A 144,179-nucleotide genomic window follows, 5' to 3' on the forward strand; every position below is an offset into this window, starting at 1 on the left:
AACATCATACAAAGTTTCAATAAAAATTTCCAAGTTTTTCTTACAATTTCCGTGGTTTCCATGTAATTTTTATTGATATCGATATTATCCCGATATTTCCATCGATATTTCCATGTTTTCGGACTACCGATATTTCCGATATTACCGATATTTTCTTCCTTGATCCTATCTTTCTCTCTCCTTTTCTTTACCTCTCTTTCCTTTCTTTCTCTCTCCTCTATTCCTAACCTCTCTAAATCTCTTTTCTTTCGTCTCCCTCTCCTCCAACCCTCTCTTTGGATCTCTTGATATGTCCAATTGAATTCAGTAGTAATTTCTGAATCCTCATAGAGTTGTTATAGGTTTTTTTTTCTTTTCAATTATTAAAATTTAAAGACAATTTTAAATCTCATACCAAAAAATTTTTGGTCATAAAGAAAATTGTTTTTAAAAGTTGTTATAGGAAATGTTTTGAAAATTCTAATTTTTTTTTAATACGATACCAAATAGGCCCAAAGAGACGTTAATTTTTTTGGACCATTGATGATATCCAAGTTTTTGTATTCTTTAGAAAAAGATTTCTGACCTTAACTAAATTCCAATAACAAAGCCATGTTTTTCTACAATACATAATATTTGTTTCAAAGAACAAAATAACAACAAGAGTTGAAAAATATTGCCAAAGGACAAAAATAAACAAAATTCATAACTTACATTAGCACCGGGAGATATAATACATTGGTTGCTAGCCATACAAAAATGAACATCTTGAGATTGAGAATCCTAAATTACAAATGGTGAAAGTAAATACAATTACAAAGAGGTGGACCATCAATATCTGTAATGATATCGATGCGGCAGTTGCTAATTTTTTGTGGGGGCAAAGGGTGGGAGAGCGGAAAATCCACTGGGTGAGCCATGAGTCATTGGGATTTCCCAAATAGGAGGAGGGGTATGCGATTCCAGAACCTGAAAGAGTTCAATCTATCACTATTGGAAAAACAATGTTGACGCCTTATTTGCAACCCCGAGTCACTGTGGGCCCAAGTTATCAAGGAAAGATATTTTCCTAACTGTTCCTTCTTTGAAGCTCGAAAGGGAAGAAGATCAGCTTGGGCATAGGCTAGCCTTCTTGCAAGCATGGATATTATTGCAAAGGGCGTGCAGTGGCAAATTATGTGCGGTGAGCAGGTTAATGTTTGGGTGGATCATTAGATCCTGACCTTAGACGTTGGGCACCCAGCATCGGCTCCGGAAATTGAGGTGGATCTCTCGCAGCGGGTTTCCTCTCTTATCGATTCCCTCTCTTGGACTTGGTGAATGGATGCAATTGTGAGGGATGTGACGAACAAGGACAGACTAGCGAGTCTTGATACTCTAATTGGCGTGGGTGAACAGAGGGATCGTTTGATTTGGCCGCATGAGCGTAGAAGCCGATACACGGTAAGATCTGGGTATCATTGGATCCATGATACTAACCGACGGATGCAGAATCTGCATCCCTTCTCCTCGACACTTGTTGATTCAAGGGTATGGAAAAGGAGATAGTCTATTATAACCCACTCCAAAATTAAGAACTTTATGTGGAGAGCTATCTGTGGCGCTATCGTTACAAAGTTAAATCTTTTCCGACATAGGTGTGTTTCTTCACCTTTTTGCCCATTTTTGCTCTAAGCAAGAGGAGTCGATTGAACATGTCTTGCTTCTATGCCCTTGGGTGGATTGAGAATGGTTTGAGGGTGCCTTGGGGTTGCGAGTTCATAAAGGCTCGGTGTCTACTCTTCACTCTTGGCTTGAGGAGGTCTGGCACAATCACCCAGGACGGAAGAAGGATGGGAGGAAAACAATGTCTTATATCACATTCACCTGTTGTGCTATATGGAAAGCTAGGTGCGATGCGGTCTTTCACGTGGATGCCAGTTGGAGGAAGAGGGTTAGGTGTTACTATATTGGTGTCGTACTTCGGGACTCTTCTTCTCGCTGCTTGGCAGTGCATAGAAGACAGATCGTGGCCTCTAGTGCATTAGTGGCTGAAGCAAAGGGTGTTTTGGAGGGATGTGTGATGGCCAAGCAGAGGGGTTTCTCGAACGGATCTTTTTGTGTACTTTTAATTAGGTTTGGCAATTTCGTGCATGACTCGTTAACTTAACACGAATATAACAGATTTTAGATCAACCTGTTAACGAGTCATGTCGTTAACAAAGTGTCCCGTTAAGAATCCGTTAATAAGTCAGGTTGTTATTGGGTCATCTGTTAAGAACTCGATAAGATATCGTTTGACAGATCTAGACATTAGGTATGCAAATTTCTTACATGACCCAACACGAAATGACACGACCCTTTAATGAATCAGATCACATGTTAGGAGCCTGTTAAGATAACATGTATGACTTGAAAACAATACGAATACGACAAACACGACCCATTTGTCAGACCTACTTTTAATGACATGCTCAAGTCTTAGATCAATAGTGCCTTGCCTTACGCCAACTGTGAAGTCGCCGCCTCCATAACGTCATTGGTTGTACGTATATTAATATATTATAGTTCTCTTTTCCTTTTCATTCTGTACGTATAAGTTTCTTGGCAATCAAACATAGTCTTCATATTTTTTAGGGTAAATATCAGTTTACTACCCTCAAGTTTTATGGTTTTCAACATTTGGTACATGAAGTTTTTTTCTTCCCAGAGTCATACCTAAAGTGTTAATTTTGGAACAGTCTCGTACATCCGTTAGTCTGGCTGTTAAGTCTCTCGTTAACTGATGACGTGGCACCTATGTGGACAATGATTGGGCACCACGTGTCATTAAATGGTCCACGTGGAAATTAAATATTAAAAAAAAAACCACCTTCGTCTTCCCTAAATCCCACCCACCTCATCTCAGCAAACCCTCTCACCCCAATCGTCATTGGATACCTCCAGTGTTCATGTGCCTCTAGGCTTGTGACCAGCAATGATTTGCATCCTTTGCAACTCCTGGATCTGCCTCTGAATCTCCACCTATGACATCACCAGTTCTCCGGTGTCGTGATCCCCAGGAAATCGAGGTTTGTCTGCGAGGCTGTGACTTGAGTTGTCGAATAGGATCCATCAGGAGACCCAATCTGAACCGAAGCCGTGACCGGAGTAGTTGGAGATGATCTATCGGCGTTGTTAGGGGTGTTGCAGAGGGTTGAGAGCTTGGACATGAAATAGAGAGCTTGATATTGCGATCGACGGTAAGGATTTTGGTGTCACTGCTGACGTAGGCGAGCTGGTGGTGTGGGGGTGAGGCTGGATTTTACCGCCGTACCTGCACATGAACTTGACTTTGTAGGTGGAGGTTGCAGAGTGAGGTTGGTCGGGGCTGTCGCAATCGATTTCGCATGAGCGAGGGGAGGAGTCGCGGGAGTCTGGGTAGGAGTGGTGCAAAAGAAAGAATGTTGGGGGGTGGGATAAGGGGTGGGTGATGAGGGGCACATATGGGATTTGGGGGAGAATTAGTGGGAAGGTGGGCACGGGTGGGATTTGGAGAAGACGAATGTGTTTTTTTTTTTAATTTTTAATTTCCACGTGGACACTTTAATGACCCGTGGCGCCCAGTCATTGTCCACATAAGCGTCACGTCATCAATTAACGGGAGACTTAATAGCCATACTAACGGATGTATGAGACTGTCCCAAAATTAACACTTTAGGTATGACCACAGTATAAAATATCGATATTATCAGCGATATTTCGTCGATAATATCGTTTTTGTGAGATGGCGATATTTTTACACTTATCCAATTAATTATCGTTAATATATCACGATATTATCGATATTATCGTGATATTTATCGATAATATCGCGATATTGAGTATGAAATTGAGTATGCATCCGACGACGAGAGTTGAGAAGACGAAGTCGAGCTCGTTGAGGCCGAAATTGGGGCAGGAAACCATGTCACCGAGGACGCAGAAGCTGACTTCGACCACCTCCTCCATCAGAACCTTGAAGGGGAACTGCGGATTGGCGGCGACTCAGGATCTCCACCCATTGAGAAACATACCCAGAACTCCGAATCCCGAAACTGACGACGACGATGAAGACGAGTCGTCGGAGTTCCCATCTCTGCCCCGGTTCCATCCCCCGCTGTTTCCTCCTGCTCCTGCGCCGCCACCACCATTTCCGCCGGAAAACGAAAGCTCTGGCTTTTGGACCCATATGGGAAATAAGAGAGAGAGAAGAGAGAGAGACTTATGGGATACGAAAAAGAAGAAAATAAAGTAGAGGAAGAAGAAGTGAGAGAGGAGGAACAGGATACGAAAAAGAAAATGTCAAATATAGGATTGGGAGTCTCAATTTGGGTCCTTGGGTTTTGTGAGGGAGGTGAGGTGGAGGGGTCACATGTGGTTTAAAGAAAATGTTAAACATTAATTTCATTCAAAATATCTTATATTTATTATTTTAGTTTTTTTAAATTAAATTGTTTTATTTGGGAAATCCATCTTTGAGACCTTGAAAGTCTCTTTGAAGATCAGATCATGTTGTATACTTGAAACTCTAACGTCACGTATACTATTTTTTTGTAAAAAAAAATAACATATTTTTCATGTCTTTCTTATATTTTACTAATTCATTATATATAAATGATTATGGTGTGTTTAAATTTCTTTCATTAATTACTACATATTTTATATACTCACAATGTTTGCCAGCTCGCTATATAATCAACTTAAATCAGTTAAATCCATCATGCAATGCATTTCCTTCCAATTTTTGTGATAAACTAATAGATAATTGACTACATAAACATCCTGCAAAGTTTCAATAAAAATTTCCAAGTTTTTCTTACAATTTCCGTGGTTTTTATTCAATTTTTATCGATATCGATAATATCCCGATATTTCCGTGTTTTTGGACTACCGATATTTCCGATATCATCGATATTTTATACCTTGGGTATGACTTTGGGATGAAAAAAATTTCATGTACCAAATGTTGAAAACCACGAAACTTGAGGGTAGTAAACTGATATTTACCCTATTTTTTATTTGTTTTTGTTGGTTTCGCATGCAGGCGTTTTGAGCTCCTATGTCTTTGCACTAGGGTTGTCTCTGAGATTTCGGGATCCTGTGCGAAATTTATAAAATGACCTTTTTTTTTATTAAAAAAAATTGAATGATGTATTGATGCTAAAAAAAGATCTTATGTGTTCGATTCTCGCTATAGATGAATTTGAATCACATTATTACTAACTCATTGTATAGCTTAACCTACTCCCATGGGTTACGTGAAAAAAAGATTGGGGGGGGGGGGGGGTGCTTTGAGAAAAAATTGGTGGAGCAGTGAGAACCGCAGGCCTGTGTAGCCTGCAGGCTAATATTTTGATATTTTCTATTGCTCTGACTAATATTTTATATAAATTATTTTTATATGTATATGTACGTATTACTTCTTAGATAAGAAAAATATTTTGGGGCCTGTCCTATGAAACAACTCACACCTGCCTAAAGCCGGCTCTGCTTTGCACGGTACTGCCGTCACCAGGGCAACAATGCGGTATACATATGCCGCCGGACTGATGAGTACGTATGGCACGGCCACCGAGACCAAATCCATGGAAGAGAAGCGTAGCGCCCCAAAAGAAATCTGTGACAAGTAATATTCATGGTTATTTATTCGAATAGGTCAATAATTTGGTGAATCGAACCAGTATTCATGGTCATTTGGTCTTAGGAAGTGTATGCTAATGTCAATTTTGGTCAATTAAGTACGATTAATAGTTCACTGATCATATCAAATCTATGTATTTGTCAATTTTGGTCAATCGAATTGGGTTCGTGGTTAATTGGTCTTAAGAAAATCCATGTATCGGTTTTGTTTTCTGCTGCCGGAATCTGTCATATACGATTATAACTCCAGAAATCAGATTCTTTTTTCTCCGAAATAGCACTTTGACAGCGTAAAGGTCGAAAATACCTAACATTTATTCCCACTATACAGACACCATCCTGAAACAGGACTCAACATAGAATTTGTTCGAAGCACACCTTGTAACGGACTGCATATTCTGCACAACGGTTACAGTCATCATATTCATATATACATACCGATACAGGTATAGAAACTAAGATGTAGCAGTTCGAGTATAGTATAGTTAACAACCTTCCACATGACTTTCGAAATTTAGTTGGTCGTGCCTATGAAATTGCAGCATGTCAATACGTAGCTATTGCGCTGGATTTATAGCCATCCACTCCAGATGCATTGACATCAACCCAAACTTCATTCACACGACCAATAAATCGGAATGGGGAGTTGTACTGTGCAATTGAGTAAGCGTAGCTACTTTCTGCTGATGTAGAGTTTGCCCATGGAGACCTGCTCAAGCTGCTGGCAAGTTTCTCTGCCTCTTTCACAATGTTTGTATCTCTTGCGAACCCAGAGAACTTCCTGACGGCAATGTAATGACTATCCCATGTATAGGATTTCAAGTTGAGTTCGGGGAGGGGTGTGGGAGGGGTACTTTGGAACTTCGTAGGCACGTAGAATCTTACAAAATAGGCCGACGAGTGAAGGGGCCCAGCTCCTGGGACTATGCTTGTCAAAACAGGCGCTGTCATTGCAATCCGAGAGAAGTTCAAATTGGCACCTTGGATGTACTGGAACAGCCTGTGAGTTAATGGGTTGGGAAACTATTAGCAAAGTGCAACGGACAATTAAAATTGAAATAAACTGAGGGAAGTATTGACAGTAACCAACTAGCCAACCACGAAAGAAATCATGGATAACCAAGTTTACACAATAGCAAAAGCATATATAAGCGAATTGTATGCTATGTGCTCCTGCAGCGTTGTTAACAAATAAACTGCATATTTTCCAGTAATTGAGGATTAAGTTGATAAATTAGTACATATTAAAAGCTTTATTTTGGACAGTCACCAACGCATTGGGCGGCTGCTAGCAGGTTGATGTACATGGGACTCACAAGAGGATCCACATTTATCAACTGCTACCCACCGATACTCACGGGCAATGGTCCAACACACCCATGACTCATCCACATGTAAAAAACAATGTATCCGTTGCTAAAACAAGTTGCACATGATTGTGAAGGTGATACAAGGACACCGAGAAATGGGAAATATATCGAGCTTGAACCGTATCTTGCCTTATTTCGAAATTTATCAAATGACTACACCTTAGCTCCGAGAAATTTATCAAAATATCACTTATGAGTACATCATTATACGGTATGAATTCCCTCTCACAGCTCAAAGAACTGAATTTGCATAACATGCAAGGAACATAAACTGAGCAAACATATCTGAATTTAACAATTACTGGGTGCGGAGAGAAAATCATGGTGTGTATTTAACAATTATTGGTCCGAAAAAGAGAACCAAACGATCAATTACAAGGGAATTTCATGGCGGAAATTCACAATTAATTAACGAAAATAAAAACCCAGAAAATAAAATAAAAAACGCCAAGCTGGGTTAATGGGTAAAATACCTGTGGAAGCCATTTTTGGTGGCTTTCTCGAAGGAGATGTCTTTAACAGGAGCAGACATCCAGGGGGTTAGTCTGTAGAGTCTGATCTCGAAGTCGGATTCCGAGTGAACCACGGAGTACTGAGGCGACTCGATCGCGCTGCATACGCAGAAAAAGTTTGGGAGGACGACGATGGACAGTAGCAGCAGCGCCATTGATGACGACCTTGGAATCTCCATCTCTCTGCAGCTTTTTTATAACAGTGAAAGGCTGAAGGCCAGCCTTTTCGTCTAAATTAAACATGACCGGTTTGAAGAAAAGGATGAGGGAAAATTTGGGCCAGGCCTGTCAAGGTATGGGCTTTTATATATTAGACCACAATTGGTCCAAATTTGAACTGAGGACCCAAGAATTGGTTTTTAGGGTTTAAGGGTTTTACATATTCACCGAAATTTTGTTTTAGCATTGTCGGTCATGGGAGATTTTGATTTGGTTATGAGCCCCTAATCTCTTCTTCCAACATGCCTCAATTGCCACTCAATATTACAGTTCGGTATTATTCATTTCATTTGTAAGTGAGAGGATAAAAGTTAAAATCTCGTAGATGGTAAATTCGATACCAAATTAGATTGCTCATTGTATGACTTAGCCGAACCCCCTTCTTCTCTAAGTGCAAAATACATTGTTGACTAAACAAAAGCAGCCTCAATTTGCTCTCTAATATTTTTTATCTAATGACTCCATGTTCAAATGTGTACTAAATCTTTCTTACAAACGATACTCGTTTTCATATAAAAATACAAAATAGTTGAAAGAGTCATACTACTTCAATTTTTAACTATCCGAACTATATATTTATCAAGAGTCGTAGAACTGATTTGTAAACACGCATTGCCCTAGAATTTTTTTTTTTTGAACAAATGATATTATCTATACTAAGGGAAAGGGTGCACACTTAACCTCACACTGGGCTAGTAATAATAATGCAGTCCAACTTCGTTTTTTATAATAATAAAACCTAAGAACTCTCACTTACTAAGTGGCTGACCTAGAATTTAAGGGTGGACACGGGCCAGGCCGGGCCCAATTTTAAAGGGACTGGACCGAACCCGGGTTCAAAGGAGATGGGTCTGGGCGAGTCGAGGATTACATTTTCAAATATAGGAACCGACCCGGTTGAAACGGGCTAGATTGGGCGGGGTCCATGGGTCCCTTTTTTTTGTTTGAAAATAAAAGTAATAAAATTTGCAAAGATTGCAATTGCACGGATTTGCACAGATTGCAAACTGGCACAGATTGCAACTACATAGAGTCACAGACTGCATTTATGCAGATTTTGCACAAATTCACTGCAATGATTCACATCCAATCTAAATACAAAGTTCAACATCCAAGTTCATATATTAACAATACATCCAAAATAACATTACATCGTCCAACATCTAAAAATCAAAACAACATACAAAATATCCGAAAGTCCAAGACATCCAAATTCCAAAGTCTAAAAATCAAATAATCTAAAACAACATAAACATGACATCCACAATAAATTCCAAATTAACATCCACAACCACATTCAACATCCAAGTTCCAACAACAATCCTCATTGAATCTGTAAGCAAAAAAAGAATATAAACAACATTTTTAACGTCCAACATCATATTATCCTCATTGAATCATTGAAATTTAAAGTTTATTCATTTGAGTTTATAATATTACCGCAATTCATTTTCTTTTATTCGTTCAAGTTGTTTAAGAAGCTTCGATTTCAGGAACACTTGGTGAGATGGTTGAACTTGTAAATATAGTATTTGCTATTCTTCTTTTATATTCTACAACAAAAAACAAAAGAAGCACGTTAATTGTAAACCAATTAATATAAAGTTATAAACCAAACTATACAAAACAAAATAATTGCCTTCTTCACACTCTTGATAAAATTCAAACTTCGCTGGACTTGCTTCATACTCAATGTTGCTAATTGGTTCACTTATTAACTAGTTTTGGAGGCATATCAATGACTCCACTATTTGAGGAATGAGAAATGATCTAAAAGGGTCGATTACTCTCTTTCCTCCACTAAATGCACTCTCACTGGCAACTGTTGACACTTGAATTGGTAAGACATATTTCTCTATCAAAGCAAGTGTGGGATATGTGCTCATCCCCTTCAACTTCCACCATTTCAACACGTCAAATTGTAAACTATGTGGTACTTTCTTTACAATGTCAAGTAGATACCTATCCACCTCATGTGCAAACACAATATCCTCGGTGTCTTCAAGTTCCTTCTCCCAATCATCTATGATTTGACTAAATATCATTGGATTTTTTGTTGGCACATTAGAAGATAGTTATTTTACCCTTAAACAAGTAGTGTCAACAATTAAATCTTCTATACCCTTTTGTTGTGTTTGTGAACCAAAAGCTTGGTAAGCATATTCATCACACATCGCCTTCAACAATGTCTTCACTTCATTACTTTTCTATTGAAACTCTTATTCAAGAAGCTGTAATTGCTTTCTACACAAGTGCATGTAGTGCCTCAATTTGAACATTGGGTCTATGACAATGGCAACTACAAATATTTGATTAAGAGACTCAATTGAACCAAAATACTTTTGATATTTAGCTCTCATGCTCACTGCCATATCACGTAGCACTAACTCTACAATTCCTTCAGTTTGCATATATTCAAGCAAAAAAAGCTTTTCAATATCGTTTTCCACAGCAATGACATCATGAACAGCTGTATTAGATGTCGGATACTTATTTGTACTAACTTTCAAAGTTACAAGATAGAAGACCTTAAAAAATTCCACAAACATTTCTGCACCATCCTGATCTTCCTCCTTAGATGGTCCAACCCTCATTTCACTCACCACTTCTTCTCCTTCATCATTAAGCACCTTTTCCCTGAAATAGGTGAAATATATATTAGCTTCATCATCTTCAGACATCATTTCAAATACTTTTTTAAACTTTAAGCAAGATTCTAGCATCATGTATGTGCTATTCCACCTAGTAGGCACATCCATAACAACTAGACCCCTACCATCCAACTTCTCATTCTCCACACATTTCTTGAAATAACTAAACCTTCATGGACTTGATCTCACAAACCGCACGACATTTCTAAGAGCATCCACACTTGTATCTAATTTTTTCAACCCATCTTTCACTACCAAGTTGATAATATAAGCTAAGCACCTCACATGCATAAACTTGCCATACATAATAATTTTACGAACAAAATACTCTATTGCCACTTTATTAGCCGATGCATTGTCAACTGAGATACACATCACCTTTTCAATCTCCCACTCAACCAAACATTGCTCAATCACAGTGTTCTAAAAATCGGCCTAGGCGCTGGGCGGTGGAGTGCTGCAGGGATTTATGCTAAAACGTTCATCAAATCGGGTAGGAGTTAGTCGGCCGCCTAGGCGTTATTTAGGCGGTCTCGGCGGTGGTAGGCGGCGGTCTAGGCGGCCTATCGAAGCCTTGTCGGTTCTCTGTTTCGCTGCAATCTGACGAGAAGAGAAAAAGTAAACTGGAAATCTCAACGACACATACAAACCCCACTTGATTGTTCAAAGAATCCACCTCAGATTTCTTTGGATGCTGTTTGCTCGTTGGGGTTTTTGGAATTCTATCGGACTTTTGGAATGAAAGTTGGAGGTTTGGAGTAGCTTTGTGGAGGCGGTGGGAGATGTCTAATGGGGAGAACAACCTGGTTCTAAGAGAGAGAGGAGAAGAAGTGAAGAACAAGCGGCGATGGAAACCAGGCTGTTATGATACCAAAAGGAAATAGAGGGAGAGCCGGAGAGGTATAAGTATAAAAGTAAAACAACATGTGGTTATAATTAGTTGATGTAAACGAGGCACTCATAATAAAGGAGAGAGAGAGGTAAAACATATAAAGCTGCATGATTTGGCTTTTTTAATTAATATATTGAAACTATGTTGCAGAAGGTTGAGCGGAGAAGCGGAAAAGCTGCATGATTTGGCTATTTTAATTAATATATTGAAACTATGTTGCATAAGGGAAAGAGGAGAAGAGAAAAACCTGCATGATTTGGTTTTTTTAATTAATATATTAAAACGATGTTGCAGATGGCAGAGAGGAGAAGAATGAAAGAATAGGGAAAGAATTGGGTGGGTTAGGGCGAGCTGGGCCGTTATATATACTTACCATCTTATTAATTTTTGAATTTGGGTTAATAAAACAGTCCATCTTATTAAGTATAACTAGTTTTTTTTTATAATAAATTTAATTAAATTCTGAAAAAATTATAAATCCGCCTATATATACATAAAAATTCACATATGTATGTTCTTCTATAAGAAATAACATATTAATCAATAATTATATAAATTTGATATAGTAAATTTAATTAATTCATAAAATATATAAGAAATGTATCTACATCTGCCTAGGCCGCCTAGGCGCCTGCCTAGAACCCACCTAGCCGCCTAGGCGCTAGGCGCTAGCCTGCCGCCCGACTAGCACCTAACATTTGTTAGAACTTTGCTCAATCATCTTCCTTATTTCTTTGCCTTCTTGACTTGAAATCAAACAAAAGTTTAGAGTCCTTTTGTGCATATTCCATTCATTATCCACAAAACGAGCAGTTAGCACCATGTAGTTCAAATTTTGCACACTTATCCATGTATCAGTAGTCAAGCTCACTATATGATTATGTATCTCCTTTTTTAACTGATCTTTCACGATATCATACATATTGAATAACTCCCTCACAATAGTTCTCCGAGATGGAACATGGAATCTAGGCTGGACTTTGCACATCATCCACCTAAACCCCTCACTCCCCACAACATTAAAAGGTACCTCCTCGATCACAATATACTCAATAATACCTTCCACACTTTCTTCTTGGCTCCACCCTTTAGCAACAAGCATGTTTTTAACGTCCCTAGAAAGTCCATAACTGCCTAGAACCTTTTGCAACTCATTAGTTTGTTATATGACTCGCAATGTTTATTGATATGTTTAATGTAAGTACTAGTTCCACCCCCACTAGTATCACATGCAAACAATGGTTACACTTAACCTTCAATACTTGTACCTCCGCCATCTCTTTCTTTCCATCATTTTCTACTTCTCGTATTTCCGAGATGGTACACTTAGTGACATGATCCTAAACCCAAGATCTCTCAGAAGAAGATCTCTCTAGTGAATCTAATATAGTTGGTTGTTTTGTCTTTAGAATAGGTGGTGCTTTTCTTTTTCTGGAGGAGGAGGGTTTTGGGGGAGGCAATGATGATTTTGATTGTGTGGGTTGTGCTTGTTTTGGTTGTGGAGGACATGGTGATGTAGCCGTAGATGATGCTACATTAGTATTAGAGGTACTTTGACTTTGAGATTGAGACATTATATAAAAATCTGTAAAAATTAAATAATGGAAGTATATTCATTAATCAAATAAAGATAATTCGAAATATGCACACCAATTTCATGAAATTACCACAAAATATTAATCATCCAAGAAGGAAACAAAGTAGAAATCTTGGGTGGTCATTTGTTATATCCAATAATTTACAACCACATTGCAAGTAACAATTCTGACCTTTTAATGCCAATAAGGAAACAATGTATAGCATTCACAAATAAAAAGCACATAATCCATGAACTTATTGTTTCAAATTCAGTACCTGGGTTATTGGCACTTGATCTCTTAAGAATTGTAGATCGGCAAGAAGAAATGACCCAAAATATGTAATAAGTTCTTGCATCATGAATACAGCGTGAAGAAAAAATGATCTAGTTAATTCAAAGCTGAAATTTTGATAGATGAGCAATCAACTACAACCTCAAAGTTGATGATAATCGCAATCAACTCCAACTTCAATCCTAAAATAACCCAAAATTTGTAATTCAAAGTTGAAATGACCCAAAATTTGCAAATGGTGGAGAATCACAGAAAATGAATCTCACCAGTACCCTTGTTGGCTTGCAAAATGGCAACAACGCTTAAACACTTCTCAATATCAGGGATCTTTGCCTAATAATCAAAATGATTAAAGTGAGTTGAAAGAAACACGAAACAACCAAAAGTCAAAATGAAAAATAACGGAAATAAAAGATATTACTACTTCAATATAGTTGCCAAAATGCAATAGAAAGATGGAGACATAGTAACAGAAGGGGCAAGGTGGTGGATATAATCAACATAGCCACTATATAACTCAATTGTACGTTGTAAACAATGATCTCAATGACACAAGAAACTTCTCTTTCAAATACAGATTTACAGTTTGCACAACACATCCAAACATTACAGTTTGAACACAGATCACACAGCAGCTGCACATATATATTTAGCAAATAATGTATTTAGCAAATATATGATAGAACCATAGATTCGAATGACCATATCTAATGTTCATATCCATTTGGCCTATGAAAAGTCAAAAGAATGGAGTGAATACCTTGAACTCACAACAGCATCAAGAAACTTTTGTATTTGATCAATATCATTTGATGTTAAGGCTGTGGCAAACTGAAAAATCCCAGAATAAGAAGAATGGTTAGAATCTCGCTGTAATCAACATAGACTTATGGTACCTAAAATGAATTAGTCAATAGGGCACCCTTCTCATAATCTCATTGTAATCAACATAGACTTATGGTACAGAAGACACCTTGTTCTATCTTTCTTGCACTTTTTTTTTCATTAAGGTTGCAAACTTGTCTATGAAATAATATTGTTGATGCCCCAAGGCATCATCAACCAAGACTAATAAACTACTAGAAAAAAGGACGAAAAGAAATAGCACAGTTGGTTGGCACCCTAGAAACAACAAAGCTTACATTTCTATATAGAAAGAATCAGACCCTCCACATTATCATCTATGTGGTAACAGCTTACATTCCTATTAAAACTTGTAATAAGAATTCCACATTTCGCATGAACAAATACATGTTTAATTCAATTGATTTTAAAACAAAATTTGATAAAGCATAGAATAAAATGGGGGTTTGATTTTTACATATGAGACTGTGATCTTTAAAATGCTGGCACTAATCACATAAAATTGACCTAAAAACACAACATGTGATTCAGATTACAACGAAATGCCAAAAAACAACTAAATCAAACTCGACCCACATAATATTTAGGAATTTAACACCCGAAATAAAGCAGAGAACTCAAAATGTAGATCAATTATATACACATATGTTGGTTTTTACATGGGAGACTGAGAAAGAGGTGACACATTGAGAAGATAGGTGGTGGGGTGACTGGGTTATGTAAGTTTGGGATGCCGTCGAAGTTGTTGGGCTGTCGTGGTGGTCACCAGGACATTCGTGATGTTGAGGTGGTGGAAGGGAGGGGAGGGAAGGGGAGGAGATGACGCATAGACGGCGAGAGAGACTCGAGTGACATAGTGATAAAGTCGAATTCGATAGGTCGAGTCGAGGACGAAGAAACCTAAAACCAACGATTAAGATTAGATGGAGAGATGATCTTCAATCTTGTTTGTCAATTCTAATTACAAATGGGCCGGTCTGGTATCCGTTTTTCTATACTTTTGGAACCGACTTGAACCGAAAATGTCAAAGGCCAACCTCGCCTTGCCTAGTTTCTTTTTTACAATATTAGGAACTGGCCCGTACCCACCCCAACCCGCGATTCCTGTACCCGTTTGCCCACTCCTACTAGAACTCAACCAAGCATAATTTCCATGAGTGGCACTATTAAGAAATTTTCTCATCTTAAGGGGCACTTACGTCATTGAACTGAAATAAAATAAAAATAAATACCGTAGGTACAAGGGCGGGAAAACGCTTTCACCCCTCCAAAATCCTCCCTTCTCACGCTCGGCTTTTGTCTCTCAGAAGTCTGAACCCCCAATCTCAAACGGATATCCATTTCACCAGCCTAAAGCAATGAGCGGCTACCAGAGCCGAAAGCGGGACCGCAGCGACTCATGGGTCCCCAGGAAGCAGAAGGTCATGCGCACCGCCGAGGAGGAGCTGGAGTCCAAGCTAGGGTTCGACCTGTTCTCCGAAGGCGATACCAGGCTTGGCTGGTTGCTCAATTTCGCCACCGTAAGTTGATTCGCTACTGGGCGAAATTTTCCCCATTTGATCTTCCATTTCAGAAATCCGTGTTTTTTTGAGGTCTGTTTGGTTGCTGAGATAGCAAAGGGGAAAGTGTCAATTTGGGATCTTCAAGGCTTAAGCTGTGTTTCGAAGCGATTTGTTTATGGAAATGGGATGAATTGAAAGCCCTTTTACAATTACTCAGCTTTTATTTATTTATTTTAATTTCTTCAACCACATGATGGAAATTTGAGTTCAGTTATAATAAAGTATTGTCGTTTGGGAATTTATGGATGCTTCCTTGTAATTTTGCAGTCATCTTGGGAGGATCAAGAGACCCGTAAAGTATATAGTTGTGTCGATTTGTATTTCGTTTCACAGGTAAGATATTCTGTAAAGAAGTTTTGGTATAGTTGGTTAATGTTTTATGGTGGTTAATTGTTTTTGGCGAATCACTTAGCTGTTTTCTACTTTAATTGCAGGATGGTTCTACTTTTAAGTCAAAATACAAGTTTCGCCCTTATTTCTATGCAGCAACTAAGGTTTCTGTTTAAGCTTATATGTTTGCTTTTGCAAAGTTTCTTTGATCATCAGTTGTCTTTACAGTGATTATGACTTTTTCATCTTAGGAGAAAATGGAAATGGACGTTGAAGCATATTTGAGACGGCGTTATCAAAATCAAATTGCTGATGTTCAAATAGTGCAGAAAGAAGATCTTGATCTCGTAAGAAACGTTATAAAACTTGACCAAGTTTATTAGTCCTTGGTACTTATTTTTCCTTCTTAACTATTTTGACATTCAATTATGACAAGTTTGAGTTGCTCGACCTATGCCTGGTAGATCCTAGGCATGTTTTGCTTTGGCAAGTTTGAGTTCGATTTGACATTCTGTCTACTGAGAAAACATTGTCTATTCATTAGCTAGTTGGAAGTATTATGTATGTATTCATGATAAGTATCTGTCTTTTTTTCTGTAAAATTTTTCCATTTTATGGTGCTTGATATACATGATCAATTTGTTTTCATTCAATTCAACAAAGCTTTTACGATTAATTTATATGTAGAAACCATGGGTTTCAAACTTCCAGGCTGACATGTTCCAGTCTTAGTTCTACCTTGCTTGATATGCATAGGTGGCTTAATTTTCCTACAGCTTCACTTTTTGAAGTTATCCTTTCCTAGACTTTTTCCAAACTTGCCTCAAGCCCTTGGGCATGAATTTTGTTTTTTTCCGAACGAGATTTCTATAAACTCATCTAAAGAGATTACATCTGACTGAATTTAGTTGTCTTGGTTTGGTTCTTTTGTTTTGCTATCGGCAAAACCGTGTATGGATGGCAAGCATTTCAAGATAAATGGATAATTGTTTAATTCTGGTCTTTCAATAAGTTATAACTTTTCACCCTTTCAGACAATTTATCTGAAATGTCTCTTTGTATGCATGGTAACATTAGCTTATTTGAGGTTTTCAGCATGTAAATACTTAGAATGGATATCCAATTTTCCTATCTTTGCTGCTATTGTAACCCTCATGGTGCTTCATTATTTCTTTCACATATGTATCTCCCAATGTGTGTGTTCAAATATGTTTCTGCACTTCACAGAAAAATCATTTGTCTGGCCTTCGCAAGTCCTACCTAAAGCTATCATTTGATAACGTTCAACAACTAATGAATGTCAAGAGTGACCTACTGCATGTCGTCGAAAGAAATTGCGCCAAATTTGATGCTGCAGAAGCTTATGAGTCAATATTAATTGGGAAACGGTGAGGTCATGTTGTCTTGATTCTTGTTACTTTTGGATGTTGAGCTGACTTTGTGTAGATATCTTTATTTGGTTAGAATGATACCTTGCCATTTTCTTTCCGTAGCTTTTGGTTTTCTGTTCAATTAAACTGTAACTTGTTTTTGTTTTCTGATCCTCTTGGCGCTTGTTTTGTAGAGAACAAAGGACTCAAGATTTTCTAGATTGTATTGTTGATCTTCGTGAATATGATGTTCCATACCATGTTCGCTTTGCCATTGACAATGGTGATTTACACTACATCCTGCTTCTTTCTGGACATTTTTGTTTTCTTTATTTTCTGAAGTTCATCCCCTTTCAAATTCTGTGCCACTCAGATGTACGATGCGGGCAGTGGTATGATATTAGTGTATCCAGTACTGGTGCTGTGCTTAAGATGAGGACAGATCTTCTCCAGCGTGCTGAAGTTCATGTCTGTGCATTTGATATTGAGACGACGAAGCTACCTTTGAAATTTCCAGATGCTGAATATGATTTAATAATGATGATTTCATACATGGTTGATGGACAAGGTTACTTGATTATTAACAGAGAGGTAAGATTCCCGCCCTTTTATTAATTTCTTCCCTTATCCAAGTTTAGCATTTGGGATTCCTCATGTATGTGGATTGTGGCCATAAATAAGTGTGCATAGTTGTAAGGAATGTTAGCAGCTGCTATATTTTTCTGTTTTGATGCTCCTTTTTAACATCCGCTGTTTTGGACCTGCATAGCTAATTATCTTCAACTTTATTTAACAAACAGTTTGTATTTTCATTTGGCAAGGATATGAAAGAATTTTTAGAAATCTTTCTTCATAAAGGGTTACCATCAAGGTTTTGCATCTATTTTCTTTTTTCAATCTTGTATGTTCCTACTAGGTTAAATGCGTGTAATAAGTTTGAACCTTGAAAGGTTGATAGGTTTTTACTATGAAAGGAAAAGAATTTATATTTATGTATTGATAGATTTAATTTTCTTGTTATCTACAATCTGTTGGGATACTAAGTATGAACTTTGAAGGTTGATATGTTTAGGCTTCCTATAAAATATTTGAATGTATGTAGTGATAGGTTGAATTTCTTTGTTATGTGCAGTGTGTTGGGGATGACATAGAGGATTTGGAGTACACTCCAAAACCAGAATTTGAAGGGTTTTTCAAGGTTACAAATGTGAAGAATGAGGTATTGACATCCATGACAACACCCCCACATGCAGACAAACAATCACCTACCTCCCCTTAAATGCAGATATTATAATTAGTTTGCTTTGTATTAGGGGTTTTAGAATTCTAATTACATGTCATTTTTGCAAATGATATGGTCTTGTTGCAGGTAGAGCTTCTAAGAAAATGGTTTTCCCATATGCGGGAGGTGAAGCCTGGAATTTATGTCACATACAATGGTGATTTTTTCGACTGGCCTTTCCTGGAAACCAGAGCCGCGTATCATGGGTTCAAACTGAATGATGTATGTTGCTAATTTTGTGAGTTACTTTATTTAAACAAAACAACAATATAATCCAAGACTTCTAGGCTGTCAACTTCAAATAACTACCAAGAAGACTAGAACTAAAATTTATCTTCAGTGCTTGCATAAGTTGCTTATTCTTTGTGTAAATAACAGTGGGCTATGGCTTGTAACTTTCAGCAAAACTTCTTTACTGTCCAATCAGAAAACTTATGCATGTGACTAACATACTGATTGATTTATTTCCATCCATCTGTGCTTTTAGTTTAAAAGTCTATACATGAACTACTATCGTTTTGGTACAGTTTGCTAGAAGCTTTCTACTCATGTTTAGATTTAAAGCATTAACTGTATATGAAATGTATATGAAGCTTTTTACTCCTTGTTTTATTCAGGATGAGGTGCAATCTTACTTATAACTTCTTTACACTTGTGTTGTCTATCTTTCTGTATCCACATCATTTATTAGAAATTAACAATTAAACATTCGTTTCTTTTCAAAAAAAAAAAAAAAAAAAAAATTAAACATCACTCAGTTTAAATTATTTCAGGTATCAAGCTGACATGACTATCTTGAATTAACTCTGAAACCTCGTTATCTGTGATACTTGTGCTTTTTATCAATTGACAAAATTTCGCAACACAAAGGGCTTGTGTGACATTGATATTGTCATTTTTCTAATGTTTAATGATCTCTGAGATATTGTCATTTTAAATTTCCACGAATTACTTCTTCGAATTTAACTCCCCCTGCGCTAGAGCTTGCAGGAGGTTGGATTTCAATGTGACAAGAATCAGGGGGAATGCCGAGCTAAATTTGCATGCCATCTTGACTGCTTTGCATGGGTCAAACGTGATAGTTATCTTCCTCAAGGAAGCCAGGGCCTTAAGGTATGATTGTCCAATTTGAGCTCATTGTTTTCTTATTCAAGATAGCATTGAGGACAGTCATCCACTTCAGTATCACTCAAATTTGTCCTAAATCCCAGATCCCAATTCTGTACAACAGTGCTTGAGATAAATCGATTTGTATGTCTAGACAGATTATATATTTTAGGAAATAAGGCCATGAAGAAATTCTCCCATTCCATCGATCCTTTCAGAATTTAATACCCTCACCATTCCCCAACACGGACTCCCAGCTGCTCAAGAAAGAGTTGTAACGACTAGAATATCATTCCAGGGGAACCAGCTAAAGCCCCTCACAAGAGTCTTTGAGTCCCACTCATTGGTGGACCTGTATTTGCTCAAAATTACAGAATGCCATAAAAAATTTCTCTTAAGGAGGAACCTACACAACACTTGGCTAATAGATATCTGTTTCTGACAGAAAGTTTCCAATTTCCAGACCTCCATCTTTGGATTTAGAAATCAACTCCCTCCCAGTACAATTAATAGCTCTGTAACAAAAAAGAATGATCTTTGAACTTCAATTATGCTTGTGTAAACCAGATGAAAAGTAGTATATTCATTTGTTTCCATGTATTTGTTATGCGGATTGAAAGTTTGATTAACTGTAATTTAAATCTTATTTCAGGCTGTTACAAAGGCAAAGTTAGGTTATCATCCGCTTGAGGTAAATCCTGAGGATATGGTTCGCTTTGCAAAGGAGAAGCCTCAGGTGAGGATGAGTGGAAATGATTTTTCTGTTGTTTTCAGAAATGTTTTGGCATGGTGTGTTTGAGATAGAAAAGGTTGAATAATTGGTAACGGTGACATGAAATATGAGCTGGAAATTAAGTGCCACAAATGGTATTGCAGCTCGCATGCTCTTATCCATTAATTACCTTGGCAGGTTTTCCTTTTGTCTCTTTGTGGTTGTAGAATTTGTCCTCAGTCAAGGGTTAAATAGTGATGACTGGACGAATGTAAAAAAGCTCACTGAAAAAAATTGATAAATCAAATTGTTAGTTTGTGTATCTGTAATTCTGTATGGACATACTATTAGTTGGCTGATAAATTATCAATTACCCTGATGCTTGAGCACTTCTATGATGGCATTTGGCTTCCATATTGGATCGATTGATTCTTTTCTATGATAGTTGGGATGGTATTAGGTTTCCAGTTTGTATTCCTATCTTCCTTCCATTACATGCTGGTGGATATGTGTGTGTATGTAGTGTACATACAATTGAAGTATGTTTGCGTTTCACATTCTTGTAACAGGAATGTTTCTGATAATCTTTTTCTATTTGGTTGAACATGTAAAACATGTAATTGCAGATGATGGCCTCCTATTCTGTTTCTGATGCTGTTGCGACTTATTACTTGTATATGACTTACGTTCATCCATTCATTTTCTCTCTTGCAACTATTATTCCAATGTCTCCGGACGAGGTTTTGCGCAAGGGTAGTGGAACTCTTTGTGAAATGCTTCTCATGGTCCAGGTGTGTTGTTTTGCACTCATATATGCTATTCTGTCTTTTTCAAGCAAACTTTCTATAGTTTTCTACCCACAAAACTAATCTTTGATATTTCAGCTATTATCTTTATCTCTCTGCCACAAATATTTTTTGCATTTTATGCAGGCATACAAGGCAAATGTAATCTGCCCTAACAAACACCAATCTGATCCGGAAAAGTTCTATAAAAATCACCTTTTAGAGAGTGAGACTTATATAGGTGGCCATGTTGAATGCCTTGAAAGTGGTGTTTTTAGATCTGATATTCCAACTAGTTTCAAGCTTGACGCCTCTGCCTATGAGGTATATTTTCATCATTCAGTACCGATGTTTCTTTCCATTGTTTACTAGTTGTTCTGGTTTCATTGATTGGCTTGCCATCATTTCTAAATTTTCAGTGTGCATTATCATTTATTTGACATCACTTCTTATTAAAGATTGATGCATTATCTCTCCATACTGCTGATGGATTGCATATGACTAGAAGATCATATTTGTTATGCTATGTAACATCCATAACCACACCACATCTACTGAATTTGATTTATTTTCATTGACTCAATTTTCTGAAACAGAAGCACCTATGTGCTGGAAAACTGCCCATTTTCTATGAAGCTGGATTTGTCTACCGGGCACTAAAATGAAATACATGTCTTTTTTGAAATTGAATTTTCTATTTTTCAATGAAACAGGTGGCTACACATTATTTTGTCCACTAATAAAGAATTTGTTAAACCATCAAGATGTAATCAAAACCCAATTGGGGTGAAGGGCAGAGTATCTTTGACAAATCTAACATACAATGTACTTCTTAGAACCACTATAATCTGAACTACTTCTGGAGGGGAAAACGTGGAAACACATGCTAAGTCCTTACTGCATTATCCGTATTTGCCTCTTGCAAACTTGGAATATTTTTCACAAATCATGTTTCAGTTTCACTTTACCTTTATCAGCGTAAACAATCTCTTTTTTTTTTTTTTTTTTTTTAATTTTTAAAAATTTTTTTTTTAACTGAAAATGTTAAAGAAAGAAATTTATACAAAAAAGGTTAATCGCACTACATTTAGAATCCATGTATCGATAATTTCCATTTGAAAACTTGGAGAATTCTAGGTTGTTGTTTATGCAAGCAATCACATATGTAAGAAGTTTTCTGTTTTGCCCATGGATTGCATATTATTCAAACGGTTTGTTGGTGGTAGTAGTGTGTATAATCTGTGTTCTCTGCCTGTAGTTTTGGCTTATATGAGTGTATAATGATCAGTGTTTGTTTCTGCAGTTATTTGTAGGATAGCTTTTTCTTGATTTCATTGCTATTTGTAATATTTCCTGATAGTCAATCAATTTTCCCCCTGTGGATGATGATGCTACGCATTTAAGATAACTCTGCTACTAACTACAAATGCTACAAAACCCATTATACATTTGTAATTTTGTATTTAATTTATGGTTTGGGAATTCTGATTTCCAGCAATTGATCAACAATCTTGATCGAGATCTTCAATATGCTATAAGAGTAGAGGGTAAGATGGGCTTGGAATCAGTATCCAATTATGAAGATGTGAAGAGTTCTATATTGGAAAAGGTACTGTTCACTTTGTTTTCGAGCAGGTATTTTCTTGTATGATGGTGCCTGGACACATATCTGAGTATGTTTTATGAGTTTCAATTATAAGATCTATCATGTCCAAAAAGTCGTTTTTCGGTGAGTATAAACTTCCTCTATGGGTTTTTTTTTTTGGGGGGGGGGGTTCATTGGTTCTAAAAGTTCTTTTTTTTTTACTGTGAATTGTGTAAACGAATCCAATCCTAGTCGGGGTTTGGATCGTATCCAATCTGATACAGTTGACATGAATTAGATTGAATTGGATCATCCGTCTTTTAATCAAGCAGTATTTTGTTGGAACATAGCACAATGGCATTTTAGAATTTATAAAGCTGACCCCACTTAGCGGGATAAGGCTTGGTTGTTGTTATTAAAAAGGTTATCATGATATCATCAAATCCAATCCAATTATGCATTTTAATAATATAAAGTGCACATAAAAATTGAATACCAAGAAAAATACATTTGCAAATACCCAAATTAATTCCATCACATCTGTCGTCATTTCTTAGTTTCAAAAACCTATAAGACCAAAGAAGCATGTAGCAGACTATATTGGATTAAGTTGGATTTCACAGGGATATCCGTCATCCTATGCAAAATTCATTGAAACAGTTGGATTGGTTATTGAACAACCCTAACTTTCTACTGTGCTGAATTTGAATCCTTTTCTACTTAGTCGCTAGTTTTCAAGACTGAATGTTCATTGAAATATGCTTAGGGTGGTAATATTCTTTTCAACATTTTCTCATTAGTGACTTCCTTTTACTAATTTGTAGCTTATGGGGTTGCGAGATGAACCTATACGTGAAGAGTGCCCCCTTATTTATCATCTGGATGTTGCTGCAATGTATCCCAACATTATTTTGACAAACAGACTTCAGGTGTGCTGGTTAATAAATTACTTTCAGCAATTTCTGATCTCAATTTTATATGATTCACTCATTTCATCTATCTTTTTCAGTTTATAACTGCTGTATGCCCTTTTCGTTTGTAGCAAAGAGTCCACTAAAAGGGGTCATTGATTTATGTTGTTCATATCTGGTTATCTAATTTCTATGGGAATGATGTTAACATATGAACTTTTTATAGAAACTTCCATCACCAATATTGTCATCAAGATTGTACTCTTTCCCATTTGCATTGTCAGATTGTTGCTGTAGGTGTTCTGTTTGCGTGTTTGAAGATTCCATAAATGTTACATCGTAATGACAGTTGTTTATTTCCAGCCATCATCAATAGTTACAGACGAGATTTGCACTGCTTGTGATTTCAACCGTCCAGGCAAAACATGTCTTCGCAAGCTTGAATGGGTTTGGCGTGGAGAAATATTCATGGCAAGGAAAAGGTGTGTTCTTCGAATATGTTCCTTTTTTTTCTCCTCTCCTTGTCTATACTTTTGGGTTATCAACTGAGTTACTAATTATTGTGTATGAATATGATTTGAAAAATTCCAGTGACTATTATCATTTGAAGAAGCAAATTGAGTCTGAGTTTGTTGACGGTGGCAATTCCAAGCTGTCAAAATCTTTTCTTGAGTTGCCTAAAATGGAACAACAGTCAAGGCTCAAAGAGCGTCTTAAAAAATACTGTCAGAAGGTATATTCTTTACTCTTCAAAATATTTTATCAAGTAATACCTAACAGTCCTAATTTTGGATAGGCGTATAGACGAGTAGTGGACAAGCCAGTCACTGAAGTTCGAGAAGCAGGGATATGCATGAGGGAAAATTCATTTTATGTTGATACAGTTCGTAGGTGAGCAGCTTGATTTTGTTATATTATAAATTTTTCCATGTGCATCTTATAAAGAGCAGCCATTTTTCTACTTTAAAAACTAAATAAGAAGAAAACTCCTTCGGAAATATATCGAATCTACTAATCAAATTTTGGAACATAATTGATTTTAAAATTTCTTTTTCTCTCATTTGTGCTGAATTTTGTGTTCTTTTAATCTGCTTCAAGCTTTCGAGATAGAAGGTATGAGTACAAAGGGCTTAATAAGGTTTGGAAGGGGAAGTTGTCTGAAGCCAAGGCTAGTGGAAATTCTATAAAAATCCAGGAAGCACAAGTATGAAATTTTTAAACCTATCTCTCTCTCTCTCTCTCTCCCCTTCTTTCCTTTTCTGTTTTTGAATTTTACTTACAATAAAGCTTATTAAATAGAACCTGGTCTCATGTTTCTATTGGCTTTAAATTGTTTGCAGGATATGGTAGTGCTTTATGATTCATTACAACTTGCACATAAATGTATACTTAATTCCTTTTATGGATATGTCATGCGCAAGTGAGTTGAATATCTTTTCTCTGTTTTGTATTCTTTTAGGACATTTGATAGTCTCCGGTATTATGCAAACAAATAAGATGATGCTTCACTAATATATGAACAATAAAGTAAACACTGCACACACAAACACAAATAATTTAGCAAGGTTAAGCGAATTTTGCTTATTCCTCATGTGATCTCTCTTGAGAAATCACCTGCACAAAGGAGAATAACAACTTGGTTACAAATATTTATTGAAAACCCCTTATGCTAAACCCCAAAACCTTGCTTTAGATCTCTCTTTCACTCTTGATTGTCTGCCCTTGTATTCACTCTGCTGTTCATGTGAATAAACAGCCCCCAACAAGCCTATATATAGTATATAGACCGATGGTTACATGCCTTACAAGTATAGGATTCCTAAATCCTTTTAGAAAGGGAAAACTAACCTATTTCCTAATCCTTAACTGATTGGGATTTCTGGAGAAAACTTATTTGCCAACTCTTATGGGAAAAACCTGTGCACATTCCTTTTTCTCCTTTCCCAACACCAATTGGAAACCTACACCTGTTTGGCCTTTTGTATTTTGACGAGCCAAATCACAACAATATTTGTTTTTACTTGGTTTTCTCTTCTAGTTATCATTTGTTGATGCTTTTGTACGTTAATTCAGGGGTGCAAGATGGTATTCCATGGAAATGGCTGGAGTAGTTACATATACCGGAGCCAAAATTATTCAGAATGCTCGCTTGCTGGTTGAGAAAATTGGAAAACCTCTCGAGTTAGACACAGATGGTATCTGGTGTGCACTCCCTGGATCTTTTCCGGAGAACTTTACATTCAAAACAAAGTATGATTTTTCTCTTCTTAGTTCACTTGGTTATATGGATACCATAAGGTAATCCAGCTTTGGTATCTGTATAACCATTGATTATACTCAAACAAAAATAATCTAGGTGTTCTGTGGTCATTTAATTTGTGATGCTAGTTTCCCTTCTAGTGGGTAAGTGTTTATATTATTCCTCCAAAGGTGCTCACTAACATGGGAAATTCATATTCAGAGACATGAAGAAGCTGACTATCTCATATCCTTGTGTAATGCTTAACGTTGATGTGGCAAGAAACAATACAAATGACCAATACCAGGTCAGCTTGGAACATTTTTTATGTTGATTCTTTTCACTGTGTTGCGAACCAAAATGCTTAGAATAGTGCAATTTGGTTTCTCATGTTTGTTCAACTATAACATTCCTTCCAATTCCATACCACCATTTTTACCAGACTCTTACAGATCCTGTTAAGAATACTTACACAACTCATAGCGAGTGTTCAATTGAATTTGAAGTGGATGGACCATACAAGGTAACACAGGGTAGTATGTTTTATTTTGTTTTGACTTTTTCTTTTCATGTAATTTCAATCTAAACTATTGCTCTCATGCAGGCAATGATTCTTCCTGCTTCTAAAGAAGAAGGCATTCTAATTAAGAAGCGATATGCTGTTTTTAATGATGATGGGACCCTTGCTGAACTTAAAGGTTTCGAGATCAAGCGTAGAGGTGAGCTGAAGCTCATCAAAGTTTTCCAGGTATCTCTTTTACTTGTAATATCAAATGAATATATAGGAGATGATTAAAAACCAGAAAAAAAGTCTTGAACCGAGCCATCCGATAGAGCTGCCTTTTAAAATTTCAATTCCTAAATTGTGGCCAAACTGACTCCTTGATTGTTAATCTCTTCAATAGTAGAAACTTATGTAATAGCTTGTACGTTGCAACCCTATTGCTTAATGCTTATTAGTATTACATATTTGTGCTTTTTAAAATTCATGAGGCTTGTAATTACCAACATGTGAAATACCTTTCTTGTTTTCAGGCTGAACTTTTTGAGAAGTTCCTTCACGGTTCTACTTTAGAGGAATGCTATTTTGCAGTTGCTTCTGTCGCAAACCGTTGGCTTGATCTCCTTGATGTATGTAAACATTTAGTGTTCTGTCTTTAATCATCAGAGTTGCTTTGTTTAAAAGTCGAAACATTCCCCAGCATATGCTTGAGGGACTTTCTTTTTCATAACTTAATACTCAAGGATGCTAATAGTTGTTTGATTAAATCAAGATTGAAAAAAGATGTGTAGTTTAAAGTTCAATGTTTTTTTATCCTCCATTCTCTCAGAATCAAGGAAAGGATATTGCAGACAGTGAGTTGCTGGATTATATATCAGAGTCAAGCACCATGAGCAAGTCTTTAGTAGACTATGGAGAGCAAAAGTCATGCGCAGTGACCACTGCAAGACGTCTTGCTGATTTTCTTGGTGATACGATGGTCAAAGAGAAGGGACTGCGTTGCCAATATATAGTTGCATGTGAACCAAAGGTACATAACTTGGAAACTTGTTTCATTGGATGATATTTATGAAATTGAGAGAACAGCTAGTAATGCATTGGGAGGTGGGTAAGGGTACACCCTAAGTCCACGTATGGTTATAAACTTATAAGACTAAAAATAAAAAAGGAGAAGCAAAAAGAAAGAAAGAAAGAAAGAAAAAAAAAACATTTGGGTCATAATGTGTCTCCATAACTTCCTTATCTTCACCTGAATTCTTGGAGCTTAACCTTCACATGGAATATGAATGATAGGGAATTCAATATTGTCACAGATTAATTATATCTTGTTGAATAACCCAATTTGCTGACCTCCAAATTGGGTAACGAGTGGCACATTAGCGACCTGAAACAGTAATTTTAGCAAATTCAACTACCCAAATATATAAACAAGAGAAGCCGGAGCTTGAGGGATTGAGATGGAGAGAGCATTTTAGGAGTTGATTGTAATTTTATTCTTTTTTTCAATCAAGGGTTCTGTGGACTTATTAATTTGGACTTGCTTTCTTGCAACATTAAATTTTTTTACTCTTTTTGCAATTTGGTTTTCCCCGTGCTTGTATGGTTCTCTTTCCCATTGTAGATATCTCTCTCTAATGACTTGGAGAAAGAAAATGGTATTACTATTATACTGGTTTTTGAATCTCTTTTCAACTCTTGGTCATGCGAATCTAAAAGTTTGTTGTGATGTTAACTTGAGTAGGGCACACCTGTTAGTGAGCGTGCTGTTCCAGTTGCAATATTTGAAACAGATGCTGGTAAACTTCTGCTGTTATTTCTGTTATTGCATTTTCTTGCTAATATTCTAAAGAGATATTGTATTTCAACTTATCAGAAATTATGAAGTTTTATGTAAGGAAGTGGTGCAAGGTTTCATCAGATGTTGGCATTCGTTCCATTATTGACTGGTCCTATTACAAGCAACGCCTTGGTTCAGCAATTCAGAAAATTGTCACCATTCCGGCTGCAATGCAAAAGGTATTGCTTGTGAACTTCTCTCTCTCCCTCTCTCTCTCCCTCTGGTAGCTGTACTTGAATCAATTGAATTTTCTTCAGGTTGCAAATCCTGTTCCTAGGGTAGCTCATCCTGATTGGCTGCATAAGAAGGTTCGTGAGAAGGACGACAAATTTCGCCAGCGCAAGTTGGTTGATATCTTCAAGTCATTGAACAGGGATCATTTGCTAGAAAAGAGCAGTGATGCTATTGACTCTAATCATGTGATTGACCAAGAGATTGTGGATGATTTGGAAGACTTCAACAAAACAAGCAGTTCCATAAGTGGACCCAGACCAATTGTTCGATGTTATGAAGTCAATAGCAAGAAATATTCAGTCGAGACAACTTGCCAAATAAATTCACAGCAACAACAAACTAATAATAAAGAAAATGAGTGTCAAGAGCAAAATGGTGTCCCTTTAGAATGCATTGATAGAAATGTTGATTATAATGGTTGGCTTGAAATGAAGAAGAGAAAATGGAAAGATACTCTTGACAGGAGGAAGAAGCAAAGGTACTTTCTTGTCTTTACTGTCCTATATATTACATATGTATAAAGCCTAGGGAGATTGTAAGTGCAAATTGCCATCTGCTAAGGGTTCACGAACTTCTAGAAATTTTCTTAATACCTCCCTGGAATGAGATCCATATCTTATTAACAGTAGAAAGGTAAAGTCAAGTATCTTATTTCAGGTGCAAGCCGTGATGCTATGTACATATATGAATGCATCCTATGATTTCATTGAGGCTCGAAATTATGCCTAGGATGTTGATCGCTACTTTACTTAGGATCTCACATTTATCATTATCTGTTGGATCTCATAATGTTCAATCCTGTTTGTCAGTCTCTATGGGCTGTTATAGGGAATACTTGTCATACAAAGGACCCTTAGAATTCCATTGGCTCTGAGGAGGCTCACCAATGAAAACCAAGTCGGACCTGTTTCGTTGTACATGCTATGCAATAACTTGTGAATTCAGTAGTAGCCATAACCACAATAATCTCAATAACTCTTAAATCCGATAATATTCAATCGTTTATGGAGATACTTGGACTTGGTGTTGTGATTGGCTAATTAAAACCAGTCAGTATTATGATTTATTAGAAGAAATCCAAAAGGAAAAATAAAATTGGTGCTTAAGGTTTCTATTGGTTTTACGAGACCTATGTTCTTTTGTTTTTCTAGTTGGTTTGGGAGTAGAGTTAGGAAAGAAAGAGTACGACCCTAGTTCTACTAGTTTTAATTATCCTAGTCATACATGGGTTTGAGATCTAAACTTTTGAGAGAAAAATCTGCAGCAGGATTTTGGAGTTTTATGATTTATCTAGGGTTTCAACAAGTTCATGTAATCTATGCGATTCTACATAGTGCTTTGGATCTCCCAGGGATCAAACGGAGACATAGGCAATGTTAGCCGACCCTCCATAACAATTCTTTGTGTTTTGTGTGTGGTTTTATTAGTCATAATAATGCACAGTCAATAAATTACCAAGATCTAAGAGGTTCAGAAAAACTGCAGTTGGTTGCCTCATTTAAGACGATGGATGTGTGATTTAGGTATGAATGCAACCGTTGAAAATTCATGGGAACCAGATACTATCATTTCAATCAGATACGATGATTTCTGTCTTGATTTCAGTTTGAGGTAGCGCTAACCTCACCATCTCTGTTATCACCCTTGATGTGATAGTACTTGTCATCCCTAACTCTTGCCAACTTGATCCAGATCTTCCAATGAAAGTATCATGTGTTATTTTGTGTTCATAGAACTGTACTTATATTGAGCTTTAGATCAGATTTTCTTAATGGTGTTGACGAAGTAACATTTAGGAAAATTGCCATCCAACTTGACAGATCAAATAACGCAAGGTCTGCTCACCATGCTAATAATGAGCTGCATGGTGGTGGTAGAAAGCAGAAAGGAACTCAGGGAAAAATAGGTGTGAATTCATATTTTAGGAGGCATGAAGATGCCCTAACACGCTGTCATTGGCAGGTATTTCTCATTTAATTCATCAATTTGGCTGGAAAGCCCTGAATAATTATCTAATCACTGCTTAATTTCTGTGGTTCAGATATTACAACTAGTGCCTAGTTCTCAGGGTGACCAATTTTACGCTTGGGTGGTTACTGAAGGAATCATGATTAAGATTCCTGTTACTGTTCCAAGAGTTTTTTACATTAATTCTAAAGCACCTATTGAAAAGATATTTGAAAAGATATGTGAAGAAATACCTCCAGGAAAGGATGTCAAAAAGGCTCTTCCTCATGGAAGGCAGATCTACCACCTATACGAGGTACTTATGGTTGCTAAAATGCGGTTCTTTACTTGTTTTGTTCTGAGGTCTAATATCTTTTCTTTTCCTCTACAAATATTAATAGGCTGCAATTGATGAGGGTCGGTTTAGGACAATTAGTAAAAAGCTTGCAGCTCTTCTCGGCGATCCAGAAGTTGAGGTCAGTTCATGATTTTCATATCAACTATCCCCCTCACTTTTTATTAAGCTTACAATTTTGGTATTGGTCATGAATTACTTCATCCTTGACTTCACCTTCACAATTTTCGTTCAGTCGATCAACCCAAACCTGGTCAAGATTTCTCTTTTATAGTTCTGAACACTGATGATTTATCCTTCTAAGTTTGTTAAGATTTATCCTCCGTAGTCCTGAATTAGAATTCTCTTTTCTTGGCGATCAATGATACTCAAGGCTATATATTTTAAAATTCTCTCTTCTAAGTTTGTTAAGATTTATCTTCTGTAATTCTGAATGGTGATATCTCTTGATAGATTCAGTTTGATTAAAATTCAAATATTTGTCCAGGGAATATATGAAACAAAGGTACCTTTGGAGTTCAATGCAATCGTTCAGATTGGTTGTGTCTGCAAAGTGGATAAAACTGCTAAGAAGAGAAACGTCCAAGATGGTTGGACTGTGAGTGAACTGCACATGAAGACAACTACAGAGTGCTCATATCTTGACCAGTCCATCTCATTCTTTTACTTGTATCAGAGGTGAGTTTTTGTAGGTTACCAGTAAATCAGTTTCTTGATTATATGACATTGTGAAGCAATGTTTCCATGTTGAAAATTTTCACAGTAAGCAACTTTTTTTGTCTTCTGATTTCACATGGTACCGTTACATACTTTCCATACATTAACGAGGCAGCTTCACCCACCCATTCCCTCCTTTTCTATTGTTTGTTGGAGGGGGCCGGGATATTGATTATACAATTCAAAACAATAAAATAAGGTCACCGTTTGCTATTTCTGATGTGAGAGGTTGAATTAAAAGTCTTTCAAGACTTGAATTATAAAAATATAACAGTTCTAGTTTTTTTCTTTTTTTTTTCTTTTTAACAAACAATCAGTATAATTTTACGTTAAACTATGGGGAGTGAGATTCGAACACGGGACTTCGGGTGCGAGGGAAAATGCTCTTAACCAACTGAGTTACAAGCCACTTGCAAATTTGCAATATAGCAGTTCTAGTTAAAATTGTGTTGTAATTCTCAATTCCAAAAAAGAGAAATTCCACTTGTCATTTGTTGGGTTTTTTCCAGCCCATGATAAGTTGTCCTACATCTATAAGGAATTATAGTCTCAGAGGTTTAAATTGTTTTCTCAATTGGAGTTGTTTTCCCAATTGGAGTTAGTTTCTTAATTGGAGAAGGATTCATAACTAGATTCCAATTAGGATTAGTAATCCTTGTTGAAGAAGACCTTTATTATGTCTATATAAAGGGGCTATTGTACTAGTTTTGAGGAGGGAGCAAAACAATAATTTGTGTACCACTCAAGGGATTGGAGTGAGAGAATGTTGTAAGGGGCAAAGTGTGTGCAAGAGAAAAGAAAAGAGATAGTGTATTTCTTGTTCTTGTTCTTTCAGGTTTTTCGTCAAGTCCTAGTTCTAGAGATTTGGCAAGATTATTGGTTGTACTCATTATTGATATAGTGAAAGATTGTTGTTGCTGTCCCGTGGACGTAGGCACATATTGCTGAACCACATAATTTCTTGGTGTTATTTATCTTGGTTATTTGTTTTTCGATTTCCGGAGTTTATTCTTGTTTTTCCCATTCTTAAACGTGATATTCTCAACATCATTATATAGAGCCATTGCTTTGTGCGTTTTATCCAATTGAAGGCAACTGAAAAATCATCTCATGGAGGTTTTCCCCATACAAATGTATCTAATATTTGAATCAGTGGCACATTAATAACCATAATTTGCTCTATCATATTAGAGGCAGAACTTGTGGAAGTTTTGGAAAATTCCAGTGGGTCTCAAGACAGTAGCCAATTCTTCTGTGGATTAGGATTTTTTTTACAGAAATACATTGAAGAAAATGTTAGTAATAGGATTTTTGTTTAGTTCTTTTACTGCTTTCAAAGGGGGATAAATAGTTGACATCCCATGTATTATAGAGGGTTAATTTCTAGTATTAGAAGTCAATGTCTCTTAGTCACAGACTACAGAAGTCCTTTATTTAATGTCGCACTCCGGCTTCCTTTGATTTTGTTTTCTCATATCATGAGCAACTTGCTTTGTTATCTTCTTTGTTGACCATTTTCATTCTTTTCTAATCAGACTTGATGCATTTTGATCATAATTTGTCTGCTCTTCCAAATCCATATCTGTTCTGTGCTTTCATCTTCTTCAGAGAAATATATAGCAATTAATGTTAAATTTTATTAATGTCAGCACATCTGAAGGGCGAGCTATATATATTGCCTATTTTCCTGCATCGGCAACAATAACGGTTGTGGTGGTAAATCCTTATCAAAATAAAGATTTGTCACCATCTTTTCTGGAAAAACTATTCCGTGATGCATGCCAAGCATTATCAATTCAGCCACCTCCTAGGAATGGTATCGTTATAAAGGTAAACATATCGATTTCTTCAGGTGAAGATTTCCTGGTTTTTTATTATTATTTATTTTTAACTTTCAGTGGTTCTTATATTCGTTCTCTATATCTTGTGAGCTAATTTTAGGTGGACTATGTTGGATTCGTCAAGGATGCTGAAACAATTTTGCACCGTGCAATTAATGAGTACAGGTTTGACTCCATATGAGTTTTCATTGTTGCAAGGAGGTTATCTCAAGGGAGAAATCTTGTTTGCTTTCCATGATAATAGCATTCTATCAGAGTTTCTGCCTGACCATAAGGATAGGTTTCCAGGCATCTATATGTTTGAGAGAAGCTCTGATTGGGCTCAAAGTGAATGGATAATAATATTTCTCAATTACAATTACAATCTTGCTAATTTACTAATATATGTGGGTGTATGTAAACATGTTTTATAAGACACTTGTGAACTACAATTTAAGTTGCAGGTAAGCTAGTGCTCCTTGGTCAGAGGATGAATATTAGTTTCTCACTGTTGGAAGCAAATGTTAATTATCTTTCACTGACTATTTAAACGTTACATTTTATGATTTCTACTTGGAGCTTTATTGATATGCCATTCGATTGGGTAGGTTACCAGTTTTCTTGCAGTTTATACTGGAATGTTGTATAGAAGCTTGGTTAAATCCTTGTGTGGTTTTGATATCTGGCAGACATGAACATTCTGGACCTACAATTGCTGTTATCGAATGCCCAAATTTTCAATTGATGAAGTCAGGTATAGGAGCTCTTGATGATTTTCCTTGTGTGAGCATTCCCTCTAATGCTCGTGATAGTCTTTACCAGGTAATTTATTTCGATCTAACAGAGATTCACTCTTCAAGTGCATTTTTTATATGCATCAGACTGAAAGGATTTTATTGCTTCATATAGGTTCTTGGGTGGCAGCAAGTGGCTGCAAAAATTGGAATGCAGCGCTGTGCTGCATCACCTCAGTGGTTGAATGAGAGAATTTCACTCTCAAGATATGCTCATGTAATAACTATACTCCGTACAAAAATTCTCTTAACTTCTTTGTTTATAGTGGATAAATAAATTTCTCAAATTTGCTGGGGCAGGTTCCATTGGGAAATTTCGAACTGGACTGGCTTATACATACAGCAGATATCTTCTTTTCAAGAGCACTACGTGATCAACAACAGGTATTTCTTTGACCCAATATCTTATACATTATCTTTAAGCTTTCAGATGTACTACTTGCTTTTGTAGCAATAAGACTGAAGCCCTTCAACGTTAGCTTGATAATTTGATATAAATTATTGATTTATTCTCAAGCAATTAATCTTGTGCCATCGTAACTTACTATCAAACCTTTGGTTTGCCGGAGGTTCTGGATTCAAATGTCCAATTCCACTTTCCACTTTTATTTTTTTCTTTTTTACTAAGGTGCAGGATGTGGGTCTCCATGTGCAAGTTTGAGTGTGTTATAGTTTAATATATATTCCCTCTTGAAAGAGTGCTAGTTAGTTTTTGTAGTCTACTGATTATCTAATGCATGCTATTCTGGTTATATAATGCGTGTCTTTGAACTGCTTGCTTTGTTCTTTGAAACTTTTCCCCATCCTTAGAATATTGAATATTGAGTTTACAGGTGCTTTGGATATCTGATGATGGTATTCCAGATCTAGGAGGCATTAATGAAGAAGATTCATGTTTTGCTGATGAGGTTAGTCTCAAAATAGATATACAAGTTACTTAAGGTGTTAAGAAAAGAAAATGGGACCCATCCCTTCTAATAATGTATTTAACTAATATACAAGTATTAATTGTCTCTCAGGAAGAAAATATTTTGATTCTGTGTTACTTGGCTTATTTGTGGCTTTCATGAAACAGGTCTGTGAACTTAATTTTTCTTACCCTGGAGCATATAGGAAGGTCACCGTGGAGTTAAAGGTTGTGAAATATTGTCAACCTGTTCTTTCCCAAGTGTGTAATATGAGTCAGTTGTACTAAAAAGCATATGATGTTTCTGTGTAGATACATCATCTGGCTGTAAATGCTCTCTTAAAAAGCAACCAGGTGAATGAAATTGAAGGAGGTGCTTTGCTAGGATTTGAATCAGACGTGAACTTGGGAGTACATACTTTTGATGCACATGTTGGCTTTGATGAAGCTAAATCATGTGCTCCTACATTCCGAGTCCTGAAACAGTTGATTCAGAGGTGTCTTTCAAATGCAGTTACGTCTGGAAATGTTTACGCCGATGCATTATTGCAACATTTATATCGATGGCTTTGCAGGTTTCCATCTCTTGTTTAATACCTCATTTTCTATCTCACATATTTACTACTTTCCCTCCTATCAAAATAATATAATTATTGCTTTCGATTTTCTTTTTTCAATCTGTAGGATTGTTCCAATTTTTGTTACCTGTTCCTCTAGTTCTGACTCATATGCGTGCTGGTTCCTTCGTAATGCAGCCCCCAGTCTAAGCTTCATGATCCAGCTCTTCACCGCATACTTCATAAGGTAAATCTTTAGTAAATAACATCCACTTTTTACAACATTCTATGTTTCCTTTAAACATGCAAAAAATGAGGACCACCTTGTTTTAACCACTTGAGCTACAAACCTTTTGACATTGTATAGATATTATAGTATGAATTAGGGTTGTAATGCTTTAGATAATGTTTACAAAATATTGTAGGCCTTTTCACAACAGTTAAGAAGCTTTGTCAAAGTTATTATTCTTCTTAAAACTGGTTGATTTAATTAATATAAGTCCGTTTGTGATTGAAAAAAGGACATAATCAGTGGGTTTATGGTTTGTTCTGCTGTTAAATTTTAATAGGTCATGAAAAAGGTGCTTGCAATTTTAATGACTGAGTTCCGCAAATTGGGTGCCAAGATAATATTCGTGAATTTCTACAAGGTCATTATAGACACAGGAAAATTTGATCTGTCAGCTGCCAAAGCTTATTGTGATAGCTTGCTTAAAACTCTGCAAACGAGGTTGGTATTAGTTAGGAGTTGTTTTTCTTGGTTTTTGTGTCAGGTAATGTTTTCTTGCCAAATGTGAATCTAGAGCACAGATTTAATTAAGAATCAACCAATTTGATGGTCCATACTTTAGATTCACAATCTAGCAGCATAAGCAATTTATGTTGTCAGATTGTCTGGCAAGTGAACATTTCTTTGTATACTTCATCTTTCTTGTTGTAATTCCTTGTGATTGATATGTAGAGAACTATTTGAGTGGATTGAGCTTGAACCACTACACTTCTGGCATTCTTTTCTTTTCATGGACCAGGTTCTCTCTCTCTCTCTCTCTCTCTCTCTCTCTCTCTCTCATTACAAGAAAACTGTCAATTTTTATTTGTACAAGGAAGATTCGAGTGACAATGTTTGCACTTTAGAAAAATAAACATCATATCTATCTCTATCATGCAATCAAATGAGGAAACGTATCCAATTTTTAGATTATCCTAGGATGATCCATGTGAAAAAATATTATGAATACGAAATTGTTTAACCATTTGGTTAGGATCATTACAGATTACTGATGTGGCTGATATTTTGCATGGATGGCTATAAAGGCGATTACAATTTTGAACTGCATTGTGGGGTACTGCTACAGGGGATGCTCCCTTCAGTTTAAAATAAGAACATCCTTACTTGAAAGTCTTCAAAAGTTCTTCCTTAATGTACATAAGTTTATAATGATACACTAACAGATGATTTCCATTTCTGCCATGAATGTCAATTATTAGTGGGTTTGCTCTATTTTGCAGGGCCCGCTGGCACCTCATAAATTGTGTCCATTTTGGAAGATAAATATTGATTAAATTACTAGGAAAGCATAAAGATACCAGTGGATATTAAAGTGTTTGACATTTATGCATTTAATGGTTGAACTAATAAGTTAGAACCTTTTTTGTGTTCCCCGTGCCTTTCTTTATCTTTTTGCTTTGGTCTGAGTCATCATGGCTTTCTATGATAGTATAACTATGGTGGAATTCCGGTTAGAGATGAAGGAAGCATGGATGGTGAAGCTCAAATGGATATTGTATCAAGCTGGAATATTGCTGAATGCTTACCCAAGAAAATTCAGGTTAGTTACTGAAAAATAATTAGTTTGCCCTAGTATACATGCTGAACGACCAAGAAAATATTATAATCTACAGGTTTCAATTCAAGCAGTAGATCTTGAGATCATGGTTGGTTAATATACAGGTTTCATTTTGCAGGACCACTTTGTTTATATTGTATCTCAATTTCTGTATATTCCCTGGGACTATGCACAAAAGCAGGCAGCAGTTAGAACATCTTTACAGAATGACAGCATTTGCACGCCATCAATCACTGTAGCAGATGCTGAAACTTTTGAGTCTCATATGATAGATTTCCTTAAAGGACAGGTATGTATGATGACATATTCTTGAAAAAGTTGTGCAGCTTATTGGTTTACTGTCTAACATCTGATTAGTTCTGGTTTATGTTCCACAGATCAGCTCATATTTTACTGATAAACTTCTGGGAATTGTTCATGATACGATACTTCATGTGAAGGAACTGAAAAAATCAGAGAATGACCATGATACATCTCTTGGGCTGCCACAAATTGCTGGTAATATCCACCAAGGGGATGCAGCATTGGAGTTCATTAAGCACGTCTGCGGTGTTTTCTCCATTGACCAAAATGTTATCCATGATGTTCTGGTATTATTTGCTCTACTGAATCATATGCCATGTAGTCCTAATCACATTTGCACAAAATTGGATGCTTTAATTATAGGGAAACTCTATTCGCATCCCTTTCACTGATTAGTTTGCCATCCATTTAGCTACTAAGTCACACATGTGGTAGTTTCCCTTAGACCCGAATGTGTATCTGAACATGCGAGGGAACCAATTTTTTTAATCTGTTGGTGTAATTTCCTTTTTATCTTTTAAATTGTCTAGATGCAACTGAAAATTATCAAACATCCAACTGCCTTAAATTTTACCCACATTAGTGAAGTTTTGGAATTGTTTTGTATTTGTTCTTGCGTGAAGTAAAGTTCACTTTGTGTCCTTACCCTTCAGGTAATGAGAAAGAATCTGTTGAAGATTGTACGTGTGAGGGAGTTTGCCCCTGAAGCAGAGTTTCGTGATCCCGGCGCAACCTTCACTTTACCAAATGTTATTTGCAGGTATATAAGTGAAAAAGCAATGGCCTATTGTAATTTACAGATTGCACTCGATAAGGTTTCTCAGGGCTCGTGCATTTTCAAGCCACAGAATGGTATTGGTAGTTGGCCTTTTGTTTTTTGGTCGAATGGTTGCTGCTATTATTTTGAGGAAACACATCCGGTTGGATGGTGGTTCTTGACTTTGTCCCCCATTTATAAATTAGATGGCCCTGCAAAATCTACTTGATTCCATTGTGCACACACAAGTCATCCCAGTGTTTCATTTACAGTGGTCGCTTTTCAAGCTTATCCATAATCTTAATTTCTTCTTCGTTTCTTTCATAAATTGGAGAATTTTAAAATCTTTCCGAGTTTGCTTTAATTTCTTGGATCTAGTTAACATGAAATTTTCAAGTTGATTGATGTCTACCCTTCTTTTTGCCATATTGACAGCTACTGCAACGACTGTAGAGACCTGGACTTATGCCGCGACTCAGCTCTTCTAGCCAGGGAGTGGCGTTGTTGTGTACCACAATGTGGGCAGCTTTATGACAAAGAGGTGATGGAGAATGCCCTTCTTCAGATTGTGCGGCAGAGAGAGCGTCTCTACCAACTACAGGATCTCCAATGCCTCAGGTGTCACCAAGTGAAAGCTGCACGTTTAGCAGAGCAATGTGTATGCGCTGGCTCATATAAGTGCAGGCAAAACGCAACTGAATTTCGTACCCAAATGGAGTTAATTTGGAAGATTGCCATTCATCAGAAATTTCAACTTCTCCAAGAGTGCATTGAATGGATTTTAGAAACGAACAACTCTTAAGGGAGCAGCCAAGATTTCTTATGTTTTGAAGATGAACAGAAACGTGTGACGCAGAAATGGTGGGCATTCAGCGAGGTACTATAGCTATCGATTTGTAGCGCAATCTGTGCAAGTAATTTGTGTTGAGCTCAAATGCCGCAACCAATACAAGGAATTTCCTCCGTAGGGAGCACTACCCTTTCACTCGTACATAAAATGTGTAACTGATGATATTGTAAATGGTCAAAATAATGTTAAATTTCAAAGATAGTTCACATTCGCTATACATCTTTCTAACCCATGCCGAGCCTTCATTCGAGCTAATTTTTCTAAGTTATCGCGTGCTCAAATTCGAGGATGGAGGAGGGGTCTATTCAATTAGGAATCTAATTGAGTTTAATGTAATTATTAACTTTCATGGATTTCATGAATTTTAATTGATTCACATAGAATCCAGTGAATTGTAAAATGATTTTATATGAATTTTGTTACGAAGTTTAGTGGATTTTTATGGAGTCCATTGTAGTTATTGGGCAATTCGTTTTTAAAATCTTTATTGAACTCATTGGAATGCAAGCCACAAATTCAATTCTTGCTTTAATTCTTCATCCTCCATTTCACTTTCTCGTTCATCTTCCTCAATTTCTTCATCCCCTATTTCCCCTCAATGTCTTCCTCCTCCAACAAGTCTTCCTAAATTGTTTTATTACCCATTCATATTTCGAGCCATTTTATGTACAGAATCACTTAAGAAAAATACATGAATACAATATTAAAATGAATACAATATTAAAAGGTCAACAATCTGCATATCTTCAAATTAAAGCCATCCATTTTTTTTTTCAGAATTACAACATTGATAAAACCACTGACCACATGTCTTGTCTTGCAAACTATAAAATCGCAAAAATAAAAAGAGCAAGATTTATGTAATCAAATTTGTCGTACTTAAAATGCAAATTATTGACACAAACACAGCATATTGTCTGTATAATACCTGGAGAAGGGTTTATGAGGAAGCTGTTCATATTTTATTGGCTTGAAATATGGAGGGGTCAGGGGTGCATCAAAATCAACAAAATTTATTAAATCCTACAAATTCCTTGACTTTTTGAATACTCTCAGATTTGAAAAATTACTCTAAAAATCTGGATTAAATACCACCAGACTTTGACGGACTCTTTTTATATCCAAATTGAATACAACCTGCATTTCACTAATTCAATTAAAATCTTAATTGAATACCCATAAATTTTCAAACTCTTTTAAAATCTCACATAATCCTAATTGAATACAACCCCGTATATCAGCTACTTGACTTCAAACTAGACACATTGAACCTCACCGTCAAGCATCCATCCCTAAAAAAGATGTGTTTTTTCGAATCACAATTTTTTTTGCTGGCTCTTGCCATAGAACTAACAATTCCCTCCGTCGGTTCTTTCCCTCCGCCGATCCTGCGCCCCCCCCCCCGGCGCGTGTGTTTTGATAACCTTCCGTGCACTTTTGCCCCTTTGCTGAAGTTGTCTGCACCTAAGTTTCTTATTTTCCTACCCCTCTCGACTAATTAACCTTTTCACCAATGGATTTCTAGTGTGGGAATTCACCCCCTCCCCTCCTTTCTTTAGCATGGTACCAACTTCTTATCCTTGGTTGGTAAATCTGGCAATCAAATTTTGTATACAGAATTTTTCGTTATTCGTTTATCTACGTGGCGCCAACTAAGATCACACGTAAGCAAAACTCATGCCACGTCAACAAACAGATCAGATGTTGGCAATGTGAGACTCGGAAGTCAAGTAATAATGTTAACTTTAGGTGTAGGGTTGGCACTGAGAATTTAGAGGTCCTAGGCAAGCCTTTGAAGTGAGGCTCTAGAGTTATCTCACCTCCTACCTTTTGTAAATTGATATGTATAAAAAAGAATTCGATAAATACATGAAAAAAGTCTATTTCTACGTCAAATGTCATAAAAATTAATATAAAAAGAATAAAGATATACAAACATTACTTAAATATTATACATCTCGCGTTTATAGAAGTAAATGTATTAATTAAGTTTACATAATCCAATTTTTCAACTAATTCTTTTCATTTGATAAAATGGCTAACCCATTCAATCTTTCTTGTGACATAGTTGATCAAAGATAAGATTTGTACAATTTAAAATACTTCTTTCTACAAAAGCTACTGTACTGTTATTGTTTGACAAAATTATATAAAACAATCAAATCTTACAAATGTTCGGTTCAGCCGCTCAGCTCAATGAGTTATTGTATTTAGACAAAAACTCAAAGTCTGTAAATTTTTATTTGAACAAACACAAGATTTGAAATATTATTATTTTATTACACACATAGAGATAGATATATATATATATATATATATATATATATATATATATATATATATATATCTCCACGTTAAGCCTAACTTTATTATATGGCTAAGAGATTTCAAGGGGTACTCCACGTCATAGAACAAGTGGAGGAAATAATATATTTTTAAGTTTCTTCCCTTATTTTATGACACGGAGTACCAGCTTAAATACCGGACATTGAAAAACTTCTCCATATGACCAATGTATTTCATGGGTCACGGGCTAACAACTAATTTCCAGTTAAATTCAAGACGTTCGCTAATCTACGCTCGGCCGCTGGCCATTCACTTCTTCATTGTGGTTTTTTCTAAGTACATTAAAATATTAGACACACCCACATTAGGCATACCGACAGGTCGATTTCCACAAACGCAACATGAAACTTGACCGGGAGAACCATATTACTGTAGTAATATGCCCCGCTACTCGCTGGCTTAGTCCTTTTTCCTGCTCTCCATTCCCTGCTTCAAGGACTCCAACCTTTTCCTGCACAGTTATTGCAATGCTATTGAGGATAGAGGTCCATACAATACTTAGACTGTATGATGAACAGGTGATGGCTCATCAAATATGAATCAATTGGCATGGTTGCACGGATAATACAAAGATTTAACTATAAGGAAGAAAAAAAGTTTACAAACTGAATTAGTTAAGCATTATAGTTCATAAAATACTGAATCTATCAACCGATTATTCACAAATTCCGAAGAAAGAGAAAGGAAATCTAGAAACCGTCATCTTTTACCAATAGACGTACATGTGCAGTAGAGAGCAATCAAGTATTGGTTGTCAATAAAAAAAACCTTTCAAGTTTACTCACGAAAATTCAATTATTTGCAAGATAACATACTTGGTATCTGTAAGGCGACCATGCAAACTCCATCTCTGGCGAAATCCGTCTATGCCTTCAAGTCCACTAGCAAGAATCAAACGCCTATAGAAACATAATGATTTCCAAAGTCAATTAATGCTTAAGATTCATATAAATAAAGGCGATAAAGCAAAGACATACTAAAACAATTATGGTTCTATAAAGATAAAAGGACAACAGTACCAGTGTTATCCATAGCACAGGGTAATCAGAAGACTTTAAGATTTCAAATACAACACGAAAAGGTACTTATGCAAGTTTTAGATCATTTAGCTCTCTACAAAGCTTATCCACAGAGCTTTTAAAAGGGTATAGCTTAGGCAGACAACCAAGAAAATCATACTTGGAAGTTGGAACTAAAGCTTGTAAACAACTCTGGAAATTTGCAATTTTTGTGAACTCCTGAAACATACAACAACAACAACAAAGTCTTTTCTCACTAAGTGGGGTCGGCTATATGAATCCTAGAACGCCATTGCGCGCGGTTTTGTGTCATATCCTCCGTTAGATCCAACTACTCTAAGTCTTTTCTTAGGGTCTCTTCCAAAGTTTTCCTAGGTCTACCTCTACCCCTTCGGCCCTGAACCTCTATCCCGTAGTCCCATCTTCGAACCGGAGCGTCAGTAGGCCTTCTTTGTACATTTCCAAACCCATTTTGTGTACGTGTTGATGTTTCACCGCCCAACATTCTGTGCCATACAGCATCGCCGGCCTTATTGCCGTCCTATAAAATTTTCCCTTAAGCTTTAGTGGCCTACGACGGTTACACAACACGCCGGAAGCACTCTTCCACTTCATCCATCCAGCTTGTATTCTATGGTTGAGATCTCCATCTAATTCTCCGTTCTTTTGCAAGATAGATCCTAGGTAGCGAAAACGGTCGCTCTTTGGTATTTCCTGATCTCCGATCCTCACCCCTAACTCATTTTGGCCTCCATTTGCAATGAACTTGCACTCCATATATTCTGTCTTTGATCGGCTTAGGCGAAGACCTTTAGATTCCAACACTTCTCTCCAAAAGTTAAGCTTCGCATTTACCCCTCCTGAGTTTCATCTATCAACACTATATTGTCTGCGAAAAGCATACACCAAGGAATATCATCTTGAATATGTCCTGTTAACTCATCCATTACCAACGCAAAAAGGTAAGGACTTAAAGATTGTTGATGCACAAAATCAGTGAGGACTTTGGTACAACAGAGAGTATTAAGTTTGTGATCTTCGCTAGATTGCTCTGGTCATTAGTGTGGATAAGTATGTAAATGGATAGAGACAGGAAAGCAAACAAAAGATGTACGTGGTTCACCCAGATTGGCTACGTCCACGGAGTAGAGGAGTTCTCATTAATTGTGAAGGGTTTATGCAAGTACATAGGTTCAAGCTCTCCTTTAGTGAGTACAAGTGAATGATTTAGTACAAATGACATAGGTTCAGGCTCTCGTCTTCACTTGCCTTAACTGTCTCATAGGTAGATGTGGCATCTTCTCTGGAAGTACGCTTCCTCCATCCAGGGGTGGTATCTTTAATTGGTGGAGATGCACAAGGTAATGTATCAATTTCACTTGAAGCTTACTTGTAGTTTCAGGCTTGGTCAAGCGCGATACAAACCATGTAGTAGGAGTCCCTCAAGTCGCCGAGCTAGGGGATCTGCTGAAAGAGGTGACAGACAAGGTAAGCAATCAGAGCTCCAAGCAATCAGTCCCAGATCAGAAGTTTGATTTCGAGTTCCGGCTGATTGTTCTCATTCTCCCTATCTTGCAGGCAGCATGAAGGATAAAGAGAAGAAAAGGAGAATATATGATATGAGATACTTTTGCTTTTGAAGAAGTAACTTTCCGCAGGCTTATTCTTGAACTGGGCTGGAGGATTTTTTGGTTTCCTCCAGAGTATAAGGCCGACTGAAGAATTTGAGGGTCAAAACACGTCCATCAAATCTAGAGTACGTTCGACCTTGCTGATATGGGATACTTTTGCTGTTGACAAAGTAGTGGATGTATCGGCACGTGTTCTCTTATGCTTGTCTCCACATGCTTCCTTGTATCCTTTTCACTTTCCTTATCTGTTCCTCAGGCAGATGTGGTATCTTCTCTGGAAGCATAAGATGTTGAAGATGGGTACTCGAGAGCAATGCCAAGTAAGTAATCAGGTAAGGGGTTCCAGGCAGTTAGTTCCTGACTGGAAGCTTGATTCCAAGTGCTAACTGATTGCTCTCTTTCTCCTTGTCTTGCAGGTAAGAACAAGGCCAAAGGAAAAGACAGGGAAAAAGCATGATATGGGATACTCTTGCTTTTAACCCTAATGATATGAGATATTCTTGCTCTGGTGTAGCTTGTTTGCAGAGGTATTATCGGGGGGAAAGAAAGCTGAGTATTTCGAGAGGCTTCGTTGGGAGTGCCCTCTCAGATATGAGGAAGGGTTGAGCATTTTTGCAGGTCTGCCTGTCCGTTGAGGATGGAGGTCGACATATATAGGAGTTTCCCTAACAACAAGTAGTAATGCTATTCCTTTACCCTGCTTGATCATAGCACGGTAGTGGGAGCTGCCAACTTCACGTGTGTCAGAGCACTTTGAAAAAGTGATCTGTGGTATCTGGAAAGCTGATGTTGCGTGTGAAGATTACAGACAAGCTTTATCCAAGGAAATCTGGCTCTCGAAGTTGAGAAAGCGGTGCCTCTTCGGTTTTCGTACAAGCAATCCTGTTGGAGATCTGGCTCTCGAGATTCGGAAAACGGTGCCTCTTCGATTTTTGAGAGAGCAATCCTGCGGGGAGTCTAGCTCTCGAGATTCGAAGAGCGGTGTCTCTTCGATTTTTGAGAAAGTAATCATGTTGGGAGTCTGGCTCTCGAGATTTGGAGGACGGTGTCTCTTCGATTTTGGAGCAAGCAATCTTGTTGGGAGTGTTTTCTCGAATGTAAGTAAAGGTTGGGCATGTTTGCTAGTCTACCTTGCCACAGAGCACAGAGGTCGACACACAAGGACTTTCCAATTATCCAGCAGCAGTGCTGTTCCTTTACCCTTGTAGGTAATAATATGGTAGCTAGACCTTCAAAATTTATGTATCTAAACTTTGTTAGTGCTGTTTCTTTGCTATTCTTTTACCCTTCTTGGTCATAGCGATGTAGTGGGAGCTGCAAGCTTCACGTGTCTAAACTTTGTCAGAGATCTTTGGCAAAGTTATCTATGGTACCCATGAGCTGATGGTGCGTGTGGAAAGTGGATGATTGAACAGTAAGATTCACGTGCTTTCTACTTCACCAGAAATCTTCAACAGAATGCCCGTAATTTCAGCAAAGCTGAGTGTGCATGTGACAGGTGCTGACAAGGCTGAAAAAAGCAGGTGCCTCTTCGATTTCTGAGATCGGCCCTCGTGGTCTCTGAGCAGCCCAGCTTTTGAGAAAGCAAGCGCCTCTTCGATTTCTGAGATCGGCCTTCGTGGTCTTTGAGCAGCCCAGCTTTTGAGAAAGCAAGCGCCTCTTCGATTTCTGAGATCGGCCTTCGTGGTCTTTGAGCAGCCCAGCTTTTGAGAAAGCAAACGCCTCTTCAATTTCTGAGATCGGCCCTCGTGGTCTCTGAGCAGCCCAGCTTTTGAGAAAGCAAACGCCTCTTCGATTTCTGGGCAGGCGCCTCTTCGATTTCTGAAGCTCCGTCGAGTGCAGATTTTTATAGAGGCTGGCATTAAGTTCCAAAGCACACTTGAATCTTCACCAGTAGAAGCTCCCTTCTTGCACTTCTAAGATCTTGATTTGTCCGACCTCTTCTCTCTTCAACACCTTTGAAAATGTCTAGCCCCTCCGACCGTCGTTTTGACTTGAACCTCGTTGAAGAGGCAGCCACGCCTTCTCCAGACAACATATAGCGCCCATCCTTCTTATCTCCTACTGGTCCGCTTACCGTTGGGGATTCCGTGATGAAGAAAGATATGACTGCTGCGGTGGTGGCCAGGAACCTTCTCACTCCCAAAGATAACAGACTACTTTCCAAACGGTCTGATGAGTTGGCTGTTAAGGATTCTATGGCTCTAAGTGTTCAGTGTGCAGGTTCTGTGTCTAATATGGCCCAGCGCCTATTTGCTCGAACCCGCCAAGTTGAATCATTGGCAGCTGAAGTGATGAGTCTTAAACAAGAGATTAGAGGGCTCAAGCATGAGAATAAACAGTTGCACCGGCTCGCACATGAGTATGCTACAAACATGAAGAGGAAGCTTGACCAGATGAAGGAATCTGATGGTCAGGTTTTACTTGATCATCAGCGGTTTGTGGGTTTGTTCCAAAGGCATTTATTGCCTTCGTCTTCTGGGGCTGTACCGCGTACTGAAGCTCCAAATGATCAACCTTCGATGCCTCCTCCTTCTAGGGTTCTGTCCAGTACTGAGGCTCCGAATGATCCCCCTCCGGTGCCTTCTCTTTTTGGGGCTCTACCGACTGCTGAGACTTCTCCTAAGCAACCTTTGTGAAGGCTCCCTCTTGTTTGTTTATTTTGACTCATGTATATGTACATATTTGTAACTTATCGGAGATATCAATAAATAAGTTTTGCTTCATTTCAACGTATTGTGTTAAATACACCAAAGCCTTCTTCACTGAGTGGGGTCGGCTATATGAATCTTAGAACGCCATTGTGCTCGGTCATGTGTCATGTCCTCCGTTAGATCCAAATACTCTAAGTCTTTTCTTAGAGTCTCTTCCAAAGTTTTCCTAGGTCTTCCTCTACCCCTCCGGCCCTAAACCTCTGTCCCGTAGTCGCATCTTCTAACCGGAGCGTCAGTAGGCCTTCTTTGCACATGTCCAAACCACCGTAACCGATTTTCTCTCAATTTTCCTACAATTTCGGCTACTCCTACTTTACCTCGGATATCCTCATTCCTAATCTTATCCTTTCTCGTGTGCCCATACATCCAACGAAGCATCCTCATCTCCGCTACACCCATTTTGTGTACGTGTTGATGCTTCACCGCCCAACATTCTGTGCCATACAGCATCGCCGGCCTTATTGCTGTCCTATAAAATTTTCCCTTGAGCTTCAGTGGCATACGGCGGTCACACAACACGCCGGATGCACTCTTCCACTTCATTCATCCAGCTTGTATTCTATGGTTGAGATCTCCATCTAATTCTCCGTTCTTTTGCAAGATAGATCCTAAGTAGCGAAAACGATCGCTCTTTGGTATTTCCTGATCTCCGATCCTCACCCCTAACTCATTTTGGCCTCCATTTGCACTGAACTTGCACTCCATATATTCTGTCTTTGATAGGCTTAGGCGAAGACCTTTAGATTCCAACACTTCTCTCCAAAGGTTAAGCTTCGCATTTACCCCTTCCTGGGTTTCATCTATCAACACTATATCGTCTGCGAAAAGCATACACCAAGGAATATCATCTTGAATATGTCCTGTTAACTCATCCATTACCAACGCAAAAAGGTAAGGACTTAAGGATGAGCCTTGATGTAATCCTACAGTTATGGGGAAGCTTTCGGTTTGTCCTTCATGAGTTCTTACGGCAGTCTTTGCTCCTTCATACATATCCTTTATAGCTTGGATATATGCTACTCGTATTCCTTTCTTCTCTAAAATCCTCCAAAGAATGTCTCTTGGGACCCTATCATACGCTTTTTCCAAATCTATAAAGACCATGTGTAAATCCTTTTTCCCATCTCTATATCTTTCCATCAATCTTCGTAAGAGATAGATTGCCTCCATGGTTGAGCGCCCTGGCATGAACCCGAATTGGTTGTCCGAAACCCGTGTCTCTTGCCTCAATCTATGCTCAATGACTCTCTCCCAGAGCTTCATTATATGGCTCATTAGCTTAATACCCCTATAGTTCATGCAATTTTGTACGTCGCCCTTATTCTTGTAGATAGGCACCAAAGTGCTCTTTCGCCACTCAGTTGGCATCTTCTTCGTTTTCAAAATCCTATTGAAAAGGTCAGTGAGCCATGCTATACCTGTCTCTCCCAAGACTTTCCACACTTCGATCGGTATATCGTCTGGGCCCACTGCTTTTCTATGCTTCATCTTCTTCAAAGCTACAACCACTTCTTCCTTCCGGATTCGACGATAAAAGGAGTAGTTTCTACACTCTTCTGAGTTACTCAACTCCCCTAAAGAAGTACTCCTTTCATGTCCTTCATTGAAAAGATTATGAAAATAACCTCTCCATCTGTCTTTGACCGCATTCTCTGTAGCAAGAACCTTTCCATCCTCATCCTTGATGCACCTCACTTGGTTTAGGTCCCTTGTCTTCTTTTCCCTTGCTCTAGCTAGTTTATAGATATCCAACTCTCCTTCTTTGGTATCTAGTCGCTTATACATGTCGTCATAAGCCGCTAACTTAGCTTCTCTCACAGCTTTCTTCGCCTTTTGCTTCGCTCTTCTATACCTTTCACCATTTTCATCGGTCCTGTCCTTGTATAAGGCTTTACAACATTCCTTCTTAGCCTTCACCTTTGTTTGTACCTCCTCGTTCCACCACCAAGATTCCTTTTGGTGTGGGGCAAAGCCCTTGGACTCTCCTAATACCTCTTTTGCTACTTTTCGGATACAACTAGCCATGGAATTCCACATTTGGCTAGCTTCCCCCTCTCTATCCCACCCACACTGGGTGATTACTTTCTCTTTGAAAATGGCTTGTTTTTCTCCTTTTAGATTCCACCATCTAGTCCTTGGGCACTTCCAAGTCTTGTTCTTTTTTCTCACTCTTTTGATATGTACATCCATCACCAACAAGCGATGTTGATTAGCCAAGCTCTCTCCCGGTATAACTTTGCAATCCTTACAAGTTATACGATCCCCTTTCCTCATTAGAAGAAAATCTATTTGTGTTTTTGACGACCCACTCTTGTAGGTGATCACATGTTCTTCTCTCTTCTTAAAGAAGGTGTTGGCTAAGAAGAGATCATATGCCATTGCAAAATCCAAGATAGCTTCCCCATCCTCGTTTCTCTCCCCAAAACCATGACCACCATGAAAATCTCTATAGTTGCCTGTCTCCCTACCCACGTGTCCATTTAAATCTCCTCCTATAAATAACTTCTCCGTCTGGGCAATTCCTTGCACCAAGTCTCCAAGGTCTTCCCAAAATTTCTCCTTCGAACTTGTATCCAACCCTACTTGAGGTGCGTACGCACTAATGACATTGATGAGTTCTTGTCCTATTACAATCTTGATTGCCATGATTCTATCTCCTACCCTCTTGACATCTACAACATCTTGTGTCAAGGTCTTGTCCACGATGATGCCAACACCGTTTCTCGTTCTACTTGTGCCCGAATACCAAAGTTTAAACCCTGAGTTTTCTAGATCCTTTGCCTTAAGACCAACCCACTTAGTTTCTTGTAAGCACATAATATTTATCCCTCTCCTCACCATAACTTCCACTACTTCCATAGATTTTCCTGTTAAGGTTCCTATATTCCACGTTCCTAAACGCATTCTACTCTCTTGAACTCTACCCTTCTGTCCTAGCTTCTTCACCCTCCCCCGTCCAATAGGATCAAAGTACTTCTTTTGTGTGTCCTGTGTAAAGTTGATAGGAGCATATACTCCCAAACAACTTTGAGTGGAGTCGTTCGAAAAGAAGTTTCTATGGCCCCCTTGCTCATTTCACACTGCATCCGGGTGCCGATGGAGATACAGCGACCCTTGCTCACTTATCACTGTGCTCGGGCCACACAGCGCGCCACTTACGGGTGACACCCTAGCTTTAGCGCGATTTCGTTCTGGATTCATTTTCATAAGGATTCGACGTAAGCAAAAACTAACCATAGGGAATTATATAACTATAAACCTATTGGCAGATGCATAGCGCACACGAACGTGTGAATGAATGAATCAAGGAACCATTGTCAGGAAGACTACTACAAAAAGGAAATAAGGAGGAAGCTAGGCTGACTGGTGAGACCTACAACTCGTTGCTAGAACTAAAACACTACATGATAGTACAACTATCAAGCAAGGACCCCTACACTAACCATTTGAGAACATACCTATCTAATGATGTGACCTCTTTTTCGAGTTGAGAAGCTCTTTCCTTTGCTTCATTTAAAGGCATTGATAACCCTAGTTTGCGCTCACTGTCCTGAAGTCGTTTTCTTAGTTCCCTATCCTGCAATTCAGTGCGAAAAAAAAACGAAACAGCAGAAAATCAAATAATCAATCCTACCTCAATACACGAAATGAACATTGTAGAGATGCAGAATACAGAATTCATAGTAAACATCTCACCCTTTTTTCAGTGCACTGTTTATACATAACAAGCTCATCTTGACAGAAGGGCTCAATATCATTGATTTGCAGGCCTGCAGTGTAAAGCATAATCACTACAATATACTACCTACCAACAAAACTTTATGGTAATCAGGAAAGTAACATATGATCATAGGTGTCTCTGTGACAATTTTTCCAACAGTCAAGAAACTGGGTCAGCCTATGTATATTTTTAACAATGTTTTAAGAGGTGAAGGCGTAGGTGAGTCGTTTCATGAATAACCCTGCCTAGGTGAAAGCCTTGAGGCGTGAGGCAAAGCCTTACAGGACCTAAAATTTAATCAACAATCAAACAAGCAATCAAACTGACCAGTGACCATATTAAAATTAGAATACTAAAAACCTTACATGAATTTTGAAACAAATAGTGGTGGTGTGGATAATTTTGGAACAAATTGAGGTATGAGATTGGGGTAAAATTGGGGAATTGGGTGAATTGTAAATGGGAGAACCCGGTATTGGGATGGGGAAGAAGGGGGGACCTGCTAGGGGTCATAAAAAAAAAATTTAGACTCGGCCAAAACAACATCGTTTTGGGGTACTCTTAAAAAAAAAAAAAAAAACCCCAATCTTTCTTCTTCTTCGTGGTCATTTTCTTCGTGAAGACGCCACTGCAGCACAACACAGAGCCAGCCCAGCCTTTGACTTCGAGGGTCCCAGGAAATTTCAAGCAAGGATTCGGATCGATGAAGGGTCCTGGGAACTCCCAGCCAAATGCCTCAGGCGCGCCTCAGCCACCTAAGCACGCCTCAACCACATCTAGGCAAGTTTAAGCCTTCTTCCACGGGCGTAGGTGTTTCCACCTCCGCCCCGCCTCCAAAGCCGCCTAGGCGTGCCCCGAGGCGCATTTTTTAAAACATTTTATTAGGATGTAAAAAGGGGATATAAACAAAAAGTTCAATCAACTTTTAACGGGGTCACTTGTAGATCCAGCTTTGGTATAGACTGGAAGAAGATGTTGACTTGTACATACTGAATTTCAGGGTTATTGACAAGGACTACGGATAACCCCAATTCCAATTACTTTAAAGGCTTAACACAGTGATGACCTACAGACTAGGAATTTGAAACACTCTCATTTTGAATTTTGGAAAAAGCAGACTCCTCAAAATATCACAACAGAAATAAAAGCACAGAACTTACACAAAAATAGATTCCTCAAAACCCCGTCGCACAAGTCAACACCTTCAAGCACATGAGAAGCAATTTCTGGTGGAATAACTGGTGATGGTGGGCCTGTCATCAGGTCATCGCCGACCATAATAGTTTCCTCCATAGATGGCTGTGAATCAACTGAAGCCCAAAAAGGGAACAACAAAATGATGATTATAACTCAGTCACAATTTAGACAATAATCATTGCCTTGAAAATTTTCCGTCATTCTCATCAATACAAAAAAGGAAAAAGGAAAACATAACAAGATATTTTTGGACATGAAGTATTTCGATTGAGGTGAAAACCTCAAAGAAAGAGCTTGTTATTAATTGTGCAGACTGCAGGCAATAATTGAACAATCCGATACTGGAAAAACGCCATCAAGTAGCTGTTTCTAGGCAATGGTTTTTCCAAAACTCTTAATCAATTCAATAATGTGGAACAACCCCTAACCATCCATCAATAGATTAATGCTGAGAAAAAAATAATAAAGATGTGGAATGAGCCCTTGTCAAAGAAGAGTTCCCTTTTTTCAAATTTCATTTCCAAGCCACCGGAACCCAAAATCTCTAAGCATCAAATAGCCTATGCCAATTTATGTCTCAGCATATTTCTACATACAGGCAAGTATAATAAAGAAAGAAATCGTCCCGAGTGTAAAAAGTATAGACAATATGGGAAAATCAGACCGTTACTGCAGCACTAAGGGGTAATTTTCATCAATTAACGCATATGAAAAGTAAAAATCGTAAGAACGAACACACATAAATTACACACCAATGTAACAGTCTAGGCACATACCATCCATGGCTGCCTTCTTGTTTGTGACTTTCCACGAACACAACCCAAGCCCAAACAGACTTAAGTACCAAAAATCAGGCCAACCTGGAAATCAACGAAATGAAAGAAAATTGAGTAATTCTGTGAAGAGTGGTTGGGGCATTTCATCAAACACATTGAGGGCATTGGGACTCTCGTCCAAACCCAATTAAATCAGGTTGTCTGGATAATGTGAAGTGTGATGATAGAGGGAGAAAAGAACCAACCGGTAGGTAGTAGCAGAAATTGCAGTAAGGATTGATCAAAGCTACTTGTCGATACTGATGGAGGAGGAGCACTTCAATGACCAGAGACTGGTATTGTCATGAAGGGAGGCGTTCTCAAGTAGCAGCCGTTGGATCAGTTTCCAAGATTGCGATTAGAATTTTATTTATTATTTATTTATTTTTTTAACAAACAATATTATTACTAAGAGCACTTTCACTATAGGAAGCTTTTGGCCGCAGCTTAATCTTCTTGAATAAACAGTAACTGACATAGTAATTGTTAAGTGCATATCCACCTCTAAATTGTCAGGCAATTAGTATTAAAATATTGATATTTTTCATTTTTTAAAATAATAAAAGATAACATTATTTTTGGGGTGTGCTATCCACACACCCCTTTTTATTTCTCACATACTCCTTGTTAATTTCTGTCTGTTGATTGTTTTCAATTCATCCGATCCGACGCCCGAAAATCAAAAAGGTGTGGGAGAAGTAAAAAGGGATATGTGGATATCACACCCCTTATTTTTAATTTTGGATAATAATAAAAAAGTGGTTGAAAGTATTTGAAAATATTTGAATATAGTGTAAAGTGGAAGAACATGGCTAGGTAAATATAGAGTGGCGATTATTGCTTGACTTCTCCATGGGGCTCGCCTTGGGTTGAATTGCCTAAGTGGGCTGGAGTGTTTTGGGGAGTGAATTGGGTTGCCTATCCCTAAGCCTAAGTAATGGTGGAGTTGCTCTTCAATGATTCAGTGTAATTGATTGTCACACTTTCTCTAGACCCAACCGCAACCATGGCAGACTGACACACCCTAACCCAAAAGGTCCACCTAGACTTCGAATCGAGCTGTGCTGGCCGACACCGGGAGGTGACGAAGGCATAAGTGTAGTGATGTGGAAAATGTGAGTAAATTTAAACCTAAAAGTGCCTAAATGCAAGAGTGGGCATGTGAACGGGAATGAACCAATTTCACACGTAATGTTAGCACATAAGTATAGTAAAAACAGGGTTCTAAAAATCGGCCTAAGCGCTGGGCGTGGTGGTACCGATGTGATTAGGTCCAAATCGTTAAGAAAAATCGGGGAGCTGTTAGGCGCCCGCCTAGGCGCTCTTAGGCGGGCTGGGCGGTCTAGGCGGAGGTCTGGGCGGAGTGAAATGATTTTCTGGGAAGAAATTCCAAACAGACCAAGAATCACTAAAGCTTTCTCCCGCTTCGACTCCCTCTCTCTGTGCACCACGATTTTCTTAGCTGTCTCGACTCAGTCTCTTTGAAATCCATCGAAGAAGGAGTACTTACAACTCAAAATAGAAGAAGAGAAAAAAAATGGAGAATTTATAGAGGAAAAATGGAAAGAAAAACAAGAAGAAGAGGAAATGGAAAGAAGACGAAGATGATGAGGAAAAGGAAATAATAAAAAAGAATATAAAGTTCCGGTTTTCTAGGCGTCAAAATGGTCTCGGAAGTCTCTAACTCTCTTTGCTGATGTAAGGGATATGGACTAGGGAATATGGATGGAAGGGAGGGGTCACACCACAGTGACCACACACGTGGTGCTTTATGAAATGGGGAAGGATGCATGTACCTTCTCTTCATTATGAACCAGCCAACCACTTTTATATTTTAAAAATTAGATATAATCATTCAAAATGTCTTAAGTTATATGGCATATATGTTTATTGTGTTTTTAAATTTTAGATTTGTTAAATAATTTTTTTTTTTTTTGTATTTTATCATTCTTTTATTATTTTATTCATGAATTTCATATAAGTATAATTTTTTTTATAAGTGTCAATATGCACTTATTTACAAGATATACAAAAAATTTACCTAAATCCGCCTAGGCCACCTAGGCGCCCGCCTAGACCTCGCCTAGCCGTCTAGGCGCTGGGCGCCAGCCCGCCGCCCGACTAGCACCTAGCGTTTTTTAGAACCTTGAGTAAAAGTAGAATGAGAATTATACCATCAAAGGTAATATTCTATTCCAACATTTGCCAAAAATCCTCGTTGACATGAAAGCTCTGCCACTAAAACCTGGAGGGGCAAAAATTAAGGGTGAGTGGGCCTAAAAATAAAGCTTTGTAAAAACCTTTTTGAAAACATAATAATCCCTTACTGTAAAACAAGTATAGTTTCCAAATATAACATACTACGTATAGATAAAAATAATTACCGTAGCTTGCAATATCTTAAGAATTCAATACGTCACAATATTTCGTAAATAAACACCTAATGTCCGGTAATCACATAATCTCGCATAACAAACATATCATATCGAGTGCTCATCGACATATGCTGACACACAAGTTCATGCAGAGATATTTTGACATGAACATGACTGGGTGCAACAATGATTTACCCTCTAGTACTACAATCACGTGAAGATTGGCACTATGCATATCACATACGAGTCCTAATTGCCTATAGCAATCTAGGACAGAACCGACACCTACAATGGATCTAAAGTGAGAGTGCGGTGCGATGTGAACATACACATGAAGCTTGGCCCTGGCCCGGGCAAGTACAAACACCAGTGTAGCACACGATGAGCAAAAAACGTAAATATGGTCATGCCACAGTAATTCGATAATTCTAGTCAACATAATACTATACATAGCCATAAATCTTATTAAGGCATCCTGTAAGATTATTTTATAATTTCGTAATTTCCGTCATTTCACTAATTCTTATAAACATTAATTTAATCTAGGCGTAACGTTTCTTTATTAATCATATATGGAAATTAAATAAATATATAATAATTAAAAGCAAATACCCACTCACAGATACTTGCGAGGCCACAACCGTTTGAACTAGGAAAGCCGGAGTCTCTGATAGTAATCACACCTAAGCATAATATTAGGACCCATTAGTAAAAATCAACTAAAATGGTTAAATTTGAGAAAATGGAGTGCAGGTTTGGAATTAGGATGTTGAAATATGCTAAAAAGGGTCCCCGGACATTTTTCGTAAAAAGTCAACAGTCAACCCAAAAAGTCAACCTAGCCGCCGAGGCGGCCAACTACGTTAAAGCTTTGAAATTTCACTAAATGGATGTCACAAATGGACTCGGGGCATTGAAATTAGCCTACGAGAGGTTTCGACGAAAACCCAAATGCACGTTTATGCATATTTTGACATGATGCCATTGTTGCAGTCCTATTATATTAGGAATGTGATTGTGCAAATCCTAGTATATCTTGGAATATCTCTCATATTCCTATTAGGAGTAGATTACCTAGTATATGTTGTAATCCTAAAGGGTAAGTAATTAACCTTCCTTACTATTATAAATAAAGGCATAATGGGGTGGAATAACACACACCCACAATTACACATCTCTATCTTCTTCTCTCTATGCCACACCTTCTCTCTCTATATGGCCTCCATAATTGTTCAGTAAATTATTCCTACAACACGTTATTAGCACACTCTTGACGCTGAACTAAAGAGAGTTTGATCTTCAATCTAGAGAGTATTACGCTTTAATCATTCTTTTTATGATTAATTTATTATTTTATTGAATTAATCTACATGCTATTGATTCAATTAATTTTTCTTTGTTGAACGTGATACAACGCATTGGATATGTAATTCTGGCTTTCTGCGAAGGATCTTCTACAAATTCAAAGACTTTTGTTGTTTTCTGCAAATCAGGTACCCTTAAAATAATGTAAGATATTTGAAATGACCTTGAAGCATGAAAACATTCCCCATGATGCATGAAACCCCCTATGTTTATATTTTCCTTCCAATATATATATTGTATATGTTTATATATTTGTCAATATATATATATATATTTGTTACATGCATTACGCAATTAAATTGCTATGTGGAATTGTGAGTCAATGTATATAAAATAAATTAGAAGCAATTCTAGGATTTCTTGAACCTTAACAAAATGGAAAAAAAAAAGGAAACAAAAAGGGGAAGTTGGGCTCTATTTCACACCCAGCCCGCGGCAAGCTTTGATTGCTGGGCCCTGTTGTCGCCCAGGCCTGTAGCTTGCCCACTCCGACACTAGCCCAGATGCTTGGGCTTGATTCCCCACGACCCGATATGACGCCAGCCATTAGGCTGCGCCACAACCAGGCTAGCTTGGTGCTGGGCCTGAGTCGCCCACACCTCTTGAAACCTAAACCAGCAGCTTGGACTGCTGTCTTTATTTCCCACCCAGGCCCGTGGCCTGCATCCCACTCCAGAGGCCATTTAGGGCCCTGCCTTTTACTCAAGGCATCCAACCCGAGCCCAAATATTTTTGGGGCAATATTTTTCGACCCAAATGCTATTATTTTAGCATTCTAAATAATTTTAACCTGTATGTTAATATTATTTTTGTTTCTACGATCGACCCCGAATGGTCCCGATATATTGAATTAATTAAAAGTGACCTGCAATCCATTAATTTGATAATGAATCCAAAATTATTGACCTGAAGATCACTTTTGGACATTAACGATTCAATAATTAATTTTTATATTTTAAACCATTGACATACTTTCGTAGTCCCGAAGCACTCACACTTGAGTTCTTGAAGAAACTCAAATCCACTACACTTAGTTGTATATTGCATTCTGTGTTCTTGCAGGAACTTTTCTTTTATGAACTAAACGTTTATAAACTAAATTAAACCTGTAGTTTCAAATTTAGTGCCTTTGAAACTCGAAGTTTTTATAAAACAATACACCCATGAAACCAAACGTTTTTCATGAAAGCCATGTCTTCGAACTCGAATGTTCTACCTTTGATGCTTATGGATGATTCATTCCCATAACACCAATCACAATCTTGTTCCCTTCAATTTGATGGATTGTCGAACCGTCACAAGTTTGATTTCCCTTAATTGGACGTTTCTAAAAGAAACCACTTTATGTGGGGTACAAGACGTGAATCTCCACTTGACTATCAAGAAGCTAAGAAACCATTGACGCCAACAATGGCAAGGAAGAGCTAAATAAGCCTCCACCATAAACTTCATTCGAAGACTTATGCCTGAAGCATTACAAAAGAAAGTACCTCCTGAACGAGGATTCCATGGCTCTTTAGCTTGCTCCTACAGACTGTCTAATCATGAAAGACATTGCCTGAAGCACACAATGATTACGTCCATGAATGAGTACAATTCTGAAGTTTATAAATCCGATCGAATTTTGACTAGAGAATACTTTTCTTGTCATTCCTTATGTTCTAACTCGTCCCTGAAGCAGTAATGTAGAAAAAAGATTATCAAATTCTTAGATCTGATTCTTACCATAAACATATGGTAGAATCAGGGCCTGCCAAGGTGTGGCATCATGCCCGAAGCGTGATCCTTGGCACCTAAGGCCTAAAACTTCAAGAATAAGGGATAATATTCCTGAACCTTAACCCTGCAGAATCTACTTCCGTATCAATGGAATAGATAATTGGTTATGCACCTGTTTGTGCCCCTACCAATGTTTTTGAGGAGTACCATTCTAGTAGTCAATATGTGAGACTAATTTTGCTTCACCAAACATCGTTGGAAGAGTAGAATTTTGACATGGATGGCCTTGCTGGCTGAATCCCGTTAGTAAACCATTTACTTTGTGATTTTTTGCCATGTTCTTGGATTCAAGTTTGGTGTATGTTTTACTTATGGATAATCTTATTGATATTGTCCTCGAATATGAGTTAATTGAATCATGTTTCTTAATATATGTGACCGATTCAATTAAACACGTGATTAAGTAGGAATGTTGGAAAGTTAGTTGTCTGGATGAATGCATACTACACACACTAACTTTACACCTAAATCACATCTTTAACAACGACTTCAGGACTATCTAACATGATTAAGTAGGAATGTGGCATGCTTCTCGTTGTATGAATGGTACTGAATTACCATTTAAGGGACCTTAAATTCTCCCTGTCGTTGAGTTTTTAAGGATATTTGAGATGACAATGATCATAAATGAAACCACCGAAGAACATAGAGTGGAATATCTTTACACTACCTCCAAGAATAAGCCTGAAGCTTTGATTTGGGACCAATGAGTTGTCTCCTAACTGGAAACATGCCACATGTGGCCGGCCTAGAGCCGGGTGATTGAGCAGTTTACTTGCTTTAGCATGACCATTTGGGACACTTAGGTCGAACAATGATTTTAGGGTTTTTTTACAGTTTATCTTTTAGGTAATGAATTTGATGCGCTCTACTGCAGCTTTGAGGATGTATATATGCGTTTGTATTTAGTATTTCTAAGTCAATTTTAGTTTTTTTTTTTACTTCTTCCTTTGAAATCTTCATTGTGCATTTTTTAAATTTTGGTCAGATTAGGAGTTTCAATTTTGATTATCTTAATGTGCTATACATGTGCTATGGTAATTTAAAAAAAAATTATTTGTTTTCATTCTCAGGATATTTTCAAGAATACCCACAAAAAAAGAAGAAGGAACTACCTATTGATAAGATCCCAAACAAAACGTGTCTCTATTTTACATTTGGTTGGGAGATATCTATCGGAGTAAAAACTACTGATCTAAGCCAACTGATTCTCAAAGAGTGGAAAAAGAAGAAGCATGAGTAGTATCTATTCTAAATTCGTTATTAAATTTGTTACAAAAAATTCTAACATTATATATACCTTCAATATATAGGTGGCGCATGAAAAAGGTTGTAGAAGAATTAAAACCTTCAACAACTCCTCCCATGATCACATCATACGTATTTGGAATAAAGTCGAACAAATTAGGTACAATACCATTTCTTACCTATTTATTTTTAATGGCATTCTCTGTATCATTCTATGTCACATCCCGGCCCGGGGCGGACCACTTCCCGGGCCCGCTCCACCACCGTAGCACGATATTGTCCGCTTTGGGCCCCGACTACGCCCTCACGGTTTTGTTTCTGGGAACTCACGAGCAACTTCCCAGTAGGTCACCCATCCTGGGAGTGCTCTGGCCTCCTACTCGCTTAACTTCGGAGTTCCTACGGAACCCGAAGCCAGTGAGCTCCCAAAAAGCCTCGTGCTAGGTAGGGATGAGAATATACATTTAAGGATCACTCTCCTGGGCGATGTGGGATGTTACATTCTACAAATTAATTATCTCAAATTATAAAAAAAAAAAATCTACAAATTAATTTTCTCAAATTATAAAAAAACAATATATGGGTGCAGGAAAAAGATTAATAGTGACCAAACAACTTTTCTAAATACAGTAAGTCTTCTCTTATTTTCATACGGAAGTATATTATAATTTCAAATTGCATTCAATTTTCAAATAGAAATAAAATTGCATTTTTTGTCAGTTTTACAAGCATCACACCTATCTCAAAGTACAAAGGTTGAAGTACAAGATTAGGTAACATTTCATACCATTTAATTTTGTAAACACGATTACAGTTTATTACCTCAAACTTGACAAATTATTTATCTTTCAATATCCTAAAAGTAACTGAAGTAAAAGTATTGCCATGAGAAAATTGTCAAAGTTAAAGGTATTTCGGTTAAATTGCTTACAACCTTTATATTTGGGATTGTGCATTATAGTTAGACTTCTTATTTAATCATCATTGCTTGCAGATTAACCATGAAAATCTAAAGCATCAAGTGCAAGCAAATGGGCTGCAAGCATGACTTTGATTTCACATGTAGACGCTATGTTTACATATGTACATGTTTTACATATTTTGCTTTGCTTCATATATTAGGAGTTCATCCCTAGCTAGCCTATAACTTTGATTGAAAACTTATGAATCTGAAAATTTTGATTTAAGGACATTAAATGTTATCAGCATGTATTTAGAAATGAAATTACATATCATCTTTTAGATTTTTTTTAATAGTTTATGTTTTCCCATTTTATCTTCGTTGTTGTTTTAAAGGAAAAATAGTAAAAATTGTATGAGAGATTACTCACATATGTGCAAATTGGATGGAATACATGTTGCTAAATTCTTCAACGGCCGTGGCAATATGACAATATGGCATGCATAATGATAACATCATTATCATAGTAAACAAAAATGAAATCCACCATTTTTAATCCCTCATTGACTAAGGAACCCAATTGTTGATTTTAAGGAACCTAACTCTCGATTTTCTTCTTGTACAATATATAAGGGTAAAATGATATTGATGGATATAAGAGAATTCTAACTACACTGATTAACTTAATTTTTTTTGTTAATCAGTAATTACCAAAGTGATAATAATGACCAAGCATAGTTCAGTACATGAAACCAAATTCTATCAGCCAAACAAAAAAAATGACACCATAATAATCAGCAAGCAAAAAAAAAAAGTGGAATGGTTTGCAATTCATAAATTTCATTTTTTTCTGTACAATGGGCGGGTGCAAAAAGACTAAGTTAGATGATTGAAAATAATAAAAAATTGTTGTGATGGGCACACACCCACAATTTATAAAATAATCACTTAAGAAATATAAGAATATCTAAAACAACACATCTTTGGGGCGCGTAGCACCCGTGATGCAAAAATGCCTCTTGCACACACGTTAGAGAGGCTACAAATGTGTTTTCTTCAATTTAATAAAATTACAGTGAACAACACATTAGTCTGTTTTATTTTTTTTGCTTTTTTTGTGCGTGCAACAACACAGTGCAAGGGTTAGAATATATATGTTGCATAATATAACGTGTAGAAGTTACAGGTATGTTTGTGTTTCTTCTATTTTGAGTTCAAAATCAACGTCATAATTTCAAGCTTTCTTCAATTTTGAGTTCAAAATCAACGTCATAATTTCAAGCACTTCATCTCATAGCTAATAATGACAATTGACATGCCAAAGAGATGAAAGAATTCAAGAGATTTAAGGCACTTGAATTCACCAATGGGGCTGGAGTCGTCTTTGAAATTAGAAAGCAGCAGAATTTGTCCTCTCTGAGAGAAATTTAGTTCTTCTCTTTAAGTAGGACCACCCTCCCTCAAGGTCCTATCGATAAATATGAATGTTTTCAAAGTTACCTGCCAATGACTAACACGAAAATAATACAAAGTTTAACAGGAATCAAAACATAAGTATGCATATTATCCATAAGACAACGGTGATTCACATACAGCTGATAAGAAAACTATCATATAAGCGTTGCATCGTCCCATGTAAATTGGGACAACATTGAATCGGACCGAGGATCACTGATTTCACTTCAGAATAGTTAAAAATACATAAACTTATTTTTATGAGTAATTATGCAGTCAAACTCTTCTATTTCCTTTCTTGCTCTTCTGTAGTATCACAAAGTGGAGCACCACTGGAAAACGATTAAACACTGCCTCAAACAACAAACACCAAAGCATGCCTAACCAATGAGGTTGCACGCACAGATCCTCACACATGTGGGGAACGACTATGTTGTGTAAATCATCAACACATTGTATGTAGTGAGGCAGTGAAAGGACTACCTTGGTTCTTAGATGTTTAAGCTAATAAGCAATTTCTAAGTTAATAAGCAAGCAAGACATCGATATTTCAAAATCCCATGACTTTCGGCAAGTACTTACTAAATCTTAAGTCCATATAACAACTCAAAACATTTTGAATTCAACTAAGAGAGAAAGCTAGCAATCATACGTTAGCTAACCCAACAACAAGGACTTCGATCGACACAAAGGTCTGAATATGATCAACATTAACAAAAAATCCCACTTGCTAAAATCAATCCAATACTAGTTTCACAATTACAAAATGTGTTAAAAACCAAAAATGGACGAAAAAGCAAAGAAGAAGCATTCAAGAGATTATGGTATTTAAATAATTAGATGAAGTGGACAGAGATCAGTAAAAAGTTGGGGAGGGAAGTGATAATCTCTGCAGTGGTTGCTCAGTAATAAACAATGACACCAAAAAAGGACTGTAAAATTATAAAACCATCCGAAAATTTGAATTAAGCCAAGAAGTGGTTTTTTGTTATTTATCTTAGATGGTTTGTAAAATGAAAATGAACCAAATCAATATGTCCCTTTCGTATAACTAAATGACCCCCAAGGTCACTCAAACCATCTTCATCACTTCTTCATTTGCCAAGACAGTACCAAGAGCAGGGCACCAATTAACTAGCACTTCAGCATGAATGTAACAAAGTAGAGTATTAGATATGTGCAATGGTGAAAATGATAGAAACCATCACCGCCGATATCTCATTTATACCTGATACGCCAATCCTATCTTTAATAGCTGAAGAAAGATCCATTGGGTCTGTTGTGGGTTTTTTTTTTGGGTTGAAAGAAATGGTTCATAATTACAAGCAGAGGGATGCCCAGCACACCCAAACAACAGAAGCAAAGGAAAATAGGACATCGAAGACGCCACCACACAGGTCACCAGCTCGTACATTTGTGAGTCATTATGAGTCATGTGTTGACAACAATTGAAGACCATGTGAATGCTACAAGGAAATGGCAGCAACCGTGACTTTGTGTTTGCTTGCATGCAATTGTGCATGATTTCTCTTCTATGCATTAAATGGCAAATGGAGAAAAAGTTGTACTCTAAGGGCTAGGTTGGTGCATGCTAGGTAGGCTAGGTGATGATTATGTCATGTGAACTTAAGATTTTTTGTCTTGGTTGTTGGCGTAGTTACTAGTGTATGCCTATAACTAGATGCAATATTTGTGCATTTAGTCTTGGAAAGTGGGAAGGCAAGCATCATGGAAGCATCCAAGGGGGAGAGCATCCGGCTCTCCCATGGGAAAGGTTGAACATGGGTTGAATGAAAATCAAGAGAGCTAGAGTTAAAAGTCTTCTAGTGAAAGAACTCTTGTGGAGAGTGAAGCTCTTGGGAAAATTCTGTGAGTGGGTGTACAAGGGATTTGGGATTGGGTTATGTCGATTTAACTCATGTGTAACTTATATTGTTATTCTCATAGTGAAGAGTAATATCTCTCTGGGGACGTACGTAGGCAGGATTTTGCCGAACATCGTAATTCTCTTGGTGTCTTTATGTCTTGTATTTTAAACTGTTCAATTATAGGTCTGTATATTGGTGGTGAGATAATCTGAATGTTGCTTCTGCACTGATGAACATGCCAAGGCATAACAGGGTCCATGTATAATATTCTGGTTCTGTTGTAGAAATTTCACTATCCCAGTCATATGAAAATCCTATTGACTTAAGCTGCAAGAAAATACAAAATGTCATATATAGGGAACAAATAATACAGTATAAAAATCGAAAAATGGACCAAAAAGCGAAGAAGAGCATTCAAAAGATTAAGGCATTAAATAACTAGACGAAGTGGACAGCGATCACTAAAAAGTTGGGGAGGGAAGTCATACTCTCTGCAGTGAGGCAGTAAAAAATGAGTCCAACAAATCCAATCTATGCCCTTTTGAGTATTGGCTACTGTGTCACACAGTCCCAGTATTGAAAAATTTTCCAATTTCATATTTCCGGTAAATGTGTGAATCCCATTTAAATAATTACAATTGAAAGAAAATTCAATGAGAAAAACGTAGGAAAAGTAAGCATTGAAACTCTTCAATGGAAAAGGAGAAGGCAAGGATTTCTGTTTCGTTCCGTTTAGGGTTTTAGAGAGTGAGGGAGGTCTCCATCGCAACAACTTTATTTCCAGCCATATAAATCGAAGCATAAACCCTACAAACTTCAATTACAGATATGAAGGATTATAAATGAACCTGTGCCCTGAAAATTTTGATATTTAATTTTTTTTTTTCCATGAAAATTGAAAGGGAAGCGGATGATTGAAATGGAAGAGAGACAAAAGCCCAATCACATACTCGAAGGAAACACGACATATAGCTATAAACATACCTTGTCGACCTTCTCTTAAGCTTTAGGTATCGAAATTGCATTTACTGTAAAACTGAACTGCAATGAAACCCAATGAGGGGAATCAGTGATCAAAACAACATCCTTCCCTGAACGTGGTGATTCAGTTTCAGCTGCAACAATCCTTCCCTGAAAGAACAATCCTTCCTTGAAGGTACAATCCTTCCCTGAAAGTATAGACCGTATGCTAGCAGCCTAAAATCCCAAAAACGCAAAACTTATCACTAAAAAATTCAAACTTTGATGCGATTTCACAAATTGGGATCAATAATCTTAAAACCCAGTTCGATTTTTCATTGCTTGGACGGAGAAAATTGAGGAATGAAAGAACAAATTCAGGTTATGACTGAACTTGGCACCTGACCAGAGACAGTTGGCCGAGGCCGGTGTTGTAGAGAACTTGAGAAACCTTATCGGGCATGCCAAAGGACGTATACAAAATGCTTTCTTTGGTGAAAAACGTATCTCTTCTGTCCTTCTGGTACAAGCGGCGGTGGTGGCGGTTCCGAACTGGCGGGCGTGGCTGAGTCAGAGCAACCTGATTCTAAACGAAGACGAAGAATTAGAGGGGAGAAGAGTGCTCGAATTGGGAGCCGGCCTTGGGTGATGTACAAAGATCAAGATTTTGTAACTGAACAAATGAAGCGGAGAATTTACGACAAAAGGGCGTGGGGGGTTTGAAAACTGAATGGAACTGCTATGTAGAAAACTGTTGGAACCTAAATTGCTTTTCCAAGGATCGAAGGCAGCAAGTGAAGCTCCAAGTAATGAGTTGCTGCATAATCGAAGAAGAAAGAGGAAGAACAAGGGTTTTGACTCTAACGACTAGTTTTTCTTGAAGCTTTTGTTTGTGTAAATGAGGGGCAAATGTATACTCCAGCTTAGATCACTTAAAAATTTCAATGAAGGGCTATGATTAAATTTGGAGAAGGTTTGGTGTAATTCATGAACCCAGATCCTCCCTGGATCTAAAAAAATAAGCCTAAGGATCAAATGATCCGGGTCATTGAAATTTGATCCAACAGCTATAATTATTATAACTTTTAGAGGGCCCCCTATTTGTAGCCATTGGATTAAATTTCAACATCCCGGATCATTTGATCCTTAGGCTCAGTTTTTTTAGATCCGGAGAGGATCTAAGTTCGTAATTCATAATACATGTTTGTCTCCTAGCACATTTAGAGATAAGTTTGTGAGTTGACAATGTACCAAAACCCTGCAAACATTCTCTATATAAATCAAAATATGGCTCATGCATTTGCATAGCCTTGTAGCCATCACAAACTTGCAACATTCCTTATCTCCCTTGTTCATTTCAAATCCTTAGAAAACTAATCATATAGTGAATCAAAACATACAAAAGACACAAACTTTATCATGGCTGGTGTAAACTTGCAAGTGCACAAGAATATTGGAATATAATGGCTTACAAGTCCAAGTGTGGTTCCCACAAAGATTCTTACTTAATCTATATTTGATAACCTAAAGAAAATCTAATTAAACAAACACCAATTAGACTCAATCTAAACTAAATATTTCAATGAAATTGTAGAGAATAATGAATATTTGATTTTAAGCAAACGAAAACAATATTAAAAAGAAAAGTAAACAGAAAGTAGTATGAGATGATAACATTGAAAATTGAGATTTGACAAACAATGGAGAAAGTCTAGGGATTCAGAATCAACCAAAAGCAATCAGGTTTAGGTTTCAATGCATTCAACGGATCGTTCGATTCTTTAGATGATAATTCCCATATCTAAGTCCTTGTCAAGCACATTAGACCATAGTTTTCCTTAAGTGAATGATTCTCTCCAAATTCAGGCAGAGATTGTATATCCTAACATACAGTCTATCCTGATTATGGCATAAATTTAACAAGTAGGACTCTTTACGCTTTAGAAAACAAGGGAACCAAGCGAACCATTATTCTTTGTCAAGCAATATTGTAATTTAACACACTAAACAACAAGAAGCTAATTGAATTATATTGCTAGTTCAGCCTCAAATTCATCTTCCAATCTTACTAGATGCAAAGTTCTAAGGTAATCAATCAGAGAACTCAAACAAAGAGTAGCAATTCAAGTAGTGATTAAGCATTCATCTGAAAGAAACTAGAAATCCAATGAATAACATTAAAAACCATCAACATCCATGCTAGAGCATCATCCTAACCCTAGAAAAAGAATTTAGTTACTCATAGAATACGAAAACATAAATAAAAATCTTAAAAACACGAAAAACTTTCGAACGATGAAGATGGATATGAAAGATGGTTGGCGGCTGTGATCTCTCATTTGCTCCTTGGACTCCCAAAATCACGTTCCCCAAACCTTCTCCAAAATATCCCTGTCTCCTTTTTATATAAAAGTCTGAAATCCTTACTTAAATAGGACTCTTTAATTCTCTTCTTACTTGGATTGGAATATTGATGATGTGGCACAGCAAACTAGTAAATATATTAACTATGAACCTTTTAGGATAGTCTTGAGCTCTTCTAATAGCTCTCCTTTTACTCCGCACGTTTCCTTTTATTAAAATTTGTAACTCTGAAATCTCTTTGCAAATCCCGCGTAAGCATTGCTGGCAGGCGTCCGGTACAAGAATCACTATAACATCTTCTAGGAAACTTGGAATCATGAACTGTAAAATTCCTCTGAAAGCTAACTTCCATATCTTTCCAATGGTACAAGGCTGAACAGATGGTTCATTCTGAGGAAGTACAGTTTAATTCGTAAAGTTGGCTGATCTGCACAAACAGCTTCTGGTTCCAGCATGCCAAACTCATTTCAATCGCAAAAGTGTTCCGTTTTCTTCTTTCTTCATCTTCACCCTTCAAATCTAAGAAAAACATAAAACTAAGTGAAACAAACTAAATTCACTCAAAAACATAACAAGAATCTAAAATAAGGGGAATGAAAATGTATGCAATTATGATTATATCAAATACCCCCAAACTTAGACTTTGCTTGTCCTCAAGCAAACACAATAATGACTCCAAATATATATATTTTTTTACAAACACAAAATATATAAGATTTCCAAAGAGATTCCTCTGTAAAATATAGCTCAAAGAATAGAGAAACATTGTAAGGATTCTACTCATGATTCAAAAGTTACAACACCTTACACAACCATTCTTCCATTATGTATATGACTAGCCAATAATTAGCATAACGCTTGCAACTCGGATAAGTATATGGAAACAAGTGTGATATGAGTGATCTTTGGATAATGAATGTATCGAACCTCATAGGCTTGCTCTTCATATCATCTCTCCACTAATGTAAATCAATGCAATACCAAAGATCAAATAGACTTTACAAAGGTTGTAACGTTAGGCTAGGTTATTGGCTAGAACTTGAGATATACCAAGACTTCTTCATATGTAATTTGGTCGAGCCTCTTTTGAAATATGAGTCTTGGCGTCCAGGACTCATTTTGTAGGAATGGAACAATTTCAAACTTTTCATTTTGTTTTGTTTTTTTTTGTTTTTGTTTTTTTGTTTTGTTTTGTTTTGTTTTTTTTTAAGTTGAGTAGTAATATGACACATGGTACCTTGGTACACGCCTCTTCTTAAATGTAGAACTCGGGCTTGATCTCTTTTATCATCTTGGTATTATCTCAAGCTATAAGGTATGGCTAATACATGTTCAATTGGTAGGGTTTAATGTGGTGATGGAAGAAAAAGCTATGTGTTTGGCTTCAAATGGCTAACTAGGGATAACACAAAAGGATGGGTATAGAAAGGATCAAACGGTCCAAAAATGGCCAAAATCGTCTCCCCAATGTTACATGACTTAGGATTTCACCTCGAGAGATATTGAAGCAAGTTCTAGTGTTCGTTGAGATCTTTATGATTACTTAATCCGCATATAATTCTCTAAGCAAGCAACAATTGCATTAACATTGGCTATGTACATGAAAAGGGTGTAAAGAGTGATCATATAAAGCATAGCTAACCCAAGAATCAAACAAAGAACACAAACAATGCTTATCGATTTCTTAGAACCATATTTAAGTAGCAACCAAGTTATTATCATTGAATTTGGAAAGGACTAGCCAACACGACTGAGAGAAGAGAAAAAATATTTTTTATTTTTTTATTTTTCTGTTTTTATGAATTTTTTTTAGACACTAATGACACAATAGAACAACTAACAAAAACTAAAATTTAAGACTTGAAAACGAAGACTTCATGTTAGTAATAACCAATTTCTGACCTCTGTTCTGTTTTTTACATATATCTTGCAAACTAGTTGGCAGAATTCAACGTTCTTTAAATGGTTGGATTCAGAATGAAAAATTAAAGAACGGAACGCAGACCAAAACTCAGAAACGGCAACAGATTGTTCCAGAATTTAATAAAATAGAGAGCCTACGTTTACTGACAAAAAAAAAAAAAAAAAACCTAACTAACTAACTAGAAAACTATCAAAATGAGATCCCTCTCCCAAACTTGAATATCACGTTGTCCTCAATGTGAAGTGAAATACAAGGCATGCAATGAGTTAAACAAGTAAGGAAAAGTAGAATTGAATAAAAATAATATGAAACATAAAGAGTAGTTTTAGAACTCCCCTGGCTAAGTGATCGCTGAAACGAGACTTGCCGCACACACCAGCTCCATCTTCATGCATCAAATGCTTGGGTTGCCTCCTAAGAAGTGCTAAATTTAAAGTCTTCAGCCAGACTCAGCGACCTTTAAATGAATGGAGGATCATTAAGGTATGCTACCTCAATAGTTTTGGTCTTTGACAAAGTTTCTAGATTCTCTAAATATGGTTTAAGATGATGCCCATTCACTTTGAATATGGAACCAGTTTTTATGTCTTGAATTTCTACTGCTCTATGTGGAAATACTTGAACAACTAGAAAAGGGCCAGACCATCTAGAACGCAGCTTCCCGGGAAACAATCAAAGCCTTGAGTTGAACAATAACACCTTTTGATGTGGCTCAAAATGTTTGGGAATTAAAGCCTTGTCATGAGCAATCTTTGCCTTTTCTTTATAAATGTTAGCATTCTCATAAGCTTCATTTGTGAAACCCCGTCCCAGATTTGGTGTATTTTCATAGTAACGGACTTATGAAATTACCATTTTGCCCTTGAGTTGACTTTGTTTGACTGTCTCGTCGAAACGTGTAGTTTTAATTTTATTAAATTATTCTTAATGTACTTATCATCACGAATGTAGATGCGAACGGATTCAAATTCGGATGTATAACGAAGATTCTACATTTGAACCGTTGATCGTTTTCAAATATTTTGCAGTTTGTATTTTACATTCTTAAATTACGAAACAAGGGGACCCACTTGGGATTCTTGTCCCCTTACCCTTTCACCCTATTCGGATTCCCCCCCCCTCTCACTTCATGGATTTTCTTTTCTTTATTAACTCTCTCTCTCTCTCTCCCCATCACATTCTCTATTTTTCTCAAACTCTCTCCCCTCTCCCCCGAATGCTCTTTGCAAGAACTCCCTCCCCTCTCTGAAAATCAAACACACAACAATCACCACCACCACCTAGAGTTGAGACCTTGAAAATCCTAGGCCAAGTTGGTACTCCACCGTGATAGTCACGGTGCATACTCCCCTGACGATCTTCGACGTACTTTGTAAATTTCCTGACGTAGGTAAGTTTCTAGAAACTCTTGGGATGTGTTTTAAGGTTAGATCAAAGCTTGTTTTAAGTTGTACATACATGTTAATCAAAGAAAATAGCTCAGAGTAGCTTTGTTTAGTTTTTCGGCAAGCACTGCAACTTTTGAGGCGTTTTCCAGCCAAACCATGGCAAGTTAATTGTCGTGCAAGGTACCATTCTCTTCATCTCGTTGAGTACTACAACTTTCATTTTTGAATCACTTGATTTGGTTGAGTACCGGAGAAGTTATGAGCGTTTGAAACGTTACCCTGAAACCGGACAACCCTTGGCCTGAAACCGGGTCGACCCGACCCAAACCCTCAAACTCGGATCCAAACCCATCCCAGAAATCGATCCAAACCTTTGCGTCGGGCTACCAAGTGCAAACTCATTTCTGCAACCCAAGCCTTCTGCTCAATAGGCCCAGCCCATAAACCTTTGCAACCCAACCCAGATTCCCTTGGGCCAGGCCACCAAACCCAAACCAAAACCAAGCCCAAAAAACCCAGAACTGAACTAGCCCAACCTTGAACCTAGTCGGCACGTAAGCCTGCTTATAGGTGCCTGCTTTGGCCGGTGTGTGGAGCATACGCGCCTCCATCCAAGATAATGTGCTTAGCTGCCTTCTACGGTGGTGCCGATGACTTTTTCGGCCAACTTTCCGGTGACCCAAATTGACGCGTGGCCGTCCAGGCTGCCGCCCTGTGGCATCACGTGAGGGCGGCAGTGCGTGGGGGTACCCGAGGTCTCCCTTTATGTTTTTCAATGTCTTGAATTTGTTTATGACGTTTGTTTTATGAAATTCAATCGTTATAGTAGAGTTTTATTAAATGGACCCTTATGTGTTTAGGTGCGTTTGTTAGTGGTGTTTCCGTTCTTCCTATTTCGCACGGTTCTTCGACTACGGAGTATCTGTGAGTGGATCTTTTCCAAAATGCATGATTTTACTATTAGAAATGCATACATGAAAAAAATGATTTAATGGTTGCGTTTTATGAAACGTTTATAAGTAAATTGGTTTCACGCTTTATGAATTATCACGCTTTATCAACTTGACTTTCTTTGTGGTATATATGATGATTATATACTATGAACATGATTTAAAATCTGATGTTTGAGCTGAGCTCCGTTGAGATATATATACTTATATTCTGGAAATATTATGTTCAATAATTTTTGTGCTTATTTAGTGGTTACTCATACAATCTACCTACGGGCAAATGATACTGCCTACGGGCGAATGATCCTACCTACAGGCGAATGAAGATATAGTCCTACCTACGTGCAAATGAAATCATTAATTGGCTTCGGTCAGGTTATGTAGGGCCTACGGGTGAATGATACTGCCTTCGGGAGATTATGATACCACTGCTTAGCACACTATATATGATATATGTTTTTTGAAGTTTTAAGGCATGCTAGGGTTTTTGGAAAACCTATTACATATTATGTTACCGGGTTTTCATAAACTTTGGGGGTTAGTACGTTGAAGTTAACTGTTTTAGTATTACTTAGATATCAACTTGGTCTACTCATGTTTTGTTTTGCGCCCCCTCAGGATCTAGGAACGAGGCATTCCCTTACCAGTGATTCTGTGTCATCCTCTATGTTGTTGACATTTCTTGTAATAACACTTTCTGTTATACCTTCCGCTTATATTATGAATTAGATGTATGCTCTGAACATGTCATGCATTATCACTATCATTTTATTAACGGCTGAATATTATTACTTAATTTTGGTAAGGTTTGTATCTGAATATTACATTGCGTAGTTCGCGTGAAATTTATATGCATGTTTCTCATGTTCTTGGCATATGCATTCATTAAATGGCTAATGTCACCCTTGAGTGTCGACCAGCATGTGGCCATCCCGCTGTTATTCAGACATCGGGATTGGGACGTGTTATCATTCCTCAATTCATCCAATTCTTTTAATTGAACCTTTCGCAAAGTCCTTGCTTGGTTGATGTCGGAATTCAACTTCTTTAATGCCCAGAATACTCGATGTTCCAGTTCCACTGGAAGATGACATGCTTTCCCGAAGACAAGCCAAGAAGGAGGCATGTCTAAGGGAGTTTTAAAAGTTGTCCTATATGCCCAACATACATCACTTAATTTACTGGCCCAATCTTTGCGGTTTTGACTCACTGTCTTCTCGAGAATATGCTTTATTTCTTTATTTGAAACTTCAACTTGTCCGCTTGTTTGAGGATGGTATGGAGTAGCAACTTTATGAGTAATGTTATACTTCTTCATGAAAGCTTCAAACGGCTTGTTGATGAAGTGAGAAGCACCATCACTAATGATCGTTCTAGGTGTGCCAAATCAAGTAAAGATGTTCTCTTTCAAAAAGTTTAACACAACCCTATGATCGTTAGTTTTTGTAGGCATTGCTTCCACCTATTTAGAGACATAATCTATTGCCACAATGATGTACAAATATCCATTCGACATAGGGAACGGGCCCATGAAATCGATTCCCCACACATCAAACAATTCAAATTCCAAAATGTTGGTTAATGGCATCTGTGTCCTCGAAGAAATATTCCCCATTCTTTGGCACCTATCACAAGCAATGAAAAAAGCATATGCATCCTTAAATAACATAGGCCAATAGAATCCACTTTGTAATACCTTTAACAATGTCTTCTTTGCACCAAAGTGACCTCCACAAGCATGAGAATGACAAAAAGTGAGAATGCTATGAACTTCAGAGTGAGACACACACCTTCTTATGATCTGATCCGAACAATGCTTGAATAAATAGGGATCATCCCAATAGTATTGCTTCACAGTTAATAGAAACCGCTTCCTTTGTTGTTTTGACCATTCCAGCGACAGAAACTGCTTTGCCAAGTATGGGATTTCTACAACGGAAAATAGTTGCTCATCTGGGAATGATTCATTGATAAGAACAGCATCCCTGCCATGTACCAATCTGGAAAAATGATCCACCATAACATTTTCAACCCTTTTTTTTATCTATAATATCAAGATCGAACTCTTGCATTAGTAGAATCCATCTTAGAAGTCTGGGCTTTGCATCCTTCTTGGTTAAGAAATATCGAAGGGCTGCATGATCAGAAAATATAATCACTTTTGTTCAACATCTTTTAGTACACCACTGCAGTTATATTCTCTAAACTTTTTAACTTTTTATATTTACTTTTTGAATTCAAGTTTATGGGTTAATTAACATGGTTTTACATTTGCATCATAACAACTGCTATATGCAAAATTTGGACCACAGAAATCAACAAAATAAAAGTGGGTCTTAAGTAATGTACCAAGATAAGCTAGTTTTTGTTTGTGTTGGGAAGAAGATAAGGTAGCTGTCTATAATATCACATTGTTCGTTTATATATTAATAAATGAAACATGTAAAGTCCAATGCCTACATGTTCATTGGAAAATGTCATGCATGATAAATGATATGAGTAGATTACTAAGGGAGCTGTTGTAGCACACAAACGTAACGCTTAACTGTAATTTCTGTAAGCTAATCAAAGAAGAATCAACGGGCATAAACAACGGAATAAGTGCAGAAGCGGAAATCATTACCCATTTGAATATCGTCTCCTTAAAAATTCTGTATGAGTATACATCTCATGTAAGCCAAAAATAATTACAGTTTACATGCATCTGTTGTAATTGGCTAAAAACATGAGAGAGACTGAACAGTCTAGCGCAAGTCCGATACCAGTCGTATAGACGAAATACAGGAAAGCAGAAATTAGCAATCAAACGCTAAGCTTGGCGCGGAAATCTGTGCTTACAAATGGTTCAATAATTTCGTCTAAGCAGGCCATCCGTATCCGTTCAGGTGTCGCGGGATTATCAAGTGGAAACCACTCATTAGACCCTACTTCTGCTCTTGCAGCTCTTATGGCGTCTTTGATGCCGAAGAAGACGGCTGATGCCAAGAAAAATGGTGGCTCACCAACAGCCTTAGATGAGTGGATGGCCTTCACATTTGGATGGCCCTGTCAATTAGTAAAGGAAACAACAAACAAGTCAGCAGAAAGAATCATTAACCTACGCTGGGTGGCCAAGTAAATTCGATCTCGATAAATACAATTGCTAAGCAAAGAATTAAAGCTTTTCCAAACAGAAGCTAACTATCCTATCCAATTAACTGACTCAAAAGGAAACCTTTCCTCCACCGAACTAACTATTTTCATAGTTTTTCTATCACTGCGTCCCAAAAACACGAAGCACACGTGTTACCACTCAATGGAAGCCTTAAGTAGTTCAAGGGACATTCACCAACCACAAAACCCAAGCTACTTGCTAATGATAGACAAATTAACCCAAGGACATTCATTGACATCTAGAACCGCACCCGTAATACTCGTAGACAAATTACCTTCCAGAGTAACCTTTAATTGGATAACATGCTCTTCTAAAGTAATCAGCATACCTTCAGAAGTGAAACGCTGAATTTGAAGGGGACATCATTAATGGAAGGAATCTTGTAATTTCCCGGCCCAGATGTGTAGAGGCAACCGGGTGAGATCCATTTATGAGCAGGATCGCCCCACTTTAGTTCTTCTAGAGCTACCCATCCCAAACCTTGTACAAATGCTCCTTCAATCTGCATAAGAAACATAATATTTATTGCGGTCGAATTGAAATAAATCACCAAGTTCAACCACCCCCTCCCCCATTTCATAAACAACACTAAAAAAACAGCAAGATTGGAAGTCTGAAACTAGATCGGGATCCAGGAGTTTGTTAGCATCTGCATTAATTTAGATGACTAAAGTAACAGATCACAAATACACTGAATAGTTTACCACATAAAATGGAAATGTTCTCTTTCTAGGCAAGTGCCTATATTGTATGAAACGTAGGCCAGAGATCAGATTGATTATTTCCTCGTCTCTCGCCAGACAAATGGTTATGTTGCCATACTGTGAATCTGGACTACACATTCTGACAAGAATCAATCTCTCTTTCACTCTTACGTATTCGTATTTATGTGTCTATGTATATCTATAGTTATGCAACATTTAGCATCAGTTCTAGCCCGATTTATTCCTATTGAAATAAACCATACCCAACATGGGATTACTAAACATAACTTAAGAATACCAGACGCAGTTCTGTTTATGAAATATAGCCCATTGCAAGTTTGCAACATAGAGATCCCTAAAAAATGGGCTTCAGTAAGCATTGTTTGAGATAGTGCTAAACTTTCCATATCTTGAGGATCTTTACTGATAAATTAAATAATGATACTAAAAAGAAAAATGGAGAAAGAAAAAACACCTGCCCAACATCAATTGCGGGGTTGAGAGAGTAACCAAGATCCAAGAATACGTTAGCCACTCTAGTGTGAAAATCTCCCGTCAATGTATCAATTTCAACCTCAGCAAAAGCAGCCCCATATGTGAAGTAGTTGAATGGGTTCCCTTTACCAGTTGTCCAATCAAAGTCAATTTCCGGTGTAATGTAAAACCCATGAGCAGAAAGATCTATCCGTTCCACATAGCATGCACTTGCCAGCTGACAATAATTATGAAACATGAAGCTAACATAAGTTTTGTACCATTAGAAATTTTCAGTGCAAAATGCTCACATAAGAGTCCAAGTATGGTTTAGGGTTCAGGATTCAGGGGAGGAAAATGTTCACAGAAGTTTGTGACTGATAAAATATTATAGATCACCCTAAGGTATAAGCAATTAATAACCCATGCAACAAAAACTTTATCTTGGAACAAGACTTCTAATCAAGCACAATGTTTTTCTCCTCTTTTTTGCGTTGGGATTATAATTAACTTCTTTGTTTTGGAACGCTCCTGGTGAGTAAATGCCAAAGCGTCCTAAATGCTACAGTCATTTGCTCCTCAAGAGAACGAAGGAAATAAACTTGTATGAAAGACACGATTACCAAATTATGGAACAGTCTTTAGAAACTATGACAGAAAGAGTACCTCAGCAAAAGAGCTGAAATTTTGCTGTGAAGCAATAGGCTTCATACGTGCCTTAATTTTCTCACATGCATCTAGAACTGCAGCTCCATACATGTCAGAACTTGCAGAAGCTGATGTTGGCGATGCATTAGGAACCTAGTTTATTAATCCAACAAAATACGAGCATGGGGATCATCAGCTTTGTAGGGCATATAGAAAAAATAAAACAGCAGAAATGGAAGGGAATCTAAACCAGTTATTCACACCTATTAATTTTTTTAAATATTTATTTCAAAAGCTATCCAATCATAAGTGCTACAGAGAATTACAGGCTCTAATTCGTACACATTCTCGTAAATTTTACAATTATCAAACACATTTCAACATTAACTGCAGAAACAGCACTCCAGCAACTTCCTTGATATAATAATGCAATAAACTTGTGGAGAACGTGGAATCCTACATAGGGAGTTATGAGCCCTACTACATATTAATCTATAAAGTCCTGACGCTCTCCATCCGTTGCAATTGGTTGAATTGGATGGTCTAATTCTAACAAAGCTTAAGAATCCCTTTAGGACAATCACAGGTATCCTAAAGACCCATAAAACAGCAGAAACGGGAACAGTGCCTTGCCCTTTAGGCAGTAATAAGAGATCCAAAGTGTGCACAAGGTTTCCATCCCATATGACATATAATAAATAGATACATCTATTACATTATCTTTAGCTTTGATGAATAAACGAGGTGCAAAATCTAACCACCAAACCAAAGTTCCCAACAAGGAAATGAAACACTGTCAATTACCTTGTCAGTACTTGTCTCCGAAATAAAGACAGAACTGAGAGGGATATTGAAGGCGGAAGCAGCGACCTGAGCAACTTTTGTATGTAAACCTTGCCCCATCTCTACACCTCCGTGTGTGACTAAAACAGTTCCGTCTGTGTAGACATGAACAAGAGCACCTGCCTAAGAGTCATTCAAGAACGCCTAATCAGGATTTTAATAGCATGATTGCATAGCATATAGAAATGAAAATCAATTATAGACAAAAGATTGGATAGGGTGTTGGGTTTCTGCTCATGCGTCCCGGGTTCGAAACTCCTCCCTTCCCTTAATTATTGTAATATTTTCAAACCCTCCCCACTCCCCTTATAAAATTGTTCTAAAAAAAAGATAGTAAAAAATCCTGTTGTCCAACCTCTATTTTTCTAACAGTTTTATAGCGAAAAAAACATGGTTTATGAAAACTTACCTGGTTCATATGCTTTAACGTAAAGCCTATGCCAAATTTTGTTGGAACCATGGCAATACCACGCTTCCGCCATCGATTTTGAATATTAAATTGGTCAACTTGGTAGCGAGCCCTTGAAAATTCACAAGATGACTTCAGTTGATTCCAGAGCGGACCCAAAGTACAGTGTTTAAGTTGTTGACCATAATGCAATATTGATCCTTCATCTTGAAAATTAATTTCCTGAAACAAATTTATATAACAAGCTCAAATTAAGAGGACTGTGGTGCTTATGAACTGAAGGTGCAAGTGCAACATAAGGAATACAACATGATAAAATTTCTTAAAGTACTTTCATCTCTTCTGGGCTTTTTTTGAGTTCTGCAGCAATCCTCTGAATCCAATTTTCCGCAATAATCATACCTTGAGGACTACCAAATCCTCGAAAAGCAGTGTTACTTGGAATGTTAGTGAAGCAAACCCTTCCTACAATCTTCACATTTGGAATCTCATAGACGTTATCTGAGTGAAACATAGCACGTTCAAGTATGGAAAGAGACAAATCTAGCGAATTTCCACCATTATTGTAGATTTCAAGATCCAGTGCCAACACCTTGCCCTCATTTGTAAATCCAACCTGTGTAAAAGCATATATGAAATCAATACTTTTCTTTCATTCTATCACATGTGATGTAACTTCAACAAAGAAAAAAATGAAATCCAACTAAACAATAATTGACCTAAACGCTAAACCCTAAACCTTCTCCCTCTTCTTCTCCATTTTTTCCTTGAATTAAAGGAGTCTTTCATATTTTTCTTCGCCTAATCAAAGTTAAATCAGGTAATAGAATTTTGTACATGGTAAATGAACCATAGAAGGGGCCAAATTGTTACTGCTTGATACTAAGGTCCCACTGTGTATTTTGTGGCATGAGTAGTCTTTTCTTAATTTCTTTTATATAGCAGCGCTTGTCCGTTGTCACTTATTTGACAAAAGAAAAAGGAACCAACAATTTGAACAAATGAAAAAGAGGTACTGCTAACATCAGATTGTAAAACCTATGAGCAGGACATAAATGTGGTGATCCAACAGAAAATACAATTACAGTAACAGAAGTAAACCTTGTACTTTCCGAGAAAGCTATGGCGTTGTCCAGTTATCATCATATCTGTATCACGGTCTAATGTAATTTTAACTGGACGATTTAACAGATATGCTGGAACAGCGGCTGCAGCAGCAATGAAAGCTGACCTAGTCTCCTTGCCGCCAAAACCACCACCAATGCGCTTAGTTTTACAAACGACTTTTGACACTGGAAGACCAAGAACATGAGAAACATATTTCTGGTGCTTCTGAGGGGCCTGCAGATTGATGATTTCATTTTACATTGCATTAAAAAATTAAGTACTAATATAAAGTCATAGACATTCAATTGACACTGGTCCCTAACAAACTTTTTCCAACACATAAGTACTTGTAATACATACAACCAGTACTTAGGAACAATAGTAATTGAAGAAAGGGGGGAGGGAGAGAGAAAGTGACTGGAAAGTTAAGTATGGAGCGTTAAAACGCTACCAATGTAACTGGGAAAATAGAAAGGTCCAGCAAATCTTTCTAGAGTTTGGGAGGTGGTTAAGGTGGCTAAGTGTAAGGTTATTCCACCAGGGTATTCAACATAAAAGCTGAATCACACTAGCATCGGTCTTAGACCCAATGAACATGATGCAATTTGGCTAATTAATCTCGGCAATGTGGCAACTCAAATCATCTCCATGGTATTATCCAATAGGTTGAATGGGATCGGCGGTACTATAACTTCAATGCACATGTCTGCTAGTTTAGAAATTCATATGGTCGTATCAAGAAGAGGTCAATTTCCACTAGTCAACTATGTTCTTAAGCACCTCCTCATGAAGAAAGGGACACTCTAGCTGCTTGGCTAAAGATGGGAAGGGTGGATCGATTTGGGAAATAATTGGGCTTGCAGGTTAACTTTGGAACCCAAAAGTGCCTGCTTCAACAATATCAAGGATAGAGTGGAAGATTTGGGTAGGGTGAAGATATAGGCAAGGTGATGGCACCATAAGCCAACTAGCACGCGTGAGGGTAAGGTGACAGCAGATAGGGCACTGGGTTTTAGGGAGCTGTTCTGCTGTAATTCTGAATTAATTGCCCAGCCGGGAGCATCACATACTTACCCAAGTGGGGGAAGGATGTCAAAACATGTGGCTAATTTAATTGACCCATTGACGCTTTGCAGTATTCAATGGAAGACAAGAAATGTTGAGCTATGCTTTGTCAATTTGAGCATCAAGCACTTTTAAAAGCACCCTTGAGTAAAACAGGATGTCCTCTTTTTCATAAGAAATAAAACTTTATTAAAGGAGGAAAAAGGTACAACTTAAGACTCCCACTTCCGTCATATCTAAATTGGTTGAAGAAGCAATTCTTTCAGGGGGTTTCTAACATACCTGAGCGGATGAGATCATATGAACTTCATTGCCACCATCCATTGTCCATACCACACTGCTATTTGGCTCCAAATAAAAGTGTTCCTGTCCGCCGACTCGAACTTCCCCCTCTATGACATGGTCACATTGACTTGATTGAAAGCAAATATCCACATCCCCTTTCCTAAAACACCTCTCCGTATTAGGATGGAAATTTTTGGCATCAATGGCATCCTGTATTGATAAGATGGCTGGTAGCTCTTCATACTCAACATGAACCTTCCTCGCTGCTAGTTTTGCATTCTCATTTGTATCAGCAACTACCACTCCTATAACCTGCATAAAATGTTGAATAATCCAAAGGATAAATTCCTAAAAGAGGATAGCAGGGTAGCATGGCACCAAATGTACCACGCAAGAAAAAATCCTGCATAGCCTTGGATTCATGCAGGAGAGAGAGAGAGAGAGAGAGAGAGAGAGAGAGAGAGAGAGAGAGAAAGAGAGATTTTAACCATCATACCTGACCTACACAAGTGACAAATTCTGAAGCAAATAGTTCCTCGTCTTCAACAACTGGTCCAATGTTATTATCAGCTGGAACGTCCTTTGCTAAATATATGCCTGCAAACCCAGGTGATAACTTTGCTCCAGAATCATCGATTGAACGTATACGAGCGTGAGGCTTTCTGCTGAGTATTAAAGCAGCGTGTAAACCATTAGGAGGCAATGGTGTGTCATCGGCATATTCCGCCTCTCCTGTAACCTGGTAGAAATTATCGTATCAATACCAACACCATACTGCTACTCTCTACAAGAAAAAATTCATGTACCGTGCACAAATTTAAACCGATTTCCAAATAAAAAAGGACCTTCACACCATTTAATTTCACATAAGCAATACATAAAATAATTGCACCGTCCAACTCTCAAATGTTAATTACAAACTTTGGTAGTATAGGCCCAAAACAATACAAATTTGAATAATTGGTATATCAGAAAAAATAAAAAAACAGTTTGCCAGTATATCCAAGAATATACCTGAAGTCTTGCTGATAAATGAACCTCGGGAGACCCAACAGCTGTCCCACGTTTTATAACTTCATAATCTTGAGCTCCTATAACAGATGACCGGTGAAATGATCGTACAGCAGAAAGATGAGATAATGGTACACTCTCTTTAATGCATTTCTTCCTTTCCATTTGATAAGAAACCCAAAGAAAAAATTTGAAGAAAAAGCTAACACTCAATGACTTACGAAACTCCACCATTCCACCAGGAGCATCATCCTTGAGCAATACATCTTCTTGCAGGACTTTCAAGGCACCCTGCAACACCTCCTGGTTCCAACTCTTTCCAATGAGAAAAATTTTCGTTCTCATTGCAGAAAGAGAGAGTGGAGCAACTCCACCATAAGCAATGGATGCATCAGACACAACCCAGCCACCTCTGTCCTCAAGATGGACACGAATCCCAGCATTCACAATTGCAATATCATCATCCCTTCTGTGAGCTTGCTTATACTCTTTCACATACTCGAAGGGCCTAGTCCAAGGTAAAAATACAGAGAGTAAAATTTCACCACTGGTCAAATCCACCTTTCGGTAACCCAAGAAAAAGTTTTCTGCCAGCGTTGTTCTAATATTCCCTTTGCAATCAATAATCTGAAATTTCGCTCTAGAGGCCATCCAAAGAGGGTTCAAGTCTGATATTGGACTGGCTGTACAGATATTTCCACCCACAGACGCAACATTTCTTATTTGCACCCCAGCAAACCATTTTAATTGTTCAACAAAGGCCTTACAAGCAGAAGTTTCATGAGCTGTGCGTTCTGTTATGACCGTTCTTAAAACTTTAAGTAGTTCAGAAAGTCTTACTGCTGAACCTATCTCTATGCCATCATCCTTCACAGTCAATTTACTGAGTTCAGGTACATGCGTAACAAAAATCAAAACCTTATATTGAATTTTCTTCAACCTCGTTTCAATTCCCACCTCAGTATTGCCTACCAATAATTTTGCATCAGGGTATTTTTCCTTCAATTCTAGCACTTGTTTAAGCCTCAATGGTCGGAACCACTTTAATCCACCAAAACCAGTCAAACTTAAATATGTCGATTTTCTCAATAATAGCTCAGGAGGAAAAATAAACTCCTTGTCTGTGTATGTGCTTCCATCAATTTCACTGTACGAGACAGGTGCATACCTCTTACTATGAGTACCACTTTCATGAGTGGTGCATGAACTTTCACTTTTCAATCCACATGAACAGGGCTTTCCAGTTGAAGGGCACACAAACTCACCTCCTTCAGAGCTTAGTGTAGATGTATTAATGTATGGCGTATCATCCGTTTTGGCAAATACACGAAAAGCATCAACAATAGGTCTGTAACCTGTGCATCTACACAAATTTCCTGCAAGACATTCTTCAATCTGCTCCTCACTAGGTGGTTTCTGACTTGACCTTAACAAGGCATAGATGGACATAATAAAACCGGGGGTGCAAAATCCACATTGTGAACCATGAGATCGTGCCAATGATTCCTAGATAACATGAAAGAAAATAGGCATAGGTTAGAATCTCAATTAGGCAGGTTACGTACTTTAATGGAGGTGCCATACTCCAGACTCCCCTGCCCAAGACCCTCCCTAATCTCAAAAAAGCAATTCAGTATAACACAGTTGTCAGATAAAACATATGGTGTTTTGACGATTGAGAAATCATCTATTTCGCCCGAGAAAGAGTGACTAAATCAGAAAAAGTCTGGAGCATGAAATGGCAATCTACTTATCAATCTTGTGGTATATATCAGCATACAGGATGAATTCCTATCTTACGCAACACAATTACAGCTAGGAATTCTTAAAGCACATATTGATACTGCTTAAGCTGAGGTGGTCTCCAGTGTTTGTAATTTTTCTGTTCTATCAAAATTTCAAAACTGTATGGAACTCAACTTTACAACTTTTGTGAAACTGTACATGATCATGAGTGCGACCTAAGTGATTTTAAGGCTTCAAACACCTTCCCTGAGTTGTTGATTACAGAATATGCTAAGTGATGTAAGCCTACAACTGCCCTCACCCAAATGGGGATTACAAAATATGCACCTTAAGTTTCCTTTTTCTCCCTCCAATTTCTTTTGCATGCTTCCAATCAAAATCCTTCCTATGCATGGCTGATTACTGAAATAATCCCCAGCAAGAGTACTTCAGAGTTGTTCACCAAAGCAAAGTCCACCATGCAGGGGAATGGATGAAGAAATAAATGGCAGAACTTAAAAAATGCAGGCCAACAGGGGAATGTATAAGGACAGCAACTCGGTTGTGGGATGCACCTTCAAGCTACTGAGTATCCCATCTATGAGGGTTGTGTGTTAGGGGCCGGGCGTTTATTAGGTTTTAGAGTGACCTGGAGGGATCTAGACTTAGCAGCAGCTAGGAATTTGATTTTCTACAAAATAATAAAGAATCGAAATCAAAACCCCAGCTTAAATGTCGTTGTTTGACCTTAGTGAAACAAATCACATGCCCACAAGGCTTAATCCTCTTCGCCATTTAACTAAACAGAGGATACCTCAGGTGCTCCTCCAGGGTCCCCTTGATTTCACATTGCAGATCGATGGTACACAGTAAGAGATAGCCTTTCTCTACTTAAACAACTCATGCCTCATGTATGAAACAAGAGATCCTACAGGCTAAACTAGGTAATGTATGCAGTATCATTCTGATTAACTTAAAAGTAATAACAGAGACAGGGAGCAAAAAGAAAGGAAGCATATATTACTTGAATTGGGTGCAAGCCCTGCTTGTGGCTCCCTAGTCCTTCCACAGTAATTACGTGCATCCCCTCTACAGAATACAAAGGAGCCAAGCATGCGTTCACAGCATAGTGGCTGCAAAAAGATTTTACAAAAGAAAATAAACAAAATATTTTCAGTTTGATCCAAATGTATGTGAGCGAATGTATATTTAAGAGAAAGGGAGACTCACAAACTTTTCTTCAGTTCTTTGTCATAATGCGAAACCATAACAGTGCAAGCACCACAACCACCTTCACCACAGCCAAGCTTTGTCCCCGTCAAACCTATATCTGTATTGCCAAAAAGGCAATCGAACCTAATTAGGTGTTTTTTGACATAAAGAACCAAAATGGACAACAAAACCTGGAAGAAATCAGCAATTAAGAATGTAAGAGATGCTATGCAGCGCAAAAAAATATTGACCATTCTGACATTTATTAACAGCAATCAGCTCCGTAGTTCAAGAATACTCTTCTTTCTTGTATAAAAGAAACTACAACACAAGGGACAAGGCAATCCCTAAACCATGCCCGAGTTCCCAACTAAAGAACGACAAAGCAGAAGACACCAAATGAAAACAAAACAAAAGAACAAACTAATACACAACATTAAACATGATTAAATGAAGTCCATAATAATGTCCAGAAACAAAGTATGTACTACAAACGGTCTGCATGCATCATCCCGCCTAGTGGCCTAAAAATTTCCTATTACTCTCCATCCAAACAACCCAAAATATCTCCAAGATAGTCCATCTTCAATGCATCATTCCCCATTCCTCCCTTGGATAAAACTTAGGCTTCTCACAAAGTAATGCATTAAAAGATTCCGGGGTTGCCCAAACTCGACTCCCTAATCATCCACAAACAGTAGGCATCAGGATCAACGGAGCATTAAGCAATCTAAATATTCGGCATCCATTGACCTTCCAAACTGCGCAAGAGGGGTGAAAACAGAACTGGACTAGTCTGCCAGAAGAACCATCCATTGATTTCCACGAATACTCATCCATCAGTGATCTCCAATTCCAAAGTGATTGAAGTTTCTTAAGAAAAACCAAATCTCAAGCCAAAGGAAAGGATCAAAGACAACCAAAGACACAAACACAACTAGGAATACAAGAACTATGGCATCTTGTAACAACAACAAAACAAACTAACAGATTACAAGACCAAACTAATCTGAACTTTTTCTCTTCCCACTTTTCCTGGCAATCAAACAAACAAAACTGGGAAAACCAAGTTGCAATTACAATTAAAAAGATAAAAAGAAATGATCAAAAATCATACCTCTGAGATACTCGAGAAGGGTCAAATGGGCCAACCCATCAAGCAAAACTCTACGAACTCCATTGACATACAGTATGGCCTCTTTTGAGTACTCCCCCAATTGTTCCAGCTCCTCCTCTTCCTTCTTCAACGATCCCATAATTTTGTTTTCTGCGTTTTTTCAATTCCTCAGAACCCAATTAACTTCAATCCATGTAGTTTCTTTGTATGTGAGAGACAGAGAGAGAGAACTGGGGGAGAAAAAGATGAAATGAAACAGTAGACAGAGGAATCAAAGATCCGTGTTCAGATTCTTATAAGAAAGTAAATAAGATAAGCGTTACACCGCACGCAAGCAGTATGCCGGTGTGTGCTTCAATTTCTGCAAATTTATTTTTTTCAATCCATAATTTTATTAGATTAGATGTTAAATTAGTCACTGACGAAGTTAGAATCCACACGAACTTAACACTTTTCCACTATTACTTATTTCTGCAATTTTCTTCTCACTCCCTCTTTTCTTTTTCTTTTTTATTGGGATAAAAATAAAATAACATTTAGTCAAAAAGCATGATTTTGACAAAAAAAAGATTAATGCACAAGTACACACTACAATAAGTAACTCAATCTTGAAAGAGAAGTACAAAAAACAGAAGAACTCAAACCAGAAGGTGTAAGTAGGATCTATCAAGTTTCTAAAAAAAAATGTTCTTTTAACGTATAGTAATCAGTACTTATTTAATTCATTTAATAAAATTTTCAAATGATAAGTATATTCCCACATATTTTATAAAATTACAATCATTGCTCCCACATTATTCTATTTGACAATTATTATATCTCATTAAATACTATATTATTTTTAATCATTTAATATATTCACAGCAATTTATATAGAAGTTTACCAAACACTTAGACACTATTACCAAACACTCAACAGCAAAAAAAAAAAAAAAAAATTTAAAAAGCACAGCAGTACCCAACTAGCGTGTAGTCAATTTGGATTTTAGATGATTTTAATAGTTTTTTTAAGTGACAAATTTCAAAATCTTTTAATAGATTTTACAATTTTATATTAATTTTGGCAGATTTATATAGATTTATATGAGTTAGTATAGACTTCTCTCATAAATTTCTTAGGATTTAGTTGACTTCTAAACTATAAAATAAATTTCTTTCCAAATACACAATTTGAAAGGAACATATCAGCATATATATATATATGTATATATAAGAAAATACAAATTCAAATATGCCTTTCCTTTTCTCATTTGAATCCCAATATGTTCCGTGATGATGAGAAATCGAGGAGCTAATAACCTGAATTGAAAAGTAAAATAATGCAAAAAAAAATCCAACCAAACGCAGTCGAACTGTAGGAAAAACCTTATGAGCAGCCATAAAAAGATATCTTTTTGTCAAGAATTATAACCTTAATTCATTTGATCTATCCAAGCAATCAATGAAATTCTTATTTCTTTCGGGCAAATGGCAAGTGATCACTATTGGTCGAGCATGGGAGAAATGGACTGGAGGGAAGATGGGAGACAAAAGTGACGCTTGAGAAGTCGGGAATGAGGAGAGAGGGTTAGAAGAACATAAGCTTGATTTGAAACCTTAGGGGGTGAGGTGAGATTCATTTTCTCTTGGTTATATATATTTGTGCTCACAAATCCAACAAAATCCACAACTTAATGAAATACTGTCAAATTTTTTTTTGATTTAATACACCTAGATTTATAATCACTCTTGTTATATCCATTAAAATCTCAATTAACTACTCATAGATTTGGATGTATTTTTAAAATACTCTTAACCTATTTTGACTACACCATAATTTCAAAATCTATTAAAATCTTATAAAATCCTAATTTAATTACACCCCACCCTATTTTTTCCTATTCATAACATATAACGTATTTTTTTCTCATCTTTTGATAAGTTATCCCACAAGAGTTCTAAAAAATACAGAAGTAGAGGAAGTAAGGAAAACTTCCTTAATTGATTTCTTCTTTTATCTTTATATAGAGGTTTTCATCTAACATCTTATGAAAAACTAGCACACAAAAATAATAAAAAGCAAACTTGTAGTAGGCCTAATTTACTGAACTGTATTAAGGATAGGGAGAGAGGAGCCGGCGGCACAAAGAGAAGAGAGGGATATGTATTTGTGAGGTGTGCATTATCTCATCCCATTGTGCCTTTATTTATAGTAGTAAGTAAGGTTAAATCCTTATCGTAATAGGATTACTTTAGGACTGCAACACTCCCCCTTGAGTGTGTAAATACTCAAACAAAACATCACATCAGGTCTTCAGCAAATGAAGTAGAACAATTGAAGTCTTCGGCACAACAGGCAAACACGAGTCTCAAATTAAAGAAAGTATGCATTTGTAGTAAAAATCACAAAACCTCGCTATGGTACAACCTACGATAGGTACAAAACTCATAGACTAAGGAGAAAAGTGAGAAGTATGCATAATGTCTAAAACAAACGTCATACAGGACGAAAAAAGTGAACTCAATGGAGTATGATCATCCCAGAATGGGTGCCTCATCAAAACCTCGTTAGATAGCAAAAACTCAGTAGGGAAAATGCTCCTAATCGTAGGAAAAAGAATACATTAAGATCAAGTAAGTATGCTTCGGGATACTCCCCCTGAGTTAGACAACTTCCAAATAAGAGAACTTCAAGCAATTCAACTTAGATAATTTACGCATACCGATTCCTTGGACGAACTTCTAAAAAGTAGACTTGGGCAATGACTTGGTGAAGAGATCAGCCATGTTGTCCTAGGAACGGATTTGCTTGGCTTCAATGTTCTGATGTTGTTGTTGCTGGGGTAAAAGAACTTCAGCGCAATATTCTTGGTGTTGTATCCCTTATTTAGTTGCTCGTACTAGTGCTTCAAATATGTTCCATGACTGCTCTTAATCAAAAGCACTCACGCGAGGCTTCATGCAAAAGCGAGAATCTCAGCATGGTTAGAAGAAGTCACAACTAGCGTTTGCTTCGTAAACCTCCAAGATATTGCAATGTCTCTAACGGTAAAGACATAACCCGTTTGAGAACATGCCCTATGTGGGTTAGATAGATAACCAGCATCTTCATAACCAACGAGGCGAGAATCAACCCGAGGACCGAAGGGGGCGGCTCCTCTCGAGGATTAATTCGTGGGTGTAGAACAAGCCCAAATCTATCATACCCTTGAGGTAACAGAAAATGTCTTTAATACCATTCCAATGTATGCGCGTAGGCTCGTTGTTGTATCTAGCCAAAAAATTAACAACGAAGGAGATGTCGGGTCCAGTGCATTGAACCAAGTACAACAAAGCACCAATTGCACTTAGGTATGGAACTTCAGGCTCCAAAATCTCTTCCTTCATCCTCCTCGGTAGGGGTGGGTTCAAAAAACCGAAAACCGAAAAAAACTGAAAACCGAACCGAACCGAAATCGAAAAAACCGAACCGAACGAAAAAACCAAACCGAATTGAAAAAACCAAACCGAACCGAACTCTTTTGGTTTGGTTCGGTTTTGGTGGTCTAGAAACCGAACCAAACCGAACCGAACGGAAATAATTAAATTAATATTTTTAATTTTATTTATTTAATTATTTGATTTTATTATATTAGAATATGATACTTCGCTGCTACTTTGGTAGGACTTGTTTGCTTTCCAATTCAAATTGTCTTCTCAGCTTCTCCATCTACAACAAAAATTAGAACTTATACCATTACATGCAATATTTCTAATTTATATCATTAAGTGCAACACATATATAAGAACACATATCTCAACTGCACTGCAGTTGATTAGGGAAAGCAAACAGCGTATAAAAGTCTCATGAGTTTATTAAACACTACGAGATCAAAAACAAAATTCAAACTTTCTCACCTATGGCCAAGTATAGTAGCTTCCGTGGCCCAACAATTTTGAAAAGTATATCAATATATTCAAAAATATTGATGAACACATATTCAAAATTTGCTGGTGGTAGAAGCTGAACACAGAATGTAGAAATTATATTATGTAACCACATATATGAATAAAAAAAATTCGGACCATAAAGATAAAAGAAAATATCAAAAATTGTTGCCTAGACAATAATCAAAATAAATAGTATATTATAGAATGTTTATCTTATTGCTAGTGAAGAATACATGTATATATATATATGTATATAGAGAGAGAGGGAGAGAGAGAGAGAGAGAGAGAGAGAGAGAGAGAGAGAGAGAGAGAGAGAGAGAGAGAGAGAGAGAGAGATTGAGAGAAAGAGAGGAATAAATAAGGTCGTACTCCATTATCATCGTCTAAAAAGAAATCTATTTACAGTTAAACTTCAAACCCAAAATATTTAAAAAAAAAAACCTTTATGTTATAATTCTAGTTGAACTTTAAATGTTTATTTTCATTATCTTTAAGTCTAGTCGGAATATTTATGTTATGATTGTGTTGGATATGTTAAAATTTAAGATTTCAATTTTTTTCATTTTTTGAAAAAAAAAACTGAAACCGAACCGAACTGAAATTTCGGTTCGGTTTCGGTTTTGGCAAAAAACCAAACCGATTTGAACCGAACCCACCCCTACTCCTCGGGACGGAAGGGATCTCATTTAGCATCTAGAGTCTGAATGACCATAGGAGTACTTGAAGGCTTCACTTTATCCTCATTAAAACGTCGCAGCACCTTCTGGGTGTAGTTCAATGATGTACTAGGATTACATCCGAACAGTTCTCAATCTCCAGGCCGAGACAATATCGAGTTTTCCCAATATCCTTCATCTCAAATTTTGATTTTAAGTGAATGGCAATTTCCTCAAGCTCTGCAAGAGTTCCAATGAGGTTTATGTTGCCGACATAAACTGCAACAATCGCAAATCCGAAATGTGACTTCTTGATTAACACGCATGGGTATAATTCATTGTTCACATAACCCTGACTTGTCAAATATTCACTCAGACGATTATACCATATCCGTCCGGATTGTTTCAATCAGTAGAGTGATCTCCTTAATCTAATCGAGAGGGTGTTCTGTGGTCTAAAACTATTTGAACCAGTCAACGGAAGTCCTTCTGGAACTTTCATGTAAATTTCCGTATCTAGATTCCCATAGAGATACGCGGTTACCACGTCCATAAGCTACATATTCAGTTTTTCGGAAACTACCAAACTAATAAGGTAGCAGAAAAGAAGCCTTGCGCCTCTAGGGCGTTAAGAGAAGCCTTGTGCTATACGAGGCGTGCTTTGTACCGCACTATTTCATTCTTTTCATTACGCTTCCTCACGAAAACCCACTTGTAGCCCACAAGCTTCATATGTGGTGGAGTAGGAGCTACAGGCCCAAACACCTTTCGTTTCGCGAGCGAATCGAGTTCAACCTGGATTGCTTTTGACCAATCGGTTCTACGTTGACATTCATCAACGGAACGTGGTTCAATGTCATTGCTAAGCATGATGTCAGTAGCTACTGTATATGCAAATGCATCAACGACGATCATCTCATTCTGATTCCAAACCTCATATAATATTGTGTAATGGACCAAAATCTCGCGATTCTCGGGAGATCGGTTTGTCTCATCTAAGACTTCACCGTAATCTAGAATAACCTCATGCATTGGAACAGATGAGTAAGCGATGGTCGGATTTAGACTAGGTTCACTAGTTTGTGCTGTTTTCCTCTTCCGAGGTTGTGAATCCTTTGAACATGATATTGATTATCTCAAATATCTCCAAAACTCAGTAACATTCTTCTGAAACAGGGAGAATAAAGTGCATGTTTAATGGTTAATTCGGTACCATTGGACATTATACGAAGTTAGTAAAATAGTGTCGCTCACGCAAGATGGTGTGCGTAGTAGCACTATCAGCCAGACAACTAACTTCCCCACTAGTCATGCCTAGAAATAAATTAATTGAATCGATCACATGCATAAATATAATTTCATTCATTCAATTAATTAATCAAGAAAATAATATCCATAATTCAAAATAAACCAAAACCAAACAAATTATTCCAAAGACTTAAAAAAATTATCCAAAAAATTAAACCATAAACCTAGAAAAATAGGGGGTTCGGCCACACCTGGTGGGTTCAACCACTAAGGGTGAAAACACCCTAACATGTCTAGAAAAATAAAACTTTATTCTTCCATGGGAATGGATGCCTCCTGAAAATCTAAAACCTCCATAGTTGTGGTAGTATCATTGGGATTTTCCACATGTGCAAAGTTAGACTCTCGACAAGAATGATACTTGGCAATAGCCTCGGGGTAGCTCGGTATACTTGTGACCAATGATCATTTGATCCACAGTGGTAGCACATGTCCAATTCAGTAAAAGCCGATTGAATGGTAGTTTTTCCCTTGTTCTTGAAATTTGAAGCCTTTGGGGCAAGGGTTTGGCTTTTATGGGTCAAATTTCCTCCCTTGGCAAGACCTCTACTCTGTTGACCTTGGGCCCGTGGCTTGGGCTACCACCCATTTCCACGACCATGACGAGGTTTCTGTCGGTTGTGGCTGCTAGAATTAATAGCATGCGCTTCAGGCGGAACGTTCGAGCTAGTGGGTCGAGCTTGGTGGTTCTTCATCAAAAGCTGGTTCTGCTTTTCAGCCAGAAGTAAAACTGAGATCAAATTCGAAAATTTGGTGAACTTCTGTGCACTTTATTGTTTCTGCAGGATAATATTGGTGGCATTGAATGTCAAATAGGTCTTCTCCAGAAGATCTTGTTTGGTTAAGTCCCCTTTACAGAACTTAAGCAATGATCAGATTCTACAAACTTCAAAGTTGTATTCATTCACAGCTTAAAGTCTTAGAACTTTAAAAGTGAAGATGTTGCTAGTCATGTCTTACTTCAGGCAAATAAATGTCTTTCTGGTGATTGAAACGATCGGCCAGATAGAGCCAAAGGGTACGTGGGTCCTCCTGAGCGAGGTACTTGGTCTGTAGTACATCATGGATGTGTCTTTGGATGAAGATCATAGCAGTAGCTTTCGGAGCTTCACCGACCAGGTCGTTCGTAGGTTCCTTAATAGTAGCTCGAAGACTCTTTGCGGTAAGATGAAGCTTCACGTCTTGAACCCACTTTAGGTAGTTTCTTCCAAATATTTCCAAAGCGGTGAAATCGAGCTTGTTCAAGTTTGACATGTCCTTAAAACAAAGGGTACAACAAAAACGTGGTTAGTCATATGGAAGGCCAAACATACATTGTAGAACATTCGGGTTCTAATGACATGTTTATGTTTAATTTAAACATGAAACCTACGGGTGTCATGAGGTAAGTTTTGAATGAAAACTTCGGGTTTCAAACGCACTAAATTCAAAACTACATTTCAATTTAGTTATGAACTTTCGGTTCATATATAAGGGTACCTACAAGAACATAGAATACAATATACAACTAAGGGTAGTGAATTTGGGAATTACTTCAGGAACCTAAGTGTGAGTGCATCGGGACTACGAAAGATAGTCAACAGTTCAAAGAAAAGAAATAATTTATTGAACCGTTAATTGCCAAATAGTAGGCTTCAGGCCAATAATTTTGGATGTCTTGTCAGATTAATGGATTGCTTGTCACTTTAATTAATTCAATAGATCATAACCATCCGGGTTTGATCGTAGTAGCATTAGCTTGAATTTTTTGCTTCGGGCCATGCGACAATAAAACTAGAGCTTGATAAGTGTTAACGAATAACGTCCCAAAAATTATAGGTTTATGGTTATTAAGCGAGGATGCCAAAAACATGGCATCAGGATCAAAAAAAATGCATGGCTGTCGTGTACGGGACAAGGCTTTGTAGGTGCTGCAAGCCTATTTGGGCCACGGGGAAGGACTACAAGCAACCTAATCATAGCTGCAGGCCACGGGCCGAGATCTCGGACAAGCCCAGCAGCAAGAGTTGCTGGTTTTTGGGATAAAAGGGCGCGGGGAGCACAAGCCCAGCATGGAGGCTGGCTTGGATGGGTGCGCACGAAGCCCAACTGAGAATTGGCTTCAATTTTTTGGCCGATTCTAGGCAAGCTCCACCACAAGGGCTGGATTTTTTGGTTGCGGGCCGAGGCGCTAGCAAGCCCAGCAATTGCTGGCTTGGGTTGGTGTGGTACAAAGCTCAGCCGAAGGCTGGCTTTGTATGTGGGATGTGGCGTGGCGAGCCTAGCACCCAAGGGAGCTGCTGCAGGCAGGTAAAGATGAAGGGAATAAGCCCAGCCAAGCTTCAGGCTTTGCTGGAGTGGGCTAGGGCTGTAGGCCCTTTTCAAAACCCTAACCAGGCCGAATGCCTGGCTGTCCGATGTGCGCAGCAAGCCCAAAGGACTGCATGGTGGTCCAAACGTCGTCCAAGCACAGCGTGGCTGCAGGCTAGCCAGCGTTCAGCGTTCGTCGGTGCCAATGGCGGCACGATAGGAAGTCACGGCTCAGCCGCAAAATTTCCAGATTTTTATTATTTTTTCGAATTCTAAGGTTAAAAAATCCTAATTGCTTCTAAATTAATTTCGACGCTTTGAGTCACAAATTCCACATAGCATAATTGTGTATTGCATGAACAAGTATATATATTGACAAAATATATGCAAAACATATGCAATATATATAATTGGAAGGAAAATATAAATATAGGGGGTTCATGCATCATGGGGAATGTTTTCATGCTTCAAGGTCATTTCAAATATCTTAATTTATTTTAAAAGAACCTGATTGGTAGAAAACAATTGAGCCTTTGATTGTGTGGAAGAGCCTCCTCCATGAACCTTCAGTTCCTTAGCTTTTGGCAAGACCGTGCTGATAACGTGTTGTATACCTAATTTATTGAACTGTATTAAGGACAGGGAGGGAAGGGGCCAGCAACATAGAGAGAGGATGATGCAGTGTCATTATTTTACTCCCATCATTTCTTGGTCATATGACTTTTTCTTATACAGTTCCTTCAATAGCCTCTGAGCATCAGCCTTCTTTCCTGGTCGAGCAAAGGTAGAACTGATGCATAGAAGGGTAATTTCACATGGAACATAATCTTTGTCTTTCATATCAGTTAATAATCTTTTTGCCTCAGCCCGATATGACTTTTTCAAACTTCTCTCCAGCTCTGGCTGCTTTGATAGCCAACACCAGCCGCAAATTAGTATGTTGTAAGTTGAAGAGTTAGGAGAGGTCCCTCTTGTCTGCATCTCATTCATAAGCTCCCTAGCTTGGCCCATCTTTCCCGCCTTAGCAAAATCACTAATAAGGATATTGTAAGTGCTAGTTTTGGGAACAAAACCCTTGCTTACCATTTCACAATAAAGTCTTATAGCTTCCTTTTTATTTCCCTTCTTACCATGACCAGAAACCAAAGTATCATATGTAGAAGCATTAGGAACAAAACCTCTGTTCTTCATTTGACCAAATAACTCCTCCGCATCTGTCATCAGACCAGCACTTGAAAGTCCACCTAAAAGAAGATTGTACGTTTCAATATTTGGAGAAACTCCCTCAGCCAACATTTGCGAGTAAGTAGCAAAAGCCCTTTTCATATGGCTGCTTCTACAATATCCACATATAAAGGCATTGTAAGTATCAATATCTGCTAAAAATCCTCCTCCAATCATCTCTTTCAACACTAAAGTGGCTTTCATGGTCATACCTAGCCTACACAAGACAATGATGAGATTATTATAAACATCCCGATTGAGGTTAAGCCCCATACATACAAGCTTATGATGCATCTGCAAAATTGAATCAGCTCTTCTACTCTTTGAAGATGCATCAAGCAGAATTCTATGAATAAATGAGGTAGGGAGAGAACCAACAGACAACATTCCATTCAAGACATCTATGGCTTTTTCAATCTCATTTGCATCGCAAAGTCCTCGGATCAGAATGTTACAAGTGTTTGAGTTTGGAATTAACCCTTGACACTTCATCTCATGCCAGAGTTTAAAAGCATTTTCAGCGTCACCCTCTCTACAGAATGCATTAATCATGGTATTGTATGTGGCATAGTCAAGAGCCAAACCCAACTTTTTCATTCCAGTACAAACAGATATTGCTTCATACTTCCCAAGCCTCAATAGACCATTCATTAAGACATTGTATGCAACAACATCAAACCCTATATTTTTCTCCATCATCTCTTGGGCCAAGTTCAGAGCAACTGACTCCTTTCGCTCTTTAAAGTAACCATCCATTAGAGATGTGTAGTTAACGCGATCAAGAAACAAACCCCGAGAAGTCATATCCATAATTAATCCTTCAGTTTCCTCCATCCTTCTGCGCCTTTTCATGTTGTTCAAAAAAGTATCAAGTACAAAATTGTTATCCTCCACTCCTCCCATTTTCATTTCATTGTAAAGATCAAGAGCGAGCTCTTGTTTACCTGCCTTAAAGCACCCGTCAATTAGTGTTGCATACACAAAAGCATTTGGCAGGATATTCTTTTGCACCATCTCCCTTAATAAACTCATGGCCTCCCCAAGCTTTCCTTCCTTCACGAAGCCATTTATCATTGAAGAATAAGTAATAATATTTGGGAGAATGTGGCGCTTCTCCATTTCTTTAAGTACAGATTCTGCATCATTCATGTCTCCTAAATTGCAAAGTCCATGTATGAACGCAGAGTAGGTGATGGAGTTTGGAACAAGGCCAAGCTTTGAAATTGTTCGAAACAGGTCTTTAGCATCAACAGCTTTCCCAACCTTAAAGAGCCCAACAATTAAAGCAGTACAGATTACCAATCAAAAAGCAGGCCACGAACAACCATTTGGCTTTGAAGGGCAAGAGCTTCCACGGAAGAGCCTGCCTTAAACAAGAAATCCACAAGGGTAGTATAGGAGATATGATTAGGATCCACACCCATTTCCTCCATCTCCCTTAAAAGCACTTTGGCTTCTGATAGCCTCCCATACTTGCAAATGCCATTTATAATGGAGCTATAAGCAACTACATCTGGATAAATGGCATTCATAACCATTTCCTCAAACAAAGACAGAGCTTCTTCAAGTCCTTGCCGCTTACTATAAGAACTAATAAGTGTGGTGTGTGTTATAAGGTTTGGTTTCAAATTCTTATCTTCAGTCTGATTTTGGCCATCATCTCTTTCATCATGAGGGCATTCTTCATTTGTCTGAGATCTCAACATCATATCTATAAGACTCTTGGCCCTTGCAAAATCACCCGTGCTGCAAAACCCATGAATCAGAGTATTATAAGTAATAATATCAGGAGACAGACTCTCCCCACCCATTCTGTCCATCAATTCAAGTGCCTGACTAACTTGTCCAGCTTTGCAATGTCCAGCAATCAAGGTGTTAAAACCTACAACATCCTGTGGAATTCCACCATCCACCAAATTATCCATAACCCGTGCTGCGTACTCTACCAACCCAATTTGACAAAACCCTTTAACTAGTGTATTGCAAGTATATGAATCGATTGGTATATCCCTCTTCACCATTTGAGTCAAAAACCCAAAAGCCTGATAAGCCAATCCTTTTTTACAGAAACCCCATATGACAGTATTATAGGAAACAGTATCAATTTCACCAGTTCTCAGGAAATCTAGTGCAAAACTCAAGTTTCCCACTTTGCAGAAAGAATGAATCAATATGTTGCAGGTGAAAACATTGGGCATAACCCCACAAGAAAGCATCTCAGAGTAAAGAAGAGATACCTGAGAAACCCAACCTGAGGAATTGAATTGGTAAAGAAGTTGATTCCAAAGCGGCAAATCAGGAACAAGGCCGTGATTTCGCATAGAACGGAAGGCACCAGAAGCATTGGAAAATCTGCCACATGTCAAGTAAAGGTGTACAAGGGTGCAGAAGAATGATGCATAGAGGTGGGTCTTGGATGGAGGGATGGCAGAACTGTAGCCTTGAACATGGGAAGGAGAAGACATTGGTGGGTTTTGAATGGTCATGGGAATTGAACAATGCAGTTTGGCTGATGAGAAACTCAAAGATGGAGCAATATGAAAGGGTTTGAGCTTACTGAAGAACATCACCACCCAAATAAAACAGAAGTAACCCCAATTTTTTCTAGCTTAGTGGGACTTCACATGATCCTGAACAACACGCAAGCCTCCTATCGTTTTCCCAAAATCCTACAAAAAAAATAGAGAATAAAACTAATTCACAATTATATAGTGTATAATAAATTAATAATCAATTGTATTAGTCTTCAAACAACATGATAGCAAGTTAATGAGGATTTGATATAACCAGTTTGCACAAGGAAAGACAAGAAACCCATTAATTAAATGCCGCAAAAGTGTGTACATATATATTACACACACACACAATGGTGTTGTGTTGAAATATACAATGGACATGATCACAAATCCCTTTGGCACCAATTCCACCAGTAAATGCATTGCAAAAAATATAAAATGGACATGATCACAAATCTTTTGAAACTCAAGCTGCAAAAGCATTATATATGCTGAGAATTTCTGAACAAATAAAAAAGAAACCAGCAATAAGAAGAGCCTAGCTCAGAAATAGTACAATATCTTACAAGCCTCTTCTCAGAGGGGATCCCATTAAACGGAGTCCCTTCTAACAAGAGGCTTATAAGGCACACTACAATCCTTGTTTATGTATCATAAAATCACTTCAACCCTCAGTATTGAAAATATGTAAAATTAACAACCAGTCTAATTGTAAATTGTAATCTGTACATATATAAGGAATATATGTATCACACAATCGCTTCAACCCTACACGGGTATATTTCTTTGAACGATTCATATCACTTCCATCGAAATTAACTTATCATAATTTCACAAACAAAAAAATTGATTCCATAATACCAATTCTAATTATATTAGTAATTTGGGATTTGAAACATTTCACTGCAGATTAGTGGTGAGGGAGAGATATAATACCTTTTTCATCCACCATTTCACCTCTACGCCTACGATGTATTTTATCCTTTCCTCTAAATTGAAAGCCGCAATCCTAATCCAAATAAAAAACCAATGTCTCATGAGTTCCCTTTCCTACATTTTCAAAGCAATCAATCAGAAAAAAAAAACACAAACAGGGCTCGTTTGGTACACATGATTGGAAAGGACTGGAGATGGTTATCAAAGAGGATTGGAATGGATTTGAGAGAAATGGAGAGCTAGATCCTGTCCTTCTCCAATCCTTCATGAGTTTGGTGTTGCATTGGATAAGCAAGTTGGACAACAGTTTTAAAAATGCTATTGAGTTTGGTTTCATGAAAATCCAAAAGCTAAAGCCAAGCTCATTAGTTCCCCAATCAATCAGTACCTAACAAATATATATACTTAAAGAGGATAAAAAAGATAGATAATTTACCTTCTGGTTGGGCTGCAGTAGTCGAGGCTGGTGGTGGCGGAGAGGAGAGAGAGAGGGTGCGAGAGGAAGCAGAGATAGGGAAGGACCGGGGGAGGGATAAGATTCAGGAGGTTGACCGACACTACTGTTGAAGCGTCGCCGTTGTCGAACGGGAATCAGGTCGCCGCCGGTTCAATTTGGGTCGCGATGGAGGAAAACTCTCCCTTCCCGGTTTCAATGTACGAGTAAATTGCAGCTATGTTACTTACGGGAATGTTCTAAAATATCAATTATATCCGATAGTTCCATCGAATTTTTCGTGTTCTTAGATTACGGATAATTTTTTGGATTACCAATATTTTTGATATCATCAATATTTTAGACCTTATTACGTCACTCATGTATCTTACCATATAATGTATAAAGTGTAAAATATTATACTAATTCATTATATATAAATAATTATGGTATGTATAAACTTTTTTCATTAATTACTACATATTTTCTATACTCACAATGTTTGTCAGCTCGCTATATAATCAACTTAAATCAGTTATATTTATCATGCAATACATTTCCTTCCAATTTTTTGTGATAAACTAATGGATAATTGACTAAATAAACATCTTGCAAAGTTTCAATAAAAATTTCTAAGTTTTTCTTACAATTTCCGTGGTTTTTATTCAATTTTTATCGATATCGATAATATCCCGATATTTCCATCGAAATTTCCGTGTTTTTGAACTACCGATATTTCCGATATCATCATTATTTTATACCTTGCTTACGAGCAATGTTACTCAACTAAAAATTTATTCTCATTCATCCTCAATTTTAATTCAACTTAGGGGTGGGTTCAAAAAACCGAAAACCGAAAAAAACCGAAAACCAAACCGAACCGAGGCCGAAAAAAACAGAACCGAAAAAACACCGAACCGAAACTGTCAAATCGAACCGAACCGAAACTGACCGGTTCAGTTTCGGTTTTTGAGGTTCGGAAACCGAACCGAACCGATATATATATATTTAATTATTTTTTTAAATATTATAAATAGTTTAGTCATACAATCATAACAAAACATACCTTGTTGCTAAGTTGGTTTCGGTGAACCTTTTCAACCCCCAACGCACGGGTACGAACCTCCAGGATGTCTGAGATGTTTTTTAATTTTTTTGGAGAACTTAACAAAACCCTTTAACCCTAGTCACTAGCAGCCATACCTTTTATTTTTTTTCATTCCCTTCCCCTCTCTCTCGTTCCCTGCCTCCTCTCCTCCAGTGTAACCCTAACCCAGCGCAGCCGAGCCTCCTCTCTCTCTTGTTGGGTCTTCAACTTCAATCGCTCTGTCTCTCTCAATCTCTCAGGTGACCCACGACGGCGCGACCCTTTTCCCTTATCCCTCTCCTCTGTACTCTAGACCCTCTCTCCTTCCTTCCCAACTCCGCCGCTCTTCCGCTTCGTCTTCTTCCTTCACAGCGACCTGCAAGTGTCGCCGTCTCACTCGTCGTCACTGATTTGCTCTCAGTTTCTCACCGCCATGACCTGTGACCCACGACCTCTTGCTGTTTCGAGTCTCGACCCACTACTTCGTTCCTTTGCAAGGTTAGTCTTATAATAATTTCTCTCATGTTTGTTCTACATATTTTGTTTTCAATTTGATGCGTTTTGCAGAATTTATTTTCAATTTCATGGGTTCTGTAGCTTTTCAATTTCATGGGTTTTGGTTTTGCAATTTGTTTTGGGTAACTTCAGTTATGAACACTATTAGTTGAGGTTTCATTAATTTTATATTTTCTTATCCTTGCATGCGGTACTAATTTGTATCGACGAGATCCTCGGCGAGGCGGAGAAGAAATCGACTATGATGGATTTCACAGCTGAGATGAGGATCCAAGCTTTTCTTCGACTCTTTCATGGTTTTGGTTCGATTTCAAAACTACCCAAATGATAAAAAATTAAAAGACTATGATGGATTTCTGGGTTTTTTTCTTTCTTTCTGGATTTGGGTTTTTTGTTGAATATAAAGGCTTTAACTTCATGACTACAAAACGATTTGAGCTTTTTAGAGAGAGAGAGAGAGAGAGAGCGGCTTTTGATGATTTCAGCGAGTAAATGCTGTAAGGAAGAAATACAGAATGATAAAGTGTTGATGCTAGCACAGGAGAAAAAAATGGCACTCTGTGATATCTGTGGTTCATTTCTTGTGGCCAATGATGCTGTAGAGAGAACTCAGTCTCATGTTACAGGGAAACAGCATATTGGTTATGGCATGGTTCGAGATTTTATCGCTGAGTTCAAGGTGAGTCTCTCTGTTGATTAATGAAGTATTGAAGTTAAGGAAAAATATAATTTCTTGCTCAGGGACTGAAAAACGTGGACCTTATTTTTCAGGAATCTAAGGAGAAGGTAAGGGAAGAAGAAAGGTTAGCGAGGGAGAAAGAAGCAGAAGAACGGAGGAAACAGAGGGAGAAGGAACAGGAGGATAGAAGGAGAAGTAATTCAAGTGACAGGGGTCTATCTTATGTTGTTGTGGTTGTTTTGCATTTTTTGGAGGAAAAAAAAAAATGAAAAAAAACCGAAACCGAACCGAAAAAAATTTGGGCCGAACCGAAATTTCGGTTTGGTTTCGGTTTTGGCAAAAAACCGAACCGATCAGAACCGAACCCAGCCCTAATTCAACTAAATAAATGATCTTTTAACTTTAACCTAATTGTAACAATGGTCCCTCCAACATAACTCGTTTTAACAAAAATTTTGACGTAGTTGACAAAAATGATCATAATTACACACTTTGATGAGTTGAGGGACTCTAATTGTATAAATGGTCATTCCAACGTAACTTATTTTGACAAAATTTTGATAAAATGACTATAGCTACACATTTTTATAAGTTAAAAAACTAATGGTAATGAATTTTTAGTTGAGGGATTCAATTTGATTAAAGTTAAAGAACTATTGCTACAATATACATTTTGTTCGTCTCTTTCCCACCTCACTGTCATGACCTGGCAAACTCAATCCAAAGTGCAAATGTGTGAACAGAAAAAATAATAAAAAATTAATTAATTTCCACTTACTTCTGCAAATGTGTGAAAAAGAAAAAATTAATTTACCCTTAAATTTTTAGTCTAAGATTATGAATTTAGAATAATTTTTTCTTAAAGTAACTTTCCAAAAACAATTACGTAGACTATTCTAATTTAATTTTCAGAACATTTTAACCTAAATATATTTAGATTTCAATAAATATTGAAAAATTACTAAACCAACATCATAAAACTCGTGTATGAAAGAATTTTTTTTAATTAAGTAGTTGGATTTAAATTTGGACCGTTAGATTTTTATTTTTACTATTGGATTTATTAGATTTTTAGCCGATAGATTCAATGAATTTATAAATATAAAACTAAAAAAAAATACACATATATGATGGGCCAACCCACTAACCAAGGTGAAATCCTAGGCTAAATTTGCCCCAAAAATGAGTTTTGAGTTAAAACTCATATTTAGCCCAAGGATTAGAGCAAATTAGGATAGATTTAGAACCTAAAATTTGAATTTTATATTAGAGTAGGTCTTACTACATGAATCATTTTAATATAAAGAAATGACTTTTTATTGTAAATGTTCAATGAAATTGACTTCTCATTTTAATTTATGAGTCAATCATTGCCACACAATTAATGTGATCATTCTATTAGGATTTTTGTAAATTATTATGGTAGTCTGCTCATGTAACACACATATAGTATAGGGCCCACAAATTCATATAGAGAACAATTTTATTTGAACTGTTTATACTATAATTACTTTGTTCTCTTGTAAGTACTTTTAAGTGTTTTTATACCTATTTTTGTAGGTGACAAAAATCCAATCAAGAAATTTCAAAAGTGGGATAAAAATACATGTAAGAGAACAAAGTAATTATAGTATAAATGACTCAAACAAGATCGTTCGCCACATGAATTGATATGAATAATTTGTATTAAACTAATCCTTAATTAACTATTTAAAAATAGATTTGAGAAAAAAAATTAAGATTTAAATTTAAAAGAAAAATAAGAAACAAAACAGTTTTAAATTAAAGAAAACATATCAGGCAAATAAAACTTAAGAAAACAAAGGGAATTGTTATTGTCACTCCAAAAATCTCATTTTACACTCCAAATTTTCTATAATTAGAAAGAAAAACACAATTTTAAGGAGTGTGGAATGAGATTGTTAGAGTGCTAATAACAATTCCCAAAACAAATTTTATTGACAATTAATTATGGGACATACTAGGATTCAGTCGTTGCCATTAACAATACCATATAATTTTGTCAATTACTAATGAATTTCCGCATACATGATTTGAAGGTTAAGTGATGTTCAAGCGGGAGTGTTTCGCTAATGCATATTTTTCTCCTAATGTTCAAGCAAAAATGTATATTTAACATGCAATTTGTGTGTGATGTTCAGATCAAATATAAACATGCAAAAACTCATTAAGCTTTGTGAAAAACTCTTTGAAAAATCATGCAACCTTTAAGAGTGTGATGCTCGCCTTTAGTGAAATTACATTTATTAATCACAAGAAGCCCTCCTAATTTTAGGGTGACGTTCCAACAAAAATTGTATCATATTACTTGTATAATTACCCTAATGGTGGACAGTCACATTAGATAGTTTAAACATAGTTATTAATAATTCAAAGCAAGAAAACATCAATTCATATGAAAATTAATAAGAACCACATATTCATGTTAAGACTCATAGCTTGGTCCTAACAAAAGAAATAAGTTACACACAATTACAATAAAAAGAAAAATATTAATAAAGAAGTAAAGATAGAGAACACTCTTGAAACAAATTGTCAAAGCTCTCTAAACCGAGGTCTAGTCCCCCAACAACGTTCTGGCCCTCTAGGGCTCCTAAATCACATATAAATAGACTTAGAAATCTGAATCCTACTAATTTAGGTCTCCCAACAAATACAAAAAACCAAATAAAATAATAAAACTCGTAAACTCAATCATATTCAAATCGAGTAATCTGGGCAACGAATAAATCTCCACGTTTTATGACCATATCATCATCAAATCTTGCCCAAAAGGTAGCGTTAGAAAGATCTGGATGTCCCCAACAACTTTGTACAAGGAATTTTCCTCTAAAAACACTAATTCGACAGTCAAAATTTCCAAAATAATGAACAAAACATACTAAGAATATGGTAAAATATATAATATGAAATTGTCTCATCAGTGAGCGAGGGTTCATTGGCGGTTTCTCACACCCACTTATGTTAATGTAGGAAATTTATTTCTTGTTAGTAGTAAAGTATCCATCCTCTCAAGATGAGAATATTCTTACCATTACTGCACTTTTATCTATGAGCTAATACTGCATGCATTTATAATAAGGGTTCATCCCACACTTTGCACTCTTTTTCTTGGTTTAAATTAGTTCTAGAATTTGATTTTAATTTAGTCGCACTTTTTACACATCATTTGCATATTTTGACTTCATTACCTTTTAAGTGTTGGTCAACATGTTTCGATTTTAGTATCCACTTGGTTATCCAAATCGAAGTGTATCACTTGACAAAAAAAAAAATTGTGTATACATTCATAGCTAGCAACCGAAACTCATTAAGAATTTTGGTTACTTTCTGCTAAAAGTTGGTTTAGCAACTAGCACCACCATTACTACAATGTCACCTTGATCTACAATGTTGTATTTTACAGATTTGGAGAAGAGTTAACTAGCTAAGTCAATCAAGGCGTTGCGTGGTGAAATCAATATTATAATAATGAGTGTATAATTACAAGGGATATATTTGCTAGCCACGAGTTCGATGTCTCTATTGTGTCTCTTTGCTAAACTTTTGACATCTATAGTACGACTTAATTGAGAGACAACTTTGTTAACTTTTTTATTTGTCATTTAAAAATTTTAAAGAAAAAATTGAAATACTTGAGCGTATTCCTACTCTGGCGTCAATCTCCTTTTAAATGCAAAATAAAAAAGTTAAAAGAGTTATCTTTCAGTTAGGTTATAAGACAGATGTTGAAAAATTAACAAACACAAGGGAGACAATAAATGGGGGACAATAGACTTGTGGCCATTTTTTATAGGTTTGTCAGGTATTTTAAGTTAATTCATGAAGTTCTCTCCCATTTTGGTAAGAGTTTTCTTCAGTTTTCAAGCTTGGTTCTTCAATTCTTTCTCACTTTTGCTGCCGCCGATCCTAGCTGTGGCTTAGGTTGGTGGCAGCCCCAGTCCCTCCTCCTCCTTTTTCCTTCCGCCTGGCTCCTATGTCCTTTCTGGATAGATTGTATTTTCGACTTGGATCCCTGCTTAGATCTATCCGATCTTCCGGTTTCAACTCCCGTTCTTAGTCATGTTATTGATACCCAGTTCAAATGTGAAATTTCCTCTGGTGAAGCTTCAATTCTGCAAGGGAAGGTGTGCAGAACTTCGGTTCGGGTCTTTGTACCGCCACTTTCCGTCACAACTATTCCGATGGACTGTTTTCCTCGGTGACTAAGCTTCGATCTAGAAGCTCCTTGGGTGACGATGCTACGACTGGAAGTGTGGAGTTTATCTGGATGACTCGGATTGTGCGCAAATTGGGGCAATTTTGGCAACCTTGGGGATGGATGACTGATTTCCATAGGGTTCCGACGACCGTTGTGTATGGATTCCAGTTGGGGATTTTTTTTTTCTGGCTTGTTGTGTTAGGGTTTGTTTGGGTCGGGGCTTATGCCTTTTGTTTGGGTCTTTGGAGGAGGGATTTGTGTATATTGTGGGCTTTGTGTATATTTTAGTTCTTTGATGAAAGTTATATTAACAAAAAAAAAAAAAACCAGTATACAAAGACTGGCTTGAATAAATGATGCTTGAAACAAATGACATCTTTGTAATGACTAACACACAACAATTCTTTCTGCTTATTAGTAAGAGTCGACTCTCAAGCACTCATACTAATTCTAGTTTACAACATGTTATAAGCACGCAAATCTCTTTGGTTAAATTTTCGACCATATCAAAATGATAAAAGCATATGCGGTGTATCGTCTCATGTTCCACTTACACAAAAATAGTGCCTCCTAGTTTGGGTCATTTCTTGCTTGGTTTGTAAAGTTGGGGGGCATTTGTTTACTCTCACTAGCCCTCACTGGACTATACTGGACTAACTATTAGCCTAATCATATGTTTGTTGTTTCACAAGACTAATATTAATGAGACTAGTTGGGATTAGCCTAGACTAAGGACATCACTAGAGTTTCTTAGCAAGAGTCCCCGGAAAACCATGGGACTAGCTAAGACCTTTCTCTGCTCTCTGTCTCACGAGACGACAGCCACATTGTTCCCGCTCTCCCTCTTACACCACCAGACGCCCACCACTCTCTCCCTCCTCGTCCTGAACCCACAATCACGAGACCTCAGATTCGCCCATCCCCAAGATGCTTTATCGCCGAGCTCGTTGTCGAGAGGCAACACTTCTCTGCTTAGTTCCTCGGCTTCATCGACTCCCAATCTCGCTCTCCCAAAACCATTTTCAAACATAAATCTAACGGACCTGCAACGCTTCGCCAGACAGCATTTGAATTCGATCTCTCCTCATTCGATTCATTGTGGGTATTTTGGTCCTTCACTCATAACTCCACCAATATGCTCCTGGAGAAGAATAAGCTGCAGACATGTTTCTGCTGGATTGCTTCTACGGGTTGTGGTAGAAGGAGGCTAAGATTCTATTTCTGGGTTTGGATGGCGATTGGGATGATCTGGGGATTGAGTTGCTTTGGACGGAGAAAAAAATGGGGAGGGGGAGAATAGAAAAATGGAGAATTGTTATGAAAAAAAGAATGGAGTATATTAATAATATAATATTAATATATATAGATTAAATAATATAATATTAGGATTTGTTAATTATTCTGCTTTGTAGTCAAATACTACACCAAACGCTTCACTAAGTCAGTCCAACTTAATCTAATTTAAACCAATTCAGCTTGATTGTTGAAACTAATCTACATCGAAATAGTCCGAATCAATTCGTCTAATTTGGGCTTTCGACCCTCTCAGCTGAAAATTCCACTAAGAAAGAAGGGACCTTGAACCTTCCCTTGAATTGAATCCTTGAGATCGAATAACATTCAAATTTCCAAACGCGTCCTCGTGATAAAAGCAAATTTACACGGAAGGACAACCCTCCCCTCTCCTCTCCTCTCCTCCCTCGTCCTCTCCATCGAGATCAAAGCTCTTCGATTTTTTTTTTCTCGATAACCAAACAGCTCTTAACAATAAAGAAAATAAAATCTAGGGCTTCCCCACCTAAAAATTACCCTACGATCCCCGATTTTTTTCACCCCATCGATATGAAATTATTCAAACTCTTCAAACTCTTCAAACTCTAGGGCTTTTTCCCTTTTTCGATTCCGGAGCTCCGAATTCTGTATGCGTGATCGGTCAGGCGAGATCAAAAGAGATGTATAGCAATTTCAAGGAGCAAGCGATTGAGTACGTGAAGCAAGCCGTGCAGGAAGATAATGCGGGAAATTACGCAAAGGCCTTCCCCTTGTACATGAACGCCTTGGAGTACTTCAAGACCCACTTGAAGTACGAGAAGAACCCTAAGATCAAGGAGGCAATAACCCAGAAGTTCACCGAGTACTTGCGCCGTGCCGAGGAGATTCGGGCGGTGTTGGATGACGGCGGCCCAGGGCCGGCGTCTAACGGGGATGCGGCGGTGGCCACCAAGCCCAAGACCAAGCCCAAAGACGGGGAGGGCGGTGACGGTGAGGATCCGGAGCAGGCGAAGCTCCGGGCGGGGCTGAATTCGGCGATTATAAGGGAAAAGCCCAATGTGCAATGGAATGATGTTGCTGGTTTGGAGAGTGCCAAGCAGGCCTTGCAAGAAGCGGTTATATTGCCGGTCAAATTCCCGCAGTTCTTTACTGGTAATAGTTTGCTTCAATATTTGATATATTGACTTTAGCTAGAAAGTTGAGATTTTTTATTTAGTAATTGTAATGGGTAGTTGTTAAACTTGGGTAAATATTGGATTTTCCGGTTCCTAAACGGAGTGTGAATTATATACTGTTGATGACTAAAGCAATATGGGTTGAATTGGTCTTTACTTTAAAGTGTTGCTGGTGCTGCATTGTTGCCTTGAGTAATGTTGGGGCATTAGGCATTATTTTTTTATATGGGGGAATTCGTCTTATGTAGTTTATATGTCTCTAATTTCATGTTTGTGCAAGCTAAGTGATAGGAATTTTCGAATCATAAAGGTGCACATAGGTTTTTGGTCCGTGTTCATCTGGGCGGATTGCTTTGGCATCTCAAAAGATTTCGTTTTTGTGGTTGAAGTTGTTAATAGACTACAGATAGGTTTGCAATTTTATCATCCAGCATGGAGTAATTGATACTTCTGAAGCAAAAGTTCATCTGTTATCAGTGTTGATCGCACTACCTTATTATTACTATATATTTTTCATAGTATCATTTTCATGGTTTATTGGGAAGCACCCTTTTTGTTCTTTATCATCCATCATTTTATATCTGTTACAAAGTGAAGTTTTGCTTTTGATTCATCTATAAAAGCTAATGTGTACCCACTTACATACTTTTAGGCAAGAGACGACCGTGGAGGGCATTTCTATTGTATGGGCCTCCTGGAACTGGAAAGTCTTACTTGGCCAAGGCTGTTGCAACCGAGGCAGACTCGACATTTTTCAGGTAATATATCCATCATTTGTGTGATGACTTATTTTAACTAATTGAATGTTGGTTGATGCTCTCTAATAGAAAGTATGTGATCGTACAAAGTTGAGTTGGCTCACGGGGGGAGATGGTACAATGAGTACCCTCACATCTTCTCGCTGTTTATAAGCAAGAAATTTAACCCGAGCTACTAGGAAAAGGGATTATATTTTGATTAAAATGATGACCTTGTAAAATGTGACGGCAAACCCACCAAGGTCTCATTGTCTACCTAAGCGGCTTTGAGGTCTTGTCCCAATGCATTTATTTTGAGACCTGTGTTTAACTTAATTACCCCTGGTGTTTATAGTTGCGTAAAGAATTTTTTTTACCATTTTATGCAACAAATCCTCTTAGTATACTTTACTAGATATATTGTGCATGTGCTTATGCTTTCCTTAGTTTCATTTTATTTCCTTAGTTTCATTTTAATTTTATTATTTTTTATGATCTTAGGCCAGAAAATTTCAAAATGTCTAGTTTTTAATCTTTAATGTCCCGCTTCTTTTGCTAGTATTTCGTCTTCAGACCTTGTTTCAAAATGGATGGGTGAGAGTGAAAAGCTAGTTTCAAACCTTTTCCAAATGGCTCGTGATAGTGCACCATCCATTATATTCATCGATGAGATAGATTCCTTATGTGGGACTCGTGGAGAAGGCAATGAGAGTGAAGCATCTAGACGAATTAAGACGGAACTTCTTGTGCAGATGCAGGTATGTGTTTGTTTTGTGGGAATTAGTGGAGTAAATTCTTAAGGCGCCTTCATTATTCCTTTTAGGCCCTTAAACTTCTAGTTTTGTATAATTATTCCTACTAGTATTTGCTATTCGGAGTCTCTTTTTCACTTTTATTTATTTTTGGTTTGAAGTCATTCATGTTGTCAGTTGATCTTATTTGTGATGTATATTAGGGTGTGGGACACAATGATCAGAAAGTTCTTGTTCTTGCAGCAACAAATACTCCATATGCACTAGATCAGGTATGGAGATATATGTGAATTTTTCTTTTATGGTTTCTTCCCTAATTAATGGAGGCATTGTATGAAGGTGGCTAACTGGTAGAAATTACAGGCTATTCGGCGACGTTTTGACAAGCGTATATACATCCCCCTCCCAGATTTAAAGGCTCGACAGCATATGTTCAAAGTACTGGACATTTTCCTTTAGTTTTGTATCCATTTTCTTTTGCCGTAACAGGGGCAGTAAAAAAAAAAAAATTATTGGTTGCAATAATTGAAATGGTTCTTATACATTTACTAATCTTTTGTGCTCTCCTTTTTTTGTGTGTGTGGATGTTCTGAACAGGTGCATCTAGGAGATACTCCCCACAACTTAACAGAAAGTGATTTCGAAAGCTTAGCTCGCAAAACTGATGGTTTTTCTGGTTCCGATATTGCTGTTTGTGTAAGCACAAGTCATTCATATTTCTGTGTGCATCTCTGTCTTTGCACCACCTGCCTTTTTATTAGGGTTCCTTGCATTAAAGGGTTAAATGAGAATAGCTCACAACATCGCCGGTTTTTTTTGGTTTGTTCTTTTTAAAACTGGCAGGTTAAAGACGTTCTCTTTGAACCTGTTCGTAAAACGCAAGATGCCATGTTCTTTTTCAAGGATCCTAAGGATATGTGGATACCATGTGGACCAAAGCAACCAGGTGCTGTCCAAATCACCATGCAGGATCTGGCGGCAAAAGGACTTGCGTCACAGGTATTTGTACATGTTTGAATGCTGGAGTTGATAAACTTGCATACCTGTTTTGGCACAATATTTTTGTATTTGCTGACTTGTCGGCTTCTGGACATTACATATGTGGGGGCTTTTGTACATACCAGATTAGGAAGTAACGAGTAATTTTTTATTGGGTTTTTCATGTACAAGCCTTTAATAAGCTGCTAAGCTTACTCATTAGACAAGAACACTTTAAACACAATACTTTTAGAAAAACGCCCTTCTTACTTTGCATAAGAATTTTGCAACTAAGAATAACAAATGAATGATTAATTTAGTTCTTGAAGTGTTTGTCTATTTATATTTAATATTTTTTACTATTATCGATTCGAGAGGTACATTTCACTTGGAATGGAAGCATCTGTAAAATGACTGCTAAATTTTTGTTGTTTTAAGAAATTGCTATTTTATGTATCATGCATGCAAATGAGAAAGGAATTCCATTAATGATCAGATGAACAATTTTGAAGTTTTTCCTTTTAAAAATTATGTCCAGCGTTGAAAGCTCTCCAACGTAATTCTTGTTGCTTATTAAATGCCCTTGCAGATCCTTCCGCCTCCTATCACAAAAACAGATTTCGATAAGGTTCTTGCTAGACAGAGGCCTACAGTGAGCAAGAATGACCTTGAAGTCCATGAGAGATTCACAAGAGAGTTCGGAGAGGAAGGGTGACGAATTCTCTGCACTTATATATCACATTAATCCACACTTGTCGTCAGTCACCATGATTTGTATTTTATTTTACAAAGTGCTGGATTTAATGAATTACATACTCTGAATGAGTTTCTTCAATGAGGAAGGTGACTTGACTTCCCTTTTCTGTATTGAGATGGAAACCTCTGGTGTTTGATACATCTTGAATCGCTCGTTTTCAAATTGTGTAAAGGAGAGTTGAAAAAGTATTGCTTCAGAATGTTGATACATCAATAATTCTCGTTGCCCCGTTGGTCATTTCTATTAATTTTTTCAATTTTGAAAACTAATTTTCTCGTATGTTTCCAGGTGTTTCGCGTCTTTCAGGTATCTTCGGACAATTACTGATTCCTGTCATATTATATCTTGTGATCAGTTGTCATTGTAATGAGTTCGTTCCTGTCAACTAGACATGTTTTTACTTATCTTGTGAATGCTTTAACTTGAAGTCGAGTTAGTTGCTTCACCGGCGTTCCTCTGATCCTCCAGTTTCTCGGTTAATATTGTGTGCTTGTAATGGTATGTCTGTTTCAGGAGCCGGTGTGCCTTCGGAGGAATTGGATCCAGAGTCCGGCCGATTTCCAAGAGTCCGGCCGAGTTCCATGACCTGGGATTCAATTCAACCCTTCACCACCCTCAATTTTTATAGTTTTCATTTCCCCAAACATCCTTTTCCCCTTTTCCAAATCCTTACAATGTGAAGTCGGTGCCACTCTCTCTTACTGTTCGATTTATTTCATTAGGATATCTTTTTTTTCCAGTATTTCTTTATGTTTGAAAATGTAGGAAATTGGTTATTGTAAGACGCGTTTGGTGCTTAGGATTGAATTGGATACCAGATACAAGTCGAATTTTGTCAAGATGAATGTGGGAGGTAGATTATCATGATGGAGATTTATCCCTCGCACAAATTCATTAAAAGGAAGGAAAATAATCCACATTCTAAGAGCATCTCCAAAGGAATTAGCAAAAATATTCTTTAAAAGTGTCACTTGCTAACTCATTTGGCATTTTTATTAGTTAATGTTACTTTAAAAATTTGTCACTCCAACTCACTGTTCAATCAACTCTTCAAATTTACGAATAAAATATACTGCAGGACCTAATTTGCTAACTTGAAGAAGTAGCAACTGAGATTGTAAATTACGATGTCAGTTGATAGTTCTTCAATTTGCTAATTGAGTTGCTACCTATGTTGGAGATGCGTTTTTCCTACGTGGCATAACAAATCTAACTTTGCTATCTAAGAGCTACCTTTGTTCGGGATGCATTTTTTTGTACATGGCATAACAAATTTAACTTTAATATCTAATTGCTACCTCCCTTAGAGATGATCTAACACCGTATAACTATTCCATGTTCTACTTCTAACTTAGACAAATTTTGAAAATTGACGTTGATTTTTTACTTCAGCAAATTTGAATTTGGTGAATTATTTAATCCTAATTAGAAATAACTATACTTGTGTCTTTATATTTGGTTGAAATAGTCTTGGAGTCTAATGTGTGTATTGTGAGGAAGCTACATTTGGAAATGTTTGATCCTTTGTATGTTTTTTCATGAAACTATAGTGTACGTCCACTACCAGGATCAAAATTCTGGCATGTTTGAGATTGTGCTTGTAAGGACTAAACGCACTTTCTGACAATTTAAAAGCGTATTTGATTGTATTTGGGTAAAAAATGTTGAAGGACTTATGGATTATACAGGTATTTTTTGGATAAGTTACTTTTTGACAATTAAAATTTTATGTGATTGGCTTTTCGAAAAAATGCTTATGGGTTGTAGAAGTGTGTTTTGAAAGCTACTTTTTTTAACAATTAGAAGTGTCTAACTGCGTTTGGTAAAAACGACTTCAAGTTTATCCAAAAAACAAAAACGCTACAAGTGTTTGTGGGTTATAAAAGTGTGTTTTTGTAAAAGCACCTCCCATATGCTTATTCAAAAAGCATTTGAAGAAGCACCTGAATTTATAATAAAACTTTCAATGCGATCAAAAGTACTTCATTATACCTCTCACTATTGTCCAACCATGGTTCTTCTGGTCATGTTTGAACATTTCTCCTGTACACCAACAAAAGCCGGCTCTAATTATATATATATATATATATATATATAATTTGGAACGTTTATGTGCAAACTTTATTGAAATTCCATGAAAAGTCGGCATGGCCAATTCACACTTTCTTCCGGACTATATAATGAACTTGCAACCTTCAACAAATCATCAGAATTTCGTGGCTTCCAACATTTTACCATCATGCTATCTTCTTACATCTTGAAACTCACTACTCTTCTCACTCTTGTCTTGTTCATTTCTTTGGCCCATGGAGCCACTGCTAACAAAAAGGTAGCGAACTTCTAACTCAAGGCGTCGGGTTTATTTTATAGCGTACACACCCAAGTGTTCACGAAAACTTTACGTTCCCAAAAGCCCTTGGCGTTAGCTCAAGTGGCATCGGAGATTTGGAGTAATGAGTTAGGACTAGAATAGGTTTAGAGTTCAGTTCCTTCCAATGTAACCGAAAAAACAAAAGTAGTAACGAGGCAATCATTTTGTAAACGTATGATCTGCATTTTGAATGTCTTTTTCCTTCATGTTGCAGCATTATATAGTTTACATGGGGCATCATTCGCACTCGAACTCCCAATCCGTCGTCAGAGCCAACCATGAGATTCTTGCTTCAGTCACTGGAAGGTACGATGTTAACTGAATTCAATTTCTCAGTTTCATAAAATGCCAAAGCAGATTGTTGTACAGTAAGATTGATTTGTATATTTTTCGGATAATTCTCAGCGTTGATGGAGCACAAGAAGCAACACTTCACCATTACAGTAAAAGTTTCCAGGGCTTCTCAGCCAGGCTTACACCACAGCAAGCTCAACAGCTTTCAGGTAGCATTCCGTCTTCTCGAAACTCAATATATCAAGAACAATAGAAAGAATATTAATCTGAGAAATTAGTAAATGAAATAACGATACTTGATTATATGCAAGAACTTCATTAGATTGATTTCTGTTCATGTACTACAGAAAACGATGCGGTTATCTCTGTGTTTGAGAGCAGAATAAACCGACTGCGCACAACACATTCCTGGGATTTTCTAGGCATAGACTCCATTCCCCAGTACAATCAAATGCCAATGGATTCAAAATCCAATGTTATTGTTGGTGTGATTGACTCTGGTATGGCTTCAATTTCTCTTTTCGTATCTGGCTCTTCTGCTTATACTGTTTTGTGATCAGTTCATTACCTTCGTTTCTCAGGAGTTTGGCCGGAGTCAGAGAGCTTCAGTGATGCAGGATTAGGGCCTGTGCCAGAGAAATTCAAAGGAGAGTGTGTTACCGGTCAGAACTTTACATCTGCCAACTGCAACAGGTAACCTACATGCCTTCGCCGCTAAAGAATTCCAGTTCCACAAGTCCAACTTTCTAAATTGGTATTCTGTTTGCAGGAAAATCATAGGCTCCCGCTTCTATTTTGAAGGATTCGAAGCAGAGACTGGGCCTCTTGAGTCCAATGCACCTCTTCCCTTCTTCCGATCAGCTCGAGATAGTGATGGACATGGCACTCACACTGCCTCAACAATAGCTGGATCTAAGGTACCTAATGCCAGCTTCTTTGGGATGGCCAGAGGCACTGCCAGAGGCGGTGCGCCTAGCACCAGACTTGCTATCTACAAGGCTTGTTGGTTTGGCTTCTGTAGTGATGCAGATGTTCTTGCCGCTATGGATGATGCAATTTATGATGGTGTCGATATTCTCTCCCTTTCCCTTGGCCCTGATCCTCCGCAGCCAACTTATTTTGAAAACGCACTCTCCATTGGGGCTTTCCATGCATTCCAGAAAGGAGTACTTGTTTCTGCATCAGCTGGAAACTCTGGTTTTCCAAGTACTGCATGCAATGTTGCTCCCTGGATTCTCACAGTTGCTGCAAGCACATTGGATAGAGAATTTCATTCAAACGTATATCTGGGAAATTCAAGAATTTTAAAGGTAAACTTAGCATCCGGATTCTACTAACCTTTTAATGAAACAATCCGAAAATCACTTAACGTTGATGGTCATATAAACTCTGTGATTTCAGGGTTCCTCACTAAACCCACTGAAAATGGAAAGATCATATGGTTTGATAGCTGCAAGTGCTGCAGCTGCCTCGGGAGTTGCAACAAAGAATGCAAGGTAGTTTTTCTTTTCAAATTTGATGCTAATATTACAAGTATTAGTGCATCATCTAGTTTTCTAACAAGCTATACCTCCTTTATCTAATATGACTTAACACGAGAAGTTAAGGTCTTAGAACCACTAATGTTTTTCAAACTTCGAACTTTTCAAATTGTACAGTTATGCTAAATAACGATATTGGCACCCGAGATTTCTTTGCTATTGATGTTCAGGCAGATGAAAAACCTGTGAACTGTCATTATTTGCTCACCGTTCGATACATTCTGTTTGTTTCCTATCAGCTTTTGCAAGGAAAATACTCTAAATGCTACCTTAATTAAGGGGAAGATCGTGGTATGCACCTTTGAGACCTTCACTGATAACCGAAAGAGCAAAAGCGTAGTTGTGAAAGAAGGTGGTGGTGTGGGAATGATTCTTGTCGATCCATTTCTCAAAGACGTTGGCTTTCAGTTTGTCATCCCAGGCACTCTAATTGGTCAAGAAGAAGCACAGGAGCTTCAAGCATACATGACGACAGAAAAGTGAGTTCTTCAAGCTTTGTGCTCAAATGTCTGTTGATCGAAGAAACAAGAAGTTATATATAAAAGAAAATAACTGAACTTATAGATAACTCGATTAGAAATTTTACAGTATTGTTATTATAGGAATCCAGTAGCTAGAATCTCCCCGACGGCAACAGTTCTAAACACTAAACCTGCACCGGAAATGGCAGTGTTCTCATCCATGGGGCCAAATATCATAACCCCAGACATCATCAAGGTAAGTTCTATGATACATTATAATTTAAAAATGGTAAAAAAGTTCAAGACTGATGCTGGAGTGTGCGTAAAAGGGCATCACCGGTGCTATATCATGGGTTAAAGTAAATGAGCAAGTGACTTCAAACAAATAAACCACCGTGCAAATTCCTATTGCAGCCAGATATTACAGGACCAGGAGTGAATGTATTAGCAGCATGGTCTCCGGTGGCAACTGCTGCCACTGCTGATAGGTCTGTCCATTATAACATAATTTCCGGCACCTCGATGTCTTGCCCACATGTATCTGCACTTGCAGCAATATTAAAATCATACCACCCTTCCTGGAGTCCAGCAGCTATAAAGTCTGCAATAATGACAACAGGTTGCAGTTAAAATATGTTTTCATTGTCAAAGTAGCCAAACAAATTTTAATTTCTGGGCACTGAAGTATTGATTTTCTTTGTTGTCACAGCAACTGTCATAGATAACAACAGAAGCGTCATTGGAAGAGATCCAAATGGAACCCCTACCACTCCTTTCGACTATGGATCTGGACACATTAACCCAGCTGCAGCAATCAATCCTGGACTAGTATATGATTTTGATTCCCATGACCTTATCAATTTTCTCTGCAGCACAGGAGCTACCCCATTGCAACTGAAAAACCTCACAGGAAGTTTAGTTTACTGCCCGAAGACTCCTACCCCCTCCTACAATTTTAACTACCCTTCGATCGGTGTGTCAAAATTGAGTGGAAGACTTTCTGTTCAGCGGACTGTTACTTATTATGGCAGCAGCTCAACGGTCTTTGCTGCAAATGTGGATTACCCAGCAGGGGTAAATGTTACAGTTACACCACGTGAACTCAAGTTTACAAGGACTGGGGAAAAGATGTCGTTCACGGTAGATTTCACTCCCTTCAAGAATAGTAATGGAAGCTTTGTGTTTGGAGCTTTGATGTGGAGTAACGGATTTCAAAACGTCAGGAGTCCTATTGGTCTCAATGTGATTCAATTGTAGGAGCAAGAGTTCCACAGCATTTCAGATGTTAAATCATAGCTGAAACTTGTGAGTGTGTCCCATCCAACGCTAAGAGGAGAAATGTACTTGTGTAATATATCAAATTCCAATTGCTACTCCCTCTAACGTGCATTTCTGCGGTTATGGATACGGAGTACATACCTTGATATATCCACAGTGGGCATGCACAACTTACAGTAATCTCGCCTTCTTTTCTTAACTGGTACTCTGAATTTGCAAAGCCAACACTGCAAGACTACGAATGTTAAGCATCTCATTAGCTTCATATTTAATAATGCGAGAAAGCTCACTGATTATTGGTATTTTCGTCTTCAGTTTTGAAAATTAAAGGTTTCGTCTATGATACATTCACAAGAAATTCATACCTGATGATTGATTCAACAATAATAAGAATGCAAGATCCAAGACCTAACAATGTATGCTCGGCTATCATAACATTCCGGGCCATGAAATTTTTGTCCAAATAATTATGCAAGTGCAGCTTAGCCATGAATTTATCAACTCCAACGTGAGAATGCCACCTAGTTGGGGAAACAAAGTTCGAACTTCGAATAAAAAGTTGGGCTATATACAAGTGTCCAAAATTGATCAGTACCGTGACATACCCCTTGAATGAGAAAGTCTTGTATAGAGTGGGCATATGCGACAGCCCTACCCAAGAATCAGTCCTCTCAAACAGGAGGAGGAGTGTGGCAATGAAAGTTTCCTGGGTTGATGGACTAACCAACCAATACCACAGGCAAAGATAAACTATTGCCAACGAATGCACGTTATCTATAAGTTTTTCTCTTCTGAAAAGAAACATGACCTTTCTTTTGAACAAGAAAATAACTTTATTAAATCAGAAGCTTCTGTTAACAAAAGTGGACAAGGAGCTCACATCAGTAACAGGTAAGGTAACAAAGTTGAACCCCCACATTAACCAGAAAAAGAAAAAAGAAAGGAAAAACGAGCTTTAACAAAAACTAGAACACACTACAAGTATCATAATTGTAATCATCAACAAGATCTCCCCAGTCCAAATAATTGCTAGAAAAGGGACAACTTTTTGAACTCTCCAGCAACCAAAGCCCCGAAGTAACAACCAAAATTTGATTTTCTCCCAAAGTTCCTCCACTCCACACCTTCACTTTGCTCAAATATCCGCCTTCCATCTGAATTACTACTAACACCATGCACTGCAGGAGACCATTTCTTTCTTACCCCTAACTATGTTTCTCAGGGAGCAAAGAAACAGAACTCCGACCCAATTTACATTGTCAACCCCATACAATCTCCACCACATAGTTGTAAACATATGATCCACACTCCTTTCCCCCTCTTTGTTGCACAAAATGCATCAGTGAGGTGAAACACACACAAAAGGCAATCTCCTGGATCATATCACATGTATCCTCCAGTGAGCCAGTCCAAGCCAAAACTTTTACTTTTGGTGGAACTCTTGCTTTCAAATCTGCCCAAAAGGTTGGATGGAGTCCTGGATTAGCAGCTTTGCTTTGATTTGAGAATCTAATATACGACTTACATCAGAACTCCCTTCAAGTATCAATCTTCCATTTCTTGCATCAACGGTTATATTATAATGCAATATACACACACACATTCTGATACCAGTAACATTGCAGAGATCTCCTCCATCTGAATTCCATTCAGATTTCTTAACCCGAAATCCGAACTATATGGAATGATATAGCACTCAACCGTCACCTTGGTAAATTAACCTTTGGTGTTAGCAGCTGCATGGATCCATCCTTTTACTAGTTGTGTTCCTTAAACTCTCATTTCCTAATTTAAACGAAACTCTCATGCACCATATATGTTCTTCCCCTGATGAAAATTTATGTAGCATAAGGATGGATCCATGCAGCTGCTTTGCTTAAATGTATTTTCCATGACTTGGGAAACTATTCAAAACTTAAACCCATTTCCCCAGTGGGATGTTCACCAATAGTCTCCACAAGAGCATAAACCACCCTTAAAGTGGTGGAACCGATTTGAATCCCTGACAATAATTTCTCTCTCTTCAATCACTGAAATCAACTTAATAACATTGTGACAGTCACCACAAACTCTAAGATTTTTCAGAATTTGGATGGTGAACCCTGGAGGTGTGGCAATCAATCCAAAAGCAATGGCCAACCTCTCACTGTGTTGAGAAAGAAAGGCTGCTTTGTGTTCCTCTTCAACATCATGAAGCACATAATCCGTGTCCGGCTGATGACCCATGTCAGTTAATCGGTTATTTAAGTCATCAAGCTTTGAATATATAAGGTCTGACATGGGATGTGAATTGTCACCAGCCAAGAATGAGTAGGTCTTGTTATTCACCTCAATCCAGCTATACCCGGGTTGCTTTTTCACTTTTCTCTCATCCATGAGTTTCCTAACTTTAGCTCTCTCTTGCCAGTTTCCAGCTGCGGCATAGATATTGGACAGCAGAACATATGCAGCAGAATCATGTGGCTGAAGTGAAATGAGCTTTTCTGCAGCGAGTTTTCCCATCTCTATATTGCGGTGAACACGGCAACCACCTAAGAGAGCTCGCCACACATTTGCACCTGCATCAAATGGCATTCCATTTATGATATCCATGGCCTTTTCAAGATTTCCCGCTCGGCTGTATAGATCAACCATACAAGAATAGTGCTCCATTGTTGGATCAATATGGTAATCTTGGACCATAATATTTAAGTATTTTTCACCTTCATCTACTAAGCCTGCATGAGTACAGGCAGATATCACAATAATGAATGTTATACCATCCATTTCCAAATTTTGTCTTCGCATATCCTCAAATACTTCAAGAACCTTCTTCCCGTTACCATGTTGAGCATATCCAGAGATAATTGAGTTCCATGAAACTAAGTCTCGCTCTCCTTGCCTCTTGAAAACTTCATTTGCACTCTCAATATTCCCCATCTTTGCATACATGGTGACAAGAGCACTGCTTAGGCATAAAGTATTCTCCAACCTTAATTTGATTGAGCATGCATGAAACTGTTTGCCCTGCTCTACCGCTGATGTAGGTGCAGCACAAGCATTGATGACACTCGACAAGGTAAACATATTAGGTCTGACCCCCTCCCTTGTCAACTGGAGGTAAGTTTTAACAGCTCCCTCAGTATCTCCTATCTGAGCATATCCCGAAAGCATTGCTGACCATGCCACAATGTCCTTCCCTACAATTATTTGAAACACCTTTTCAGCTTCATGAACATTTCCCATCTTAACATAAGCATCTATGAGTGAAGTTCCTACTGAAGGTGACTTCTCATAATTGGTTTTAATGACTTGTGCATGTATTTGGAATATAGACAAAGAAGGGTAGACCATAAGGATGGCAGAATAAGTGAAATCATTTGGTCTAACACCTTCTCGACTCATTTGACAGAATAACTTCAATGCTTTCTCTTTTCCACCATTCTGCAAGTACCCAGTGATCAATGCCGTCCAAGTTACCACACTTTGAACACCTTGCATCATAGAGAAAATTTTATAAGCATCATCCATTTCACCACACTTACTGTATGCTACCATAAGTGCTGTTTGAATATTGCGGTCAAATGCCAACCCAGTCTTTACAACCCGGCACTGAAGCTGTCTAGCAAATACCAATTCTTTATAGATAGCACATAACTTAATAACAGTAACAAATATCGCTTCTGTGAACTTAAAGCCCGTAAGCCCCATCTGATTAAACATTTCAAACGCTTCCAAATCAAACCCATTCATCACATAACCTGCAATCAAACTATTCCAAGTAACTGCATCCCTACTTTCCATACCATCAAAAACAGCTCTAGAATCCCTAACAATCCCTGATTTTAGATACATATTAATCAAAGAATTGCACACAGACATAATTGATTCAAAACCTTTCTTTATCACCATGGTATGAACCTGTCTTCCCTTCTCAACCATACCTTCATCTGCCAAAACTCCAAGAACAGTCGCAAATGTATACGGGTTAGGCTTAATTCCTTCCAATTGCATCTCCGAAAACAATTCCAATGCCCGGTCATTCAATCCATTTCTTGCATAACCGGCAACTAACGATGTCCATGACACTACATTTCTATCCCCCATCTCATCAAAGACTCTCCTCCCATCCCCAACACCATCAGTTTTCATATACATATCAACAAGTGAGGTCCCAACACTAACGTCCTCCACAATCCCAGATTTCACACATTGACAATGCAGTAGCTTACCCACAACTTGATCAGATAAACATCCACAAACCTTAAGAACAGAAGACAGAATCGACCCATTAGCCCGTAAACCAGACCGCCAAAGACCCACAAACAGGTTAAGCGCTTCATGGTTACAGTCATTCCGAAAGTACTCGAAAAGCACGTGACTGGATTCTAAAACGTCTCTTTGCGGAGTTTTGTCGAACAGTTGGTGTGCGTTGCTGGATTCCGAGACCAAGCTCTCCGTTTTCGGAGTGAAGGGTATCGCGTGAGGGCGGCCGAGATGATTGGTATGATAGGCAAAGTGGTATTGCTTGGGAGCTGGCTTCGTGTAGGACTGTGTGAGGGGCCTCAAAGCAGGCTTTAGGGTCATGCTCTCCCTCAGTCTCTTGCATTTGCTTCCACGCATGGAGGTGATGAGAGGGAATTACAGAGAAACAAAAACCGCGCGCCGAGTGATGATTTTTAAGAGTTTAACCATGGGCCTTGGGCTTTACTTCTATGGGTCTACAGAACAGATATAAAGTTGGTCACACGTTTGGACGAGGGACTCAAATTCTAAGGAATTCAGGCATAGTGATGAAGCGATGCATCGCAAAGAATTAAAAAGGCACCACATGATCATTACAAAAGACTTGATAGAGAAATTTGTGAATGACTACTCATAATGAGTTATTTATAAATCTCTATCACATACGTTTGTAATACTCATGAAGAACATCACGATCAGAAATATTACAAACGCGACATAAAGACGAAACAAGACCAACCCTACATAACCAAAAGTAACGAAAGGATAACGCTCACGAGGACAAAATCTTGCACTACCATCTTATGAACTTGCAAAAGATGACGCTTTTTCAGCAAAGAAGCTTTTTTATGAGCATCACGAAAATGCCCTCATAGTCCTTTGCCAGGTGAACAAATAACAACACCACAGCGAAAAAAAAAAAACTCAATTAAAAACAAACTCTTTAGAACGATTCCTCAAGGACGGGAGACCCAGTGGCACATATACGTGAGGAAGGGCCTCACATAAATGTTAAAAAAATAAAACAAATCGATAATATTTATAAGAGCGTGGAATACATGCCTAAATTGTTAGCTAGTTAAATTTTTTGAGGCGCTAAATGCTTTTTTCATGTGGAAATTATATAGAGAGTAATTAATAAAAAATTTGGGAGGATTAAGAGAAATAAACTTTCCAATATCAAGTCATGAAAAATAGGATGGATTGAAAACTTTTCGAACAAAAAAAATGAGAAAAATGGATTGAGAATTTAGAGAACAAAATAAATAAATGAAAATTTAAACTTTAGTAAAAGCTTAGAGAGATTAGAGAGATTTATAAACCTTAATATTGTTGTGGGTTGTAATTTGGAGGATAAAATATATGAAATTTGAAGAAGGAAAGGACGAAAACTCAAAGTTCATTATTCATCGCTTGGACAATGTGAAGAATATTTTTTGATAATACTAAATCAAACTTTACATTTTAATTTTAAGAGTTGATTTGTTTATAGAATAAGATGTTACGTTTTGTTTTAAGACGAGTGTTGTTGGAATTGAAAAGAAAAAGAGACCGCTTATTTTAATTGTTAGTGAATAGAATTTAAGAATTTTGTGAACTAAAAGAAATATAATGTTAAATTTACCAAAAAAATAAGGATATGATAATATAAATTGTTTAGAAATGATGAAAAAGTGAGGGTAGGCCTATGCCTATACTAGGCTTATAGTGCCTCCGCCATTGGGGAGCCTAACGCCTAACTACTAATAGAAACACAAAACCCTCAAGAAACACAAAGTAAACACCATACCATCACCTGAAGAACTTGCTATGAAAAAGTTCATGTGTAAACGTACACAAGCTTAGGTTCATTATAAGACCATATTTCATAAAGAGATGTGATTCAAATGAAATATTGCCCCTTGAGTAAGAGATTTGAACCAAAAGGTGCATGCCTATTGAATAACTGCTTGATCAATATAGAAAGTCACTTAGTTCCTTCCTCCATCATTGATACAAAGTTTACAAACTTTACACATGATACAAAAATCTCTTCAACAAAAATCGAGTTACAGAATTAACTATTTTTTGACACGAATACAAAATAACATGACACGAGTACTGACTCCTTATCACAAATGGCCAACCCTAATGCCGTCCAAGTCTCCGAAGTTGTAAAAGGATAATTTTTCACACGAAGTCACCATAACACAATTATTCCTCTAAGTAACCCATCTCTCGCAATTCTTAATCTCCTTCTCATTGACCCAGTTGCCTTAATACTTTCTGTCCATTTCGCAGGGCCTAATTTGCATGTGGAGAGTTGAAGCGCGTAATGGAAGCCCAAGTGAAATATCGCTATGTTTAATTATTTGCTATTAAATACGTGTTTTTTTTTTTTTTTTTTTGGGTTAGGTAGGTTTGGAGGACCCCATAAATAAAAGTAATGAACCATTATCTCAAATTCTTTGCTGTTCTCCTCAAGCAGATTAGGCACGACAACTGCCACACTTGTTTGAGTAATAAATAGGTTGGCTGCTTTATTTTGGTAAACTATTAAATACTTAGTTGTGCTATACCTTTAGTAATAAGTGCCATGTAGGATGAAGCACATTCATAGGACTGAACACCCCAATGTAAACACACTTGCATTATCACAGGCTACAAGCAACGAACCGTTATTTCGTGTTCGAGTTGTTCAACTAAATTAAGCACACTGTGCCCCAGCTGCCACACGTTCTTTTTTTTTAGATTTTTGGTTTTCAAATGTTAGAAGATACACGGAAGATATCACTACAAGAAAGTCTTCAGGCATGTTTACTTTTGTTACGTGATTTGGAGATGAAGATACACGGCAGATATCACTACAAGAAACTCTTGCACTATTTAGAATTACGGATATATGGCAAGTTTTGGTCATTGAAAAGGAGCCTATCACTACTACAAAATTATCTATAACTGATGGTTCAAAAACCGACAAAAAATGTATGTTACTGTCGGATTTTAAGCAAAATCCGACATAAAATGTATGCAGTGGCGGATATAATAAGCGACAGAATTGCCTACGTCAGGAAATGAATTTTCCGACAGAAAATACTCTAAAACCGACAGAACTTGTGTCGGATATAACCGACAGAGAATAAATTAATAATGAATAAATAATAGCATTTTTTGTCGGCTAAAACCGACAGAACTTGTGTCGGTTATAACCGAAAGGGAATATATTGATAATAAATAAGATCATTTTCTGTCGGCTAAAACCGACAGAAAATATAAAAACTGACAGATCTTGTGTCGGTTATAAAACCGACAGGGAATATATTAATAATAAATCAGACCATCTCTGTCGGATAAAACCGACAACAAATAGATTAATAATAAAAAAATATAAAAAGGACATGACAGCATTCACTGCACTTTTTGCAATTTTCATATTCCGTACCATCCTCCTCCCTCTCCCTCTCCCTCTCCCTCTTCCTCTCCCTGTTTTCTCCATCCACATCCGACGAGCTTCAACCTCTCTTAAACTTCAAGCAATCCCTTGAAACCTCAAACCCAAGTCTTTTCACTACTTGGGCTCCACCCGATTGGGTCTGCAACTTCACAGGGATCGTCTGCGACTTCGATGGCTTCGTCTCCGAAATCATCCTCTCCCAGCACAACCTTTCCGGGTTTCTTCCATTGCATGCAATCCGCTCACTTCCATCATTAAAAAGGCTTTCTTTGGGCTCCAATGGATTGTACGGAAGCCTCACGGATGACCTGAATAACTGCTCGAGCTTGGAGCAGTTGGATTTGGGTAAAAATTCGTTTTCTGGAACTTCCAGACTTGTCTTCTTTGACAAAATTAAACCTCCTGAATCTCAATGGCAGTGGATTTTCCAGGAAATTTCCATGGAAATCGCTGTAATTTTGCTGTGATTTTGTGACCAGTTGATGAAAAAATATATAAAAAAATGAAACAAATCAAAAAATATATAAAAAAATGAAACAAATCAGAGTAGCCAAGAAATGGCCAAATGAACTGAGGAAACAACATTGAAGAAAAGGTTTCATAAAATGGAGGTTAATCACATACACATTTCTCTATATTTTAAATGAAGAAAAAAAAAACTTGCACCTCATATTTTTCAGTTTGTTCCTTCCATGTATATGCATCCCAGAGATCAACGCCCATATCTCCCCAGTACATATCCACTTTAAGTCGGCATCCATGGTGATTGAAGCGAGAAGGAGAAGGGGAGAAGAGAAGGAGAAGGAAATGAGGAGAGGAGAAAAGGGGGAAGGGAGAAGGCACTGGCGCAAGGAAGAGATGTAGGTGTTTTATTTTGGAAAATTTTCATTGCTGTCGGTTTTAACCGACAAAATTTTTTTTAATTAAAAACCAATAGAAACATTTTTTAAAACAAAAACAGACAAAAGATTTTTATTATGGCGGCAAAATTCCCCCCAAAATTTTGTTACGATGTTAAAAATTAAAATAATAATTGTTTGGTTTAATAAATAAATAAATAATATGTATTTAAATAGAATACGTTTTTAAAAATTAAATAAATAATTGTTTGGTTTAATAGATAATAACCAATGTAAAATATGCAATAAAGAAACAAAATGATAATTGTACAATGAAAATGTCATCACACAAACTAAATCTTGTGTAATCAATACTTGAAAAACATAAATAAAAATTTAGCACAAATTACTTTTCCCACTTAAAAATTTAGGCAAATTTAACGGAGATATGCATTCTACGAAACTTTTTTCAATGATCCAACCATTAAACTTATTTGTACACACTCCGAGATTGCATATGTAAAAAATTGTAAAAAATAAACATTTAGAGATTGCGTAACGAAACAAAAGTTTTCAACGGTTATAAACGAAAAATTAAAATTTAACGGTTATTTAGCTCCGATTTGGATGATTTTTTACAGCTACACTCCTTGACCCTATAAGAATGCATTTAATGAATTCGATCTTCAATTTAAAATATTTACACTACTGGATACCACAAAATCTTATTTTATACTTGATGGGGAAGTATAACATTAACTCTAAGTGTTTGTTTGATCTACCATTTTGACTCGATATGCATTCTACGAAACGTTTTTCAACGATCCAACCGTCAAATTTATTTGCACACACTCCAAGATTGTATATGTAAAAAATCGTAAAAAACAAACATTCAGAGATTGCGTAACGGAACAAAAGTTTTCGACGGTTATAAAAGAAAATTCACAATTTAACGGTTATTTTAGCTCCGATTTTAATGTTTTTTACAGCTACACTCCTCGACCCTATAAGAATGTAATGAATAAATTTGATCTTCAATTTAAAATATTTACACTAGTGGATATCACAAAATCTTATTTTATACTTAATGGAAGTATAACATTAACTAGAATGTTTGTTTAATCTACTGTTTTAATGTGATACGCATTCTACGAAGCGTTTTTCAACGATCAAACCGTCAAACTTATTTGTACACACTCCGAGATCACATACGTAAAAAATCACAAAAAACAAACATTAAGAGATTAGGTAACGTAACAAAAGTTTTCGACGGTTATAAACGAAAAATCACAATTAACGGTTACTTTAGCTCCGATTTTAATGATTTTTTACAACTACACTCCTCGACCCTATAAGAATGCAATGAATAAATTTGATCTTCATTTTAAAATTTACACTAGTGGATACCACAAAATCTTATTTTATACTTAATGGAAGTATAACATTAAGTCTTAATTATTTATTTAATCTACCGTTTTGACGCGATACACATTCTACGAAACTTTTTTCAATGATCTAACCGTCAAATTTGTTTGTACATACTCCAAGATCACATATGTAAAAAATCACAAAAAACAAACATTCAGAGATTAGGTAACAAAACAAAAGTTTTCGACGGTTAAAAACGAAAAATCAAAATTTAACGGTTATTTTAGCTCCGATTTTGATGATTTTTTACAGCTACACTCCTTGACCCTATAAGAATGCGTTGAATGAATTCGATCTTCAATTTAAAATATTTACACTAGTGGATATCACAAAATCTTATTTTATACTTGATGGGGAAGTATAACATTAACTCTAAGTGTTTGTTTAATCTACAGTTTTGATGCAATATGCATTCTATGAAATTTTTTTCAACGATCCAACCGTCAAACTTATTTTTACACACTCTGAGATTGTATACGTAAAAAATCGTAAAAACAAACATTCAGAGATTAAGTAACGAAACAAAAAATTTCGATGGTTATAAACAAAAAATCACAATTTAACTGTTATTTTAGCTCCGATTTTGATGATTTTTTACAGCTACACTCCTCAACCCTATAAGAATGCATTGAACAAATTCGATCTTCAATTTAAAATATTTACACTAGTGGATAATTTTTTATACTTAATGGAAGTATAACATTGGTTGTCAGTAGTAAACACCTAAGTACGAATGATACTCATTCTTTGTAAGTATATATGTTCTAAACTTTTGCTAAAAACAAGGTATTATGGTCTAGTGATATTTCTCTCCACTTATAAATGAGAGGTCTTAGGTTCAATTCTCGTCAAAAGCAAATTTGAACCACATTATTGTTAGCCCATTTTGGGAGCAGCCTCTCCATAAATGGGGGTAAGGCTAGCCGACATTCACCTCTCCCAGACCCTGCGTAAAGCGGGAGCCTTGTGCACTGGGTACGACCTTTTTATTATTGTTAGCCCATTGTGAGGTCTAGCGTAATCCCCTACCCCGTTATAATATCGTTTATTAAAAAAAGAACAAACCTTTTAGGCACAGTAGAGTATGCATAGTTCTCTAAAAGGTTTTCTTTTATTTTTGATGTAGTGGTATGTTAACACTCTAAATTTGCAAGTTAACAAATTAGAATAATAAACCCTTTTTGAGCTTAGGATATGGACCAAAATAAAATGGACTTAAATTTAAGTGGTTCACCCCTCAAAATTGGTTTATGTCCACTTTGTTGATCCAATTATATTTATTTCAAGACTACAAATAGCGCTTAGCCAATTACATGAACTTTCTCTTTTCTCAGTCTTCCAACCCCTTTACTAGACGATCCCCCTCTTTATATAGGCTCTCGATGAACCTAGAATCCTTTGGTTCCTCTCATTTGGCATTTAATGCGCCACCTATGTAGACTGGCGTATTGACACCTTTTTACCTACTAGTTGGGCATTCGGCGGTGAAGTGACTTTTATCAAGCTATGATTGCACGCCTTTTCTGGGCGAGGTGTGCTGAGAGACCTGCTCGGACTTGGTTATCAAACCCCGTCTCCTCGAGAATTGTCTCGACTACCTTTACGTTCCACCCTAGGCCTCTGCTCCTGATTGCGAGCCGCCATGTGGCTTGATTGAGGTCTAAGTAGACCTGCTCCTGGACACTTGTACCATAAAGTTGTCAGTCTGCCCATGTGCCTCTAACAGTAAAAAAGCACCTTGTACAACCTAGTCATGACTCAAGCTGAGCTAGTTGAAGATCGGCTTTAATGCTCGGGAACCTCTTGGACCTTGAGATTCTTTATCTTTCTTGGGCTATGACTTTACCTTGGGCTTTTCATGATTTCTTTCTCGGCCCCCATCATTATGTGGGCTTAAAAGTGCCCAACATTAACATGATCTTTGTCATTCGTGACAGATTTGCAAGGTGTATATATATCCTTCAAGAAAAGAAAAGAAAGGAAAAAAGACAATGAACTTGCATGCTGCTGTTATGAAAAGAATAGGTGATGAATTGCTCTGGTGATTAGTATTTTTTTTCCTCGAATTATTGTGTTTTAGGTTCAAATTCTATTTTTCTCCTTAGTATAGCTTTGAGTGATTGAAGGAAAGATGAGAGAAAATTGGTTACGGTGGTTTGGACATGTGAAACGAAGGTCTACTGACGCTCCGGTTAGAAGATGCGATTATGGGACAGAGGTTCATGCCCGAAGGGGTAGAACCAAGGAAGACTTTGGAAGAGACTCTAAGAAAAGACTTAAGAGTACTTGGATCTAACGGAAGACGTGATACATAATTGAGTACAATGATGTTCTAGGATTCATATAACCGACCCCACTTAGTGGAAAATTATTTTGTTGTTGATGTTATATTGAGTGGTAATATTGTTTGCAATGAGAATTAATAAAAAAATGACTTAATTTGGTCGTATTTATCATTCATCTTCCATATAAATACGAATTGTAGATCAGTTTGTCGTGTTATAATATGGCATTTATATATAGTCAAGTCTAAATTCTTATCACGTTGTTACTATAATGTTGATATTCAGTTACAATAGTGTTCGAGTCGCTATATGCAATAAATTCGGGTCATATGCAGCTCATGCACACAACCGATATGCGCGCATGACAGAAAAGCCCATGGGTGCAATCCAGAATGGACTGAAAGATACCTCAATACTTAATAAATCCAATAAAGTCATGAATTTATACAGATTCTTTTGTTAACTATCAAGAAAAGAACAGCACCGAAAGTATACCTAAAAGTTTATTTTATTTATCTGGGGAAGTTTCTTTTGTTCATCTTATCACACCGACGTTTTATAGTATCTTTTGATTGTTAATTATGGCGGTTTTCATCATTTTCTTAAGGATTACAAGTTTCCGTCTTTAGCATTCGCGCATTTATTAATTCTTCATATAATAGGAAAACTAATGAAAAAGACTTGAAAACTTTGAGTTTTAAAGATAAGGACAAAATAACGAGTAAAGTGAATAGTACCATGATTAATTTTTTAGTGTAAAAATGTGGTTTTTCGTTAAAGTGAACAGTACCAGAACTTTTTCGTTAAAGTTTCCTATAATAATAGTTCAACGATTTAAGACATGGCACATCACCTTTAATTAACGCGTCCTTTTTTTTCTTTCCCCGTTCACATCTTGCTGCTCTCTTGTGAATGTGGTTGCCTCCCTCTGCCTTCAATCACATCTTTCTCGTAATATATGGCTCAATAAAAAATATTACAAAACCAAATTAGATTGGAGACAAGGGGAGGCAGCCACCTAAGCAAGAGAGTATAAAGATGTAAATGGGAAAATAAAGAAGGATGCATTAACTGACGGATGACAAAAAGAAGGAAAATTATATTCCATATCTTAAAACTAAAACTTAATTGTAATTATGACTAAAATTAATTAAAGATGATGTGTCATGTCCTAAATCGTGAGATTATTATAGTGGTGGAGATTCAGCGAAATGTGAGAAGGCTAAATGCGAAGACTCGTGATCCTAAAAACATAAAATTATAAAGAAAATAGCCTATAACAACCAAAAAACCTGCAAAATGTCGGTGTGATAAGATGAATCAAAGAAATTTTAAGGAAATATACGACTTTCGGTGCCATACAAAAATAAAAGTTACTCTGAACACTCGTCAAATGTTGTTATACACATTATATTAAAGTATGATCGTATAAATTTTAGATTAGATTTGATACTAGTTATTCTTCCTTATAATGACTTGTATTCCTTGGAGGAGAATGATTCTTCCCTCCCTTATTACTATAAATAAAGACACTGTATAGGGGGAATAACATATCTTCTACATAACCCTACAAACACATCTTTATCTCCCTACTCTTCTCTCTGTCGTGCCCCCTTTCTCCCTTGTTAGATTAAAATAAGCCACAACAAATGCAATTTTTTTTTTTAAGTTTTAGTTGATAAGTGGTTTACGGGTAATTAATTGTATATAGTATAATGTAGGTGGACACTTGAGTGAGTTTAGACCAACCCAATTGAAATTGGTTGGGTTGGGTTGTCTTGTAAACTTCAAAATTTTATTTTTCAGTAAAAATCTGGCCACCTGTTTAATAGGTGCGTTCGGTTGGATTGAAGTATTATTAACCTAACTAAGACCGACCCATCAAAATCCACAATTCTTAAACATATATGTATATTACATAGACATACATAAAATATAATAGTTATTAAACACACTTGTTTATTTATACTTTAGTTTCACATAATTCGAGTTTACATGTATTTTGGATTATTTGTCACTTATAATCACTATAGGTATAAAGAAAGAAGAGGTTGGTTTGCCCCTTGAACTTGTATAGAGGTGCCAATTTCCCCCCTGAACCTTAATTTTAGCAAACTACTCTCTGAACTTTTATAATTAGCCAATTTCCCCTGAATTTTAACTTTAGCCGATTAACCCCCTAAAGTTTTATAAATAGCCAATTCCCTCAGTGTTAGATTTTAAAATTTTTATCTATCCAATTTTCCATTCTTTTTGCCCCGATATAGTTGTCATGTGCTGTTCACGTGATCAAACGGATAAAAAATTGGAAGAAAATTTTTAAGTCTAACCCTAGGGGAAATTTGGCTATTTATAAAAGTTCAAGGGGGTAATGGGCTAAAATTAAAGTTTAGGAGGGTAATCAGCTAAAATTAAAGTTCAAGGGGGAAATTAGTTGATTATAAAAGTTCAGGTGGTAATTGACCAAAATTAAAGTTAAGGGGGAAATTGACAGCTCTATACAAGTTTAGGGAGCAAATTGACAAATATGCCAAGAAAGAAAGTAAACCCAACCCATGAAACCCACCCAACCTAGCCCAACTCGCCTGAGAATGGTTTGGGTGGGTTGGCATGCCCATTTTATTGGGTGGAAATGGATTTCAATAATGTCAAACCGAGTCTATTGGGTTGACCAACGTATTGAAGCCCAACCCAGTGAACACATCTACTGCCCACCCTTATATAGAGAATTGGACATTAGCAGGGATAACCCTCTAAATACAAAGACAAAAGATAATGATTTTTAATTTACTTAAGGAGATTAAAAGGAGATTTGTAATCCTACTATATTCACGTGAACCTGAAAGCATAAGTTTTTCTGCCTGATAAGCAATTCATCTTCTACTTCCAAATTGCACACAATTTATTTTCTTCCTTCAACATACTGAAATATATTCACTCAATCCTTCATGCCAAGCCATGCTTTATAGTTTATTTTAGGTCTACCTTGCATTAGTAATCTGCCCGATAAGACAGGTTTGAAGAGAATTTGTACTGATTAATCAAATCAAAAGTTTGTCAATCACACACAATGTGAATGTAAGATTTTTTTGACCAAAATAGTTGAATTAAACATGGTAAAATACCAAAAAAATATATATGACAATATTTGGGAATTTCTTGTATATTCATTAATCTCCAAAGTGGAGTATATATAGGAGTTACAATTGGTATTACATATGCACTTCGTCAATATGGGACAACAGACTACTATTTACACTTTAACTAATATATAAATATATAACTCGCGACACTCCCTCTCAAGTTGGAGCAAAGATGTCTCAACAATGACTTACCACACTAACTGCATAAGCAATGTCAAGGCGAGTGTGAGACAAATAAATTAATCTCCCTGCAAGCCTTTGATACCGTTCTTTATGAGTAGGAACATGATCCAGAAATAAGCCTAGTCGATGATTCTGCTCAATTGGAGTATCAATAGGTTTGCAATTTAACATACCTGTTTCAACTAAAAAATCAAGAACATACTTCCGTTGAGATAGAAAAACACCATGCTTGGATCTTGCAACCTCGATCGAAGAAAATACTTCAATTCACCCAATTCTTTCATCTCAAATTCAGTAGCTAGGTATTTTTGAAGGCGTTGTACCTCCTCCTGATCATCAATAGTCACTATCATGTCATCAACATAAATAATCAATGCAGTTAGCTTACCATTTCGTCACTTTAGAAACAAAGTATGATTTGAATGACTCTGAAAATACCCAAACTTTTTCATTGAACTTGTAAACCTCCCAAATCACGCTCTAAGAGATTGTTTCAAACCATACAAAGTCTTTCGCAATATGCACAAAACACCTTTTTCAAGAGATATACTGATACCAGATAGGAGGTCCATATAAACAAACTTCCTCCTTAAGATCACCATGAAGGAAAACATTTTTAACATTAAACTGCGATAAGGGACAATCTTGGTTTGCTACTAAGGACAGAAGAACACGAACAATGTTAAGTTTGGCAACATGAGCAAAAGTCTCGTGATAGTCCACACCATAGGTGTGAGTATAACCCTAAGCAACTAATCTAGCTTTGTACCGGTCAATAGAACCATCTGCTTTATGCTTAATAGTGAACACTTATCTACATCCAACTGTTTTCTTCTCATTTGGCAACGGAACCAAATTCCAAGTGGAATTCTTTTCCAAAGCTTCCATCTTAACAGTCATGGCATTAACCCACTTAGGGTCAGATAAAGCATCCTGCAATTTTGTTGGAATCGATACACTAGATAATTGACATATGTAAGATGCATATGGTTTGGACAAACGATGAGTAGACACATAGTTGTTGATAGGATACTTGGCTTTAACATGTATATCAGGTTCATATTGTACTTTAGGTTTTCCATGATTAACTCGTGGAGGCAATTGATAAGTAGAAGAATCATCAGAATTTACCTCATATGTGTCACAATCTTGTACCAAACCATTAGAAGAATCATCATTGGACGAACCATCAACATGTATCTTGTTAGTCATACTAGCAGCAGGTAACTGGAAAGGCAATTCGTTAGACATACCAGCAACAGGTAACTCGTTGGGCACATCCGATGAGTCGTCAGTAGAAATAGTCTCGGGAATGACAGTTGACGGATTTCCATCTATAGCCGACTGGTCAGTATCACGCAGCATAAAAGGTTCCGTTCCCAACTCTGCCTATAGCACATCATCCATACCATCTCTTCAAATATGCACTTCATTCCCCCTCTATCCTGAAGTGGAGAGTCGGAAGAGGGCTTCATAAAATACGAAACTTCCTCGTGGAAGCTGACATCCATGGTAATATAAGTTTTCTGAGTCGGAGGATGATAACACTTATAGCCTTTCTGATTGTTAGCATATCCAATAAATAAGAAACTTCCTCTGAAGTGGAGAGTCGGAAGAGGGCTTCACAAAATACGAAACTTCTTCGTGGAAGCTGACATCCATGGTAATATAAGTTTTCTGAGTTGGAGGATGATAACACTTATAGGCTTTCTGATTGTTAGCATATCCAATAAATATACATCGAAGAACACATGCATCAAGTTAACTCTGCTGATGAGGGTAGACATGCATATACGCCACACACCTAAGCACATTCGGAAGAAGTTTGGATACAGAAATAGGAGAAACATTTTTTTATAGCACATCAAATGGTGTCTGAAAATCCAGAACCATACTTGTAACACGATTTATCAAGTACACAGCAGCCAAAACAACATGCCCCCACAAATGATTAGGAACATATTTATCCAACATCACCTCCATCATTTGACAATTCCTCCGTTTGAACACACCATTTTGTTGGGTGTAAACATAGTAGTCGTCTGGTGAATAATACCATGATCACAAAAAAAAAGCATGCCAAAGTGTGATTCACATATTCTCATCCGTTATCAGACCTAAGGACCTTAACTTTGGTCTAAAATTGAGTAGACACTATTGCACAAAATTCTTGAAGAAGTAAAGGGACATCACTCTTATTCTTCATTAAGAACACCCAAGTTAATTGAGTACAATCATCAATAAAAGTAACAAACCAACAAAATCCATTAGAAGTAACCTTCACTGGACCCCGCAATTAGAATGTATCAAATCAAATGGCAAAGTAGCTTTAGAATCACTTATGGAAAATGAAGCACGATGACTCTTAGCCATGACACATATTTCACACTTGAACTTTGAATCACTACAAGTGCAAAACAAAGAAGGAAATAGATGCTTCATATAACTAAATGATGGATGTCCCAAACGTCGATGCCATAACCAAATTTGATGTTTGTTATCAACTTCAGCACTTAGAACTTGATGATTATTTGAACATGAACCAACAGTATCCTCCATAGTCATGATGTACAAACCCCCAATTCTTTTACCACGACCAATTATCTTCTGAGTTTGAATGTCTTGAAAATAACAATATGTGGGGTAGAAGTGAGTGGAACAATATAAGGTATCAAATAGTATTCCTACCAAAAAAAGATTGCATTTAACATCAGGAACAAGTAAAGCATGGACCAGTGATAAGGTTGGGGGTGAGAGAGATAGTGCCTTCACCCTTCACAGGGAAAGATGCTCCATTTGCACTAGTATTATACAGATCACAAACATAGTCACGTGACTCATCAAATACTCTAGGGTTACCAGTCACATGATTAATGGCCCTAGTATCAATTATCCATATATTTTTTCCACTAAGATGCATAACAACACTATAATTATATTGAACCATTTAGCTAAAACATGAACAATAAAGGCACAAAAGATACACAACGGAATTAAGACAATTTACCAGAACAATGTAGCAGAATCACTGTTTTGGCACTATAGCAATGCATTGTTCACAACATTGTAGCAATGTACTATAGCACGTCACTGTTCACTTTTTTTTTTGAATGATACTAAGAAAAATGGGCACAAAATTAAAGCACACAGGTCACCAAGAATGCCAAGTTGAATTAAACATGGTAAAATACCAAAAATATATATGACAATATTTGAAAATTTCTTATATATTCATTAATCTCTAAATTGAAGTATATATAGGAGTTACAATTAGTGATTTTGAATATGAGAATTAGGGTTTTTGAAATTAGGGATTTTGAATATTGTTTTTTTTTTTACATGTTCTTTCTTATACTTGTCCCTACATGCAATTTTGGATATGAATATGATGGGTTTTTGTTAATTAATACAGCCACCATCTTAGGTCGTCATTAGAGACTCTGAAGTTTCTCGGTGACTAGTTGGTTGACCTTATGTTCAAGGTTATTGGTTTATAGCTTATACTAATGTGACCCTGAAAATCATATCAAATATTCTTATATATGCGTTAAGAAAATTGAATTGAAATAGTCAATTCATTTTAACATGCAAATTTGTACTCTGAGTCTTTGGCTATGAGTCTATCTTTCCCATGTCACTTTGTACATTGTTTTTCTTTAACCATAGCAAAAGCTTCAGGGTTACATGCCAATTTCCTGGCTCCACTAATCTATTTTATTTGGCTTGATATCTCGTTATGACTTTATATTATTTGTAAACATCAATTTAAGTTTGTGCTAAGCTTTGATTAGCATACTATAACGACAGAGAAGGATAATATGTTTTCAAGATCTTAGAGAATAACTAGTTTACTGGAACTATTCCCCCTAAGCTTGGGAAATTGGTTAACTTGAATAATCTTTAAGCACATTCTTTTTTCTTTCACCCTCAGTTTGTTTTTACTCACTTTTAATTTTTATATAATTTGAATAATTTGTAAGCACATTCTTTTTTCTTTCACACTCAGTTTGCTTTTACTTCAATTTTAATTTTCATATAACTTGAATAAGCTTTGGTTTACGTGAATTTTTTTACAAGCTAAAATAGCTTCGTGGCGCCATTATTAAATTAAATGGCCAGGATCGTTTCATCCCTCTAGCCCTTTATCCCATTGACAACCCACTTTCTCTCTCTCCCCCTTAACCTAACCACACCACACATTTTTCTCTCTCCCTCTATGATAGGAGCATATTTATACGACTTTGTTAGCTTGTTTCTTTGCATTTAGTGAGTTAGTTTCTATTTATTATAGTGATTTAAGCTATTTTCGTGTGTTTGTAGGTCCAAATGGTAAAAGTGGCAAGAAAAGGTGATTTGGAGCATTTTAGAGCAGTTTTGGACTTGGAATGGATAGCATGCGTATGGAGCATAATGGATGGATATTTTTGAAGTTTAAAGAGGCTAGGAATGTGCTACAAATCTGGAAGAATTAAATCAAGACTTGGAAGATAAGGAATCAGCTAAAAGAAAGGATCATTATCTTAACCAACCATATCTTATCCAACCTTATCCTTAACAAACCTTATCTTATCTTATCCCATATTATCCAAACATTATCCTATTTAATCCAACATTATCTAAACTTATCTCCAGCTGCAAAAAAGAGTCCTTATCCTATTCTAAATCTTTCCCATATGAATTTAGGAGTCCTAATCCATCTAAACACATCAATCATTTTCCTCCATGGTTTCAGCCGCACCCTTGCCCTATAAATTGTATTGTGCCGCAGGTTTTGAGAGTTTTGAGAGAGAAATTCAGAGATAAAAACCACAACCACACACATAAGAGCCTAAAATCAGAAAAATACACCATTGTGCTGCAGCTTTGCAAGGAAGGAAGGAGAAGAAGAAGCTTAGAGTTGTGCCTGCCATTCAAGACCTTTGGATTGCTGAAACGTTTCTAGGTGTACCCTATCTTTTGTTTTCAGTTTTTAAATCAGATTGGTTTTGTTTAATTGCAAACATGTGGAACTAAATTCGTTTTAGCTATAGGAGAATTCAAAGTCATGAACATATATGTGATAGGAATTGATTACATCCAGTTATGATTTCATAAATCGTGAATGTAATTTGCTTAACTGTTTGATTGAGAACTTATTCTTGTGTGTTGATTAAGGATGCATACTTAGTTTGCATGCAGGGATTTGATGCTAGAATATAAGGGAGTTTCACCTAATAGTTATGAACTTATATTTACAACTAGTGGAGGTTGCTAGTCACGATCATGTTAAGTAAATTCCTGGTTGGAGTATCATGCAGTTCATAGTTACGAATGCCTTGTCAATGCTTATGAACTTAATGATCTTTGATATGTATCTCTATTATGCAGTTCATGTAGGGAACTTGATAAGAATAATTTGGTTGTGTCGCTGAGTCCAATTCAATGAAAAATCTGATGGTTAATTTGTGCAGTTCACGGTTAACTTGAGGCATTTTTATTCATGGTTTATAGGAAGAATAACTGGAAATTGATTTTTATGCATATGTGTCATGTGTGGAGAAGGACCATCTAGCTAGCCATTCACCCATTAAAACACCCAATTTCGTCCAAAGTTGTTTAGAGTCTTTAAATCTGTTTCCTTTTACTTTAAATTCGTCAAAAACCACTCCCCCCTTTATATTTCGTGTCTTTTAGTTAGAATCTGTCCAAACTAGTTTCTTTTTAGTATTTTGAGTCAACATAAGTTAGAATTCATCCATACACATTGTTTTGAGTCTTTTTCGTTCAATTTTCATCCAAAGTCATCCTTAGTGTTAGTTTTGAGTCAATTTGTTTGTTTTGTGTTGTTTTGCGTAGTTTAAGTCAGTCTTGAATCATAATAGTCTAGTTAAGTGTAATTGAGTCTAATTTGTGTAGATTAGCATCCCTCCTAATCCCCGGCCTAGAACGATCCCTACTTACACATACTAAACTATCAAAAGAAGGTTTAATTTGTGTGCTAGTTTATATCACATCAAATTTTTGACGCCGTTGCCGGGGATTAGTAAAATTGTTAATCCCTCTGTTTTTTGTTCATTTTTTCTTTTGATATTTGATTTAGTTTTATTTCTTTGATTTCAGGTACTAGAGAAGCAAGACATGGCAATTGCTAATCTTAAAGCTCAAATGGCGAATCTTACTTCTCAGTTGTTGCAATATATCGAAAGGACCACAATGTAAAGTGTCCCTACATTTTGTGTGTCCTATAAGCAAGGATATCAAACTCATCAACATCCTCAATTAACTGAGAATGGAGGTGCCTAGGGTTATCAAGGCCATAATCAATCAAGGAACAACCTGTTTTCCAACACTTAAAATTTAGATTGGAGAGATTATTCAAATTTTTTGTGGAGGGAACCTTAATAATTTCAACAAGATGGAAATTGGCAGCAATATGAGGAATTTTATTCGAGACCTATGCAGCCACCATAGCCTCCCCCACAACAATTTCAATCGAATTCAAGTATGTCATTGGATAATGATAAAATTCTTGATGTACTAACTTCATTAACGCAGGGCCTACAAAATCAAGCCAAGGAGATGGGCGAATTAAAAAATCAAATGGGGCAAATGGCGGAATTCATGGGACAGTTTAGAGAACAAGGCAAACTACCTAGTTCAACTGTTGTAAATCCAAAGGGAGGATTTGAAACCGCCAAGGCAATCACGTTAAGAAATGGCAAGGAGGTTGGAACCAACCTACGAACGTCCAAAGCAAGCCAAGAGGAGGACGAAAAGTTGCTGCAACAAGAAGAAAGAGCCACGGTAAGGGAAGAACACCCCTTGTCGCATCCCTCTAAGCCCTCTATGCCATCCAACTCAACTAAGGTAGGTCCAAATTGAATTCCTCCTAACGTTATTCCACCAAATATGCATTTCCTTGGCAGGTTTATGCAATCTAGGAATGAAGAGAATGAAAAATACATTCTAGAGACCTTCAGGAAGGTGCAAGTCAATATCCCGTTCCTTGATGCAATAAAGCAAATTCCAAAATATACTAAGTTTTTGAAGAAGCTTTGTACAACAAAGAAACGAATTCGGGAGAAAGAGGTGGTAAATGTAAGTATAAATGTCTCTGCAATGTTGCAAAGGAAGCTGCCACCTAAATGCAAAGATCCAGGTAGTTTCACTATCCCTTGTGTAATTGGTAATACAAGGTTTGAATATGCTATGCTAGATTTAGGTGCTTCCATTAATGTCATGCCATATTCTGTTTATGCATCTATGAATCTAGGAGAGCTTAAAAGTGATGGAGTTATCATCCAATTAGCCGATCATTCTAATGCATATTCGAAAGGAGTTTTGGAAGATGTTTTGGTGCAAGTTAACCATTTGATCTTTCCAGCCGATTTCTATGTGCTTGAGATGGAAGATTCAGCCCACTATCCACCATTGCCGATCTTACTTGGACGACATTTCATGAAAACAGCCCAAACCAAGATTGATGTGGCCAAGGAAACGTTAACGATGGAGTTTGGTGGCGATATGATTAAATTCAATGTTTCTGACTCTGTTAAGAATCCTAATTATGTTCGTTCTTTTTTTGCCATAGACGTGATTAAAAAATTAGGGCAGGAACGTTCAGCAGCACCAATCAAGAAGGATGTATCTAGAACCACCATCGAAGAGGGAATTGGAGTGGAGCATAAGGAATATGCCACTACCCTCAAAATACCCAATCTGGCCGAGAGCACCCCCAATGAATTTGTTGACAGTGTTGCTACTTTTGAACCTTCGTCGCAGTATATTAGTGAGCCACCTATTCCAATTCCAATTCCCATTTCAACTAATAGGTTGTTACCTTCTTTTGCTCAGATGCCCAATTGAATCCAAACTGGTAAGAGAGTTTACATTGACTTTAGGAAGCTCAACGCCACAATCAGGAAGGATCATTATCCCCTTTCGTTCATAGATTCAATGCATGGAAGTTTTGAGGAGCATGTCATGGAGGAAATACCCCTCCATGCCGTGGACCCTAATGGAGCCTAAAAGGAGGTATCGTCCGGCTGGAAGACGTTAAAGCAAACGCTTCTTGGGAGGCAACTCATGCGTTCAAAACAAGAAGACCTAGAAATCTCCGGCTCCAAAACCAGATTTGCGTTCCTTAACCCTACTCTTTATTTCTTTTGCTTTGCCATAATTGTCATGTTTGTTAGTTGTGTTGTTTGATTGCTTGCGTGTGAGTTTATGTTTGAAACATTAAGGACAATGTTTGGTTTAAGTGTGGGAGGGGGTAAACAAAGTGTTTTTCATGAATATTCGTTGGATTTAACCACCTAGCACTTCTAGAGTTGTTACTCACTGTTTTTCAGTGCTTTTAGTGTGTTTTGAAGTGTTTTGAAAGAAAAATATGAAAATATGAAAAAAAAAGCAAAAAAGTTTTAAAAAACCCAAAAAGAGTCGATTTTAGAGTCGTTTTTGTGTGTTTGTGTCTTAGGATACCTTCCAACACAATGATGAGGATTTGGTTTTTAATTGCATAACTGTTAAAGAAAAGTACAAACATGGGTGGAAGTTTGATATGCTCTTTGGTTTATGCTTGTTGTAGTTGACGTTTACGAATTCACATGTAATCACAAAAGAAGAAAAAAAAATCATTTTTTGTAACACGCTTGAAGGAAGGAACTCAAACTAACGCTACAACCCTGAGAGACTTGAGCCTATTCCTTGTTTGGAGAGTTATTAATCTGTGAATTCTTGTTTTCTAAAGTCGTTGCATGATCTCATTATTTCTTTTCTTAGTTGCTACTTGGAATGCTTTTTCATCATTTTAGTTCCAAATACTAGAACTCATGCCCTTTTCATTCAAAGCTTAAAATTGAGTGCATAACATATAACAAGATGAAGTTGTTTAGTTACCACCATGGAAGAAAATGCCGATAATATCAGCGAAATATCGCCAATATTATCGGTTTTTCGCACATTGGATATTTAATAGGTATCCAAATGGTTTTCGTCAAAATATCGATAATATCGCGATATTTTGGAAATATCGCGATATTTTTTGAACTGTGCAATCAGAAAGTTCGTCGACCACCCACGGCCTCGCCGGAGATGGTGTGCCTATTCCCGAGCCGATTTTGTCCCAAAAACCTTGCAAAAACATGATTTCGAACTTAAATTTCACATATAAGGTTCAAATTTCACGCATGTAAGAGTGCTAAATTTCAATGGAATCTCACCTGAAAACTTGTTATCTTCGAGTCGAAGACGAACCAGAGACAAACAGTTTGATAGAGAAGTGGAGAGATTGCCTGAGAAATTGTTCGAAAACAGCATCAGCTTAAGGAGCTGACCATTCGCACAGATATCCGGCGGAACGCTGCCGTTGAAGTTGTTTGTGGAAACGTCCACCCATCCGAGCTTCGAGTTCCTCCCCAAGCTCCGGGGAAGGTTGCCGGAGAATAAATTGTTCCACAAAAGCAGCGTCTCCAAAGACGGAAGCTTTGCAATTCCATCGGGAACTTCGCCGCTCATCTCGTTGTAGAAAAGACTGAGGAGTCTAAGGTTTTTCAGCTCTGAAAAGGTTTCTGGGATCCACCCAAAAATCAAATTGTCAGAAAGATCCAAGCTTTGGAGAGCTCCGATGTTGCTGAGCTCAAGCGGAATTGACCTAGAAAGCTGGTTTCTAAAAAGGAAGAAAGATTCGAGATTGTCGGACTGAGGAGCAGAAGGCGATGTGGATCTCTGTACGTGTGTGTGGGAGAAGGATCGAGAGACCTTGGGTCTCTGTGCGTGTGTGTGGGAGAAGGATCGAGAGAGTGGGAGATCTGTGTATGTGGGAGAATGGAGAAAGGGGAGAAGAGAGCTCAGAGAAGAAGAGAGAAGGATCGAGATTCGAGAGAGAAAGACGTATGCGTGTGAGGTCTGTGTGCGTGTGTTGTATGCGTGTGTGATGGCATGTCTGTGTGTGTGTGTATGGTTGGGTCATCTCATCTGACTCACTTGACGATTTTACAATCACTTTTTACAATTTCAAACCATGGACAACAAATAATAGTGCTTTAATAATGAAACCGTGTGCCACTGTGAGTCTGTGATATTCTTTCACATGCAAAACCATGTGCCACTGTCTATTATATACTTATATTCTTTCACCTTATCAGAGGTGGAGTATCAGAGGTATTCAGAGCATTTTCGTTTCTTCTTCTTCCTTTACCATTTTCAAAGCCATTCCAGATCCATTCCAAAGCTTGAACACAAAGGGTTCCATATTTAAGGTAAGTTTACAAACTTATATTTATATTATTGTAATTTATACAACAACAAATAAATTTGTATGGACTCGTATGTTAATTTTTTTAAGTAATTAATACTTGCATGTTAATTTTTGTAAGTAATTAAGTAATGTTAACAATTACATGTTAATTTTTTTAAGTAATTAAGTAATGTTGTATAATTATTCCCTAGGATAATTTTAATATGTTTAATGTTATTTATTATTTTATTTCCCTTACCATTTTCAAAGCCATTCCAGATCCATTCCAAAGCTTGAACACAAAGGGTTCCATATTTAAGATAAGTTTACAAACTTATATTTATATTATTGTAATTTATACAACAACAAATAAATTTGTGTGGACTTGTATGTTAATTTTTTTAAGTAATTAATACTTGCATGTTAATTTTTGTAAGTAATTAAGTAATGTTAACAATTACATGTTAATTTTTTTAAGTAATTAAGTAATGTTGTATAATTATTCCCTAGGATAATTTTAATATGTTTAATTATTAATATTAGGTTTTATTATCAAATTGGATTATTATTCATTAAATTGGATTATTCATTAAATTGGCTTATTATCAAATTGGACTATTCATTAAATTGGATTATTATCAAATTGGATTATTATTCATCACTATGTTTTATATTAGGATTATTTTTTTATCAAGTTGGATTATTATTCATTAATATTAGGTTTTTTTTATTATCAAATTGGATTATTATTCATTAAATTAGATTATTATCAAATTGGATTATTATTCATTAAATTGGCTTATTATCAAATTGGACTATTCATTAAATTGGATTATTATTGAATTGGATTATTATCAAATTGGATTATTATTCATCACTATGTTTTATATTAGGATTTTTTTTTTATCAAATTGGATTATTATTCATTAATATTAGGTTTTTTTATTATCAAATTGGATTATTATTCATTAAATTAGATTATTATCAAATTGGATTATTATTCATTAAATTGGATTATTCATTAAATTGGCTTATTATCAAATTGGACTATTCATTAAATTGGATTATTATTAAATTGGATTATTATCAAATTGGATTATTATTCATCACTATGTTTTATATTAGGATTATTTTTTTATCAAATTGGATTATTATTCATTAATATTAGGTTTTATTATTCCATATTATTTTTTTAATTACTTAAATTTTTACAATCATTTTCTTTACTTCGTATTTAATTCTTCTGTAGAATAACTTTATTATTTAGGTACTCTTATATAACCGTCATCACTACTATATTTTTTGGCCAAAAAATATTTGTCTAATTTTCATGAAAAATAAATGTAGGTACGTTTAAGATGTCCAGTGGAGCTACTAAACGTGATCCAGCTTGGGAACATGGAGACCCAATAGACGGAAACAAACATGGCACAATTTGCAAATATTGTGGTCGGGTAATGAAGAGTGGCGGAGTGACACGACTTAAGTACCATCTTAGTGGATTAGATCCAGCAAAAAATGTCCAACGATGCGATAATGTCCCCCCAGAAGTGAAGGCATTCATTAGCACATTATTAAAAAATAAAAAACAGCAGAAGGAAAAGATAACACATGGAATGGAAAATATTCGAGCTGGGCTACAAGGAGAAGTCATTGGCCAAGCGGTTGACAGTGATGATGATGACGATGAGGACGAATGTGAGGATGACATGGGACTTGAAGAACGACGCAGTTTGAAACAAGCATTACGTGCCTCCAAATAGTCAGCATGGGAAAGAGAACACCTTCATAAAATTCCTAATAGAGCACAAGGTTCCGGGACAAGTGGTGGTGCACAAATGAGACGGGGAGGCAGTCTTAGAGAATCACAACCAACACCACCAATAGCCCCAAGTTTATATAAGTCATCCAAAGCACGTCAAAAGAGTGTTTGGAGTTATTTCATTGGAGGTAAT

At 37.1% G+C, this 144,179-nt stretch overlaps 9 protein-coding genes and 3 long non-coding RNA genes across 20 annotated transcripts; 3 read left to right on the plus strand and 9 right to left on the minus strand.

The window, feature by feature from the left end:
• Positions 1–5,914: 5,914 nt before the first annotated feature.
• Positions 5,915–7,733, minus strand: LOC103447977 (uncharacterized). The gene is made up of 2 exons (XM_008387204.3): positions 7,463–7,733; positions 5,915–6,619 (listed from the first exon to the last, which is right to left on the minus strand). The coding sequence occupies exons 1-2, from the start codon at positions 7,678–7,680 to the stop codon at positions 6,166–6,168; spliced, it is 672 nt and encodes a 223-aa protein (XP_008385426.1). The 5' UTR covers positions 7,681–7,733; the 3' UTR covers positions 5,915–6,165.
• A 7,514-nt stretch (positions 7,734–15,247) lies between these two features.
• Positions 15,248–39,789, plus strand: LOC103422885 (DNA polymerase epsilon catalytic subunit A-like). Of its 3 annotated transcripts, none has more exons than XM_070808017.1 (49): positions 15,248–15,518; positions 15,828–15,893; positions 15,995–16,054; positions 16,142–16,237; positions 17,118–17,278; positions 17,455–17,543; positions 17,634–17,851; positions 18,393–18,479; positions 18,630–18,764; positions 19,533–19,655; positions 20,302–20,385; positions 20,988–21,152; positions 21,294–21,470; positions 22,642–22,755; positions 23,556–23,660; positions 24,006–24,124; positions 24,234–24,375; positions 24,439–24,533; positions 24,741–24,846; positions 24,983–25,062; positions 25,716–25,892; positions 26,104–26,188; positions 26,324–26,404; positions 26,486–26,629; positions 26,917–27,012; positions 27,213–27,413; positions 28,125–28,179; positions 28,257–28,399; positions 28,478–28,932; positions 30,275–30,416; positions 30,496–30,717; positions 30,803–30,877; positions 31,244–31,434; positions 33,123–33,303; positions 33,415–33,479; positions 33,983–34,115; positions 34,203–34,304; positions 34,388–34,471; positions 34,921–34,995; positions 35,163–35,222; positions 35,307–35,569; positions 35,750–35,798; positions 36,121–36,281; positions 36,513–36,579; positions 37,270–37,380; positions 37,517–37,687; positions 37,776–37,988; positions 38,355–38,461; positions 38,894–39,789. In XM_070808017.1, the coding sequence occupies exons 1-49, from the start codon at positions 15,357–15,359 to the stop codon at positions 39,258–39,260; spliced, it is 6,660 nt and encodes a 2,219-aa protein (XP_070664118.1). In that variant the 5' UTR covers positions 15,248–15,356; the 3' UTR covers positions 39,261–39,789. The 3 variants fall into 3 exon arrangements, 2 of the variants coding, with proteins under 2 accessions (XP_070664118.1, XP_070664117.1); XR_011573086.1 differs by having other exon boundaries at positions 15,260–15,518; positions 19,524–19,655; positions 35,679–35,798; XM_070808016.1 differs by having other exon boundaries at positions 15,260–15,518; positions 19,524–19,655.
• Positions 28,293–30,156, minus strand: LOC114819545 (uncharacterized). Its single transcript, XR_003766812.2, has 2 exons — positions 30,077–30,156; positions 28,293–28,516 (listed from the first exon to the last, which is right to left on the minus strand). It is a non-coding gene; the product is annotated as an uncharacterized lncRNA (long non-coding RNA).
• A 1,641-nt stretch (positions 39,790–41,430) lies between the features above and the next one.
• Positions 41,431–53,254, minus strand: LOC103447971 (uncharacterized). The gene is made up of 7 exons (XM_008387196.4): positions 52,958–53,254; positions 52,713–52,796; positions 51,900–52,049; positions 50,715–50,788; positions 50,477–50,595; positions 42,470–42,553; positions 41,431–42,105 (listed from the first exon to the last, which is right to left on the minus strand). Exons 2-7 carry the CDS (start codon positions 52,717–52,719, stop codon positions 42,054–42,056), a joined length of 486 nt encoding a protein of 161 aa, XP_008385418.1. The 5' UTR covers positions 52,720–52,796; positions 52,958–53,254; the 3' UTR covers positions 41,431–42,053.
• Positions 53,255–61,495: 8,241 nt separating this feature from the next.
• On the minus strand, positions 61,496–65,618 carry LOC114819546 (uncharacterized). The gene is made up of 3 exons (XR_003766813.2): positions 65,104–65,618; positions 64,727–64,939; positions 61,496–64,069 (listed from the first exon to the last, which is right to left on the minus strand). It is a non-coding gene; the product is annotated as an uncharacterized lncRNA (long non-coding RNA).
• A 7,175-nt stretch (positions 65,619–72,793) lies between these two features.
• On the minus strand, positions 72,794–73,462 carry LOC139189242 (uncharacterized). The gene is made up of 2 exons (XR_011572964.1): positions 73,119–73,462; positions 72,794–72,953 (listed from the first exon to the last, which is right to left on the minus strand). It is a non-coding gene; the product is annotated as an uncharacterized lncRNA (long non-coding RNA).
• A 464-nt stretch (positions 73,463–73,926) lies between these two features.
• LOC114823473 (xanthine dehydrogenase 1-like) lies at positions 73,927–98,602 on the minus strand. Of its 7 annotated transcripts, XM_070807796.1 has the most exons (17): positions 98,357–98,602; positions 97,921–98,034; positions 93,752–97,137; positions 85,083–85,312; positions 83,984–84,083; positions 83,778–83,886; positions 81,032–82,534; positions 80,514–80,756; positions 80,015–80,329; positions 78,662–78,901; positions 77,892–78,176; positions 77,561–77,782; positions 77,113–77,274; positions 76,327–76,461; positions 75,662–75,898; positions 74,811–74,984; positions 73,927–74,373 (listed from the first exon to the last, which is right to left on the minus strand). In XM_070807796.1, exons 4-17 carry the CDS (start codon positions 85,219–85,221, stop codon positions 74,131–74,133), a joined length of 4,107 nt encoding a protein of 1,368 aa, XP_070663897.1. In that variant the 5' UTR covers positions 85,222–85,312; positions 93,752–97,137; positions 97,921–98,034; positions 98,357–98,602; the 3' UTR covers positions 73,927–74,130. The 7 variants fall into 7 exon arrangements, with proteins under 7 accessions (XP_070663897.1, XP_028944475.1, XP_008385421.2 ...); XM_029088642.2 differs by lacking the exons at positions 97,921–98,034; positions 98,357–98,602 and adding an exon at positions 87,785–88,770 and having other exon boundaries at positions 93,752–96,763; XM_008387199.4 differs by lacking the exons at positions 97,921–98,034; positions 98,357–98,602 and having other exon boundaries at positions 85,083–85,232; positions 93,752–93,930.
• On the minus strand, positions 93,932–96,933 carry LOC139189446 (pentatricopeptide repeat-containing protein At5g14770, mitochondrial-like). The gene is made up of 2 exons (XM_070808401.1): positions 95,836–96,933; positions 93,932–95,731 (listed from the first exon to the last, which is right to left on the minus strand). Exons 1-2 carry the CDS (start codon positions 96,931–96,933, stop codon positions 93,932–93,934), a joined length of 2,898 nt encoding a protein of 965 aa, XP_070664502.1.
• A 7,751-nt stretch (positions 98,603–106,353) lies between the features above and the next one.
• LOC103447974 (protein SUPPRESSOR OF K(+) TRANSPORT GROWTH DEFECT 1) lies at positions 106,354–110,765 on the plus strand. The gene is made up of 8 exons (XM_008387202.3): positions 106,354–107,281; positions 107,957–108,062; positions 108,601–108,799; positions 108,997–109,065; positions 109,157–109,231; positions 109,391–109,489; positions 109,637–109,792; positions 110,361–110,765. Exons 1-8 carry the CDS (start codon positions 106,810–106,812, stop codon positions 110,484–110,486), a joined length of 1,302 nt encoding a protein of 433 aa, XP_008385424.1. The 5' UTR covers positions 106,354–106,809; the 3' UTR covers positions 110,487–110,765.
• Positions 110,766–112,665: 1,900 nt separating this feature from the next.
• On the plus strand, positions 112,666–116,672 carry LOC103448066 (subtilisin-like serine-protease S). The gene is made up of 11 exons (XM_070808628.1): positions 112,666–112,857; positions 113,114–113,205; positions 113,305–113,402; positions 113,541–113,693; positions 113,775–113,886; positions 113,963–114,503; positions 114,595–114,689; positions 114,974–115,213; positions 115,337–115,451; positions 115,610–115,814; positions 115,905–116,672. Exons 1-11 carry the CDS (start codon positions 112,768–112,770, stop codon positions 116,450–116,452), a joined length of 2,289 nt encoding a protein of 762 aa, XP_070664729.1. The 5' UTR covers positions 112,666–112,767; the 3' UTR covers positions 116,453–116,672.
• A 610-nt stretch (positions 116,673–117,282) lies between these two features.
• Positions 117,283–121,220, minus strand: LOC103447976 (pentatricopeptide repeat-containing protein At2g27610). The gene has a single exon (XM_070808627.1). It carries the CDS (start codon positions 121,073–121,075, stop codon positions 118,415–118,417), a length of 2,661 nt encoding a protein of 886 aa, XP_070664728.1. The 5' UTR covers positions 121,076–121,220; the 3' UTR covers positions 117,283–118,414.
• An 11,598-nt stretch (positions 121,221–132,818) lies between these two features.
• Positions 132,819–133,519, minus strand: LOC139189447 (uncharacterized). Its single transcript, XM_070808402.1, has 2 exons — positions 133,418–133,519; positions 132,819–133,352 (listed from the first exon to the last, which is right to left on the minus strand). The coding sequence occupies exons 1-2, from the start codon at positions 133,517–133,519 to the stop codon at positions 132,819–132,821; spliced, it is 636 nt and encodes a 211-aa protein (XP_070664503.1).
• Between the last annotated feature and the right edge of the window lie 10,660 nt (positions 133,520–144,179).

This window comes from Malus domestica, chromosome 11, assembly GCF_042453785.1.
Source record: "Malus domestica chromosome 11, GDT2T_hap1".
NCBI classification, from domain to species: domain Eukaryota; kingdom Viridiplantae; phylum Streptophyta; class Magnoliopsida; order Rosales; family Rosaceae; genus Malus; species Malus domestica.

Bases quoted from the DNA above. Each gene is read 5' to 3' on its own strand.
- LOC103447977 (XM_008387204.3), bottom strand. From the start codon at position 7,680: ATGGAGATTCCAAGGTCGTCATCAATGGCGCTGCTGCTACTGTCCATC. The intron at 6,620-7,462 runs GTATTTTACCCA...ATTAACTCACAG, and splicing joins ACCAAAAATGGCTTCCACAG to GCTGTTCCAGTACATCCAAG.
- LOC103422885 (XM_070808016.1), top strand. From the start codon at position 15,357: ATGAGCGGCTACCAGAGCCGAAAGCGGGACCGCAGCGACTCATGGGTC. The intron at 20,386-20,987 runs GTGAGGATGAGT...ATGTAATTGCAG, and splicing joins TTGCAAAGGAGAAGCCTCAG to ATGATGGCCTCCTATTCTGT. The intron at 37,381-37,516 runs GTTAGTTACTGA...TTCATTTTGCAG, and splicing joins GCTTACCCAAGAAAATTCAG to GACCACTTTGTTTATATTGT.
- LOC103447971 (XM_008387196.4), bottom strand. The intron at 50,596-50,714 runs GTGAGATGTTTA...ACTGAATTGCAG, and splicing joins AACAGTGCACTGAAAAAAGG to GATAGGGAACTAAGAAAACG. The intron at 42,106-42,469 runs GTATGTTATCTT...ATAACTGTGCAG, and splicing joins GGTCGCCTTACAGATACCAA to GAAAAGGTTGGAGTCCTTGA.
- LOC114823473 (XM_070807796.1), bottom strand. From the start codon at position 85,221: ATGGGATCGTTGAAGAAGGAAGAGGAGGAGCTGGAACAATTGGGGGAG. The intron at 80,757-81,031 runs GTATATTCTTGG...AATTTCTACCAG, and splicing joins ATTTATCAGCAAGACTTCAG to GTTACAGGAGAGGCGGAATA. The intron at 76,462-77,112 runs GTAATTGACAGT...TTAATAAACTAG, and splicing joins CGGAGACAAGTACTGACAAG to GTTCCTAATGCATCGCCAAC.
- LOC139189446 (XM_070808401.1), bottom strand. From the start codon at position 96,933: ATGTCTTCTCCTTCCCATGTTCAAGGCTACAGTTCTGCCATCCCTCCA. The intron at 95,732-95,835 runs GCAGGCTCTTCC...GGGCTCTTTAAG, and splicing joins TTGTGGATTTCTTGTTTAAG to GTTGGGAAAGCTGTTGATGC.
- LOC103447974 (XM_008387202.3), top strand. From the start codon at position 106,810: ATGTATAGCAATTTCAAGGAGCAAGCGATTGAGTACGTGAAGCAAGCC. The intron at 109,232-109,390 runs GTACTGGACATT...TGTTCTGAACAG, and splicing joins CTCGACAGCATATGTTCAAA to GTGCATCTAGGAGATACTCC. The intron at 109,793-110,360 runs GTATTTGTACAT...ATGCCCTTGCAG, and splicing joins CAAAAGGACTTGCGTCACAG to ATCCTTCCGCCTCCTATCAC.
- LOC103448066 (XM_070808628.1), top strand. From the start codon at position 112,768: ATGCTATCTTCTTACATCTTGAAACTCACTACTCTTCTCACTCTTGTC. The intron at 113,694-113,774 runs GTATGGCTTCAA...TTCGTTTCTCAG, and splicing joins TGTTGGTGTGATTGACTCTG to GAGTTTGGCCGGAGTCAGAG. The intron at 113,887-113,962 runs GTAACCTACATG...TTCTGTTTGCAG, and splicing joins ACATCTGCCAACTGCAACAG to GAAAATCATAGGCTCCCGCT.
- LOC103447976 (XM_070808627.1), bottom strand. From the start codon at position 121,075: ATGCGTGGAAGCAAATGCAAGAGACTGAGGGAGAGCATGACCCTAAAG.
- LOC139189447 (XM_070808402.1), bottom strand. From the start codon at position 133,519: ATGGATGTCAGCTTCCACGAGGAAGTTTCGTATTTTATGAAGCCCTCT. The intron at 133,353-133,417 runs GTATGGATGATG...GATACTGACCAG, and splicing joins AGTGCATATTTGAAGAGATG to TCGGCTATAGATGGAAATCC.